Source organism: Pezoporus occidentalis, unplaced genomic scaffold (genome assembly GCF_034315485.1).
Source record: "Pezoporus occidentalis ecotype Australia unplaced genomic scaffold, CSIRO_AGI_Poc_V1 ctg76, whole genome shotgun sequence".
Classification (NCBI taxonomy): domain Eukaryota; kingdom Metazoa; phylum Chordata; class Aves; order Psittaciformes; family Psittacidae; genus Pezoporus; species Pezoporus occidentalis.
In genome coordinates, this window is record NW_026916115.1 from 2167161 (window position 1) to 2289056 (window position 121896).

The 121896-nt window shown below is 37.4% G+C and overlaps 2 protein-coding genes across 7 annotated transcripts; one reads left to right on the forward strand and one right to left on the reverse strand.

Moving 5' to 3' along the window:
* Positions 1–2781: 2781 nt before the first annotated feature.
* RALGPS2 (Ral GEF with PH domain and SH3 binding motif 2) lies at positions 2782–121165 on the reverse strand. 6 transcript variants are annotated; one of them, XM_062602309.1, is made up of 21 exons: positions 121065–121165; positions 113256–113351; positions 95046–95177; positions 91886–91993; positions 81020–81070; positions 74273–74356; positions 67382–67471; positions 64396–64488; positions 59223–59349; positions 33640–33777; positions 32666–32756; positions 30488–30555; positions 29698–29833; positions 28708–28859; positions 22564–22618; positions 18536–18613; positions 16913–17018; positions 16123–16215; positions 8286–8391; positions 6717–6808; positions 2782–4451 (listed from the first exon to the last, which is right to left on the reverse strand). In XM_062602309.1, exons 3-21 carry the CDS (start codon positions 95100–95102, stop codon positions 4422–4424), a joined length of 1755 nt encoding a protein of 584 aa, XP_062458293.1. In that variant the 5' UTR covers positions 95103–95177; positions 113256–113351; positions 121065–121165; the 3' UTR covers positions 2782–4421. The 6 variants fall into 6 exon arrangements, with proteins under 6 accessions (XP_062458293.1, XP_062458290.1, XP_062458291.1 ...); XM_062602306.1 differs by lacking the exon at positions 113256–113351; XM_062602307.1 differs by lacking the exons at positions 113256–113351; positions 121065–121165 and adding an exon at positions 120629–121039.
* On the forward strand, positions 36315–53119 carry ANGPTL1 (angiopoietin like 1). Its single transcript, XM_062602313.1, has 5 exons — positions 36315–36743; positions 43406–44263; positions 48983–49176; positions 51544–51814; positions 52842–53119. Exons 2-5 carry the CDS (start codon positions 43438–43440, stop codon positions 53027–53029), a joined length of 1479 nt encoding a protein of 492 aa, XP_062458297.1. The 5' UTR covers positions 36315–36743; positions 43406–43437; the 3' UTR covers positions 53030–53119.
* Positions 121166–121896: the final 731 nt, after the last annotated feature.

A 121896-nucleotide genomic window follows, 5' to 3' on the forward strand; every position in this document is an offset into this window, starting at 1 on the left:
ATCATAAATAAGAATGATGATTTAAAAAAAAAAAAAAAAAAGGATAACCCCTACAAACAAATTCCATGTCCACTCATACAGAATCTTTCCCAAAACGAATCACCTTAGCACATGCCACTTCTAGAGAAAAATTAAAAAAAAAGGGCAACAAATAATAATAAAACTTTTAAACTTTTCCTTGGAGGGCAAATACGCAATTATCTGATGCTATTTAGTAACAGCCCTGGTGTCTTGATGCTTGCAACAGGCAGCATACTACAGCTGCCCATGGAAAAGATTGGAACTACTAATGCTGGTACGTTAGCATACCAAGAAAAGGACAAAATAAAGAAAAATGCCACTGACAGAGGCAGAAGAAACATGATCCCACGGTTTACCTTATCTTGATTTGAACAAGAATTGCAACAGTTAACCGAAGCCACAGTATCAACTGCCTTTTATCAAAACTAATGAAACCTGTTTTGGTTTTTTTTTTAATGCTTTCTTTTTCTCCCAATATGTTTTCAAATGCAAATGCATAACTTCTGTTAATGCTTTTCTTGGTAAAAGTTCAAGTGCTCTGCAGCTGCATTTTGAGGAGGAAAGTTAATCAGCTGATTCCTCAAAAGAGACACTGATACCTCAGGCAGGAGGCTAAAACATCTGCATAAATAGGGTGCTGCTTGATATACTAGCTGCAGAGTTGACAAACAGTGTTTGTCATTAAAGTATTTTCTTTTACAGATCTTTCTTCAGTATGATTTCCACAGTAATCTAAAAAAGCTAACAGTAACACAATTTTAAAGCTGGGTGCTAAAGCTTATTCATTCATTATTTATGTGCATTTATTTAGTATTTGTGATTTTAACATCTATAACTTGCACCTAAATACTTAATGAATCATTATAGCCTGACTAATACTCCTCTGGCATGAAATGTCTGCAAAATCAAATACATGTTTGGGATGAGGTATGTTAACTCAAATTATCAGAATTTTTCAAAAACAGATTTCCTTATCTGCTTTCTAAGAACACTGGAATAGAAGTCAGGTTTGAAAAACCTAGCCAAAAGTAGCATGGATTAAGTTAGAAGGATAGAAGTATTCAACAACCACTGCAACTTTTAAAGCACTGCACCAGATTCATGAACCAGACATTCCCTGTTGTTCAGTCTTCCCCAAGACTGTTAGTTCAGCTGACAGCAGTCAGCAGTCAACAGATGATTAACATTTACATGCAAAATCTCCCTAAACAGATCTACACTGAATACTTTTTGCTCATATACCTCCAAAACAAAGAAGAGGCATCTTGAGTTTCAAAATCAAAACATTAAGAAATAAAGTGACAAATACTAGCTGAAATATTTCAGCAGTTAACAAAATAATCAATTAGAGCAATACATTAAAAATAAAAGTCAAACTACCAACCACCTGCAGTAGTCTGGGTGACACTCTTACCTGAATACCACAAGCTTGTTGCTGTCCTTGTTTTCTCAGCACTGGTTTTAATTATTTATATTTTTAATCCCCTTTTTTAAAAAGGGTGTTACTACATTCTTTACAGTGCATTTGACTGGCCTGAATCTTTCCGAAGCTTAGCTGAGCCAGCTCTTCCTCAGGGAACAACACTACCACCTCCTGAGCACCATTTATCTCAAAATTTGTAACACTTCAGTATTTCTGTGTTGCCCTGTAGGACTACTTGGCTAAATACAAGATAAACACTAGGAAAGTACTGAACTATTCATTATAACAAGTGCCAATAATGTTTTCCATGTTGTCATTATTCACTCCAGTTACTCTGGCTACATATTTTAAGTAACTACTCCTACAATATTCAATATCTCCCACAAAACCGAGCATATCTGAGGGTAGAAAAGCATGGAAGAATAGGAGGGCCAAGAACAGTGGAAGTTGGTAACATCAACAACTCACTAAATAATGATTTGTGAATCCTCCTGCCATAAAACTCTAACTCAAAACAGCTGGAAAAATAAAAAAATAAATAAAAATGAACACCTTCTGACCTGGCTCTGTCTTTAGCAAAGCTGTGCGATGTCAGGCTGTGGCTCCCAGCTTCCTCTCACTAACAGAAGAACAGATACAGTTATGCAGCAATGAACCTATAATAGCTTATTTAAAAATTCAAAATCCACAGGCTATTTTCCACAATGCTTAAAAAAGTACACACGTTGTTAAAGAAACAGTTGTTGAGAAGAACACACAGTAAGTATTTTTTAAAAAAGAAAAAACCCCAAAATTAAAGTTGTGCAAAGTCTACTACTGTAACACTGCTGTCTATGAAGGTGATGTCTTTACTATACGCCCAACATAGGTAAGACTGGGAGATGTGTGAATTACAGAGGGATTCAGCACCCTTCCGAAAATGAATGACTTCAGGATCAGAACAGACTATTCATTCCCCATCAGAACAACACCACCACCACCACGAATTGCAAAGGTACTCAAATTCCCATGGCACTTGTGGTGTAATTCTGACAGAAGCATCCTTTCTACCAACAGCCTATTCAAATAACAATTACTGGAAACAAACCAGCCTATTACTCTTTATTCTACATCACTAAGTAGCTGAAGTTTGTTGTGGTTTTGTTTGTTTGTTTTGCAATGTGATTTAATTATCATTTTTTTGTTCCACTTCCCCCTCCTCCCCTCTCCCCCCCCCCCCCCCCCAAAAAAAAAAAACCCCAATAATTTCCATTAAGAGATGAATCTAACCCTGGAAAAAAAACCAAACCAAAAGTTAATTTATAGGCTTCTACTCAATGCAATAAACAAACTGTACATTTTCAAAATAATAACTACTAGTAGAAACCTTTATTAGATAGTTAGAGAACTCTGCCACAGACTAGTAGGTAGCTTATTTCTTTTTAAAAAGGAGTATTCATGGTGGAATCTGCAGGCATATTTACGGCCAGTAAACCACAATGTCAATGGAACAGTTACTACTTTTTCACAGACTTCAGAGTTCTGACATCAGAGTCATATTTTGGACAACATCTCCTTGCTTTACAAAGATTGCATTTTTGAAGATTAAAGAAAGACTAATCATTCAGGAAACTATATCTAAGTGACGTCAAGGAAATCCAAATAAAGCAAGTATCAAAGTCTTAAGCATAAAACACACATAAAGCACAGCTCCCTTTTTACAACCATAATGTTTTTCTCTGAGAGTAATTTCAGTGACCAACAATTATGCCTGTCAAGGGTGGAATTTTCAGTCCCACATCTTTTCTCTCCTTAGGTTACCCTACCTTCTAATATATTAATTATTTGTCTGGAGATCAGAAAAGTTTCTGTATGTAAGGTCTGCTTTAGGCTATGATATCAGCACCACACAACATCAACTATTTTGACCAAGACAGATACTAAAAATCAGTTATTGCCAAATGAGAACATGAAAGCTTGAAACTGTGCCTCTATCTTTTTAAAATGGAGATCTTAAGTGATACTATGAAACACCATATGCGAACAGTGGCCCCTAACCGATAATTAACAGATACCCAGAGAAGTAAAATCTCAGTGAACTATACCCAGGTGTTTGGTTCTTTTGTCGTTCAACCTTTGCATGTAGAGGAGTGATAGGTATAGAAACAAATGGGAAGAAAACACTCAGTTCTGACCCCACAGTGCTTTCAGGTTTGTCTCTTCCACACACACACACCTTGACCACCCAAAACACGTGAACTACATTTTTAACACGGAATTAGGTAACAACATACCAAAAAAAATTTTGGTGTGTAAGTGCTCAGCCTTTGTGCCACTTGTAGGGAATATGGCTCCCATACAGTACTAAGGTTTGCAAGCTTACTGCTACTTAAGCTTGCAGTGGTTAACATTTCTTATACTTGTAGGTCTGAGAGAAATAACATTGCTCCAGGCTAAATGTGCCTGGGACAAGCTCCCATTGACAGCTCCTGGTATAAAGAGCATATCTAGAACGCATAGTACCTCTTTTACCTGGTTCATACATAGCTTTTGATACAAGTCTTAAATACCAGTTTGTTTTCTTAAGAATGCCTAAAAAGGTGAGTTATTTTCAAAATTAGTATAAAGTTAAAAGAAACTCAAACTAGCTACAATCTATTATCTATTTAACTCAAGCACAGCACCGCCAGAAATTTCACACACACTATTTGGTGTTTCATGTTGTTCCTCCTTTCACTCTTTAAGGCAGTGGTTTCCACAGGTCAGTTCAGAGAACATAATGAAGCATGGTCCATGGCAATACTTGTTGTAACTCCATTTTTTAATTCGGGGGACTCTACTCCCCAACCATCAGTGGCTTTGTTCAGGGCTCCAGAGTTCAGAGATCGAGTTGACAGGCTGTTCTGGCACAGAATACAGCTGGCACATTTGTCATCAGGACCTTGTTCTCAATTCTGAGATGGTTTAAATTGTTCTTTTTTTGTTTTGAATTAAGCTATTATTCAAAGGTCATCAAGTTGGCAGGAACCTTAAAACAAAAATATAGCAAATTTAGTTTGTGTAGTAGCTAACTACACTCCACCATTTCACAGACTAGTCACCTGTTTAAATGCACATCATTAATGCTTGTACTGTCTCCAAACAATGGGAGGAAGAACACAACTATCATTCAGCAATACAAATATACTTAGAGCTGAAGAAAACCAAGGTATAACCAAAATATTCAGCTGCTGTGTGGTTTATAATTTTATATATATTGCCACAGATCTTAATAATTTTGATGACATTTAAGATTTAAGCTGTCAGCAAAACAACCTTAGCATGATAAATCTCAGCACCAAACTACACAAGCAGAAGTTTCTCACTTGAGTCCCACCTACAGAATTCTTGGCACACAGGTCAGTGATTGATGTAGGCCTTCCAGTATTTTTAAGGCTAATTTAAAAAAAACAAGGCATAAACACTTGCCTGGGCTTTTCCCATAGGAAACCTGAATGCCTGCTGTAGACATCACCCCCTTTCATGAAGATTAAAGCTAGTTTGCATTACATTAGTTTACATCCCCATCTTCTTCCCATCAGCAACATCTCGTTTACTTGGGTTATTAAAGAGCCACCAAATTCCAGATGACTTTCAATAAATACCCAGTTTGGTCAGATTTGAAGCATGAATTTCTTATTTTGCATGTATTTTTCTTGAGTACCTCCTGTATGAAGACAGGCTGAGAAAGTTGGGGCTGTTCCGCCTGGAGAAGAGAAGAGAAGGCTGCGTGGAGACCTCATAGCAGCCTTCCAGTATCTGAAGGGGGCCTATAGGGATGCTGGGGAGGGACTCTTCATTAGGGACTGTAGTGATAGGACAAGGGGGAATGGGTTTAAAATGAAACAGCGGAAGTTCAGGTTGGATATAAGGAAGAAGTTCTTTACTGTGAGGGTGGTGAGGCACTGGAACAGGTTGCCCAAAGAAGTGGTAAATGCTCCAGCCCTGGCAGTGCTCAAGGCCAGGTTGGACAGAGCCTTGGGCAACACAGTCTAGTGTGAGGCATCCCTGTTCATGGCAGGGGGGTGGAACTAAATGATCTTAAGATCCTTTCCAGTCCTAACCATTCTATAATTCATCACTTACCTGTAGAACCAAAAATGATCAACTGGGCTAAAGTTCCATCATTAAAATTAAAAATAGTATCTATTAAAATAGTTCCCAATATTATTCAAAACTGGGTAGGTTTCTATACTCCATCAGAAGCACACTTAAACATCTAAACTTTCTTAGGCAGTCATACTGCTAACAAGCAAACAAGATCTTTCATTGTAAATAGTACCATAAGGCATCTCTCTATGGAAGGCACTGCTCTGGAGTCAAATCACAATCAAGAGAAAAACTTTTACAGAATTTCCAACCCCCTTCCCCCATTTGGTAAATCAGCCTTTATACCCTAATGTCTGTGGAGCACTGCTGCTTCTATGGGAGCAACTATGCTGCAGGAACCCCTATAGTAAAACTACACACAACATGCCAGGAAACAGAAAATATGCAACAAATTATGGTATCAGGGTTTTTGCCTTTCAGTGGAAGTTGTTTTTTTTGTTTGTTTGTTTGGTTTTTTTCCTCTTTAACTAATCCTCCCCTGCTTTTTTTCTTTTAAGATCTCCTTCACTTATCTTCACTTTGCTGTCATATTTTCCACAGGAAGCTTCACCAAGACCCTTAAGCCTGCTGTGTTTGCACAAGCTAGGGAATGAATGCTTTAAAGAAGTTTGCATTAAATAATATTGTTAAGCCTTACTGAATAAAAGCTGTCCTCAGAGGGCAGTTTTCAGGCTTGCCTGGAAGTCACCACTTGCTTGCAAATTCTTTGCCACTATTCCCACATTCTCCAGACAGGAACACAGAGGAACTTCCTCTCCTTCACATTGTCTCTTATACTTTTGAATGCTAAGGTTTACTGCTTTTTATATAACTGTACTATAGCCTTTTTAAATAGGCAATGACAAAGATATTGCTGCTCAGACAGGTATTTTAGAGCATTCCTTCCATTCCCCCAATTGCTTTAAAGTAGCCTCAAGATAGCCCCAAATCTTTCTTCATTACCACAGAAACTCTTGAGGACTTGTTTGCAAAAGGACAAACAGGAAAGCTAAGGCAAATCAACAGGCATGTGAAACTGATGTACATGCTGCTCAGAGTAGACTGCTCTTCATACAACGCTATCAGTTACAGCTTCGTCATCTTGAAGACTTATCTGTTCTGAGTTCTTAATAGCTCATACTCTTTTTCAACACCTTGCTCTCACCTGTTGTCTGTTGCTTTGGCAGGCAGCACTCAGGTGTTTAAACCAGAGCATTGCATTCATTCTGTTTCCAGCTTGAAATTTGTATGAATTTCCTATATGAGAAAGGTACAGAAAAAAGCTGATAAAGAAACATAAACAATCCTATATATTTAAAATCCTACCCATATTCAAATACCTATGAACTAAAACATTATGTAAAGACTTAATAGCAGAAGGGTCATATAACTTCACACTTAGTCTGGCATAGGTGCAACTTAATTGTTTGGCCTATTGTGACAGAAGTTTCAGCTCATCTGCCTTCTTTTCCAACATTCTGAATTTCAACTAACACCAGTGAGAATGAGGAAAGAACAAAACATTCTCAGAGCCCTACAATAGAAATGTTTTTATTCAATACCATTATTGCAATTTGCTAATATGATTTCATAATTTTTTAAGAAGTGCAAGATAGCACTGAAATACACTCTAGAAAGTTGGATTTGAAAATATTTGAAGACTGTTCCTAAAATATCAATACATTTCAGACTATTATTTTCAGTGTCTGGTGTTACACAGTGCTTGCTTAGGCTCAGAAAGACCAGATATGACAAAAATATTTCATGTTGTTATTACTGAGCTTAAGTGGACCAATATTCATAATTTACACCACGTATCAGTGGTACTAGAATAGATGCTTGGAAATAAAATACACTAATTCTTGAAGTAGACAAGGTAGTCAACAACATTAAGCAAATTATTTTCTTTCTGCATAGCTTGAAGGGCCACGGTCAAGGTCTCTAGTGACAGGACAAAGGGTAATGGGTTCAAACTTAAACAGGGGAGATTTAGGTTAGATATAAGGAAGAAGTTCTTTACTGTGAGAGTGGTGAGGCACTGGAATGGGTTGGCCAGGGAGGCTGTGACTGCTCCATCTTCGGCAGTGCTCAAGACCAGGTTAAGACAGGGCCTTGAGAAACCTAGTCTAGTGGAAGGGGTCCCTGCCAATGGCAGGGGATTGGAACTGGATGATCTTAAGGTCCTTTCCAATCCAAACCATTCTATGAGTCACTGTTTAAACTGAAACTAGGATGCTACACTAGAGTAATAGAAATCAAGGCTTCTCCGCAAAACTGTCAAGATCTCCTAGGAGTTTTCCTACTGGTAAGAGCACTACATTTGAACACATGGTTTGGGTTTTATTTTTCAATTGGAGAGGAGAGGGGACTGGTCAAGTACCTAGTGTTAGCTAAATGTTGAACTTCTTGCTTTCATTGTTACTTACCTTTTCACATATGTGAAAATGCCTCTGAGTGGCCTAAACATAGCTTAAAAGAATGCAGATGAATACTTGCAACAGAAGCACAAATGGAGTTATTAGTTTGGCGAGTTCTTAGAACTCAATGTAGACTCTAAGGATTCTCCACAGACAATTGTTCCCATAGCATTCTAAAGGCACATATGACATGTTTCAGAGCAGCCGAACAGGTGAAAAATAACATCTTTCCAATTTCTCTTTGTTGCTTATGAATGTCTCAGCAAAGCAATGTTTATTCTGAGGATCCCTGCACTCTTGGTGCTAGCATTGCTTACCCTTCTCAGAATCAGTCAATAAGAAGAGATCTGGATGCTCAGGGTCATCTGCCATCATCACCATCCAGCCCACCACTGACACATTCTTACTTGGTGTGGATTTGAACTGCAAATACAAGCAGAGACCAACTGAAGTAAAACAAGAAGCTTTAGCCAGACAGACAACACTACACAGAATAAGCATGCAAAAGGGCAGTTCTTCTCAGTGCAACTCTTTCAAGACACAGAATAACTTCAAAGGAAGCACAGAACTTCATAAAATTAAGAATGTTATGAATTGTATGTGGAATTGGTGAAAACAGAGCTTAATACAATGAATGATATTCAAAACAAATGAAAAGCAGTACCAAAATCCCCCGAAATGTACCAAAAGGCATCTAAAACTGTACTCTATGAAAACAATAGCATTCCTGATGTTATTGCACGTGTAGTACACTCCAGTGCAGAAAAGGGCATTAACAAAGCAAAGCTAATCCCTCTGTTGTTAACAAACAGCAGAATTAAACTTGCCTGTGCCATAATTATTCAAAGTTAACATGCGTTAAGTATTATAATAGACTGTAATTAGATGAGTCCTGTGAACCAGATAACACAACTGTGCAATTAAATATTATGACCTGATGAATGAAATGGATCAAATGGGGGTATAGATTCAATAAACAAGTGCACAGAATACAATGTGCTCATTTATCAACAAGATGTTCAAAATGACAGGTTTTTCCTGTTCAAAGTGCTACTCACACACTTACAACTTAGGCTTCTTATAAGTACACTACCTGTCTCTGCTACACTAGCCTCTCTTAGTCCCACTCCCCTTTTTCATTCACCTGGTCAGCATTATTTTCTAATTGTCAGGCTTCTCCTCTCAGTTACAGGCTCCTTGTCCATTAAATCCAACCCATTTCCAAACCACAAGGTTCCTTCTCCCTGGTCTCCTTGTTTATCTATTAGTAGACCCTCACAAATCACCTCTCAGTACTTGCTCAGGTGCTCCCATTCACTCCCCAATACCTAATTCATTCAGTTTCTCCCAACTCTCTGGTTGCCAGATCTGATCTTTTCTTCCTACATTCATGGATCTGTCAGATTTTTCACCAGTCCTAGCACTCCTGCCCTCTGCAGTGCTTTACCTCACTTTTCTGCTCAGGAGGTCCAACTCTGCTATAGGTCCTCATCAGATGTGTCTTCCTCCTGTCTTGTGAAATCTGTATTCTAACTTCTTTCTTAGTACAATAATTTTGACCTCTCTTTAATTACATTATTAGAAATGATAAAGCTAATACAATCACAGGAACCTTTAAAGTCATTAAAATAAATGTATACTTCTAGAATACTTTAATTCTCCATATTAACACCACATAGCAGATTTACAACATTAAATATAAAATGTCTTTTGTTTCATTTTAGAGATATTGCTTTACTATTCCAAACCTAGAATTCTGGTACAGCAAAACCCATTACTGCTAATAAGCTTGAGAGCACAACAAAGTAATGTGAGAGTTTATAAGAATATTCTCTATATAGGAATACAATTACTTTATAAGTAAAATTCCACTGTGAGTCTAATGTCAGTTATTCTAATCTATGCCACAGATTAACTGGAGACCTTGAATATCCAGATAAGTTTATCTGTCTGGGGCTTGTGCAACAGGCTACGTTAGAACTTTAAATGAACAAACATTAAGACCAACATTTGAAACAAAAAGCAATTTGAAGCAAGTTCAGAATAATTTAAGAGTCCAGTCTCTCTATACGTTATAAACATCTGAATGCATCATCTCTGTACTGCCCTCTTTTTGTTGCTACAGTTACACCTGGAGGAAGTCCATCGCAAGTTCCTACCAGTCAAGTTCAGCTGACCTTTATCTAATGTTAGTGGAAATATAAAAGCTTGGAAACTTTGAAAGGATGCTTGTACAGAGAGCTTAAGCATAAGAGTGATGATGATTGTCCTTAGGAAAGACCTGCCTGCCAAACTTCAAAATGGATGCCCTTTTTTTGCTGTAACTAAGGCTAAAACTGTGGGAAAAGACTAATCCTCATAAAACCCATAGAACTATATACATTAAAGTTAAGTAACTCTACTGCCTTTGGAAGGTAGACAGATTTGTTAACACCTCATAAGAAAAGTAAATTGTAAAGCTCTATCAGACAGTATTACATCTTTCCAAATGGAAACTAAAATTCCTTTGAAAATTCCAGTCAGTGATGAAAAACATTAAGGAATTTTATCTGAAAGAAGGAATAAAGACAGGGAAAGGGAATAATAAAGAAAAAAAAAAAGGATACAGCTTATGAGTTATTAAAGGACTTGCTATGGATCCATTGAAGACATTGCCTCGAAAAATAAAGATGGCACAGCTTACACTTACAAGGGATCTGCAAAATGCAAACTTCCAAGTAGTCCTACAAAGTGTTAATAGATCATTTTCCCAGAGGTTGAAATTTGATTCACAAGTGGTTTTAACAGGCTACAGATCAACAACGTACCTCTTAAACTGCACTCCTTTCTAGAGTTTCATGAAAACATTTGCACTTTCCTATGTTAGCTATATATCATAACAGTAGGTATACAATATATAAAAGTGCCATGCAATCAAAATTGCTAGAGCTTGCTTGCTTTTGCACTTAATTCAAAACAATTAGCTAATCATGGTACTTCTCCAAAAAGTAAAAAGCTCCACACAAGGGAAGTGTTTCCCGCCAGCATCAATCCATCGTCACTTAAAACACATGTCAGTTTTCCATCCCTGTGCAAGGCTGAATTTGCATGCCATGTTTACATAATCCCCCAAGGCAGTTCATTCCCTACTGACATGCAGAGCCTTGCTAACAGCAAGTCTGCTTTGTTAACCTGAAGGGAATGAAAGCATCATTGTAATTTAATGTTCCTCGTTCCTCTTCACTTTTTTTTTTATATAGGTCACTGGAATGACCTCTTATAATACACATATAAAATTACACAGCTCTACTGCTAGGCTTCACATAATTCATTTCTTCTTGTTGTTCGGAGCTCAAAGGCTTTTATACATCTTTGAATCAAAACCTCTGAATTGATCTGTGAACAGACTTTTCACTCCAACCTTTTGGCACCTACAGATCCCTCCTCTTCTCCTGCTGAGATTTTACAGCTTTCTAATACTCAAATCATTTCCTTGGTGGTTGAACATACTTCCTAGGATGACAGCATTCTTTATCAGGGTATTTCAGGGAAAGTGCCTGAACAACTACTACCAAGTCGTCTAGAATGCCAATAAATGGCTCTAACTCTGAATGCAGTGGAAGGCTTGGAATGAACAAGGGTTCATGCCCAAGCATGAAGCTTCAAAAAACCTCTGTTACTTTTCCAAGTACTTACAAACATGGAAAAATCTCTCATGCATGCTATGCTGTCACAGAAACTGGTGAGATTCTTCCAGCTCAATCACTATAAACAGAAATAAAATTTTTTTATGGGCATATTCACATTTTCCAGGGTGAATTCTTTAGTAAGACTAATTCTAAGTTGGCTATTTTTTACTGCTGTCCTTTTCTGAAGGTGCACAAGTGATACAGTTCTATCACAGAAGCTCATCTGTGGCTACCTTTTCAGCATACGAGAGAAAACCTTAAGTATTCGAGACACGCTCCTCCCCGGTTCTGCTGTGCCACATCTCTGGGCTCTCAAGTTCACATGCTCATTACAGACAACTTTACAAGTACTGTAGTAATAACTGAAACCTCTTCAAGACTTAAAATGCAAAGCTCATTATAATCAGTAGTGTTTCTTAGTAGACACAGCACAAGAAAGCTTGTTACATCCAGGTATCTACAGCATCCTCTTCCTCTTGACTAGATTCACATCTAGAACACACACTATACTGGATGCACTCCTTTGTCTTCGATCATAGGCATGAGAAGAGCTGACTTGCCTGTGTCTATAAGGGAGGGGATCTCTTGCACTTTTTGCTGGATTACACTGAGATTTTTATGAAGTAATTTTCCTAAGAGTTTGGCTAGTATAAGCTTGGAAGAGCTTTTAGTGTCAGTGCATTCCAAGTTCTCAGTCTCAGCTGCCTTAAGCAATAGCAGCAGCGGAACAGTCAAAAGCATGCCTGTAATCAAGACACATTCACCATGAGAGTTCTAAGCCAGGAAACTTTATATAGCAGACTGACTTTTTTGTTGCCAGCGTTCCTTTCCATGTCACAGAGGCCTTGAGAAAGGAAGCTGAAAAGACAGATGTTTACATGGCTCCAGAAGATGCTTGGAATATTTTACCTGTGAAAATCTCAAATGTATCCATCTGAAAAACAAACGATTCAAAGTAGACAGCATCATCCTTTTTATCCATTTAACCTGGACAGTAACAAACCAAAACATAGCCTCAAATATATCTTTTTTTTTTCTTTTCAGAATGTACCTCTTGGGAATACCAGTGGATTTGTACAGTGACCTTATACCCATGCACTGGCTAGCTATGGATGGTTGACTACCTACAGTTTATTCTGTAGCCATCTTCACAGACTGCAGAACAAAAGCTGAGGTTTTGGGCTATAACCCCGTAGTGAAATGTATGGAAAAATAAGCCATCAATACCTAGGCTAACATTAGAACACAGATAGACTACCTGAACAAAGTTACTGACCACCTATTACTAGGCTGTCTATTAAACTGAAGCCTCTCTCCCTAATCCACCAACCTGTCTCTCCCAGCAGTTACCAGGTTATTTTCCACCTTAACTTCTGCCTAAAGACCATATTCTGTGTTGTAATAAACTTTGGAGCAGAAGTATGTGTGCATGCACTGTGAACTATTTATTTCAATGAAAGACAATCCAAACTGTAGCTAAGAGGTACTACATTATTTTAACCATGACTGTACTTGGGAAAACACACAGAAGATCTGAGCTTCGTAACATCCTTTGAAAACACAAACAGAACAAAACATGTCTGCTGCCCTAAAAAGCTAAAAGCAAGTCTTCAGCTGTGTACAGACAATGCCTAGGTTGCACTGGATAGTTCAGTACAGTCTCACAGAGCCAACTGTGAAAGAAACACCCCCCCCGCCCCAGGGCTCTCCCCTTCCCCACTCCCGGAGGAACGGGGAGGAGGATCGAAAGAGTGCAACTCCCACGGGTTGAGACAAGAACAGTCCAGCAACCAATGTACAACACAAATCACCACCGCTACCACCACCGACAACAATGATAGGAGAAAATAACAAGGGAAGAGAATACAATACCACCGGCCAAGAAACGAGTCCGACCCAGAAGCCTGTGTCCTTTTGGGTAACCCCAGTTACCCCCCACCCCGGGCATGACGTGCTGTGGTATGGAACACCCCCACGGCCAGCCCGGGTCAGGCGCCCCATCTCTGCTTCCTCACGGCTTCCCCTCCTCCCTGGCAGAGCATGAGCCTCACAAAGTCCTTGATCAGGGTAAACATCACTTAGCAACAACCGAAAACATCGGTATCACCAGCACTCTTCCCAGGCTGGAAGTCAAAACACAGCACTGCACCAGCTACCACAAGGAGAAACATGACTGCCACTGCTGAACCCAGGACAATGTCTTCTAGTCTCTATCTGCAAATTTCATTATTGGGCTGGCACATTCTTGGACAAACAAACATTAGAACGTAAGGATGAGAGACAGATTACAGCTTCCTAGGGACTAGTCTCTATTCACTAGTAGTTTGGTTGTAAGTATCACCATGCAGCAGTGACTTGGGGAATATTAAAAGTTAGCTCCATCAGTTCAGAAAATAATTTTTGAAAGAGCATTCTAAATGGGTATGACTGCATTTCACGACAAAAGCTTCTGTTTCAAGACAAAGGCTTTTGCAGTCAGAGACTCAAGAGGATCAGATACCAGTCTTGAATGCTTACATTTATTACTTTTTTTACTTCATTCACTTTTCCTAAAGGAATGGCAGGACCATTTAAATGAATGTTATTGTGAAGGAAACATGCATGCAAACGGACCACAAAAATTCAATATACTTAATTTCCAAACAATAAAATTACCAGCTATGCAATTTTTCCAAGTTCCCTAAACCCATATGTTACTTAGATTGTTTTAAAACATTTATGCACAATACTGAAAAAGCTTATGATTTAATAGGTACAACTATGATAAAGTCTGCCATCATACAGTACTTTGACAGGCAGCAGACGAGAGATTTACAAATACATATTCTATTCTTAAAAGAAAACAAAACGCAATTTTGGCATAAAGCCTAAAGGCATCACATCATAACAGGACCATGAATTCTGACATTACAAAAAAATTTCTTTTCCATTTCTCAACGTTTCCAGAAAAAACAAGCAACCAACTGCTAGAGACATGATGCCAGCACAAGTTCCCTCTTGGTTCTTTCTTCTTCATTTGCTTTAATACTTTGTATTTCTGCTCATGATATTTACAAGTCTGCTCTTTCCAACTACCTTTACTTTTACTGAGACAGACTCCCTTCCATAAAGTTTTCACTGATACCAGAGGCAAATACACCCAAACACATACAGTTCTCTAAAGGATGCTTGAGACAGGAGACAGGATTCTTGGCTAACAGTCCTTTTGTCTGGGCTAGTATTGTCTTAATTTGGAAGACAAATGCAGTAGGATCAGTTTCAATCTCACCTAAGACATCAGAGCCAGTAGGGGAGGGACTACTGAAGAGGATGATGGCAAAGAAACTATGTAAATATTTCTACAAGTAATTAGCTCATTAAACTACTTTGAGTATCAGGATACTGTTTCCTAATAAGCTACTTTCAATAAAAGTGGAAAATATTCAAGGGTTTTTGTAGATTAAGACAACATTACACACAAGCTTTGCACACAGAAAATTCAAATATCCAGGAATATACTAGCCAGAAATCTTAGGCTTCAGATCTCTACCCTCTCACCATAAAAACGTTAAGATAAGAAAACAGTATTTTATAGAGGAAAAAAAAAAAGAAAAAAAAAAGGAAAAAGGCCACTTATAAGGATTCTAGAAGCACATCTCAGTTTATAAGATTACACAAGCTTTATGCAAAACATTTTTCAGTGAGCATTGCCATAAATTAATCTGAAACACTGGCCAAGGCAACTGTAAGCAGCAGTTTCGACTAATGAATAAACTTGGAAAAAGATAAAAGTATCTCAGATTTTACAAACTTTCTTAATAGATTCTCTGGCGGCATCCCCTTTCATTGTAATTAACCAGCAAAACAAGGAACTACGCACATTGTAACATCCCTGGAACATCTACAGAAAATCTTATTACTATTTCCCCACATAAGCAAAGTCTTATTAGCTTCTTTCAAACAAAGCTGCAGCAAATAAATGGAAAGCCAGCACCATATGATATGCTAGGTTTCTGCTTAACATGAAGTGTTCTGTACTCTGTTGCAGTTAATAGACTACAGGATTACATAGAAAAAAAAAAAGTCTAATTTTACCACAGATATGAAATCAGTACATGCTTAATGCCATACGTAGTGACTTCTCAGTCTTTCCACATCAATGTTTGTTTGGATTTCAAGTAGCAACAAACTGTGGCAAGACTCAGAGATAATCAAAAAATAAGACGTCTATTTTAGAAAAGCAGACAGACCCAATGATATAGTTCCTTCCCTTATAGAACAACAAACTCAAAGAGACACATGGCATATGCAAAGCAGATGTTCTTGGTGTAGCGTATAAACCAAGCATGGTACTTCCTTTAGGGCATATCCATAGGATGTGACTGACTGGAAGACAAGATAGTGCAGACTAGAAATCATGCAAGTCCTGAACTACTTTCAGTGTTTACATCAGGAAATAACATTTTAATTTTGGCAGATGATACTGGAATATGTCTGGTTTACATACATGTTTTCTCTCTGTAGCCTTCAGAGATTTTGCAGCATAGTAAAAGAGCTGGGTTCCACACAGTGCTACCCAATATTTTGTCCAAGATGCTACCTAAAGAGAAAAGAGTAAAAACCAAAAGTGCAATAGATGAGTGAAATATTTCATAATATTGAGCTGTAAAATATCAGGCCTCATCCTGCAAGAACATGACAGCACTAACTGCCCAGCTAAATTGCCAGCCATGTTTCCAAAACTGCTGTTTCTAGTTATTTGTGTAGGCCTCTGAATGCATTAAAAATCTAGAAAGCAGAAAGAACATGTGCTTTTCTCACTAATCTGAAAAGATTTCTGCATCTCACTCTATAGTTTCTGCAACCCTTATTGAACGTATCGAGTTACAGCACATCTGTCGCTTTTTCATTTTGTACAGTCATAAAGCACCTCCCACTGTCATGAATATGTATTTTTATTTATAATTCACAATCAAGCATTTGAAATGGAAATGCTAAGAGTTATTGTATGTTGATAAATTGTTAGGATCCACCTACCATTCAGGAAGACAAAACATGCTCCTCTCTTTTAGAGTTACCAGTAATTTTAAGAAATTTTATGTAGCATTACACTTCCATTCTACTCCCTTGATTACGGCTATAGCCTTATAAACTGAATAATCCACCACAGAAGCATAAACCTTGATTAGCAAGGCAGAGATGATCTCTGACACTGGAATTAGTTGCACAGTGGCCATTTTACTGTATTTATAAACTGGGCAAATGAATAAGGTGTGAAAATGAATCAAAAATCTTACTGTAGGCTTTTTGCCTTCTTTCAACAAAGTCTTCCTCCTGAGAACACCTTGAATAGTAACTGCTCCTGGATACAAATGAACAGCCAAATCTTCAGATTCTAGGGAGCTGAAAGGAACATGTGAAGATTTGTGTGAAAAAGCATTCTTCCTTAAGTAGTTTTCCAATCATTACCACAAACTAATTCAAGTACCTGTATTTTAATTTAGAAATGACAACTACTTATTGGACTTCATTGTGGAAAAAGACTTTTGCTGTTACAATGAACTGGTGTTGTGGAATTTACACTAACAAGCAAAAGTGATCAGAAAAAATAATTAGTGAAGCAGGTAATCCTGAATTAAAAAAGGAAAACTGAAGACAACTGAAATAGAAGAACAATTAAATTTAAAAAGCAAACATTTAAAGTACATTCACACAGTTGCCATATGCATTAAAACCTCTCCTTCAGCCCTTGCAAGAAAGATTACTTTTTTTGTTAGGAACACTGGAATCATTAGCATATTGAAACCAAAGAGCAGCTCAAACATGCACAATGTTTAAAATATCTGAAAGCAAGAAGAGTGGGCAGGAGCAGTAATAAAGAGTAGAAACCCAAACCACAGCTTTAAGGTGTTTTAATGCATCTGGTGCTCTACTGAACATATACCCTACACAGGATCTAAGACCAATAGGCCAAAACAAATGCCAGGTACAGCATTGTGAAGATAAAACTCAGCTTTATTAAAATTATGAAGCTGACTGACTTACAAAACATTTTCAATAAAAAGAAAAAAAATTACAACACGAAATGTCAGTCAGAGCATAGAACTAAACTGCTAAACCCAGCAGCTTTCTAGAAAAGCCAAGAAATTGAGTAGTGCCTGAAACTCATTTTGAAGTAAGCCAGGATTTGCCGTTTCCATTGATCCTAATATTCATGAACATTCACAGTAAACTGGAAGTTTAGCAAACATTTTCATTGCAGTACCTACTGAGGATGATGATATGGAGATGTTTTTGGACATTGATATATATGAACATGAGTTTAATTCAGTGAGAGACAGTGCTGGCTTCTTAACATGAAAAATGCTTCATAGTTAATGGCCATCTCTTTCCCAACTACAGTGCCACACAGCTGGAGTCAGAATTTGTATTTTAACTAACCAGAATAATTAGTTCTATTATGCTATCAGCTTGCAATTAATGCAATATATAACAAATCTCTGATTTCAGGGGAGAGGGGAAAAGAAATTCAATACAGAACTGCCAGCAAAGAAAACATCTTGAACGCCATCAGTTAGCACAAGAATCAGCTTTTTTGTCCATGTCAGAACTACCAATACTGCTATGCAGTGGCATGCAGCTAGAAAGCTACCTCTGGTAAAACATCTTTAAGCCTTGATATAAAGATTCAATGGTTCAGAATTTGGATTTGCAGACTGGAATGAACAAAAGCCCATAATGGTGATACAGATTAAGTCACAGAAGAGAAAAGTTTCAAGTCTGAAGAAGGTCTCTACCTTTATTTTGACATGTAAGTTAGAAACATAACATTAAAAAACACCCACTTAATTATTAAACCAAACCGAATCACCAACACCAGAGGGAAAGTTTGACACCTCTGTGTGCAGTGGAGATTGTACCTGCTGGCCTTCATGTGGCCTCGATAGCCATTTCGTGACACTCTTGTCCCCGGACCGAGAGAATGGTACAACCTCTTCCTGTTGGATTCCATTATAAATTGTACGTATTACATATACTTTCATTCACACAAACAGCATGACTGCTAAAACAGCATAGTATATTTGTGTGTGCACATCACAAAGCCACATCATCCATTTAAGAAACAGGCTAATTTTATTTAGAAAAATGCATGCAGAGGTAGATACTATGTTAGGTTTTTATTTCATCAGATGTTTGCTTTGTCAGAACTCGTAATATTGAACTGTTTTACTGGCAGGGAATTTTGAATTTTGAAAGCAAAGTGTGTATCTAGTTTGTAGAGATTAACTCAATGTAAAGTAACCAATCTGACTTTGGATGTCGCTCCAAAAAAAAAAAAGAATTTCAACTTCTATTAGTATGCACAAACACAAGATGTTGGGCTGAAAGGAATCAAAAGCACTGTCAAAATATGCCTGTTGTATTAAGTAACACTGAAATAAGCTAAGCAACATTTCAATTCTCCAATTCATATAAGCTTTAAACTTTACCTATAAGATTCACATTTTCATCCTTATCCTGACCTATACTGTTATCCCTAGCCAACAACTGTGTTCTAGACCTGCATTTTGAATTCCACTTCACTTTACTGAATCCCATTATTTGGGATCAGACCCCTTTGACAACTGAGTTTAATTTAACAGAAGTACAAGCACTTTGTCCTGACCTATTTATTCTGTTTTTCTAGTTGCTTGTATTATGCTGGAAGATTTAAAATCAGCTCTAAATCTGCAGGAGCAGGCACGTTAAGTACAAGTTAAGGCAATTATGTACAAGCCTAAGAGAATTTTGCAGGCAAAATCTCCTACATAGTATAAATCTAACACTCTGTCACCTGTAACAGGGGCTTTGCATTAGTTGGAAATAAGACAGGGCAGTATTTCTCAGAATGGGAAACCTAAACAACTAGAATTTTCATGTTTCAGTCTGAACTCAGAATAGCATACAGCAGACCAAACAGGCTTATAGAAGGGATACAGTAAAGATCAGCAGCATTAAACAAGAATGAGGGGTATTTGTTTGGTTTTGTCTTTTTTTTAATTTTCTTTTTTAATTTTTTTTTTTTAAAACCAGCTCCAACTATTGCCTTTGTTGCAGGAAGAATTATCTCAAAGATACTAATGAATTATGACCTTCTAATCTAGCCCAGAATTTGCCATCATTTGTTTTTCAACATAACTATACCTTCAAATTTATCAAAATTTTTAAGAAAATATTCAAGATGTAGACAAATAAAGCAGTAATTCAGTTGAAGGAAAAAAGGTAATATAAGCTGTATATTTGTGTGTGGATATATATTTCTTACCTTTAAGGTTGTTTTGTTTGGTTTTTTTTTTGTTTTTTTGTTTGCATAACAATAAGACTATCACTCTTGCATTCATGCTATTTCAGGGAAATCAATTCAGGGACACACAGGATGACAACCAATGAAACTGAAGTGCCACTTAGTATATTGCCCTTAACACAATATAACTGTCAAGACTTGACAGGCTGAGAAAGTTGGGGCTGTTCAGCCTGGAGAAGAGAAGAGAAGGCTGCGTGGAGACCTCATAGCAGCCTTCCAGTATCTGAAGGGGGCCTATAGGGATGCTGGGGAGGGACTCTTCATTAGGGACTGTAGTGACAGGACAAGGGATAACGGGTTAAAACTCAAACAGGGGAAGTGTAGATTGAATATAAGGAGGAAATTCTTTACTGTGAGGGTGGTGAGGCACTGGAATGGGTTGCTCAGGGAGGTTGTGAATGCTGAAAGGTTGGACGAAGCCTTGGGTGACATGGTTTACTGTGAGGTGTCCCTGCCAATGGCAGGGGGGTTGGAACTAGATGATCTTAAGGTCCTTTCCAACTTTAACTATTCTATGATTCTATGAATTAAAAGTCCTTTAAGTAACTTTGATTAGCCTAAGGGGACACCCCAATGCTGAAAACTCTCAAGTTTCAAACTAAGTTTCTGTTGCACTTAAAGAATCAGTGACCCTGCTTCTCACCCCTTCTGCACTTCTCAGTTACAAACAACAAGAGGGCCAGGAAAAATCAAAAATATTTGTTACAATTCCTTCTGTTACATGGGGAATTTGCATGTGGAGTATCTTATTTCTTCCTTTTAAGTCCTCCTACCCAAAGATCCTGTTCCTAAATCACTGGGAAATATTGAATTCCCACTGACACTGCAAAGGAAGTAATCATTAGTAATACTGGATGTATCCCAATTTTGACAGTAGCTGTCCATTCCAGATAACGAATGCTCACTTAGACTCTTTTACAACAATGGAAATCCACTGTATAGATCAAGACAGAAACCCTCTTGAGTTAACTTGAATTTTAACATTTGCATGTCAGTGTATTAACTATGAAATTCCAAAATGTGCTTCATCAAGGAACAGACACAAGGTTGCTGCGTCTAGGAATCTCACCATGATGTTCTGAATGTCTGTGAGGAACCCAAACCCTCTCCCTGGAAGCAGGCAAGAAAACTCACCTTGAAAAACATACAACTTCAAACCGAGTTCTCAAAGAGATCTCTCAGAAGAAAGTACTGAAGGTTAAGTGGGATTTGGAAGAGGAGTCTTCTGACATAATTGTCTTACATAGAGCAAACCTTTTAACTAGGGAGAGTCTGGGCCAGCCAGTTCTCATTAGGACAGGGATGAAAACATCTGCTTTATCTCAGAAGTCTACCCAAAAAATTCTGGAGCTGAAGCCTAAGGCTTACTGAGATTTAGAAGTTTCTTATGCTACTGAAGTAAAAGCACTTCAGTTCACCATTTTCTCTAAGGTTTTTCCATGTAACTTTTTATCTTTGAGAAATGACTGAACTTGATTAATTTCATAAGGCAGCAGGGAAGTAAAAAGCAAGAAAATCTTCTGCATGCTGCAGGTTGCATCACAGAAGATAGAAATTTTCTTTCTGATCCAATTTTCTTTCTATGCCCATATGGAACGTTCTTATTGGTTACATAATGGAACCATAAGGGCATTCTTCATGTATGTAATCATATTTAAGTCATGAAATATCAAAGAGTGCACCTTTGGCACAGAGAGATTTCAGAGATTTTTTCCAAAAAGTAACACAGAACTTCAACTGCTTCAATGAATTCAAGCAGAACATAAGCTTTGTGGTAACAGTTCCCAACCATAAAGAGAAAGTTCTTTTGACAAAAATTTCTACAAAATATGTCATCAAAGCACAGTAAAAAAAATTTATCCATGGCAACTCTGAAGCTGATGGATTACCTGAAATTGAATTATACAGGGAAACTACGCACTGTATTGTGCATCTTAACTCAGGTGTGGGAAGATGAAATTTCCAACTGTTACTATATAAAACTACAGCTGTTAGTCTTTTTCCACATTCTCAAATTCTGCATGGGAAAGGACTGAAGCAGTCAGTGTCACCTGAGCATTTGAAGGTATTGGATAAGGAGCAAAAATGTTAATTCTAGACCACAAAACCAGACATTAGAAAGGGGCATTTCTGTGTTTTCCCATGTAACACAACGGCAAGTAACAAAGAAGTGAAGAGCAGGTGAGAGAGAGAAAACAGCTGACAGCATCAATGACAAGAACAAAGGGACAAAGAACAGATTAAGTAATTTGGGGAAAGTGAAAATGAAAAGCAGATAGGTCATATGAATATCACACAAGATACACAAATATATAAAACCAGAAAAATCATTTGGGGGTTAACAGTACTCTGGTTGAGCTTTTTAGAAGAATGTGTGCAATGAGTATGCACCCAATTAGACAAAATCCCTATTAACTACTAGTGAGCAAAAGGTACATGTCTACTGCTTTACCAGATCCACTGACGTTACTACAGTTATTAATATTCTTACATACAGAAAATCTCTAGATCACTAAAATAAAGCAACATTTTCAGGACTGAGTGAAAGACTGTAAGTAAGGTCTAACTAGAGAAATGCAGGGTTTGAGTGGCAGTTTTTCTTACCTCTCAAAAGCAGGCCAGGAGGTCTCTTCACTGAGTTCAGAACCATCACTGCTACCTTGAAAAAGATAAGAATGAATGATAGTTTATTTCAACATCTACGATCCATCTATTTCACTTCTGTCTGTTTCTACTCATTTTATTTAAGATCAAATGTATAAAAACCACTTCACTAAAATAGTTCAATGAAAATATTTTGTGATTTGCTTCAGGAATTTCACATAAACTGAGGTAGAGATTTGAAGGGACAGTTGCACATTAGGAAGCTGAAGGAGGGCTAATAAATGGGAAAGGCACTTTCAAAATTTAAAGAACATCCTAAATGCACATTTGTCTGATTAATACAAAAAGCATTTTAAAAGAAAGGTCACTTATTTTAAAAATTCTTTAGGAACACAAACATTGTCATGACAGAAGTGCAAACTCATAGTAATGCAAACTCATTGCTGACTCTTCAACACATTAAAGGCTCTCCTGGTTTAGAAGCCCTGAACAATTTTTTAAAGCTATCTCCCACTTACTGTATCAGATCACAAAGTATTTTTTCCTTCTGTGCTTCACAAAGTAATTCAACATTTCTGCAAGTATTTTTTATTTTAAAAAAGTAGAAAAAAACCACAAAATCCAAGTATCTGATGTAGCCACTCATGGCAGGCCCGTAAATAACATGCTAACTTTACAAGTATAGTAAATTCTAACAGCCTGAAAATTAGTATTTAAATACAGGCACAAGGCAGTTATCTGTGAGTGTCTTTACTCCACTGACTGTATAAATTTATCAGCAGCCATTCTAGCTTAACAAGGCAGGTGAGTAAAAACTGGCTATAAAAATAATCACAAGTTCTGTTCAGCACAGTTTACATCTGACCAGCAACATGGTCTCTTCAAACAATTAACATCATTTGGGGATGAAAAGACAGAACCATATGTGAGAGAATCCAGGCACAACTTTAAGCAGGTATTTTGGATAAGACCTCTGAGCTGACTGTTTCTGAAGAAGACTGTTTGAAAGAGTATCTTCTAGTACTGTGATACTTTCAAGAGGTGGAATGACAATTAAGACGGTAAGTTTCAAGCACGATGATTTCTTAAAGAGAATCCAGCACCGTAGTCTGTTGTAAAGACATGAATGAGTTTCTTGAGCCATCTGAATACCAAGGAGTAGAAATAAGAGAATGGCATGATCAGGAAGTGAGTAACTGATGCTACTATCTCGTGCACTTGCATCATACTAAAGCACAGACTGCATTATTCTAAGCAAATGTAGTACTCCAGTACAGCACGGCCTTGACTGTTTCTAAGAAGGCCTGAGCCACACCTGCTGAAACGGAGAGGCGCTCCTGTTTGTTCCTACACTGTCTTGGTTGTTTCTGTACTGTACTTGCCTACTGTCATAGTTTAACCCCAGCTGGCAACTACACACCACACAGCCCCTTGCTTGCTTCCCCAGACAAGAGTAAAAGTGAAAAGACTCCTGGGTAGAGATAAAGACAGTTTAATAGGTAAAGCAAAAGCCATGTGTGCAAGTGAAACAAGAAATTCATCCACTACTTCCCTTCAGCAGGCAGGTGTTCAGCCATCCCCAGGGAAGCAGGTTACATCACAAAAAGGTTAGCTGGGAAGACAAATGCTATCACTCTGAACATCCCCCGCTTTCTCTTTCTTCCCCCAGCTTTATACTGAGCATAGCACCATATGGTATGAAATACCCCTTGGGTCAGCTGGGGTCAGCTGTCCCGGCTGCGTCCCCTCCCACCTCCTTGTGCACCCCCAACCAACTCACTGGTGGGGCTGTGTGAGAAGCAGAAAAGGCCCTGACTCTATGTAAGCACTACTCAGCAATGCTAAAACATCCCTGAATTCTCCACGCTGCTCTCAGCACAAATCAAAACATAATCCCATACTAGCTACTATTAAGAAAATTAACTCTATCCCAGGGAAAACCAGCACAACTACTCATGTATTTTGTAGTAATTCTGGCTCAAAGGGACCTTGAGAGGTCATCTGATTCAACATTCTGGTGAAAACAAAACTATATATTGATCATATCGCTGAGGGCCTCATCTAGTGATGTTCTTCAGGGAGGCAGAGTCTACAGTTTCTCTGAGTAACCTGTTACTGAGTTTCACAACCTGGTTGTAAAAAAAGTTTTCCTTACAGGTATTGAAATTTTCCTTGTTGATACTTGGAGCAGTCAATCCTGCAAAATGATGCAGTAATTCCCATTTCCCTAGTCATCCAGCCAACGCTGAGGTTATTAGGGACACTCAGAATCTTATTTATTTCCTTAACACTGCACAGACTTAGTTTTATATTAACAGGGATACAACGCTGTACAAAGTACTCTAAATGGGAAGATTTAGAAGCCCGTGTTCCTTTCTAAAATTGCAAAACAATCTAGAGCAAAAGAGCTGACACCATCTTTCAGAAAGTGATAATCCTTGTTAGAACATCAGTATACTTATAAAACTTGAACTAATTTGGGGGATTTGTAACAAAAAGTTTCATTTAAAAAGTTTAATATATACAGAATTTGCCAATTACACTTTAAAAAAAAAAAGTTAATTTGCAAAAAAGTGGGCCAAACATCAGTTATTGATATTTGTTGATGCTTACACAGGTTTTAAAAAAATTGTAATACAGACCTAGAAAAGGTTAAATTTTAGAGTTTGACTAGTCCTCTAACATCTATATAGACCACCTTTAACAGGAGATTTTAGATTCTAAAAAACTCTAGAGGATTTTTTTCCACAACAAAAGTTCTCATACTAAAAAAATCTCTTTCCCCAAAAGAGTATACATTACATCCCTCCCTTCAAAACCAAACAGAGGTGAAAAAGAGCTGTTTTTAACTTGGTAAAAGTTAGATGTCTAGCCAAATTCTGTTTAAACATTAAGTGCACTATTTGACTATCATTTCATCTGGAAATATTTCATTCATTTAGTGCTTTAACAATATATCACCTTCTTAAATTTTTCTCAAGTATGTACTCAATATTTGAGTTTTTCCAAGAACCTCAAGTTGGTCTTCAGGTTAAACTAACAAATCCTATGTAGCCTAAGTCCCTTCTATTAAAAAATGTTCTACACAAATGTTGGCTTTATGTAAGAAGCCATGTGACAAACCACTATCTTGCTAGTTTTCTTTATTGCTAATAAGATTTTAGATTTCTTGTTCAGGATTTTAAAAAGTATATCAGCGTTGTGCTTATTACTTAATGTGAAGGCTTTTTCCTACCTTAGGAATAACAAAAATGATGTTATCTGAGAAGTTTCAGGATTGTTTACACAGAGCCCTAGTACCGCAGCTGAATACAGACATGAATTTTCTGTTTGCACTGTAGATGCATATAAATGTATCTATGCTAGAGCCACACAAACAGCATGCTACTAGGTTCCTAGTTATGCGACAGGGAATGCCTGTATCATCGCATACCCCTGGTCATGGATACCATGACCAGGGGTATGCGATGAAAGTCTGAGGATGCTGAACATTTAACACAGGCTTCCTTTATCCAGAAGTTGGTCCCCAAAGTTAAACAGGTGTTAATATAAACAAACCAACCCAAAGAATTTAAAAACTATTCAGACTAAAAATTCTTTCCCTCTTCTCAAATCTGTAACTGACACTCTCTTGGCTACAGTTACACAGTGTTTCCAAACCACTAGTAACAATAACTGGTGACTGACCTGGTAGAGCTTGAAATTTAAATGTGTAATCACAAAAAAGTGGCCAAGAGACCTGAACATGAATTGCCATAGCACAATATAGCCCAGCTAACATCACAGAGATGGACTCCATGACCTAAAAGTTATGTTCTGCCTTGTTGAGTCTATGACCATACCAAAAATCCTCATTATATTTTATTAGTTAGTTACCATTTAGCTACTGTACAGTAAAGTTTAAATAGCTCAACTTCGGCTTGCTAGTTAACTAAGAATAGTGTGAAGACCTGCAAACGACCCAAGCAAGATAATGTCAGAGAATCAACACAAACTTTTAATACCATCACTGATAACGAGTTTCATTGTGAAAGACAAACAAGAGCAAATAACCAAATGGATAAAGATGGCGCAGAAACAGAGTGTTTCTGCAACTATGTTAATTGCAAAACACTCAGAGCACATGCCTTGGACCAAACAACACTAATAAGGATTGGGGACGCAATAGTGTGCTAGAACTGTATATCCCTCTTCTTCTCTCAAATCCAAGCACTTACATCTGCAGTTTTAACCTAAAGTATTATCCAGCTTTTATATTTACCCTATCATTAATAGGGCAGTAGAACACAATAGCAAAGCAGGGTATCCGCGTTTAGGCCAAGAGGCAGATATCTGTATACTCATTTAAATGGAATGTAAAAACCTCAAACATTTCTTCTGCCTGAAACCCTACCCAAACTTTGATCTTCTGATGCAGATTGTTGGTGAATCAGTCCTACACACCTGAACAGTACACTACAGGGTAAGAAATCAAACAAACATTGGCTGTGTAGAGCTCTTCCTTACTGTATAGGCTGCCAAAAACCTGAAAGTAAATGCAAATAGTGTATACCTACACCTATACTTTGTTTATTTAAAGAGAAATATAATCCCTTGTAGAATTCAAGTGCTTAAAGATGGTGACTTAACAGAGGAATTCACTGGAATGCTGATATTCTTGTACACATTTTATGCCATTTTAGGTCTGAAAATGTTTGTACAAAGGTACTTTCTTATATTAACTCACATCAATTTAAAATACCTTTCTTTGACTCTGCAGCATTAATTTCTTTGATTGCATTAGAATAAAGACAGAAGTTATTCTTAAGTGGCTGGAACATTCAAATGAAAGCAAATGTTCAAGAGCCTTAGTTTCTCCAGAGCTTTCATCCATATCATTGTAGATTAGGAAAAATAAGTGGGAGACAAGAAATAGTTTGAGTAAAAAAACACCCCGAAGTCAGAACACCCTTTAAAAAACCCCAACACCTTCTAAACAAAATTACTTTGAAACCCATACATTAGGTGCTGTAAGAGGAGAAAAGTCACACAGAAGCAACATATGAAAAGAAGGGTCTATTTTACATTGCCCCTTTACAGCTTTATTTGGATGAGCAGCCATTGTAAACAAATTCACATTCAGAAAAGAAATTCAATAACACAGCTAAGCCACATTGTTAGAAATGGTGAAAATACAAAACTTCTGAGAACATTAATTGAGCTGAACATTGCTGCAAATATACTTCAGAGTACACTTAAACAAGAACACTTGAGAAGTGTAAGAAAAAACAGAGGGCATTACAAAAACATGTATTCTGATGAAAAACATGAATAAAAGTTTCAAGCTATTTCTGAGTGGAACCACGATCTAGTAAAAGCATCTTAATTTACCCTACTTTTAGGTGAGAAGGTGACAGCAGACTAATACATCCAGGAGAATGCATGTGTAGGTGGTTCCCTCAACCCAGCCAAGAGCAATGCTAAGACCTCAGAAGGGCAAGCTTGCTTTTTTGAAAGAGTGCATATAGTGACCTCACCAAAATGAAGGGATCACGTAACAGAGTTACTGATAGCAAGTAGGGGGAGTTCTCCATGAATTTTCATTGCAAAGTAAAAGCATCCATCCCAATTTACTAAAAGCATTCTGAATTGTCAGCACAAAACCAGATATATTTTCAGCAGTATTCATCTGTACGTATCTCCATGTGTTATCTGTCAAAAGTCTGAGACAAAATAACGTGGGGATATAAGATCCAAGTCATATAACCTCTTTTTAGCCACCCACCTAAGAATGAGATGAATCGTATCTTTGAAGATATCAAAATCTCTATGTGTTTATAAAGAGCTCAATTACAGCTGTCTAAATTACAGAAGTCTAAAACTCAGAAGAGACTATTTCCTCCTATTACATTCCTGAATTAAAGAGAACATTTCCCATCTGATATTGTATATACAACTGGTCAAATGTCAAGAAAAAAATCTGCTTCTTTATAATTCGTCAGTTCATGCAGTATAAATTATGCTGCCTTTCAGCTATATTTCTCAAATTTGTTCTATAACAGAACTGGTATTCTAGAATACTACTTCTCTTATACAATCACCAACTACTTACGCTAAAGCTTTTTAAAAGACTATGTACTGCACAGGTATGTTTACAGTTCCTACCTATTGAAATTCCACTAGAAAGGGTGGAGCTTTCTGCCTGCCCTCGGGATGGGACATGAGGCTCCATGACACTGTCATCCAGTAGATGCCTTGGTCCTGCGTTGGGGAATGTTGCGCTTTTAAATTCAGCTGTATTCATTTTGTGTATGAAACTAGAAATGAAAAGGAATAAAACTGTTACAGCGTTATCTCTGATACATTTCACAAGTTGTTGTTTTAAGACCCTGAAGGGTTCCATGCAGTGTGTTCCAAATACCAATCTAAATCATCACTCAAGTCATAGATAAATGTGCATAAATTACATTATCTATAGGGATTGCTAAGCTTAAAATTGCACAGCACTCTTGGAGATAAGAGAAAGTCAGGAGTACTTTAAAAATTACTTTCAACATCCTAAGATATTTTTGTCCTTGTATAACACATACGTAATTGAAATTTAGAAATGCATTCTAGCTCAATAAAGGTAAAATTACACAGTACAGCATATGTTAAGACATAAATTACTAAATAGCTACAACCTTGTATTTTGTAAGGAGGATGAGTCAATTAATGATTTAATGATCAAGGTATCAATTAGAAGTACACCTATATAGAAAAAAAAACCCTGAAGCTATTGCTGTACAAAGTTATATGAAGTCTACAAGAGAGGTCTCACCTTAAAAATACTATTAAAGCAATTATTTCAGTTTGAATTTGAAAGAATTATACTGGCATTCAGTTGCTATAAGAGACAGTTCTGGCATTCATAAAAAGCCTATTTTGGCTAACTCATTGGCTATTCTTATCATCATAACAGCTGCACAGTCTTATTTTGATGAATTCTCTTTGGCTGGGATACTGCCATTATAGTTCTGAGCTTGCTCTCTTGCCGCAAATTGGTCTTTAAGTGAAGTATTGTGTACAAATAATGCTACTTTTAAGAAGTGCTGTTTTTGTATTGACGTGCTAAATCACGAAACTTAGGGTTTTCAGGTTAAATGAAATGCTGACTTGTATCCCAAACTGTGACATTTCCTATGTCCATGCGGTATCAGGTTCCTGGGTGAGGGGGGTGTTGGTGGTAGCAAAGCTCCTTCAGCTGCAACATTTTTCCGTCTACTTTGTGGAGACGCTCCAACTTCAGAGCCTGGGAACAAAAGAAGACATTACTCCGAAGTAACTTGAAAATTACTGTCAGGTTTACTTCTCAGAACATTGTGGAAGAGAAAAACTTCCTAAACTCAATTGGTAAGAGATAGCCAGTAATAAAACTTATTGGCATATTGATAATTAAAAGCCCTGTACTTCACATTTTTTGCATAGGATTAAAAATAAACACACTTATTTCAAATAGACCATCTAGGTACAAGTATTTTGTAAGTCCTAAAGGCTGCTGCATTAGCTATGTTGACATTAAACAGGTCCCACTGATTCTGTTTTGAAACTCCTGCCTTGAACCACTTTCAGTATTGATAAAAATAATGTACATTTTTGGAAGCATATTATACCATGAGAGGTTTATATGAAGGCCTTTCTGTCTAGATACAATGAAGAATGACTATTTAACAGCCCTTCACTCCAAATGAAACTAGTAAGTTAGTGCCACAACATATACAAGAATCTAAAAAACTCAGTTCCTTGAAAGAATTTCTTGACAGATCACCTTTAGGCTTTTTATTACAAATATATACTGTTTATACGTCACACTTCTTTATTAGCCTCAAGCAAATACTTTCCACATTCGCAACTCAAATAATGCATTCGACAACCTCAAGTCTTCTCATGTTTATTAAGCATTTACCTACTAAATCTTCTCTGGAAGCAGCAGAGTGTGGGGTGCTGGTCCCTGGTTCTATCTTTAATGAAAGTCTGCATTAAAGAAGCATTAAAAATTACTTTATCAGGAAATAAAAGCAAAGAAAAGTAAGTTTTTGAAAAATTAGGGGTTTTAATTTACAATTGAAAGCTGCCTGTCTGTAATTGCAAGAAACATTATAAAGTTAATACAAACTCTGCATGGCTATCTTTAGCACACACTATTTCCAAATACTCTCTATTTTGGCAGAAAAAAACCAAACTAAACCAAACCAGGCAGACATGCAAGGGCATAATGTGGTAAATATGCTTATTACTTTGGTTCATATAGACTAGGACAGGCTTGTAATATCATGCTGAACGAGGACTGGACTCAAGAACAAAATGTTGGCTACAGCACTGCCCTTTCAACGTCTTCTGCATCAAGGAGCCTGACACAGCTGGCACAACCAGCCAAAGCAGCCAAACAGCCACCAGTTGCCACCTTCACCCTCTGTGAACAAAAGCTCTATCTGAGCTGTTAAAAAGGTGTGGCAAAGTCACACTGTGGGAGGAACAGGGGAAGAGGCTACTGCATTGCATTGGTGCCAGCCTCCAAGGGAAACCCAGACACACAAGCTAGAACCTACATGGCCCTGCAACCTCTAGCAGACACATGAAAATTAGTGATTATACCACTACTCTAGCATAAGAATTGGAAAGAATACAAAGTATACAACTGCTCTCCCCACCTGACCACAGTATTTATTTAGTTAATAGAAAAAAATCAAATACAAAGTAAGTGCTCTAGAGTGCTGGGCCAAGCCTTTTGTCTTTACTGGTCTAAAAGCCAAAATCCTTTCTTTGCATTTTGGAAAATCCATTAACTTGACTGCATCCATAATTCAAGCTTTTTCTTAAACAGGCACTTTTAATGCCATTGCCAACAGCACCACAAAGAGGACAGAGTCCACGAGCAAAGAACTCCCAGAAGATCAAGCACACCTTGTCCACACAGTTCACACAACTAGAATCTTTGAAATTAGTGAGTTGGGAAAACCATCTACTTTATTTTGGGGAGAAAAAGTTTAAAATCTGACAGCTCCTCTCCCTCCCCAAAATCAGGGTACAGAACATTTTAGCAAAAAGGTAAAGCTGGATGCTTGCATATGTACATGCAGCGAAAAATTTACAAATCTTAGAAGGGAAGCTAAGTGTCTGAGCCCCTGTTAACTTTCTTTGATAGAAACTAAAAGGTCCCCATTTGCTGCCTTTTTGTAAATTCAAGGTATTAAATGGTAAAGCATATCTGTTCCTCTAGCGTGCGTAGCCCTCCCACCCTTTGAACGTAGCTACACAAGCAACCAATTCAACACAAGTGAGGTGACAAACTTCTCAGGCAGGCAGGATGGGAATGGGTGGGGAACCTCCTCAAGGAGATCAACCAATGAACAAAAACTTTCTTCATATGCAACAGATTTTTTAGTTTTTTTCCTATCCTTAGGGCTTGTTCCTGTCTCTTGACAGAGATTTACATCTCCCAGTTTTGCTGGATGCCAAATCACTTAATGCAGTAATAATCTTCTAATTAAGGAAGCAGAAACCTCTTTTTTGGGTGGTATGCTGGAAGGAATGGGGTGGGGACACGGATGGTAATTCGCCTCTCAAAAATCAAGTGCTTACATTTTACTAATACTGTATAACCCAATCAAGGAGAAAAAACATAAAATGGAAGCAAAATACATATGAAAGTGAAAGCCTTAAGTCACCCTCAGTAACAACTTGGGACTGGAACACACAGATGACTTTATTAGGATGAGAAATGACCCAAGCTATCTCCAATCATGGGATCCATCTTACTGACTGAAAAGTGTTACATGTGAGCTGGAAGTACGCAGTCTTCATTAGTGAACACTGAAAGAGATCTGCAGATCAAACCAACAGAGCAAACAGACCTGAAAGCCAGGGCTTGATGCAGTCAGGCATAGAAAAGGAAGGAGATATGCCATCCAGCATGCTGAAAACTGTCTTGAGCACAGGACCCTGCTGTAACCTCCCTACTTGCAACTGGTGCATCTGAGACACATAATCCCCTGGTACAAGTGCAATCTTAAAAATTACGGCCTTTGTGTTAAAAAAGTTACTTTATGATGAGCTACAGTCAGTTACAGCATTTCATACTTACTTGTAATTGTCATCTTCTACAAACTTTTGCAGTTCTTCTATGTACTGAACTGAGTTCAAATATTTTTGGACATGAGGCAACAGAGGAATATCTGGAGAACATATGACATTCATTATCACTGTCCCATTCATTGGTAAGCACATTTTCCAGAAATTATTTAAAAAGAATCAGATCTCTTGCCCTTTTATGTGAGATGGAGATACAAACTACATACTACTGATGTTGCCATTTTTCACAGCAATTCTCATGCATTGAGCTGACATCCATAAAGCCAGGTATGTATCTCCCTTGAGCTGCTCTACTTAAGACAGCATATGTAAGGGAAAAGTGACAGCGTGCCTTTGGCCAAACTGAAGGCCCAAACCTGGAACCTGAAGGGTTGTATCTGAGGACTCCTTCATGGCCCGCATTATCATTATATTGAGCTTTTAGTGAATCCACAGTCCAGTGCTAATTCACATTCCACCATCACAAATACAGGCTTACTAAAAAACTATTGTGATGAGACCACCTTTGAAGGAAAAATACATTATCTGATCTATGAACAGAACTATAAATGCCCAAAAGACAAGCCGAACATATTTTGTTATCTCTAGTAAAAGTACTACTCCAAAAGCAATCCTAGTATTTTAAGAACTCACTGAGTCATAAAATCATGAAACACAGGGATACAAGTTAATGACGTACTTGTAAAACTACTGTTAAGAACAACATATTCCACATTTTCATCAGAAAATATGTACTGCAAGAATGCGTGTAACAGAAGGGTAATTTTATTCTGTTCCCTCACACTGATGCTCTGTTGTAACCAGCAATACCAGAACAAACTTAAGACTTTTGGGCTGAGAGAGTGAGGGAGAGCATTAACGGCATTCAAAAGGGTTAGGCCTTCCTTACACTGCATTACAGAAAACAAATATTAAAGCTTTTGAAGTTGTTCTCTTTAATACTGCGATATTTACATACTAACTTACCATATTCACACGACTGCTGTAAGTCTGAGATAATTCGAAGAATGTTGTTCATTAAATTTGTTCTTTGTTCACTTTCCAGAATGCTCCCTGTTGATGGGTAGGCAGAGTCAATATATGTCAGGTCTGACAGGTAAATACCTGAATAAGATTAGAATGAAAAGCTTTAGTGTCTCACATTTAGCAGAAAAAAGCCTCACAAACAATATTTTGAAGAACTGTTGCTTTCACTGATGAATGCTCATGCAGGTTGACAACAGCACTGCTTCAGAACAGTGTTCATTATTTACCTGAAAAATCATTTTCAGAAGATCTCCGAGAGCCTTCAGACCTCAAACAGTAATAATGCTTGGACCTACAGGAAAGTGCATCACCTTGCCACCCATGTCTGGGATTGAATTTGCATTCTCCTCAATCACTCAGTCCTTAGTTTTTTTCAGACTTGTCTCAGTTGTATTTGCAGATACTGAGGGTGTAAAGTACAGCTAGGTTTCTGTATGTAAGCTTTCATTCTCTGCATGACTAATCACAGTGGGAGGCAGAGAGGATCCTTTCTTCCTACATCACACTTGGCATGTACTAGCTGACTTTGTGTCTAGCAGTGTAATTATTTCTAAATCTAACAGTAACTGCAAGGCCATGATCAACTATTCACGAAGCAGATCTTCTGCTATATAACCAAATAATTATTACTTTGACAAATATGAAGCATACTAAATGCACAATGCTAAAATACATCATCAGAATTGCTAAAGATTTTAGGAACTCTACTATTTCATTCCTCCAATTCAATCAATAACAGCAGGAAAATTCGTATTATCGATAATCCTTCAAGCTGAATAGAAACTTAAACTCAACTTGCACCAACATGCAAAAAATTAACTATGCAAAAAGTGCACTCATTGAGATGCGGTACAAATCCTGCAGCTCTAAAGATCCAACAGCCTTATAGATAAGCCTCTTCAAGTCTTCTATCTGCTTTCTTCCCTACAACCATTGTAACCATACTACTCTTTCAATCCTCTGATCATGTCAAAAGGAAACTCCTCCTCCTTACATACTAATGCTGTAGTCAAATTGTTTATTTCAAATCCAAATGCAACTCAATTTCTTGAAATTCACTGAAAGACAATCATTTTTGTCTCAGCTAAATGAAACATATCCTGACCAACTCTATTAAAAGGAATTGCTCTTCATCCTCTGCCTTTTCCACAAGATATTAAAAAAACACCACCCCCCCCCCAACAACAAAGCAAACTTTAAGATTTTTAAGACACTTATTTCAGTAACAGGGAATTTCTAAAATTATATTCTGCTTCACCTCTCAGCCTTGTATAACCAAAGTCATAACAAGAAGTTTAGCTTTACAGGTGGAAGGCTATTAATACAACCTCACAAGAACTGCAGTTGTGTTTGTATAGCACCTAACCAGTACAGTTCTCAAATGTGAGCTGGGAAACTCTGGGCATCACTCCAAAATCAACACATACACACGCGTGTGCACACACACAGAAACAAATTAAAATACTTGTGGTTGAAAGGTGACATACAAAAAAAAGCGAACAAAAAGGTATTACACATGATCTGATATAGAACTACATTTCTCATTTTTCTGTTCTGCTAGAATCAGTTTACTTAAAAAACAGAAAGAATAATCAGATATATCAGATAGTCACACTCGATTGCTACACCACCTAGACTGCATAAGCTGTCCCAAACTTAATTTTCATGTCCAAACAGACCTTAAAAAACCCAAACCCACTCAAGTTTTCTACAGAAAGTAAATCATGCTTACTAACTGTAATTACGGAAATTCACTGTGAGGAGGCACCTGCAATATTATGCAGGATTTTATAAGCCAATGTATTTGTAGGATTATCTTTCTGAATAGCTTGCTCAATTAAGCACTGATTTTTGTTCTTTTAGCTACATCAGGAACTCTTATGGAGAAAGCTGTTGTTTATATTTATTTGATGCATTTCTGTGAAGTCCAAAGTAATTTTGAAAGCATATTAGGATAATTCTCTTCCAAATATAATTTTCACATCCTTTGTAAAGAAAGCAAAAATATCAGTCAAACCAAACAAAAACACAATTAAGTGCTGGCTGACTATTGACAGAACTCAGCATTCCTCACAGAGCCTAATCTCTGTGGCTTTTGCTACTTCTAACACCAGTCAGATGTTATCAAATATTCTGATACCTACCCAAAATCATCACACACAGTTTTAAGATTTTCCACATGTATGGAGACTTCATGAATTTAACAACTGGAACTGTTTCTTATTAAGTGAACATCAAGAATTGAATGCGACATTCTGTTGAACATTCTACTAGACTATAAATGGTTCATTTTTCCTGTTGTATCCAGCCAGGCTGCCCCTTTTATTCCCAGCAACACAAATAGAGTTTCATCAGCCTGAAAGAATCTTTCTTCTAAATGAAGCCCAGCACTGTAATAACTTGAAAGGCATCTTTAGGCAGCGTAGTAAAAATGTTTGATTTGTAATTGCCTGCTGAACTCTAGCACAGTCTGTTGCCATATGGTACCCTCCCTTCTACCAGCAAACAATCTTTCCTTGTTCAGAGCTTCTCAGCCTCCCTACCCCCTCCTCTTCTGGAGGGTATGGATAGGAAATCCGAAGGAGGAGTTTCTCCTGCTCTCAGTGTGTTGGCGGTGACATCATATGTGGGCTGAACGTCTAAGTTGAGTGTGTGCTTGTTTAAAAAAAACACTGTCCAGAAGTGATGTATATGGAATCTGGGTCAGCTGTAGCTGGTTAGCGCACTCCTGCATGTGAGAGTAAAACACTGCAGTTTCAAAAGTCATTTCTTTCTCTCATCTGGAATAACACACACTGGAACATTACTTTTTCCTTTCTTTTTTTTTTTTTTTCTTCTTAATGATTAGTTAGCTTGGTTACTGTATGGAGAAACTCAATTCCTCAGTACAGCTTGGATCTAACAGAGGAAGACAAAAGCAGTTTTCAACTCCAACTGCAGATTAACAATCCACAGCATTGGGTAATATAGGAAGAAAAAGCAACTTGGCCTCTGGATTTTCCATCTACCACAGAAGCAAAACAGCTGGAAGCCTTTTTTTCTTGGTAAGTTTTAAAGTTATTCTTACTTGCAAGTTTAATTTTGAGCTGTTTGTGAATTCTACCTAGCTCTCCTTCAACATACAACTATGGGAAGAAACAAATCTCTCTCATCTTAAGAAAAGTCTGACAACTAAAATACAGAACTCACTTTCGTGGCATTTGGTAGACTTCGGAAACTTGGAAAGAATTAAAAAGGACTCTGCATAACAGCAGAGACTAAATCACTCCAGTTGTAAGAATGAAAAAATAGCAGCTGTTTAGCTGTAAACCTTCCACAGATTTTGATATCTAATGTTACAGAAAACTAATACTACCATATTCTTTTGCTAAGCATGTAATCTGGGTATTGTGAACATATTAATGTGAAATTCTAATCCTACCAGAAAGTAAAGCCAAAAATCCTATCGATTTCAGGGAAGCTGGATTTCACCCAACAGTAGAGCACAGACCTAGCATTACTAGAACTAGAAAATGGATACCTCAATAAAACCACTGTAAAAAGCCTCAAGTAAATCAATGCACATCTGTAAGTAGCAATTATTGCATCTCATTTCCACTAAATTTTTATTTATGATAGTTCTGAGCAATAGAAGTAGTATGAGTTGTACAACCAATCAAGAAAGAAGTCATATGGTGATTCAGAATATAACCAAGTTTGTAGCAGAAACAATCATGCAGCTGAAAATCAAAAAACATTGCTGCAACAGGCACAGGCACTAATCTTTCCCTTTAACATTTTGTGGAACTATGGTGAAGTTAATTATACCTCACTTGAACAGCAGTTTGTTTCTAAATAAAGATTCATTTCTTAAACATGAAATGCAACGTCAAAGGCAACACTATATCAAGTGGAAAATAGAGAGTTTTGTCACAGTTTTTTAGGGTATGGGGGAAGAAAAGGGAAAGGATGCAGTGGCTCATCAAGGATTAAAACGAAAATATTGTTTACAAACAGAAGATAAAATTACGGAAAAAAAAACCCATAACTGCTAATACTTAATCTCCTACTTTTTTGCCTTTATTCATGCTGACTTGGAAATTTAAACATGGTAAATAAGGGTTAACAGAACAATAGAAAAGAATTAAAGTTACAAATTTGTATTAACAAACTCAGAAATCTCTGACACATTAAGCGAGAATGAAGGGGTGGTACTAAAAGAAGAGACAAAGTGTTACAGAAAGCAGACTTAATTAAGATTTAGTAGCTAAGTCTGAAAGTCTTGACAAACAAGAAAGATGCATCTTTTCCAAGTTCTTGAGCACTTTTTCTTAGTATCTTTTTGTGCTTCTTTACACATTAAAAAGAACAATCTAAACAACAACAACAACAAAAATCCCATTTGAAGCTTACATAGTATGCCTTGGACACCAGTCTCCATTCATGATTAGCCAAGGTTTTGATTTATGCTGCTCAGAACAATTCCCAAATCTTTCACAAATGAAAACAGCTGAGTCAATTTTAAAGCAATAAACTGTGTGCAAAGTTCTAACTCTCTCTCCTTCTCTGTCTTCTAACTTTAGAGTTTGAATTTTGAAATGCTTATCTTAAAACAAGTAACACAATACTAACATTATGCTGTTGCCATAAGAATGACCTAAAGTATGATGTAAAAATATGCCATTTTTTTATGCCAAGTTATACAGGAATTTACTTCAAAGAATGGAAATTCTGAACTTCTAAACTTTTGCCAATAACTACATTGCTTTATCAGGTCTTAATTATTGTTTTACTGGGCTTAGTTTGTTTTTTTTGTAACATGCCAAAATAGTCTGGGTCCTTAAAATTTATATACCAATGAATTAAGTAAAAATTTCCTATAACAAATATCACTAGATGCTTAATGTCCTCAGTATGATTTACAGAGATTCCTGAAGCCCCTAAATAACACATTTCTGGATGCAAAATGCAACACTGCATTGTACCTGCCTGTTAAAATGGTGCAAATACATACAATGGCTGCAAACAAATATAAAGGAACCCTCAAATAAAAATACCTTCACCAAAAACCTGGGAATGCTATGGTATTTTTCTGTGTTTTCAGAATATCTAGTATGGTAAGATTCACAAATCTTTTCTACAGAGAATTTCTAAGCACACCTAATTTTAAAATGTGACCTATTTTTAATGGCTACTTCAAAAGCCCCTGAAGATGTTTAGATTGCCTTTCCTAGAAGGAATCAGATTCTTGTAATCTCAAAGAAGCAGAATTCTGTGACTCAATATATCATGTATCTAACAAAACCCAAGAACATACTATTCCTGGATCCCAGTCAATACAATAGAAGTAACACTGTTATTTCAGCAAAGGTAGAGTGACGTGCTGGAAAAAAACACTTGATTATACAGGGAAAAGTAACTTACTGAAGTACATGGTACATCAAAAATCCATGTGAATGTTTCTCCTACAATAAGAGTGTTTTCCCCATATCAGTGTTACTTCTAACATTAAGGACCCAGTTTTAAGCTAAGCCCACAAAAATCTCCACTTATTCTGTATAGAGATAGGGAAACATAGACAGTTCTATTGATTTTTAGCTGCTTAGACACACTTAACAGAAAATGAAGTATGCCCAAAATCAAGAGTGTTTTCAGATTAACTGGTATCATGTTCAAAGGATCTTTCACACTATTAATCTACTTTCTTAAAAAAAACCTGTTTGCTCCTCCTTCTGCTTTACATGTTCATAAATGGAGGTTTATAATAGAGGGCACTGCTGGTATTTATCATTTGACTATATTCTTTGAGTAAATGTCCTGAATAAAGATACCTAAGTATATACAAAGATATGCTTTCCATACAAAGGGATTCACATTTACTTGCAGCACTTCCATTATATTCAGTTACAACAACCTATACTGCCCCATCTTTGTCAGCTCTGAAAGAACAGACTCTAATATGTGTTGTGGGTCTCCAGACTCTATATCTTCCTGAATGCAAGAGTCACAGTATACAATAAAGAACAAATAGTTTGCTGAGTAGAAAATACAAAACTTTCAAATATTTAATAGCTTCCACACTTCCTCATCCCTGCAACCAAAATAATTAAGTGATACAATATGTTTGGGGGTAACACAGCCCGTGTTATAGCAGTTTTTGCTATTTTAAATTGGAATTTTGTTCCTTTAAACACTTTCAGAAGTAATAAAGACTAATTTTAGAAACAAGGTTAGGTTGGGTTCCCCCCCCCCCTTTCTGTTTATTTTTTTGTTTTGTGTTTTCATGGGGATCAGTCTGGAAGTAGAAAGAAACCAGAAGAAAATGAACGGTATTAAAACGTAAAATGGTATTGAAGCCTTATCTACAGCTCTGAATATTTCTGACAAGATGCTGAAGTTTGCATAGCTATGACTAGCTGCACATTTCCTCCTGCACAAGCAATAAAAGATCAGCATGCCAGAACAGACATAATGCAACTTCTACAGAAATCTGTGACCTAAAACTGGGTAACAGAAACATGACAGAACCAAGTGCAGTGACAGTCTATTCTAATTTTAAACCCATGACAGTTCATAAAGAGTTAAATAATTATTTTAAAGCTATAGTACCGATAATCACAATCTCCCTTGCTTATTTTGCCAGGTTTGCATTCAGGCATTTCAGCAGCCCCACTCATTACAAGTAACTCTAGATTTGCAGGAAGGGTTTGAGACAGTGGTTCTGTCTAAACTAATTCTTGAGTCTCAATCACTTTAGCTTGTTACAGTTATGACACTACCTAAACATATAAACCTGGCCATATGTGACATAATGCATTGGATTAAAACACCTTGTGCTGCTCCCCAACTCAAATATTTGTCAGTTTTAGGTCTCATGTATTAGGCTATCATTCTGTAATATTTTGGATAAACAGTTTATATTTTTTTAAGCTGCTTGCCCAGAACATCAGGAAATTTTTTGAACAGCATTTTCATTTCCTTCTAAGCTGATTAAAACTCCAGGTAAATATCTTCCTCAGAACCTATTCTTGTATAACAAGTTAGGCAGTAAGCTGCGCAAACATACCAAACAACATTGTAAGATGTTTAATTCTTTTAACGTCAGAATTTCCATGGTAGCATACATGTTCCCTTACCAGGTAGACACTCAGAAGGAACTCATCCCTCCTTATCTGAATGTCTCAGTTTAAAATATTTAAATTATTTCAAAGATCTACGGCATGTTCTTACGCAGCTGTTGCATTTGGTTAGGCTATGTTGAACCTTCTTATTAACTTTATGGCACATATGTAGATACAGAACTTCCAAATTCAATACATAAGTGTAAAAGTTCAAAATCAAGACATAAAATATTTTTAAAAAATCCAGAAAGCAGACTGCAGCAGAATACATGGCCAGAAGGTGGGCAACACTGCAAAATGCGTCATTTAGTTTTAATGTATTTCAAGGGAAAAATGTGCTGCTGTGGGAAAACCCCAGCCATTCATTATTTAACTAACTGTGTAGGGTCCTTAAAAACTATCAAAAACTATAGTGTTATTCATCTTTTTGGACTATGAAGTAGCTGATACGTACTGTGAAAATAGTAAAATACTGGACTTGTATTGCGGCTTCAAACTTAACCATATGCCATGACGTCACTTTCCTGCATCTGCAAACACTGAACTTAAGAATACTGAAAAATAATTGAGGTGAAGAAATATCAACTTCAGACAATTAGTTCAGCTCATTCTTATCAAGTCAGAAACCACACAGACCTGTTTTCCATGTATTTATCACGATTCATGTTGAAATTTAACCTAATGAACTTCCTACTCTGAACATAGTTCAAGTGATTAGTATTTTAAAATATATGAAATTACAAAAGAAAAATATAGTTCTGAAGAAAAGTGATACTTTCCCCTACTTAAAAAAAAACAACAACAAAACCCAAAAAAAACCCCAAAATAAAAAAACCAAACCAAACCAAACAAGTCAGGACTTCCATTTTCAGCCAAGAAATAGAACAGAGCTTTTAACCAAGCTCTCTTTCTGGGAAAAGATAATTACTAGTAGACACCAAAATACTTCCTACTACATGCTAACAATAAAACAAAACCACACAGAAGTGACTGTAGAAATACAAACTCTATCAACATTTTTATGTATCCTCTCCACTTATAGAGGGTGAGAAATGATTTTCAGTATGTGTTAAAAGCAAGTGTTTTCTTAACCAACCAGAAGCAGGGTTTGAGATACAACAGTGAGAAAGTTATCTTTTAGGCAACATTTGATCAAGATCACTAGATATAATTCCTGACTGCATGCACCGTATGGTTTGTGTAACCCCTGCCCTTAGTGAAGCAAAAAATAAAGACTCTAAGGTTGAGAAGACATCATTAGAAGCAGTAACATTAAAGCCAGAAAGTGGGAGAAGTGACTTGACATAAAAGTCACCATATCATCTATAAATGTGAACGTAAAGGAAGCGTTATAGGTCTGCTTCTCTCTCAAGGTGACTATTTCAGGATTGCCAAATGCACTTGAATTTGGCAGGAACAACACGAAAACTAACTTTCTGTGGGTTTATTTTTTTTCTTTTTGTAACTATACAAAGGCCACTGTACAAGGTCTCCTCAGCCTGCTAACAGTAGTCTGGAAAGGAAAGTGAGATTATTGGCTGAGATAAGAGCAGAAATCTGCTTGACAAATAAATAAGACATGCAAAATGAGGGTCTGTGTTTTTTTTGTTGGTTGGGTGGTTTTTGTTTGGTGTTTTTTTGATTCAATTTTTTCTTCTCGTTAGGTACTCTGGTCATCGTATCAAATATTTAGCAAATAAAACTAAAACACAGGTCTCTAAAATCATTCTTGAATCTTTATCACTGCATTTTAATTTTTTACACAAATTTAAAAGAAATACATTATTTTCTTAAAAAACACTTCGGTATCATATTTATAGTGATAACAGAACTGATACTTCAATGTTATTTGGATAAAAATACTCTCACAGATACAAAAATAGTGTGACAATTTTAAATGCTCATCTCCAAAGGCAACTAACTAGGAACACATGCAGAGCAAACAGTGTTACAGGCTTTCCCTACAAATTTGAAGTTACTTGAATATGTAATTTTGCACCATTTAAAGACAGTTATTTTATGCTAACCTCCTGCCTAACGTTAATGCTCAAAAGTAGCGCTAGATATGTGTGTATTTTTCAAGTCTGCTACGTCCATGTATAAATTTGAAAAGTGTGTGTATGTATGAATAGGTATGTAGATAGTATTTAACAAATTATACATCTATATGTATATATAAAGTTAAAAGAGGACCAGAAAGGCTTATATAAATTCCCATATTTATACATTTTTGAAAATACTATCGTCTTTCTACTTCCCTTTGATGAAGATATTCTGAGAGCACTTTATATGTTCTATAACCTTGTGCATTTAATTGCAGTCAAATTTATAATGAAAGCATAATACTGACTATAAGCAGAACATTGTTTCTGAAAATTTATCCATTGCAAGAACTTCTCTACTAAATCCAGTACCAAAATTTTAGGGTTTGCTGCTCAAAACAGAGACCTATCTTTGAAGCTAATCTAATGGAATCTAACTCCAAGTAACAGATTGCAAAGACCTGTCTATATACATGTAAGCATGGCAAACCCATCAGTTTAGGCAGCTTAAACAGTACAGGAACATTAGTTATTTAATCATTTTGGTTTTTATCTGTTCAATAGTCTCTTCTGACAGTCATCACACTTGTTTTAAAATGAAGATATTTAAATGGACTTTGTGTATACTACTGTTCCTGCTGTTGTCTATTGGGCGCTGTACAGAACAATCTACACCAAATAAAACATCTCAGCGGAGGCACCCTCGTTCAGCAGACAGTGGAGAGGAAGGGAAGAAATGTGGTTACACATTCTTGGTCCCAGAACAAAAAATTACAGGGCCAATTTGTGTGAATACTAATGCACCAGGTACTGGTAACAGAAAAGATGAAGTCACAAGAATGGACATAGAGAACTTGAAGGATGTGCTGTCCAAGCAAAAGCGGGAGATTGACATTTTGCAATTGGTAGTGGATGTGGATGGAAACATTGTGAATGAAGTAAAATTACTGAGGAAGGAAAGTCGTAACATGAACTCTCGGGTCACCCAACTCTATATGCAACTCTTGCATGAGATTATTCGAAAACGTGATAACTCACTTGAGCTTTCCCAACTGGAAAACAAAGTTCTTAATGTTACAACAGAAATGTTGAAGATGGCAACAAAATACAAAGAGCTTGAAGTAAAATATGCAGCATTGACTGATCTTGTAAATAATCAGTCTGTGACCATCTCCTTGCTAGAAGAGCAGTGCTTGAGAATCTTCTCGCGACAGGACACCCATGGGTCTCCACCTCTTGTTCAAGTTGTGCCACAACACATTCCTAACAGCCAGCCATACACTCCCATTCTTCTGGGAGGTAATGAGATACAGCGAGACCCAGGTTACCCTAGAGACAGAGATGTAAGACCACCACCAGATCCAGCTACTTCTCCTACAAAGAGTCCCTTCAGAGTCCCACCACTGGCTTTAATAAATGAGGGTGAGTTACCTATCACTATTTATGTAACCTAAGATTTCTCTCAGAGGTAAACCGTCCTGGCTATAGAAATGGAAGGCAGAATTTAAAAAGTATCTGATACAGCTAGCCCTTGCTCCTGATTCGGATTTTCTCCCCCTGCCTCGAGGAAAGCTTTAGTTTGACAGTTTACTCGTTAAGATATAGCTGCATAAGATGAATTTGTTGAAATAGTTGATACTCACAAATTCAATGTGAAGAATTTACACCTCTGAGTCACAAAGTACTGGCGTTTCTGTCTTCAGCTGGGTTTGAGGTATGGGAATTAAAATTCTGTATTAGCATATACTTTCATACTTTCTGGTATTGAGCCCTGTTTCTTTGAAGATGCCTATTAGCTACATGATAAAGTAACTGGCAATGGTGAATAAGATAAAGTACCTCATCTTAAATAATTTTAGAGTAGTTGTCCATTATACTTACACATATACATTTGCTAGAAGTTAATCTTGCTAGAAGGCTTTTATTCCTATTCCGAGCTGTTTGAAATTAACATCTAATTCCACCAACACAACTGTGCAATAGGTCTCTTTAGATAAGTCTGAAAGGATACCTGCACTGAACTTTGAAAATTTAAATAACTACATTGCCAGTAATTTTATGTCAGTAGAGGATGGCAAGTTAAACTAACACCATAAATATTACGAAAATAATGACTGTGTCATTCTTCAGGTTAAAAAAGGTAACAAAAAACTAGTGACGAAATTTAACTACCTCTGAGCTGCCTTTAAATCTATCAGGATTCTTACTCTATTATAAGTTCGACACAATTGCAATTAAAAAAATTAAGGATTCAGAAAAATACATTTTTCTCAGACATCTGTTCAAGTGCTTGCTTTTGGCTTCTGTTAGCTTGAACAGCAAAAGGGTTTGGGGGGGGGAGGTGTGTATGTGTGTTGGGTTTGGGCTGGCTTTTTTTGCTTTCAAATTGCCTTCAGTCACAGCTGGAAATTCAGCTTGGTTCCTAAAATTATTACAAATGTTTACTTGGGACTGTTCTACAGCATTACAAAAAACTAGCTGCTGATGCAAAGAACAACTATTTTTATTCAGGGTCTACAGAAAATTCCAGTACAAACCCAGGTAACATGCCAGATATCACAAGAATTTAAATCACGTACCATGACACAAAAGAAACAACTAATATAAAGGCATTATGTTAATGTCTGGTCAAACAGCAAAACTGTAATCCTTTAAACCCCAGCAACTTCCTGTTTCCCATAAAACCATCCTTTAAGGTTTTGTATAAATTCATCTTTTTCTCCCTCAGTATATATCTGCTGTACATACAAAATGAAGCAACAGCAGTATTTTCCTCCAAATTGTCTACCATGGTTTTCACTATCCCCTTTAACTGCAAATGTTCACAGTTTGAAACAGTTTTTGTAAAGGAACATAAAGAAATATCAGGCAATTTCTTTTAACATTATTCAACTTCCTTTATTTAATATTAGATTCCCAAGTTTGAAGTTTAAATGTTTCTTCTCTGGGGAAATGAGGGTTCAGAATTGCTACAGCTGATACAGCATCAGTCATCAAAACCAAAACTTCTAACTTGCAACACAAAGCCCAGTTATTATCCTTGATATTTTAAATTAAGGTAAGCACATTGAAGAGTGCGCAGAACCAAAACTATGTCACAGAAAAATTAATTTTCCAGTTAAAAGATGGTGACTATTTATAAAGTATAAAGATGTCAAATAAGACCAATGAAAACCAAACAGACCTATTTAGAAATAGATCTGTCAGGCTTGGTTATGACAGGATAAACAACTGGCTCTAGAAACTGAGGAAGAATAATGTTCCTGTGAACTATAATTTTCACAATTCTTCGTCCATCAAACAATAGCCAGCATCCCCAAATTTTACTGCCACTACATTGCAAAAAGTAGCTTTAAGTAGACAAATTACTTGAAAGTTACACACAGCCCTCTGTTGCTAATACCTCTCTGTTAACAACGTGTTGTGGGTTTTTTTTGAATATGTGCCCCATTCTATTTTGGAATTTTCCTCTATTATTGCCCCAAAAATTCCCTATACAAAGCTTTAAATAAGCAAAGCTTCTATATCATCTGCTCAAGGTAATGTCTGGCATCTTGAAGAAGATTCAGTCATAATTTTATTAAGCTTCCAACTTAAAAAATATTTAATCACTTTCCTTCTCTACTACACCTAATTTACAATAGAATATGATCTGTACTAAATCGTAAGTCAAAACCACAATTTTAAACATGTAATATTTAACATCTTCTCAGAGAATCTCCAATTTCTGTCTCAGCAACTTGAGAGTTTACACAGACTGTTACAAAAGACTAGATATGAATGAGATACTTATTCCTTGCATAGGTAATAATATTTTAAATAGAAAAATTATGGTTTTTTTTCATTAGCCAGAGTGTCCACTCATACCAGCATTGTGGAGAATGTTACACTGCTTCATGAATCTCAGTATTTCCACTGAACAAGGTTCAGTTCTTACACCATGAACTTAAAAAGAATTACATATAACAAAAGAACTTCTCGAAAGTGACTCGAGGCTATACACTGAAAGTCACTCGATTTCTTGGATTTCCTTATACTGAGAGCAGAAGTCTGTTACCTCTAGTCCAACATTAATTTGTGATAAGCACATACTCAAATCTGAGCATCAAAAAGCATATGAGATGCATCCTGAGACCTCAATGCCAGCTGAAATTCAGAAGTGATCAAAAGTGTATTATATAACCAGGGCAGCACAATTCTCTCTGCCTTAAAAGCTACTTAAAATCACTCCAAACATCTGTTTCGACGTCTTATGGAAAAATGAACCCCCAATTCCTCCTCAGTAGAAATCATGTGAAATAATACACAGTAGATCTAACTGAACTATTCTTACTATTCAACGAACATTACAAAGATCACTACTTTCCTGCTTACACTTTTTCTAATGGAACAACTGCTTACAACAATACTTCTAGAAACACCTCCCTGTTCATTTATACAGCATCCAAATTTACTTCACGTATTTCAAAGAGAGAGAGTGAGAACCAACTTAGCCAAGGAAATTACCCACTGGGTAAGCTTTGCAATGCACACAATCTACATGGAAATTTTAATTGTGAGCAAGAGAAAAATCCCTCATACACTGAAGCTACAGTATTTCTTTCCTAAGCTACTACTGTATGCACTGCAAGAACGACAAAAACATTGATAAATACTGACAGTACAGTATATGTAAGCAGCAGTACTTAGGATGGCTTAATGCCTGCAGTGCTCCTGGTAGCACTGTCTCAGCCAGAATCTCCTAGTAGTCACCTTCATTAGATACACAAGCTTTTTGCACTCTAATATGAAGTACTTTCTGGATTTCTGCTAATTAAACACTTATCCCAATGGCAACTTTAATGATTTTCAATCTCAATCTGCAGTGAAGATCACCTTCACTCAACCTCTACTTTGCAATAAAGAATAAACTCAGTAACTGTCTCCTATGTTTCTTTGCACATTAGCTTTGTCTCTGACTGATGAGTTTTCTCTAAACTTCCAAGTAGATTTGAGAAAACCTCCTAAAATGAGAGGAAAGCTCTAGGTAATTTAAGTTCAGATTTACTGAGTATGAGTTTTCAAAGCACTTAGGGTGCTGACCACTAACTAGCCATCAGAACACACCCTGCTTTTCATTAGTAAATAACCAGTCTCTAAATCAACTGAAGTAATGATACATGAACATAAATCCTTTTCTAAAAGATAGAAAATAAAAATACTACCAAAAATTGAAAGGCAAACTGGGCAAAATTTTCAGAAATATGTAAGCTGCAAAATAACCGGATGCTCTTCTGTAAGTAGTATTTGTAAAGCCACTACTCACATGGCCTAAAATAGAGCTTTCAAGCAGTACTGTTAACAGCAATAGCATTTTTGTAGAATCACAGCCCTGAAAAAAAGGATGTGAGCCCTTTTAGCTGCTCAAAAGTCCTTCTCCATTGCTTGCGTATTTGCTTGACTGATATTGACATACACATAGCACATCAGGATGACACATGAAACTTTTAAAAGATTCCTATCCCCAGTTAATAGGCTGATCCTATAACTGGGTAAGCACGTAAAGGCAAAAAAATTATACAGCGTATGAATACTTTTACACTAAAGTCGACATCTTTAGACTTTGGCAGTAAATATTTCTTACAGCAGTTCTTGAACTATTTCTGTACTGGGAGGGTGCATGTGTGTCATTCATGTTCTGGGCCTATTTCAAACTTCCACTAGTTTCAAATGGATACACTAATATTCATGTACATTTATTCAGATGAGAGCACAATGAAGTAAACCGAGATTTACCTTTTACAAAAGATAAAGAGAGAAGAAGAAAAGTGAAGGAGAAAACAGTAAAAATCATAATGCACTTCTTAAATATCAAAGTCAGTGTATAGATCACAATAGAACACCATAGATGAAGTTAAAAAATATGTGTTGGTAACCAAAGTAATTATCTGTTTAGCAAAATCAAGTTTTTGTTTAAATATACAGGGAGTATTGACATGTTTATTTACATATATACAATTTATCTAAGACAGTAACTTTTTACACTATTTTCCATGGCAGTTTTACCTTAATTACTGACTTTCCATTACCATTACAAAATATGCTTGAACTATGTCCACTGCACAGCCAAGCTTGAATGCTTACAGTATTTCTTTCAAAAAGGTCCATTCAAAGATTGCCAACAAGCCAAGGAAGCTGGGCATTCCAACAGCGGGATTTATATGATCAAACCTGAAAATAGCAATGAGCCAATGCAGCTATGGTGTGAGAACAGCCTGGACCCTGGAGGATGGGCAGTTATTCAGAAGAGGACAGATGGATCTGTCAACTTCTTCAGGAACTGGGACAGTTACAAGGTAACTTCTGGAATGCAGAAAATCAGCTACTTCATTTCACTGATATTATCTATTGCAGTCAAGATGATGCAAACTTTTCAAATGCAATTCTTCACTACAAACTGTTGCATTGAATGATAAACACTGAGGAACCGCAAACAGATCGCTGCTTAAGACAGTAAAATTAATTTTATCAACAAAGGTAACTAGAAAGAGTGGTCATTCCTCACAGGCAAACATGTTTCAGTGGGAATGACCCTTTTCACAATGCACTACTGAACTCTGTATAAACTTACTGTCTTAAATAGCCGGCATTTGTAATGCACAACCCAACAACTGGGGAGACATGTTATTCTAGACAGTGACCAGGAAGTAGTTTATTACAAACACCTAACTAAACACATTATTTTTATTAACACACTGAGACCTACAGCAAGTACTTTAAAAGCTTAATTGTCTCCCTTATGAATAAGGTGTCCCAGGCAGTGGAAATACTCATTTAAGCACATTAACAGATTTGCAGGATCAGGTCTTCAACTTCAAAAAGTTCCTAATAAAGCATTAATGGAAATAATTTCTACCTGTAAAATTAGGTTAGAAATCTGAAGATGTAGGGCTAGTGAAGGGGAATACATTCTTATTTGTTACTGGGATATTATGCTCCAGCATAATAGTTAGGGTTGGAAAAGGACCTTAAGATCATCTAGTTCCAAACCCCTTGCCATGGGCAGGGACACCTCACACTAAACCATGCCACCCAAGGCTCTGTCCAACCTGGTCTTGAACACATGCTAGACAGGAGATCTAGAAGTCCATTTGGTTGGATCTGAAACCTACCTGGGTTTGGATGGTATGAAACCTACTGATTTCATACATACAAGATAGTTTTTCCATATGATGTTGCGCTCACTATGCTTTGTAGTGGATCTGCAAATGCCATGTGCATTTTATCTGAAGACAGAACTGAGCCACCTTTAACTCAACTGGTAATCTTAAAACAGTATAATATATACAAAGGAACTGACAAAAAATTACAATGAGGATTTTCACTTTTTGCATTCTTGGAATGTAATGATTCAAATGTTAATTATTTAGCAGTAGTTATTCAGTCTGCTTCTCAGAAAAGTAGGTGGTTGCATTTTCGGTTGTTTTGTTTTGTTTTTTTTTTTTTTAATGTTATGAGGCAGTTAGAGTGCCTTATAAATTAACCATGAATATTTTCAACAAAATGCAAAGAAAATGTAAGAGTGTGTAAATGGTGATAATTGCTCAAGCCTGGGGAAATTTGCCCCCAAAAGATTTCTCATTAAATTGCAGTGGCCAAAGATTCACCTAATTTCAAGTATCTGAAGGTGCACCTCTGTGACTGGCTTTAAACTAAAACCTGCAACACTGACAACAGAAATGTCTCTCATGCCCACATTTCCGATTCTTTTCTGACCACTGTGTGGCTGTGCAGCTACAATGTTGGCCCAAGGGAAGTACTGGAAACGTGGCCATGAGCCAGGCCAAAAGCACTGCTACCATTTTTGGCAGCAGCATGCTGCTAGATCAGCTCAAGCCACTCGTGAAACTGCAGCTTGAATTAGAAGCGTCTAGGCTCCTGATTTTGCTGTTTATCTGCTAGAGAGAGACTTCTTCAGAAAGTGATTCAAAGCAGGAAATCAACTGTAGGTCGTACATAATCAATGTCCTGAGAACAAGGGTAGGAAGACCTCACAGACTAGGACGCATAACAGATTGCTGTGGTGGATAATGTACCTACTTTAGCTGCAACAAACACTAACAACACTTGTTTACTCAGGGACAGGAAACAGCAGATATGAAATTATCACTTCACAGCTAGTGTACTGGTAGTTCATGATTTGAAAAGAAAGACATCTTTATATTTCCAAATCTAGTAAAGATCATAGATGAATTGTGTGATGAAATTTACAGTAAAAAAACCTAACAGTAATTGTATTAAAAAGGCAACAGAAAGTCATTTACATTGAACACTGAAACTGCTGGTATCGTAATATCCTTTCCAACCTGGAAATATACCACCTTAAATTTCATTATTCATATATTCTTACAGATCCTCTTAGCTTTATCAAGAAGTTTTTGTTCTTTCAGCTTCCCTATTCTATCACCCTTTACCTTAAAAAGAGAAAAGAAATCTTAAAGATTTTACTGATTCTGGCAGTACCTCAGGCAGCTAGCAGTCTAACTGAATAAATGGCCAAGTGCAGCAAAATAAAGCATTTAAATGCATGGGTTGAGCAGACATTCAGAAGCTTAAAAGGCTTTCAGTACCCTAGTTCCACCGGTTTGGAATACTCCTGCTGATGAGTGTTTGACAAACAAGAAAACCTAAACCAACACCACTTCCGATTTTCTTTTGCACAGAAAGGATTTGGAAACATTGATGGAGAGTACTGGCTGGGACTAGAAAATATTTACATGCTTACCAATCAGGATAATTACAGACTACTGATTGAATTAGAGGACTGGAGCAACAAGAAGGTTTATGCAGAATACAGCAGTTTCCGCCTGGAACCTGAAAGTGAATTCTACAGGCTACGCTTAGGCACATATCAAGGAAACGCAGGCGATTCCATGATATGGCATAACGGAAAGCAATTTACAACACTGGACAGAGACAGGGATATGTATTCAGGTAAGGAAACTGGTACATATGTAAAAAGAGAATACAACAGATTACATTTGTGATAACACCTTTAAAAAATGAAGTACAAAAAAGTATGTAAATTCTGATAAAACAACTTTACTGAAAGATGCTTCAAATCGATTATGAAAATTGCATTGACAGGGCTCCTGCAACCCTCTGAGCCATTAAAAAATTCAATTTCTATCACCTCCATTACAAGCACACTTGAGCCAGCTTTCTATTTAGCTCAATGACACACCCTTATCACTTGCATGTGACTTTGTAGCCTGAATATCTGTCCAGGTGATCTCTGAAAGTAGCGCTGTGGCCGCATAATGGAATTATTTTATCACCACAAACTAAAGCCTCTGAGCAGCATAAAAGGAGCTGCAATTGTGCACTGGCTTAGTTATGTACCAATACTTGAGAAATGAGCAAATCACTTTGTTTCATTCTCTCTGAAGGACAGTTTTTTTGTTCATTTCAATTCTCTTACTCCAGCCTTCCTCTTAAAACCCTAGCAGTAAAAGAAAGGTTGGGGAGTGTAGTACTTCAAGCTGCCTTTTTTTTTTTTTCAGCTGTCAATAACCATAAAGCTGGACAAATCTTGCAAACTCCTAAACAAGCCTGTAACAGTAAATACACAAGTTACAAGCAACTCTTTGTGGAACTGCGTAAGCTACGCCTAAGCGTAGCCTGTTGCTTGGAACTGTATCAACTCACGTTGCTTCCACTGAAGTATTTCTAAACAGTACATATTCCAAGTTCCTTGAATGTTAGCTCATGGATAAGCATTGCTCGTAGTCTACAGCTGATCTCTTTAGTTTTCAGCTGACACATTAAAGAAGATGTCAATAATCCTCTCTGGCTGTTGTTACAACAGAATTTATAGTCTAGGTAGAAGCAACAATTGCTACGACCACAATAGGTTATAAAGTATTTCAAAGTTCACTCTAAGAATAAGCCAGAACGTGAAAGCATTTGCTAATCTCCATTTCTCCTCTTTAAAGTTCATTCATCTCTTTCTGTCCCACAGGCAACTGTGCTCATTTTCACAAAGGCGGCTGGTGGTACAATGCGTGTGCCCACTCCAACCTTAATGGGGTGTGGTACAGAGGAGGCCACTACAGGAGCAAGTATCAGGATGGAGTATTTTGGGCTGAGTACCGGGGAGGTTCCTACTCCTTGAAAGCAGTTCAAATGATGATCCGACCTATAGACTGAGGAAGAATACCCCACAGTGCTCAGGTGATCACGTAGAAACTTCTCAGTGCTTGAGTTCCAGAAAAATAAAACATTACTTTTTAATCATTATTTTGCACAATCTGCTCCTGCAAAATGCAGGTCTACAGTTTTCCTGTTTTTCTTTTCCCTGTTCTCCTATTTTAGAAAGCTTTTCTACTGTGACGGTGTTTTTTTCAAACACACATTCACGAAAGCAGATGTCTGTGCTTGCAAAGCATATTTATCTTTGTTCAAGTCCAGCATACTTTATATAAACAGTCATTAAAGCTGGTTAAAAAACATCCAGACATATGACAAGATATAAGCTTTTTCACTTAAAAAGCTTATGCTTTTTTCAGGTTAACTCAACCCTTAATTGTAAATATGTGAAATGACATTGTCTTGCTTTAATGTGAAAATTGATTAGTTATTTAACAATTTATTTAAAAATGTTGGTATTACTTTCAATGAAAATCTGACTTCATATTACTGGTCTAAGATTTAAGATTTACTCCAAGAAGCTACACAAAAATTGAAAATATTCTAGGTTTGGCAGCAGAGGGATTTTTGCAACAAATAATCATTTCAGTATGAAGTGGTGAACTAAATATTAAACATAAGATGTCTTAGTCATGTAGAGAATTCCTTAGGATCTGCATATCCTACCTTCTGTAAAATACTTAGGCAAATTGTTCCTAATGTAAGAAAAATTAATTGTATATAATTACTGATCAGCTTAAGACAACTAAATTGCTCAGTACTTATTTTACTTTCAACCTCAATATTCAAAGAACTTAATTAAACAAAAATATATGTCTTGATACTTTGAACTTAAACAGCAAAAATCAAAAGTCCTGATATTAAAATCATGACTTGACACTTGGGAGACCCCTCCCCTGCTCCAATTCAGAGTGACTGATATCTGAACAAGTGTTCACACATACTAATTAAGAGAAGGACCAAGTCACTGAACATTAGCAGCTTCCCTCCAACACAGCTTTCTGCTGACATAATAAAACAAAGGCTAGAAATCAGCTCCAAGTGTATTCTTCCCAACACCCAAACTTGGGCTGCTCTTGGGACACACACATTTCCCTTCCTCTATATGTATATAAAACTTTTGATACTCTGTATATTAAATTTTCTACCTTCTAGATATTAAATTTCCACTGGAATTAATATGTTATTAAAGAAATTGATTAGAAAATGCTTTACAACCTTTTTCCAACAAAAGGTCATACCACACTGCGTCAAAACAAGATACTTCCAAAACCAGAAACAAAATGTTTGCTTCAGGTACCAGTCTCCAAAACTAAAGCTTTCTTTCTAGTATATAAAATTTAATAATTGTACTTAGCCACACAGCTTATCTAATTTAATTTGATATTACACAAAACCTAAATATGCTGTTCTGAACTGTAACCAATGTATTTGTTTGACACCTTGCATGTGCCTTCAGGATTTTAAAGAACTTTGCCCCTATTTAACATAAGAAACCCTAATAGCTGAAAGAATAATATTATCGTGATGGTAAATTAGTTGATATCAATAGCAATGCAAAATCTCATTTGTAATTCAGAGGAGAGAAAATAGCATTCTGCTTTCAAAACACATTCCCTGGAGTAGATAAAGCTTCACTGATGATACAGGGCTGCAAGGGTTGCAGTTAAATCTTTGGTCGGCAATCAAAGCCAACAACTCTCACCAATATTTAATTGGGGCTGCAGGGGTGGTTGGGTAGGTGGGGCATTAGTCCCAGTATATTCCACTCCCAAATGCCAAGAATTTTATCTGATATAAACGATGATAATTATGAAATTGCTCTTCATATAAGGAATATTTTTTTGTTACAAATATCGTACAGACCTCATTGAGCATACAAATGCTTTTTAACTGCAAATGCTTAAAATTCAGACTACTTATAATCTGTTCTTTTTTTTCTATGGTAAGTAGACAGAAAAACAGTTCAAGTAAATTTAAAAGCTGAAAATGCCCTCCAAAACATTCCTTTAATGAACACTTCTGACAGCTTTAGTTCATTCAACCGACAGATTTCCTCTCCTTGGAAGAGATCTTATTTTACCACAAGGATCTCTTGCCTACTACAAAAACAGTGGTTGTTTATTCAGCACAGTCAGTGAAAGGTGTAATTTGCAGAAACCCAAAAGTAAAATTAGCTTGCACTCAGCCTTTAAATTAAATCTTATATATTAGACATGTAAAAAGTTGAGTCTTCCCCAATTTAAAGCTGTAGGATGACGTTAGCTAAACATTATTACAAAATAAATCCAGAAAGCTCAGACTGTACACATGCTGTGCTATTGAAAGAGAAGACTTAATTGTATGCTGCTGATTTAAGATTACAAGAAGGGAAAGCATAGTATCTCTTTTTCAGGTTGGTTCATACTCTACAATAATTTACTACTTTAAAATGCTTGTAACTCTACCAGTTCTTAGCTTTCAGGTTGAATTTCCTAAGCAGGGTAAAAGACTTTAAAAGTTAAATGTTTTCACTCACACTTTTTTTAGAGGCATATTTTGTAGCATTAAGCTAACTTCGCTGGACACTCAGCAGCAGCCTGTCTGGGAAGGATATAACTTTCACCATTCTTGTACTATCAGTCCAAATTTAACCAAACAGACCTTGAAAAAGTTTAACCTCTACTAAATCTGAAACACAGTTTTCACATATATTTCCAAAGTCTGTTGCAACCATTACCACTGAAGTAGCTGAATATTCATCATATGAATACTTCAGTAACCTGTTTTCAGCTTTTCTGTTTCTGGATATAACTCCTGAAAAACAGCTATAAGAACATATTTCACAAGGTAGTACTGCTTAGTTAAATAAAAATTTTACTTCTCAAGAAGTGGCTCAATCGTTTCATTGTGCAATCTCAAATAATCAGAACTCCATGATAAGACTCCCTGTAAGAATGGGTTTTTATTCTAAGGCAAAATATCACATTTATTTGGCTACTTTAGTTGGACCAGTGATGCAACATTGACAACATACCCCACACTGTGTAAATGAGGACCAAATGCTGAACATTTTTATTGGTGTTGCACAGCTCTTAATCCTTGCACACTGACAATGCGCTGCTCTCACTTGCATTTCTAGAACTCTGAAAGCACATCACACCTGTTGCTGCAGCAAACTGAAAAATATTTTTATTTCTCCCCCTAGTTAAATGTGGAAGGACATCTTTACCTTGACCACGGTGAGTGAGCTGTGGTAATAAGAAAACAATTTATACTTTTGCATCTCTATTCTCATTGCAAAGACTACACAAAAAAAACCCAACCACCTTATTTAAGTTTTATCTTAGAATGTTAAGACAGTCGCAAAAAAACTACACACCCACATTTGATATTTGGCTGCATAAGGGTAAACCTAGTAACCTCTAAATGGTAAAGCATTCATCCTTGAAACCGCAGCCAAAATTCCCTTATAAGCTCATTTTACCTATGACCTTCCAAACATGGCTCATCACAATGAATGCTGATACTTCTCCAGAGGGGATCTGCAATGCCAAATACAACTGTGTGGCAGGCTTGATTCTCTGCACTCTTCTAGAAAGCATTTTAGGGGAGCACAACTTCAGGATCTCTACATCTACACTGAAGAAAGCCCTACCACACCCCTTTTTTACCCCTAATAGGAAATGGACCTTATGATTAATCCCCCTGCCTGGCGTACACCACAGTCACGATCTTGAACTGCAGACTTTCGGTAGATTTTTCTATGCCTTTTAAACCAGGAATAGCACTAAGATTTTATACCAGCAACAGCAGAAAAAGATCCTTTCAGAAATTGTAACCTGGTAACCTTAAAATAGTAATACAAGCAAATTAAGTTACTTCTGTCCCATATGACTTCTGCATTAGTAAAAATGCCTTGGGAAGGAACTTTTAGTAAAAACACTCCCGCAGATCTACTCAGGTCTTACTGGAGAGTAAAGCTTGAAATCAAATGAGAATAATTGGTCTCAACAGCCAATCCTCCAAGATAGATGCAGATTTGTCACAACTGTAGTTTCAAGGCAATTTTGCTCTTTTTCCAATTATTTAAACATAACAAGATTAATTTTAGTGGGAATGCACCAGTAGGTATGCTACTCCCTTGGAATTTTAAAAAACGCTTGAAGATATTCTTCATATCATCAGTAAGAACTGATATAATTTGAAACCAGGTCACAACATATTCTTTAACCGCAGCAGGTTATAGCAAAAAGCATTTCTTTCTTTTTAAGTAAAAAAGAAATACACATTTCACTTCAACAAACTATCAAACGTCAAAGACTATTCTAATACAAAAGCTAGGCAAGAAGTTGCTAATATATTGAGGAAAACATCTGTAACAGAACAAAACTTAAAACATTGTTTTCCAACATTTCACCTTTTTTTTTTTAATATACACTTGCACACAGTAATGCAGGATTTTTAAAGTAACAGACAAATACACCAAAGCATAAAGATTTCTTTGTATAACAGTAAGTACCAGATGACCATAATGGCAAAGGTCAGAGTATCATGAGATTTCAAAAAATCTGACAGCTGATTGGCTTAGAACTTTTCTAATCAGCAAGAAAACAATTTGAGTCTGGCTTCAAATTTCAAAAACCATGGCACATAGGTAAAAAATATCTGGAAAGCTAGAAACCACATTCCAGAACCATATACAGTGCATATATGCTATGTGTGTACACATGATGAGAAAGCTACAAAATGACATGCTTAATCACATCACATGCTTGACTTTTTTGCCCCTTTTAATTTGGGTCTAATTTTAATAGCTATGTCAACAAACAGGGTAGCATATGATAGTATACCACACCAGCAATTTTCAAACCTGACCTTCAGACAAAATATGCTCATGATGCTTCTACCATTCTAGGCACAAATAATTACCAGTTTCTGAATATCTGAAATTACAGGAAATTAACAGCTGTTAAGATCATGTTGAAACTGATGGATGTTTCTGGGAGGGATGTAACAAGGAAGTAAAAACTAAAGGCAGAATGAGGAATTCTATAGGATTGTCACTAAAATTATTATTGGTTCTCCACAGAAAGGTTTTTTTTGTTTGTTTGTTTTTTTGTTTTTGGTGGTTTTTTTTAAGTATAAAGCATGCAAAATTGAACCAATTTGACAAAACCTAAATATATGCATTTTTTTAGAGGCATCATTCTAGATTCTGACATCAATGACGGTACTGTCATCCATATCAAGCTATGAAGCTACCGAAATAGTATTGTGATGGACGCACAGCTCACAGCGTAAAGATGACTGTCAAATTTTTAAGCTTGAAGAAGTTAATAACCCAGCTGAGTAAAGGAAGTATCAAACTCAGGAACCAGCTGATTACAGCTTACTATGCCTTAGTGACCACAAAAAGGTTATCCTGAATTCAAGTGTAAGAGCAACTTATGCTGAAAAAAAATCAACTATTTTTTCCTCAAAAAGTAAAAAAATAGGTAAACATTACCTTGATTTTATCAACATCTTATGATACCAAAGAAAAGCTACACTAAGGAAAAAAAAAAAGGCACATTGACCACTTTAACCAAACTAAGCGGAGACATTAAGTAAAACTAGATTATCTTGGCAACAAACACAATACATATTAAACACATTTATCTAGCTTTCAGATACAGAGGAATATCATTTACTCATAATTATTCTATAAAGCTGAGTCAGTCATAACAACCCAGTTTCTCTTGTTACCTTAGCATAATTAAATGCAGCAATTTTATCATGTTCCAAACCAAGATCTACATATACTTATCTCAGAGGTTGGTGATTTATTACCTTCTCATAAATTAAAAGCCATCATTACTATAACAGTCAAGTATATATCACTAAGAGTGCTAGCAGGCATAACAATTTAAGTACTTCTCCAGAAGTCTGTTAATGTATCTATAAAGCATATGGGAAAATAATTTCCCAGAAAACTGATACTGTATGTAAAACCTGAAGTGTTTGTGAGGTTTAAAAGGTGTTTTCTTTCTGAAGCTAGTGAAGTTAGCTCTTGTCAAATACAGAGCATCCATAATCAACTAGTGGTTATAGATTCTTTACTGAAGTGTTCAAACAGTTTCATGAAAAGATGGTGTTTAGTTTGTGTAATTACTGGAGAAGTATGTTTGTCATTTTGTCATTAGCGTTTCCCACTAGCAATGCTTCAACTTACCTAAATAGGGAATACAAGGAGTCATCTTCAAGCTGCTGATATAGTCTCTAAGCCTTTTGTAATTATCTTCTTTACTCATAACATACTCCAACTTTTCAAAGGTGGCTTTATCCTTCCGACTCAGTAACTACGGGAAAAAGAACCAAACCAAAACCAAAACACAACACAAAAAGCAAAACCAGATGAGCTTAAGTTTGATCATTATGATTTCTCTTCTACCCTTATAAGCACGGATTCCCATCTCTACTCCCCCACTGTTGTATTTAAAAACCAAACCCATAACAACTGCTTTAGAATTACAGCATTTACTCCTTAACAATGAGTTCTTGGAGAGTTTACAAAGAAAAGTTGCTACTTGGTTCTTAAATTTAAACTATCTTTTGGGGAAAAAAAACAAAACAACACACAAACAGGTAAAACTTTGGTGTCCCGGAGGATTCTTATGAAATAATACAAGTTCTCAAAAGACTATTAACTTACACAGAGCTAATGCCTTTTCTGCTCCTCATGCCATTCCTCAGCTGGGGTAAACCACAACATAAGTTAGCATTTCTTTGTCAGAAAGACTTAAGATTTTATACTAATCCTGCTTCAAAAGAAAAAAAAAAACAAAACCCCAAATTCCAAAATTTGTTCTTAATCCTGTTTTGAGAGCTCTCTCAACAAATAATTCTCCAAATAACAAAACAATAGCATTAATTTCTGATAAATATCATTTAACAAAAATTTTAAAAACATATCCATGTACTTGAAGGTCTGGAAAAAGAAATTGTGAAAACTTACTTTTAAAACATCTAGCAGAACTACTGCTGCAAAATCACCTGAAAGGCTTCATTTCAATTCATAGTCAAGACTTAAAGAAGGGTGTAAGATGTTCCGGCTGAATATTCTGGCAGAAGTCTCAGTGTTCTAGGCCTAGTCACAATTTTTCCCATATATGATATCCAATAGTGCAAAACTTACAAGGGTCTGATCACCAAATGCTTTACACATATTCCCTTTACTCTTTCAGTTAAAGAACATATGTGAACATGCTCGAAGTATTCCTTCTGCAAATTCACTACTGAATTATTTTTACTTACATTTCCTACCTCATCTTCTTAGCTAACACACTAAACTCTGACTTTCAGAAGAAAGTCACTTCTAAAAAAAGTGAACTGTTTCCCTGAGACGCGCTGATCTCTGACATTCCAGCATAATTTACATCCTTCGCTTTGGTTCCAATATTCAGATAAACAGCATCCCCTGTTCATTAAAACTGCAGACATCTGCCAATTCCAGTACAAGGAAACAGTAGACAGGCATGAATTCTTTTCAGCCACTGGAACACAACATTTATATTTTGAAGTTTATCTCCTCAAAGATGGTTCCAGTTTAATCAGCCTAGATTAGCTTCCATTTAATAATACTCTAAAACATTCTGATACTGTCTGGTGTGTGTAACACTTCTGTATTTTGCAGACTGGAAGGTAAGACAAGACTAACAGATACAGTAATAGCCTAAATTCAGGCTTGAATGAAATTAATTTTATTTTCCTTAAAACATGATGATTTGCACAATCTTGTTCAAGTCTGATACATCATTTCAGGGTCTTTGAATAATTTCTGAACGAGCTGACCCTGTATGACTTTCCCGTATGCTCATGAAGCAATTCACATCATGCCTCCACTTTCTGCATTAATATAGAAAAGTACAGAGAAACTGACAATATTTAAAGAGTTTCTGTCAGGGCAAGTAATGACCCAGCTATTATTTCTTTGGTTTTGAAGCTGCTTCTTTTTCTAAATATTTTTTCTTGTGTTTTTTAGACTCAAAGGATGCAAAGAACAGTAGAGATATACATATGCAGAAACAATAAAAGCTAAAGCTGATAGATAGTCTGCAGTAGCAGGGAAAGATTTGGAGCCTTTGAGACTGTTCTTTGCTTTCTCATTATAGAGTGCCAGCACTGAAGACAACCTTTTGAAATGCAGGAACAGTGATGAGGTTTCAGAGTACTGGCAGAGTGGGTGGGATTCACACACCTAACTTCAGATATTCGCTTTCATTGCCCAAGTCTTAGCTAGCCATTCAGACTTTCTTTACATTAAATGAAGTAGAATAGAATATTTATGAAATTTCTTGGAAAGATTTGTAATTCTTTTCAAGTTTTGATCAGGGCAAATCATGCATTAGAAGCATTTATTATTCTCCAGAGTTCAGAGGGTGTGCTGGCAAAGACTGAGACAACTTTCAGACATACCGTCAGAAGACAAGACTTTTATCTTTTTTAGGAACATTAGATTACCACGTAAATATTTAATGGTTCCATGGTTCCTTTCAGCTCTGGATTCCAACCATGTAAAATGAGGTTTTGGTTTTTTTTCTTAGGAAGTGAATATACTTGTAGCTATTTTCGCAACTTCAAGTTGATTGTGGGCTGCTACAAACTACCTCAGAAATGGAGAAAAAAATCCTCCCATATTGAAGGTTTCAGAAGGTTATTGTATAACTTACTCAAATGACCTGGTGATGACTCAAATAATGGCTTGGTTTGCCTTTTCATATCTTTTCTTGGCTTTAATATACAGAAAGCCAAAGACTTAGAATTACATCAAGAATCTATAAACTAAATTTCCAAGAGAAAGACAACTGAATTGGTTTGCAATACACAATTGCTAGGAACTATCCTGCAACTTGAATTTGCAAAGGCTTATGTAAGATGACAAAAAAGTAGAGACTTGCTTGGTATTATATGAGAAATTAAACACCTGCAGAAACGCAGGAGAAGTTACATGGCATTTCAGAAGTTGGAAGAGGAGTAAACTTTAAAAAATGATACATATTCCGACAGTATGTATCATCTTCATAAGTAAAAACTAGGAATTCTAACTGACCAATCAGGAAAATAAATTGGGGGCACCCAATTCTGAATGGCATAATCATGGTAGTAGCTAATATGGTTATGTTAATATATGCTTATAGTTGACTTCTTTTTTTTTCCACAAAAGAAAAACTCAAATCAATTTGGTATCACAGTTATGTAAAATTGTTGAGACATTAATTCAACAACATGACAAAACAAGAACAGAAGCTCTCCTTAAGATCATTTTAAAACATTAAGTACATTTAGATCTCTTTAGAGACATTTTTGGTATTTTGAAACAATACCTCACTTGACTGTGTATTTACAAAATGTGCTCAGAATCCTAGAGAGGTAACCTCAGGAGGAATAAGTTACATACAGTTTTGGTAACATTTATCAACTGAACAACACTATCATTCAGTTTTCAGACAAATAAATACTTTTTGTAACATGCGAGGATATGTTGACATGTCTTCAGTGCAAGTTTTTAGAATCACAGAATAGTTAGGTTTGGAAAGGACCTTAAGATCATCTAGTTCCAACCCCCCTGCCGTGGGCAGGGACACCTCACACTAAACCATCTCACCCAAAGCTTCGTCCAACCTGGTCTTGAACACTGCCATGAATGGAGCATTCACAACCTCCCTGGGCAACCCATTCCAGTGCCTCACCACCCTCACAGGAAAGAATTTCCTTCTTATATCCAACCTAAACTTCCCCTGTTTAAGTTTTAACCCATTACCCCTTGTCATATCCCTACAGTCCCTGATGAAGAGTCCCTCCCCAGCATCCCTATAGGCCCCCTTCAGATACTGGAAGGCTGCTATGAGGTCTCCACACAGCCTTCTCTTCTCCAGGTTGAACAGACCCAGCTTCCTCAGCCTGTCTTCATATGGGAGGTGCTCCAGTCCCCTGATCATCCTCGTGGCCCTTCTCTGGACTTGTTCCAACAGTTCCATGTCCTTTTTATGTTGAGGACACCAGAATTGCACACAATACTGCAAGTGAGGTCTCACGAGAGCAGAGTAGAGGGGCAGGATCACCTCCTTCGACCTGCTGGTCACGCTCCTTTTGATGTGGCCCAGGATATGGTTGGCTTTCTGGGTTGCAAGCCCACACTGCAGCCGGCTCATGTTCATTTTCTCATCGACCAGCACCTCCAAATCCTTCTCCTCAGGGCTGCTCTGAATCTCTTCTCTGCCCAACCTGTAGCTGTGCCTGGGATTGCTCCAACCCAGGTGTAGGACCTTGTACTTGGCATGGTTAAATCTCATGAGGTTGGCATCAGCCCCCCTCACAAGCGTGTCAAGGTCCCTCTGGATGGCATTCCTTCCCTTCAGCATATTAACCGATCCACACAGCTTGGTGTCATCGGCAAACCTGCTGAGGGCACACTCAATCCCACTGTCCATGTCAGCGACGAAGATGTTAAACAAGACCGGTCCCAACACCAGTCTCTGAGGGACACCACTCGTTAGTGGTCTGCAGGTGGACATTGAGCCATTTTAGCTACTTTTAATGATCTATTTTATATGGATCTCTCGCATAGCAGTATCTCAATCACCTGGTTATTTTAATCACAGTTGAAAATGTCACAGTTCGTCTGTTTATACACCTGGATGACTACACAATTTGCGGCTGAATCAAGCACAGTGTTCTCTCAGATCTGAGGTATCTATGAGCAAAAGTAATTTCCAATGTTCTTCTGATCAAAGATAGAACTACACAAAAATAATATTAATTCCAGTTCAAAAACCAGATCTCACATAAAAGTGTTTCCAAAGAACAACAATCATTCATAACTGTACAAAAGCACACCTACAACTATACTGCGTAATGCGGTTGCTGTAACCATGAAAACACTTTTGAAAACTGAGAAAAATTGATAGATTTAGTTATCAGTCAGAGAAACTACAAATCTCTTTATGGAAACTGAATTAAGAGTTCCTGGACATCTGCTCTCCATAGCAAAAAAAAATCCAACAGTATAAACCCCTAAATGATTAAAGTATGACCCACCTTGGCATTCTTAATTTTCCAGCAACTAAATACAAAATAGCTTCTGGCCAAATTAGAAGCCTCTGCATTTAGCAGAATCTGCAGGGAGCTATTTTTCAAAGGAAAATATTTCTATGCCAGAATGGAAAAAAAATGCAACAGGAAACTAGACTTAAGACGCACTAGAAAAATTACGTAAGAGACACTAGAAAAATTATTATTATTAGAAGTACCTGGAATAAGTATTGCATCCTTGAAAGTAAGCCACAGAACATTGTATTTTTCTAAGACCAAATTAAAACCCCTCCATTGTCCTGCTGCTCACTTACCGCCCATGTTTTAGTCAGCCTGAAGATTGGAGCACTCTGTAGGCCTGACACAACTGCCATAAGAGCATGCAGATTATTCAGCTCATACAGTTTCTGAGGATAAAACCACATACAATAACAATAAGCAACATTCCAAGTGCTTTCAACAATGAACAGAGAATAAATAACCTAAAAATGAGGAAATCTTGCATGCTCTAAAATGAAGTTACAGTGAACTGCTATGAACCCATACCACTTTCACAGCACCTCCTAATTTTTCCTTACGGCATCTATACAGGTTTGGATTAGACTGTATTAGCTGCTTGATATTCCATTAAGAACGCTTAAAAATAAATAAATAAATAAAATCTATACATTTACCCATCCTGGGACATATGTCAGAAGTGCCAGAATTTTTCTGACATTCAAACCCAACAAATTCCTTTCATAGCATTCAACAGTATTTTAAAGGTTAACATGCCAAAAAGGATAACCCAGTTGTGAATGACCTAATCATGGCAGTACTTAATGCTGTAAATGCATTTGGCACTGCAGGTTTATGTTGCTACCAATGCTGCATCAAAGAGGCCAAGAAAATATTGTTGCAGGTTGAAATCAAGCAGGTAAATTTCAAAAGCCATTTACTTTGAGTACTTCTGACACTGAAGTACAATTTTTAGGAGGTGACAACTAAAGCTAACTAGTAGAATGGAACAATGAAAGCAAAATTGAACACAGAAAACATCACTGTAAAAGAATTTTCTTAAAAAACGTCTACAAACCCAGCACATAAGTGCATTTTCTTATATACTGGAATTTCACTCCCCTCTTTTTCTTTCCATATGTCTCCAAACCCATCAATCTGCCTTGGCCAATTACCTACTGGTACTACACCATGAAAGCTTAAAAATGGTCTGGAAGAAAATACTGTTTCTCAAGATTTTCTGCAGTATCAATTATTCAAATAGCTACAAGCACCCAGAGATATGAACTACATTCAGGCATTTTTGGTGAAGCACACACACAAACTGAGGTATTACCCCAAATAAAAGACTCTGATAAAGAAATGTATACTCAATCACAATATGGAAAATCCTCTTTAGCCTGTTTGGAAAATTCATCAAGGTATATTAAGATTCCAGCTAGAAATGACACAATAATATAAGGAACCCTTGCTATTCAAGAAATGGAAGTCTTTTTTTTACCTCCTTGAAACTCAGCTTACACAATTTTTATTGATTAGAACACCTTTCATGAGATAACAGGACAAAAAAGCTAGACTACATGCTGACTATCAGCACTGAAACAGAAGTCATAACTAATCAGGATATTGGGAACTTCAGAGGAATGCAACTATTAAAGCTAATTAGCTCATGCATAAAGCAATACAGTGTGAGATACCATTAAAGAACTGCTAGCTACACTACAAATAGCTGTCAGTACTGTGGAGTGAATTTACAGCTCCGAAGAAACATAATTAGTGTGACCTCTGGCACCAACCTGCTTTGATAATTGCTTTGGTGTAAACAGAAAATCCTTCAAATGGCACTAAGTTCACTAACAGCAGTAACTTCATGTGAGCAGCCATATGTAAGCAAAGCCAAGATAACATAAATAAATTAACAGATATAAAAACCCACGCCATAATACAGTTTCTTGCTTTTTGTAATTGTGATTTTTAGAACTTGCAGGCAAGCAAAGCTCAACCAGCTAATTGTTAGAGCACATAACCTGTATCAAAATTTCAGCAGACACTGCTGTCTGCAATCCACTGATAAGGCATATGCAGGGTGCTATGCACATAGCAGCGCCTACAACACCCAGCACTAGCAAGACCCATCCAAACAGTAAGCAAACCTGACCCAACCTGGCTTCCAAAACTGGTTCTGAACTATAACAATACAAGTGAACCTCCCCGCTTCTAAGGAGGGACATGGATCACGAGGCAAAATTTTGTACGTTTGTATTTCAAACAAAAAACGAACTGATTTTTAAGAACACATTAGATGATAATACATTAACTCACCAGATATCAAAAGATATTTGAGAGATCCTTAACAGTTTATGACCACAGCATTAGCAAAGCCTGTGGAATCCTACAGAATTAGCCTGCTTTGCCCAAATTTTATAGTCAAATCCCATAGAGGTAAAATACTACATTATTAAAACTGTGCATACAAAGACAAGGAATGCACTTACAAAATAAATATCAAGGTAATTACAAAAATTTTACATTTCTTTTTGCAGGTAACCTGTGGTAGTCACAGAAGTTATCTGTAGTAACAGTCAACCACCATCTGACAGCAAAAACTTGAGAAACATCCCTCTCTTCACACTACAATGAAGTTTAAATCTGTTTGAAGGGCCAGGACTTTGGTTCATCTATTCATAAGCCAAGATTTGCTGACTCTTTTCTTATGAAAGTCTGTCCTAAAGGCTCCCAGTAAGATATCGCAGATATCACAGATGAAAGCCTAAAGAGATCAGGTATATTTTTGAAACAGTATTTATTAAGATACTTTATTAAGATACTAAGATTATTTGATACTATTCATGACAATTTGAATAAGACATAAAAGATCATTTCCTTCCAGTAGTAAAAGCAAACAAACTATTTCTGTTCTGACTGGTGCTGTTTGAACTGATTTTACAGTTTGAACAGATTTACACAGCTTTTTGGTTCAATCGACATTAGAAAACACATCCAGCAAATTATATTACCTAATATACAATATTTGAAACAACATATCTTAACTTTTCAACAGTTAAGCTATTTGTTGGGTTTTTGTTGTAAACAAAGGCTTCTATTTCAGGACTTGGGTCTGTCACTATTTCTGACAACTTTGTTAAATGCAGAAACCAAACAGCTATTCATGTCAGCAGATACAACCACAGCTAAATCAGGTATCAGATAAATATTTACCCACATTTATTTCTGAACTGACCACCTTAAGTATAAGAACTATCACGGTGAATCCCACAGCCACCCCTCAACGCAAATTCTTACCTTCGCAGTTTTAATATAGTGGCTCAAAACCTCAGCTCTTATTTTTAAAGTCTGTGCATGTAGAATCTCTCTAACAACCCAGAAGCTTACCTAAAAAGAAGAAAATTTGCCTTTTTAAAATACAGACCGTTTACATTATTCTTTTAATGTATTACTCAGGAAATAAAAATATTAAAAGTATCTCAGCAGTCAACTTCTACCTATAATGCTGAATTCATATTAGAAGATGCAAATCATTATACTATAAAATCCCAAGCAATACAACCCAGATATTAATAAAAAACTTTCTTCAAAGTGTTTTGCTATGTCATTCTACTCATTCTTACCCAAGGTAACTTCTAGCATTACATAGTCAACCACTTGCTTAAATCAAATTCATAAATCCAACTTACGTTTAGAATTCATTGAATTCTAAATGTACTGAATCCTGTTACTCTCTTCACCTTCCTTATTTCACAACTGGTAGCCACTCGTTCCAGTATTTTGTTAGATAGTGCCTGCCTTTCTCTCTAAGTGCGTGAGTGGCTAGAACTTGTCTTTGTAAAATCTATCACATCAGTCTCTTGCATACAAAAAACATTTGGATCTATTTTTTTAATGAGGAAAACCCTTGTCATACCCCAAAACAACCAAACAAAAACCACAAAAAAAACATACAACCTATGCAGACAGACTTGCTTTCAGGATAAGTTTGAGGATGAGATCTCACAGACACAGAGCAAATGGCAAAATTCTCAAGCTTCAAACAAAGTTCTCCCAAGAAAATAAAATAAGGAAGAAATTTTATGAGGAGAGCACAAAAATGAAGAAAATGGAGTTACATCCTTTGGCTTTCCTTTTCACAGCTTCAAAGCTGCACTATCCAACTCTCAGATAAGCTGAATACCTTCAAGTACAGTTCCCTAAACACTTTCAAATTCTGAACACCTCTAAAAAAAAAAAACCTAATCAAAGCAATATAACCCAAACAAAACTGAAATAAGGTAGAAAGCTTCTGGTATAACCTAGAGTTTATAGTTTTTACTTTTACTGCTGGCTAAGCCAACTACCAATTACCAATTATCTAGTATGCCACCATACTAGATTTTAAGTTTTACAGGACTAACTTTGCTGTTGTACAAAAATCACTGGTACATTCAGTATGGCACAAAGGATACTTGCTGCGTTTCACAGTTAAATGAATGACTCAAAACTAGAGAAGCATAGAATAGTTAGGGTTGGAAAGGACCTTAAGATCATCTAGTTCCACGCCCTCTGCCATGGGCAGAGGCACCCTCACACTAAACCATGCCACGCAAGGCCTCGTCCAACCTGGCCTTGAACACTGCCAGGGATGGAGCATTCACAACTTCCTTGGCAACCCATTCCAGTGCCTCACCTCTCTTATAGTAAAGAACTTCCTCCTTATATCCAATCTAAACTTCCTTTGTTTAAGTTAAAACCCGTTACCCCTTCTCCTATCACTACAGTCCCTAACGAAGAGTCCCTCCCCAGCATCCCTATAGGCCCCCTTCAGACACTGGAAGGTTGCTATGAGGTCTCCACGCAGCCTTCTCTTCTCCAGGCTGACAGCCCCAACTTTCTCAGCCTGTCTTCATATGGGAGATGCTCCAGTCCCCTGATCATCCTCGTGGCTCTCCTCTGGCCTTTCTCATCGACCAACACCCCCAAGTCCTTCTCCGCAGGGCTGCTCTGAATCTCTTCTCTGCCCAACCTGTAGCTGTGCCTGGGATTGCTCCAACCCAGGTGTAGGACCTTGCACTTGGCTTGGTTGAACATCATAAGGTTGGTATGAGCCCCCCTCACAAGCGTGTCAAGGTCCCTCTGGATGGCATTCCTTCCCTCCAGCGTATCAACCGAACCACATGGCTTGGAGTCATCGGCAAACTTGCTGAGGGCGCACTTAATCCCACTGTCCATGTCAGCAACAAAGATGTTGAACAAGACCGGCCCCAACACCGATCCCTGAAGGACACCACTCATTACTGGTCTCCAGGTGGACACTGAGCCATTGACCACAACTCTCTGCATGCAGCCATCCAGCCAGTTCTTTATCCACCATTAAAGATTTAGTCTCTCATATATAAGCATCTTCCAACCCGTCATGATGCTTTGATTTTTTAAGAGTGATGCTAAACTACTTCTTGTAAAGTAACGTTGTGTATGTATTCAGGTTCCTGCCCAAAATTTCAATTAAAAATAAATGAAATATCCCGTTTCAATTTGTGCAGTATGACAGCTCTTTATACAGAATAGCACAAGAAGACCCACACCTCCAAACTTACGGTATTTTCATTGAAAGTACAGTGATGTGATAAGAACTGGCAGGTCAAAACACAACAGCTCTTTGGAACTGTTGTTTCAGAAAATTGGAAGAGTTGCAAAACAAACAAACAAAAACAAAACAAACAAACAATAATACCAAAAAAACACAACAAAAAAAACACAAAAAAACACAAAACAACTAAAAACCAAAATGAACATGAAAATCCCACAGACATCTTGCATAACAATTGCTTTCCTTTGGTCTGTTTGTTTGAGGCTGTATTAAACAAGAAAGAATTAACCACAGAGCTCAGTTTTCTTCCTTTCTCTTTTTTTTCCTTTTTAAATACACAAGTATACATAAGTCCTGAATACATAAATACTTAAGTATGACAGTACTTCCAAATACTGTCAAAAAAGTTAAACCTCAGTCTGATATTCTGCTGTAGTTACACAGCTTGATAAAACCAACTTTCCCCTTGAGTGATGAATGAGTTTCTAAAGAGATTCTTTCCCTTTGAAGATAAAGGGAATTTAAATTTTTAACCCAGAACTCTGTATCATAAAGAATCAGGTAGAGAAACACATGTACTGCTATGCCTTAAAATCACAGATCTCTTTGGTCTCAAGTTAGCGGAGTGTCGATATAATAGGAGACTTGCTCAAAATACACAGCAATGCTCAATCATTTTCATAATGATGAAAAAACAAACAATATATTATGTTGGCCTTGACTTCTATGAAAGTTTATTAGTACTGCAATGATATAAGCACCGTGCCACGCAAGTACACTCGGAAACCAGGCTTCCTGAGTAAGCATCTCAATCCCAGCCTCTTTGCAGGAACCAGAACAAAATGCAAAACTTTCTTCGAAGCTTAGAGCTATCCAGTCCCTTCAGTGACAGAGCAAGCAGGAGATAAAAGAATTAAAAGCACTTTGTAATTTCCAGTCCAACCACCTCTACTCTTTTTTTGATGAGTTTTTACTGGCATTGACATTGTTTTTTGGCTGGTTTTGTCTATTCATTTGTACCTTTAGACAGCACCATAATCTGATGATTCCAAATACTGAAAAATTAGCAATGTAAATAAACCCTTTTGTTTCAACAGGCAACTTTTTTATTTTATCCAGGTTAGTTCATTAAATAAAGAATACACTTGTCCCATACATATTTTGTGGTTATTTTGCTTCGAGTCTTCTATCGCTGCATTTAAATGTTATTATTTCTCACACTGTCCTAACAATATTTATAAGTTAAACGGCGCACAGCCTTTGGCCATCAATGCCTTTGATACCAGTTCAAGACAGCATTTAACCCTCGACAGATTTGTGCGTATGTTCTCTGCCCTCTTAAGGTCAACCTAGAAAAACATGCTTAACTTTTGAACATAGCTTTTCTTAAATCAGAGCTTAAGCTTTTTAACTTATCCTATGTTTGCCTTAACTGACATACTAATTTTATTATACTGGTGCTTTTAAGCTCATAGTTAGTTGCTGGTTCCAAAACTAACTGCGCTTTCTGTGCTAATTAATGAAGAGGCAAATTCAAGATATTCCTCATTAGTTTCTGGATCATTCCTACAAGTATCTCTTAAAAAGAATCTGAGATGTATCTCTTAAAAACAATCTGTATAAAAAGCATGTAATGCAAACCAAACAGTAATGATTTTGTATCACTACAGCTAAGTTAAAATCCCCATCTGTTCTGTTTCCAAAGGAAGCACACTGACCTCTTCCCCACCCCATTTTTTCATTTGGTAACCCCAGTGAAATTTCACTATCACACTTCACTGCAACTCAGAAACACTAGAATATTCAAGACAAGCTTCTCTTACATGAAGTTTCCATTTGGTTAAAATAGCCCAAACAAACAAAAAACCCAACAACCACCAAAAAAAAACCCAACAAACCAACACAACTCAAATCAACCATGGTTACACAGTTCATAAAATATAAAATTTGCCAGTTTCACATGGTAACTTTTGCTTTAATTTTTCTCCAAAGTACTGAATCTAGTTGACAAGTTTCTCTAATATTTTAAACTCTGTGGCAAAACAGTTCCACTCCCATTTAAATAAAAACCTCAAGAAGGAGAATTTCAATACAGCTAATCTTACAACCAGGAAAGCCAACTACCTTTACATAAACTATGAAATGTTTTCATATCAATTCCTAAAAGCAATCTCAAAAAAAAAAAACCCCAAAAAAGAAAACCCCACACTTCTTGTTTGGCTTAGGAAGTAGGCAAACTTGCCAATTTTGCACTAACAGATTTGCCAGCAACAACAGTAGAATGCAAGTATACAGCTACCTTTCAGCAGAAAGCTGAAAAAGACAGATCAGAGTTTCAAAACAACAATGTAAAGAAATTACGTATTTAAAAAGAATACTTAGTAGTATATGTGCAGATCTATGGAGTACCACATAGCAATGTATTCTTCAAGAATAAGACAGTCCTGGCATGGAATGATTCAACTGGTTTCTCTTCCCTGAACTCAATCTGTTTTTACAGGCATCACTTAAATTATCACATAACTAATGCTGGAAATACACTACTTCATTCTCAGTGGACTGCAATCAACTGCACATAATCATTACTGTTTCCAAAATGCTATCAGTCAATCAATTTGCTGTGAAGCAGCTGTTAGTGATTTAATATTCTCTTTATTTACAAAGTGAGAGCTGTTCATGGTTTGCTTTTAGTAAAGTGGTGGAAAAAGGAAAGAGACAGATGCATAATTCATAATTTAAAACCAGGAAAATTTCAAAGGTTAAAAGAAGTTTGATGTAATGTATTAATGCCTTATAAAAGTCAAAAGTTGCAATGATTTTCCTGATAACTTACTTTAAGTCTAAGCATTAGAGATACCCAAGTCAGCGGGGCAGGTGCCCAACAGGGTGAGCAAGCATCGGGGGCGAGAACTGAATGTTCAGAAGGCAAACCAGACATGGAAGATGAAAATTGCTTACTCTGCCATGCTTTCTTATTCCCAGCTGCTGCTGTCTATCCCATAGGAATTCCAGGGTTTCACTGCTCCCAACACCATGGTGAATATAAATATGACATTACTATTGGAATGAATGAGTCCTCTGCAACGAAACCATTGATGGTCAGTTTGCAGACAGACGATTGCATATTCCCATGGTGAGTTCTCTGTATTATATATGCTATTATACAATAACAAATGAGAAGTGAGGTCCTTGATAAGGTAAGCTGCCTAACATGGCCCTTACTACAAAGGCATTTCGTAATACTTAGCAAAACAAAATGTTTCTTTGAAAAGATGACTTACATAAGACACCAAATGTTGGAATCACTGGCATATCAGTGAAATTAGTGTAAAAAGCACTGGTGTTCTTACACGAGTTTCAGGCTGTATATATATAGCCCAATAAAGGAGCAACTTCAGAAGGAAAATTTCAAGAAAATTCCTACATTCCCTTAGATTTCAATAGATGGTATGGTCACAATAACTTTGAGGTGTAACATTTTCTCTTCAATCAAGAGGAGAATCAGGTGATTACCCATACCCAAACAAGCGTTTCAGTCATTACAAGGTTAAGAAATATACCAAGTATTGCTGATGAGAAGTAACAGGATTTGGTAATATCCTGAAAGTGAGCGATACTGAAAAATGAGAAAGTACACAACAGATGATTTAAAAAAAACAAACAAAAAAAAACCACAAAACCCCACAACCCTGAAAAAGTTAGAGGATTGATCTAAACTTTAGACTATTAACAAAGCTGTCTGTAGATGTGAGACCAGGTACAGAAGATACATCTGGAACAGAACTTGGGGGTTTGAGACATAATCAAACATTTACAAGAGGAGAAGTGAGGGTAATAATAGCATTACTTCATCTGAAATACAAAACATGGCATTACATTGAAAAAGAAAAAAAAAAAAATCACGGTTTTGAGACTTGGTTGGCTACCTACAGAGTTGGAGTCCTACAGCTTTAACTGTGAAGAAAGCTAAAATTCTGATTATAAAAGTTGATTTTACACCAGGAAAGCTAAAATTCTGATTATAAAAGTTGATTTTACACCAGGAAATTTTTAAGTAAGAAAGCAGTACATCTCAAATACACTACCTGAAAAAATATGCCAGAGTTAAATTACAAGTTCTGCACAGTAAAACATTTTGGAATTTTTGAAGTTTTCCCAGAATCAACTTAAAAAGGTAACAATGCTGACAAGCGTCTTAGATGTTTTAGTCTCTAGAAATATATGTTGAGCAAAAGACACTCAAATAACACAGAAAGAAATTACATGTAATTGCTACTCCAGAAATCCTATTTAGGAAGCCTTTAAACCTGTAATTATGATAATTTCTTTATATAAAGAAGAGCCAGTATTTATTTGGGTTGTGGGGAGGCGTATGGGGGGTGTGTGGTGTACAGAAACCACAACACTTTGTTACATCAATAACCACTATTTAAAATACAGCAATTTCTTCAGTACTGTTTCTGTGTATCTTGAAGGAACTCCTTCTAGCAAATACTTTTTGAGTTTTCAAGTAACCAGCTGTGACCAGCAATAAAAATGATGTGCCAGAACACTTAATCCCCCAGACTTTTTAAATTTGTACATGTAATGACACTGGAAAAAAAGTAACTCACATGATTGAATCTTCTGGTGAAAGCAACAGCATTTGGTGCAGAACTGTATTTCTCTTTTTTATTCCAGCCACAGCTTGCCAGCTCCTAGGAGAATGAGGATGAAATTTATTTTTTTTTTTTTTTAAATTAGCACATAACACATGTTCAGAACCAAGATCATAGAGAGACAAATCTTAAAAAGTTTCCAAATAACAGAGCATGATACATTGAAATAAAATATAGTTACACTACTGATTTCTTCTATAAATCAAGATTCCACAGCTCTAATTTCTGAATTATTTTGAATTATTATATTTTTTAAATTAATCTTTTGTTGAATTAAGGACTTGGGTTATTTTTATTCAGGGCTTATTAGAAACCACTGAAGTAATTCAGGATCCATTTTGCTCCCATAGAAAATCCTGCTTTAAAAGTATGAATCTGAGCTAGGGAGAACAGCATGTTCTTTTCTTTTCAATTGCTTTCTGAAGATATTTAAAGTCTACTGAGAAGATACACCTTGTTAACTCAAAATAAAACATGTCCCATTATTTTAAGTTGGCATGTTGCATTAAAAAAATCCCAAAATTGTAATCTTTTGCAGCTACAATAAAAGAAATATATTTCCAGTTTCCCCTTCCAAAAGGAGCCAATTTAATTTAAAGCTGAACAACACTCAGCACTCAAGCAAATAGTTTTGTGGAGTAAAACAGAGCAAAAGGACCTCCTTAAAAAAAATCTCACACAGTTACATACAAACTTACAATGCCTCTTAACTTGTCTGTAAATCTTAGTCAGCACTTGGGCAACTATATCTTCCTTTTTATTTGCTACCACTTAGTTTCAGTAAAGCGATTTTGATTAAAATAATAACCTAAATGTATCAAAATGAGCTCTATCAACATACAAAAGCATACAGAATAAATGCAAATATATACAGCATGCAACGTATTCCAGTACTACCAAGAAAAAATAATCACTACAGAGACAGCTAAATTATTAAAGTGTCATAATAGCGAAGTGCAGCCTTTCATTTTTATTTATTAATGCTTTCTTTCCACATCTTCCACTCTGAAGTGCCCTTAGTTTTATCACCACACTGAAAACTACTTACTGAAACCAACATCACACTGTACATCCAGCTACCATATAAAGTGGGTAAGATGACTTAACAGGTAACCAAAAATTGTCCCATTTAAGACAGTCATAGTTTTAAAAGAATTTGTTATCTGGTTATTCTAAGCTATAAAGTTGTGGTGGGGAGGTGGGAGGGGTTTGTTGGTTTGTTGGGGTGTTTTTTGTTTGTTTCTAATCAGGAACTTAACATCTTTTCAACTGACACCCCAAAACTACTAAATAGTCTCATGACAGTTAAGAGACACCTTGAATTCTTCCATTTGTTGAAGTCTGTGGCATGCTGGTATTTGTTAGAGAAGACTGAGATGCTCCTTTCCACAGCTCTAAGAAGCATGCAGAAAATCCAGCTTTGTACTTTCCTTCAAATTTCATTAGAAAGTTCTGTCACCAAAACCTGTCCTGGAAAATGTCAGCATGTTTGGCACAGGAATGCACATGCCCAACTCCTTATATTGCATTTTAATGACTATGCACAACTATGCAGCCCTGAACTGCTCCTGCTGCAAAGGAGAGCGGACTATTGGAGAAGGAACCATTCAAGAGACTCTTGTTTGCATTCTCTATTCCTCAGGATCTCCCAGTGCAGCAGTTACAAACAAATTTCTGCACTTAGGAGAATACAAGGTGATTCATCCTTCCTGGCATCTGATGATCACATTTCCTTAACAGCAGTAAAAAAAAAAAAACCAAAACACCAAAGAAACCAAAACAGTTGCCATCCCAACTTCAGAGAAAAGCGTGGCAATTTCTTATTAATTCAGGGCATCTTGTGTACTATTTCAATTCTCATCACCAAGTAAAAAACCAAATTATTATTTTGAGCACAAGTGACCCATTGCCCTGGCACTGTGTATCTTAAGGGCTTACATGGTCCAGCCATTAGAAGCAGACCTAGCACTGAGGTTTGTGGCACTGATATAATTTGCAGCAGAAGTGGTGATTAAGTAGAAAACATTACCAAAAATCTTTAGAAAGTACATAACAGTATTTTTGAAGTCATATATTAAAAAGTAGAGGTCTAATATCATTTGGACACAGATGCAGATCTGACTCTCAGACTGTAAACAGTATATATATATATATCATTGTTATTTCAAAGTAGAGGTCTCCCTATTTTGACAGAAGACTCAAACAACTGAAGATTCTGCTCCAGAAAAATCCTCTTTGAGATTTGCCCTGTCTGAATGGAAAGAGAAACCAGTGACTGGCAGAGAATAAATGTTTTGGTAAATAAGACTGAAAACTAAACAATGAGGCATAGCAGAAATAGCTCCTGGAACACATTCCTAGCAGATTATCCTATGACCATTTCTGTATTCCTGGGCCAGAGGCTGGCTGTAAGACTGTACATAAAGTTGTACATTAACATCCGTATCGTGGGTTGAAATGTGTTTTCATGTGGTCTCACAAAAAGATAAAGGCTTTGTTATGCATTACTGACCATATCAAATATTGTTTAAAACCCTTAAATTCTAGTTCAGTCAAAAAATACAGAATACACCAGGGTTGACTGTAATCAAACCATTCTTATAGTTGAATCAAAATATTCAATTTCTTCACTAAAGACTGTGCTGCCTATTCCATTACTCCAATGCAGGCATGTTTCTTGGAACTTCCTTCTAAATTTCACTTTTTCCACTACAAGTTTCAAACCCGAAATAGTCACAAGGATAATTTCCTCAGTCTGCCAGTGAACTCAAGCACAGGAGCTATATCATCACCACTACCAATTTTTTGTTTTGTATGATTTATTTAAAATTAGGTGGAAGACTGAAAGGTTTAAGATCAAGAATACAAAAGCTGGACTTTCTTCATAACTCATTTGGGTCTTGATTCCTTTTGAGTCTACAAAATTTTATTTTCCTTAACAAAATACTACAGTAACACTTAAATTATAACCTGTACTGCATGGCAGAAAGACTGTACTTCTCATTAAAGTCTTTATATATGGGTCAAAGTGAAAGTTTCAAAAATAGGAGAAATAAAAAGCAAGGATTAATAGTGAAACCATTATACAACTTCAGAACAAGTAGAGATGAATATTCAATATGCAAACTTTTTTTTTTCCACTGCCTAGCTTAGTAAAGCAAAGGGGATAAAGAAGTCCAAGACAATAACCCAGTGGAGATCTTCAATGTGACAGACTACATGTGGGTAAATAATTCTGGAGGATATATTAAAGTATGTGCAACAGGTAATCAGATTTTCCAAGAACAGTAAGCTAATGTGTTCTACAAGGGAACGTCTGGTAGTTAATGTTAACATAGCTATCAGCAGCACAGCTGAGCAACTCTATGACTACCTTTGTGCTTTGTTGCTAGTGATCTCTAGAAAGTCACAACCACTACAACAACAAAAAAAAAAAATATCAGCACACTACTTTCACTTATGGGGAATAGACGGGAGTCATCAGATTGACTTTCGGAACTCCATCTTTTATTGTTTCCCAAAAATGAAAATGCAAATCAGCTGCTTTCACTCAGACAGAGGTTTATGTACCAGAGGAGTGTTCTTATTACCTTAATTTCTTATTCTGGAGCCCACCAATTATTAGTTAACAAAGACACAGTACTACCTTCTGCTTTCTAATCTCAGAAATAACTTGCAGGAATTTCAAAATGATGAAGAAAGGCGGTTTCCAATACCAGTTGGACTGATACAGTCTGCTTCGGGCTCAAGCAGAGGATCGTGTTAATCACGTCACTATATACTAAGCTATGGTAAATGTTCAAGTCCATGCTTCTGGCTCATCCAAAATGTAAAGTGATTCACTGTACCTTAATCCTCAGTTATGTGGGCTAAACTAAGTTGTCTTTCCATTTCTTGCCAAGAGCATGAAACAGGAAGTGTAGTGGGTGATATGTAGGAACTCAAGCATACACGCAAACCTACCATATCTGCAGGAAATTTTAATACAGGCAGAGAGAATTACATATATTTGCTGTAGAGAGAGTCAAAAGACCGTAGAAGTATGTTAAGTGCCTGCTATGAGTCTGTTCACTGATTCTGATGCTAAAAAAAAAATTACTATGTATTGGGTAAATAGTGTTATTCAGCACTTGGCTTTGGTAAAATAACCAAGATGATGTTCTGATGTCACTTTAAAAAGAAAAAAAAACCCCACACTAAACCAAAACAAACAAACAAAAAAACAAAACAAAACAAACCCCCACACCAAACAAAACAAAACACAAACTCACAATACTTAAAGATTTTACCACAATGAAGATGATGCAACACAGTAATTGATACAGTCAAGAAAAACAACAGGTAAAGAATACTGCTCATACATCCTAAAGATGGTAAAAATCCACTCCAGTTATCTTAGAAATTAAGTATCTTGGAATAAATCTTTCAGAACCCTTATTTGGTAAAATAAATGGAAACACATTAAAGGCTAAAAATATTCATTCATGCACCATGCTATAGAGTTGGGAGGCAGATGGAGATTCACAGCCTATATAAACAGTTTTGTCAGTGAATTACTACAATCTGCAGTAGACACCCAGACTTTAATTTTTTTTATTTAAAACTTGGGAAAGATATTGCTCATCCTTTCCCACCATACATGCAAACAAATTCAACACTTGAGTGCGCATCAAGTTATGTGTGAAGATTTACAAGCTGAATCAAGATATGGACATAGCACACAGTCTGGTACAGGTACTTCAAAGAAACTCAGAAATCTGTAACACTTCATTATCTGCCATCAAGACACCTTCAGGCAAACAACATGTTCCATGCCTGTTTCCTCCTTCTGCAAAACAGGAGAAAACAGTTTTAATTGTGTCTATCTTATTCTGACCTGAGAATTAACTGTATGCCCCTTTTTCATAGGGGATTAACACAATTTAGAGGCACATAAAGATACAAGACAACAGACCTCTGTGCCTGTGAAGGAACACTGACAGACTTGCATAATACTTGCAAGAAAGTGAAAGAGCACTTGATAATACTTGCACACTGTCAGTGCCTTCAACTCCTTTCTGCAAACACTTGAGAAGTGTCAAAACAGCTACCCTTTCACATACGCATATTTTTCAGTGAAGGCATCACTGCTCTCTAGATATCTATTCTCTCAGAGTTTCTTTCTGTTAAGTTTCACTTATTCAGCTTTTCCCTCTTATGGTTTACAATAACGCGTTAGAACAGCTAACAAATTTAAATGTACTTTGTCATATCTTCTCATCTCCCACAGACTTTCCATAGGTCTATTCACACAACAGTATCTGAGATACAAGAGGTAGCATTAAAACAGCAACAAATTATGAGGTATGGAATACTGGATCACTGCCACTATACCTAACTTGATTCCTCGTGGTTGTTACACAGCTGACTGCTCATCCTGTGCAGTGCCAGAAGCAGACTGCAAACCATAACCTACCATCAAACTCAAGAAGTGGAATATTTTTAGGTAAAGTCCTAACTAGCTAAATTGGTGTTCTGATTTTTCGATATTCAGTACTTTGAAGCTCAGCGCAACTAGAGATAAGACACTCTGTAAAAGCACCCAGAGTTTATTCAACATCAGCACTGGGAAGGGGGCAGAATCCTGCACAGCAGGAATGATTAACATTAGAAAAAACAGTACACAATTATAAGAATCAGATAAGAGAGTAAATAAGAGATCAAATGGGGGGCCTTTTTGAAAGGTTTAAAAGAAACCAACAAACAAAAAACCCCATATAAATCCACATGGATTGGTAAATAGCTTGCTGAAATCATGACAGCTAAATTATGACAACATTTTCAAGTACAGATCAAAAGAAAGCCTTCCAAAAAATTGTGGTTACACAAATGATGAAATCAGTTATCACAACCAAGAGATTCAGCAGGTGTCTCTACTTCAAGCAAAATATAAGACTGACATGACAAAGCTTGCTACCAATAAAATAGCTTGTGATAGTCTAAAGGTGACTAATGATCTGAAAGGCTTCCACACTACTGATAAAGTGGATAGTACAGTGAAAAATAACTTTCAAAAGTGCAAAACAATGCCCATCAGAAAATGCTTATTGTACAGAAATAAGGACAAACAAATTCATCACTTATTACAGACACTGAAGATTCTGAAAACATCAGTTCAAGGTAGGTTGCAAGCAGAAAGAAATGTAGCATTATATAAAAACAAAACAGAGAACAAAAATCATCAATAAATTATCCCAATATATATCCACAGATCAAACCCATCTTGAACACAAGATGCCACTACAGCCTTTTTTCTTTTTCCAAAAAAAGATACAAACCAGTTAGAGAAAACAGAGGACAGGATTAGGTATGGCACAAGGTATAAGGAGCTGAAACCTAAAACATTATCAGAATAGTCAGATAAAGATATTTATAATTCAGAAACATAAAAAACCAGATACTTCACCTCTAGCACTAGCTGAACATATTTAAATACCAACACTTCATTCCCCAAACTAACAGTTCCAGATATTTGTGTGTTATAAAACCACCTGCTTCAGAGCTATATGAACTGGGGAAAAAAATAAGATTTATTGACATATTTTGACTTTGCAATTCCAGAATTTATACACTGGCACAACTTTTTTATATCTAAATTAAAAGAAAACCAAACAACCAAACAAAAAAATAAACAACCAAACAACTAAACAATGAACTACTTACCTCTGGCTGAATTGCTTTAAATACAGGAACATCCATTAGAGTTATCTGACCCTGAAATAAAATAAATCATAAGCTAAAAATTAACTTCACATTCGATTACATTGTTGCGCTGCATGAAAACTACGTTTGTTCTGTTTCCTTTATTATTTGACTTTTATGTTGTAGCTAATTTCAGAGGTTTTGGCTCTACCACAGAGCTGTCCCAAAAAAAAATAGTGTGCCAAACTTTACGTTTAATAAACAAATTATGACAAATCATTCTCAGGAGAATAATCCTGTAGTTACGTATGCAAGTTAGAGCTTGATCTCAAAAACACTACTTAAGAAGCTATCCAAGAATACAAGGAACTACCGTCAGCTGCTCAAGGGCAGTTTCTCTTCAAACTGAGCCTCACTCTAGATGTTACACAATTCTGTTGAAACATCCCTAAAATTTTTCAATCAATACTTGAACCCTATTTTGAATAACTAAGCTAAGAAACTGTTCAGTTGCACAACAAGAGTTAAAATCAAATTTAGCCATCTCACTTTGAGCAAGTCAGAACCAATAAGTACATTTTCATTCCAGGATGTCTGTTTAGCTTTGGAAAGGGCAAAGAGGAACGCGCAGAATCAAACCCAGGTTTTATATTTTGAAACATAGTCACAGATCCTCATGTTAAGCATACAACTTAAGACTGCTGCCTACCTATGAATGTGAAAGAAAGAGATTATCTCTTTCACAAAGTACGTAGGTACCCCAGAAATACAGTTGCACCAGGGGAGGCTTAGACTGGGTATCAGGAAAGAAATTCTTCACTGAAAGGGTTTTCAAGCACTGGAACAGGCTGCCCACAGAAGTGATGCAGACATCCCTGGAGGCGTTTAAAAAACATGTAGGTGTGGCACTTATGGACACAGTTTAGTGGTGGAATTAGCAGCACCAGGTTAATGCTTGGACTCAATTAACTTAGAGGTCTTTTCCAACCTAAAAAAAAAAAAAATCTATAATTTTCTAATTTTAATAAAGACATTAGCTAGTCTTGGGCAATAGCGAGATTGAATCAGACCTATTTAACTGAGTCCACATACTCAACTACAAACAAGAAAACAGGCACACAAATAAGCATGTCTCAACATCTTTGTTGCAGTAAGTCCTGTACAAGCTTTTATATAAACAAACATTTTTGGTCCTGTAACCAACACTCACATGTAGTATTAGACATATAATTTGTACCTATCATTCATTAATATCTATAAAGTACTTAAATGCCAGCTTAAAAAAATCAATCCCCAAACTACCATTTTTAAACGTGGTTTAACAGACAATGGATCAACTGTACCATGTCTTGACAGCACAAATTATACTGTATCTTAAAAGTTTAAATGATATCAAGCATAGCAAACATGCCCCCCTCCAAGTTTGTTTTAAACAGCAGCAATTAATAAGAATGGAAATTCAGAATACAGTGGGCCAAAATACTCTTTGCCTTCAACACAGCTTCTCTCTTCCCTTGCACCCACAGCAACTCCAGTGAAAACGTATGATAAACTTCAGGCAAAACCAAAAGATGCCTTTGAAACTGAAAGCAATCTTGCTATCTGGAACCATTCTATTCTTTTGATGCCTAAAGTGACTTATTCTTGAACAAGTAAAAATTGTTTTCCTAAAATTAAAGACTCTTTCAGCATTATTTTTTCAGATCATCAAAGTCAGAAACACAAATATCGTCACACAAAGTCTTTTTTCAAAAGGGATTGTCTTACTTTGCCACAAGAAGTACTGACAGCAACAAGTGTCATTCCTGGCAAGAGAAGCAGGTAATTTGTGAAAGTGCACCCAGACAACATAAACTATTCCAACAGTGGTTAGTAAGACTGCTTTTGAAGGACTCTGAATGTGTGTGTGGACAATGCCAGTAATTTTCTGTACTATTTCCCACCTTTTCCTAGCAAGTTATCTGGGAAAGGACTAGGACCCTTGGACAGTGACAGTTACACTGCACCTGAGTATGCAAATATGGCTTCATCCTGACAATTTAACAGCACTCCCCCTTATTTGATATATCTATGTATAAGGCTCTTTCGAGGAAAGAAACAGGCAAGGCAAATGGGCAAAGGAAAGACATCTGACCAATAGGGGGAACAAAGCAGGGGAAATCTGGCTAACTAATTTCTAGAGTTAAAATGGACTCAAAGCTAATAGTCAAGATGTGTTCAGAGAACACATCCTAAAAGAAAATGAGACCCAAGTTTATATATTAAACTGTTAAGCAATATTTAGAAATTTATATGATAAATTGAGAATACCTAAGAAAAACGCTTCCCTATGAGGGCAGCACTTACCTAAACACTGCACAGAAAATCTGTACCACTGTGTAAGACAAACTTGCCTGATACCTGGGAGCATGTGTTATTTCTAAACTTCCCACTCACTAGAAAAGAGCAAATCTGTCCCAGTTCTGTAAATCATCTAACCACATACCTATGGCTGTGCAGGCCCAAGCACCAAGGAATTACACTTTCCTACGTGCTGAGAACATTAAGAGACAAAGAGACAGAAGGAAAGCATGGATCTGTTTCCTCTCACCTAGTCCAATCCTGTCCATAGAGCAGCCAGAGTTAACTCTTCCTTCTGATTTTCAAGGTGAAGAACCCAGTTCTGAAACCAGTTCTAAAACTCATTCTCTAGTCTCCCATTTGTCTGCTCAAGTATCTCAAGCTTCCTCAGAAATGTATTATTTTGGGTAATTATGTGGCTAATTGAATGTATTGCCATGCTTCTCAATAAAGAAAATTAATTACAAAATTGGCTGGGCAAGGTGGGGAAGATGAAACCGACAGAATGGGCACTTTGTTAAAGTTTGCATATAGGGTATATTAAAACATGCTTACAAGAGAGCCAGACATTTCAATGGTTATTAACATTTAACTGCAAATCCTCCTCTCTAGAACAAGACTAAAACAACAGTACAACGAAAAATAGGCCAGGAAACCAATTCATTGTCCATATAAAAGAGAGAATGCTTAAAAGTAAGTGTTGTCTTCCCTCCCAGCCTTCTGGAATTTGTACTCATAATCAACCTGAACTGCCTTATATAAATTACTTCCTTCATGAGTGATTCCTAAACAAATTTACCTTAAGACAGTATCCTTACTCAATAATTATGAAACAAAGACTGTTGTTATAAATTCACACATTAAAATAAATGCATACATTTAAATGACTATATTAAATGGGTATATTAACATTGAAAGAAACCAAAAAAAGGCCAAAGCTTAAGACTAACATTCATTACTAAAAAGCTTTTAATTGCTATTAAGTACATTACAATATTTAAAAACTCAGTGAGTTTTAACAGAGAAACTTCTTTCTTCTACTATCACACTGGTATTAGACTGATTTGTTTTTTTTTTCTTGTTTATACAGCTTGCTGCTTTCACCAAAATCTTCAGTAACATTGTATCGCATTACCATTTGAAATATCCATTACTGAGGTTCCTTTCTTGGAGAAATTGCAGTTTCCATTGAAAGCATCAAGAATTGTTTTCTCTCTTAAGAACTGTTCAAACTTCAAAAGAGCAACTAATAGCTGAATGCCTAAGCTGATGGATAGGAAGCCATCTGAGTTTGCAGATAGGACAGCATACCTGACGTAAGAGTTTAAAAACACCTTTGACAAAACAGAATTTTTTAAACGTTAGCTTATTCACATTTAGAAGTCTAACACTTAACTGAATTTTTACCCTTTTACAGACACTTGCTCACTACTAAGTCAAAAATAAAGCAAACTGAAAGGCTGGCATTCTAATTAACAGTACATGAAATGACAAAATTTAAAAAAATACAGTATTTATGATATGCTCAACTCTTAACAGTAACTTCTGTTACTGTTAGAGTTGAAGAAGAGAGAAGAAAAAACTTCTATCTTGAAGTTGGTCTATCTTGACCAACTCAGGGGAAATTTAAACCCCAATAAACAAAGGCACTAGTTTGGTTTCTGCAATGAAAGAGATACAATGTACTGACTTTTCTCATTCCAGCTCCTTAATCCAGCCAATACAAATTCGTGGATAGCCCCCCTTCTAAATGTGGTTTAATGTTTTAATATTCAAAACAAAAATTCTAAGAGTTCACATCTATTTGTTACATGAGACAAGCCAAGCATAACCTCTCCAGCTTTTGAGTTGTCAGCTGCACAGATTTTAAAAAATAAATAAATATAGAATTACATGTGCAATATGAAACTGTGAACTTCATCTCACTTACTGTTTAAATAAGCATTCGGATTACACAAAGATCACGGAACTTGATATTTTTTGCCTTTCCAGAAGTGGTATGAAGTGGTACGTCTATCAAGTTCATTTATACATTAAAGTACTTCTTCATTGCTCAGGCAATCAAAGCACAGAATAGAAGTTTGTGTTTATGCTTGCCCTAGATCCTAGATAACAATTCTAGGATTTGATTAGGAGAGCTATGTTTTGAATGTACAGCTAATACATTCCCCAATTCTCAACCACTTGAAGAACCCTACAAGAGAAAACCATCTTAACAACAGTGAATGATAACACACTGGCATGGCACTTGGAAGATAACTCTCTCCCCTCTTTTTCCCCACATAGCCCTGGGAACTTCTGCATGTAACAGACTTTGCCTGGGGACAGTCTGCAACAGTCAAGTTTAAAAATACTTTACTCCTCCTAGGTGCTGAGATGCTGGACTTGTTAACAATTAAGTATTTAAAAATAATAAAATTATTACCACAAAGCTTCAGTAAGTATAAAGAGATTCACCTCTCTCTCAGGGAGATGCATCAGGCCACAAATTTTACATCCAGATAATCAAGAACTACGTTTCAGTATGCTGCTTCTTTGAAGGACATGGAGAAGCTCAATGAAATGAGATTTTAAGATACTCTCCAACTCTTTCTCTTTTGTGTGAATACATATGGATTACCCTCCTTTCATAAAACCCTGTAATTTAAGAACTTCTAGTAGCAGTTAACACCATCACACTGAGCTCCTCTCCATGCTACTATACAGAATGGTTTGATTTGGAAAGGACCCCAAGATTATTCAGTTCCAAACCCCTGCCATGGGCAGGGACAGCCCCCACCAGACCGGGCTGCTCCAAGCCCCATCCAACCTGGCCATGAACACTGCCAGGGAAGGAGTATTCACAACCCCTTTTTGGCCTGGGCTATAAACCCACCTTTCTGGTCCCTACACCTTCTCAAGCATAAACTTTCTATGAGGCTATTTGTTGTACTACAAGTTTTCCTGCCATGTACCTACTGTAAGGACAGTGCACTTCCCAAGGAGCTCCTGGACAGAGACCCTCAGTGTGAAAAGAAAAACTAAGTTTCTGTCTGAGATGGGAAGAAGAAAAAAAAAAAAAAAAAAAAAAGAATCAAATATCTACATTTTGGTTACTGAAGAATACTGCCATAACACGAGTTTCCTTGAAGCCATGTTGGTTCAAGCAGCACTTCATAAATTGTTCCTTAATCTGAATTTTTAGAAGGAATTATATTTAAGCCTTCCAACTTGGCTTAGCACTGTCTCTCCAGGCTGCCAGAATACTTTTCCTCACTGAAAAAAATAGCTAACCCTCTGTTAAGCACTGCCATCAGTAGGAGAGTAATTCTGCTGTCCAAAATGAATGCTGGTGGATTAAGTTCCTGTGTTGAAACTCTGCTTGTTTTCTCAAAGTCAACTCCAAAACTTTTATCATTAATAGTTGCAATAAAGTTGCTTCTTCTTGCTCTCATTGGGAACATACTTACTCTTTCATATTCTTCTGTAAAATTAAGCTAACAGGAAAACATACAAGAAAAAGTTCTTTTCATCAAAAGCTCCCAGGACCCAGTACTTCACTTTATTCAAACTGCTCTCAGATACAGCAGACAAACTTGTCTCAAACTCCCTAATCCACTGACAACCAGCCTCAGGAAAGGCCAAAACCAACATTACTGCCAGGAACCGCGTAGCACAACTCACACCAGTAGCTGTGCAGGAACTCGCAGAAGGGACTCTGAATCTGCCAGAGTCCTGCATAAGACAAAGTTCTCTTCGAGGGAACCTTGGGACAGTTGAAGATATTTTATTCTGTTTGAAGGGCAAAAAATGAATTCGTTGAAGCCCATACACCTCAAAATGTATTTCTCTACTTCTATTACACAAACAATGTGGTTTCAAAACTCTTGGGACCTGCTTCCTCTACAAAACACACCCTCATGCTCTTTCTTCAGGTAAAGATAACTTGGTACTTAACTGTCGTAAGAACAACTTTGTTCCTTGTTTCATATAAGCATTTTTAAAATAAACTTTCTTTATATATTATTTCCAAAATAAGCAATATTCTCTTTTCCAACATCCATCTGACACAGCTTAACTGGAATTAAAAAGAGAGAAATACACGTACATCTTAGTGTGGGCTTACTTCATAGCACTTTCAGAAATTAGGGTAAAGAATAAAGAATCCTTCTTAGATAACTAGGTGGAAAAAAAAGCAACGGATTTATACAGCTGCGCTTCCCTTAATTCTACCTCAAATATTTACACCACCGTGGCTAAGTTGAAGCATAAAATGGAAAAGTGAGTCAAAAAGTAATAAACAGTCAAATAATTAAACAGTAGCAGCCTAAGGAATAAGAATTTACTGTAAAGCAAAAAATAAATATTTCTTCAACCTGAGGTTCGCCAGCATCTTAATTTGGAGCTCATGTCCCCAAGCATTTTCCTTTTACTTTCACTCACACCAGGTCCCGCTTTCTACTGCCACTGCACCATTAACATATCCCTCCCCCACAAATTGTGCCCTGTACACTAGAAACCACACTTCTCCCTTCAGCGAAAATGGACAGCATTCACTGCAACTGTGTCCACCCTGTACACACACAACGACTCCCATCAGCAGGGCCAGACACCAGTGGGTAACCCTGGCACCAACTTGTTTTGTGGCTTTTAGCCGTTTAATAAAGAAGTGAGCAGTGATCAGCATAAAAGCAGGTATTTAGAATAGAGACAGTCTCCTTATTAGTTACATCTAGAAAGCTGTCTCTGCAGAAAACAAATGTGTCCTACTTCAATACTCACTGAATGGGATTCTTTTTTCCCCAAAATTCATGAAACATCCCCTGGAAACTGGTTTTGTAAGCTGCATGGGGATAATACACACTATAAATTTGCAACAGCAGCAGCTATGCCTGAAGATCTCACCTGTTTCTAAAGTGGCCTTCAACCTTACAAAGAACTTAAGCCACCGGGCTAGTTACAACAGTATAACTGGTCTATTACACATACATGACAATAATGATTTCTGTTACTGATCAAATTAGACCCCTTGCAGGGCTGGTGTACTTCTGCTAAAAAGTTACAAGACTGAACAAAAGATCACTACATCAAACAGCACACCGACTGTGCATTCAGGGTAGTGTTAGATGACTGCCAAAGGGAAGAATATGGAAATAAAATAAAAAATATTTACAATTGGGCTTCTCTTTGGCTTGGGAAGCAGCTTCTTGAAAATACAAGATTACAAGCAATAGCTTTTATAGTCCAGTTTGTCTCTGACCCACTAACTGAGTAAACAGATCATGTTTTGAAGTAACAATGATGTCTCTAACAGAGTGGGAACTAAAAAGACATCTGTCCCTCTCATATCAGTACTGAAACCACTAGCATGAATCATTATTTCCAGAACCTCTCAAACTTAATTATCTTTCAGATTTTTGCTCTTCTTTCTCCAGCATAATGGTAATTGTCCCATCTGTACAGTGTGACTCATTTTGATCAAAATGTAACATACAGAAGGTATGGGATAAGACTTCTCAATGCTGATGTTGACTTTATCAGTAACTCTTCTTTATGCTACCTATGCACTGGAATTTTTTCATTTAAGCCAAGATTTCCTAACCATTAGACAACTAACTAGCTCTGATGCAACACCTTGCTTTTACTGCCATTTTACTGGCTTTATCACATTATCTTTTCTCACCGTGTAAAAGATATTTACACAGCCCACATATTATTTCCTCAGTTTAACACTTTAAATGAAAATTTTTTTTTTAAACAGTATTCATTCAGCCCTCACTAAGTCACAGATGTCAGTAGTCTGGACTGCACCTGTTTTTAGAAGAGGCATCATTAAACTATAAGTTTCCTCATACTTTGAAAAAGCAATTAGTAGCATATATTATAACATAAAGTTACTAACACAGTTTTGCGTTATCATTAGTGCTGATATCCTCAAGAGCTTGGCCATACTGCATCACTTTGGTAGCCTCATACTGAGACAAGGGGGGGCACAAAATTACAAAATGGAATATATAAGCCTTTAGAATCAGTTTTAAGTAATGTTAAGTTTGATGGCTTTGTAACAGTAGCAATGGAAAATTACTGAGGTCCATGCTACACAGAAAAAAAGTAGAGTACAGCTAGAAAACATACTGAGAATTCTTGTACAAGATAAATCATTATAGTTGACACAGTTTTAAGAAAAACAGTCTAGAAGAACAGGACACAGGGATAAGGAGTATCTGGGAATGGCAGGTGTCCAGGATGGGCTACAGTTAAATGATAAGTAGGAGGACAGGAGGATTATTATGTCTCTGGTGCTAAAGAACCAATTAGGCTGCTATAAGCATCTACTGCACGTGCTTCAAAGGCTTCCAGAAGTGATGAAGATTGTTGGGAGAAGTAAACGACCCTCAGAGACCACCACCACAATTCTGATGCATGCAGGGAACTTTCTGGAAAATGATGTAATCCATATGTAGCCTCATGAATATGTACATATGCCCAGGGACTATATAAGGATGGCTTGTGTAGCAATACAGGGACACATGTTAGGAGGAACTATCCCCTGTGTCTCCCGGCACCACAATAAAGAATAACTGCTTGTCAACTTAAAAACTTTGTTGGCAAGTTTGTTCCTGGAGTTTTCTCCAAATTAATACCAAAACTGAAATCCAGATGAAGATTTTGCACTTCTCTGTTACAGCAGGACTAAAACCAGGAAGAATAAGAAAAAGGCCAATAAAATGAAAACAAGGGTAATGGTGAAAGGTACTTTTCCTCCAAGGTGCCTAAATTTTTGGCTAATTTACTTATTTCTACATCATTCAGTAAGAATCATCAGAAAAAGACAAAGCAAGCAAGCCCTACTGAAAAAGCAGATAAACTTGCCTGGGGAAACAAACATTAACAAAGACATGCAGCTGTGTACAGAAACATATGAAGAAGTTGAATGAATTGTTACCTTGCCAAAGGGCTGAACACTGACTAATGGCAATCTTGCTCAATTGTCCAGAATTCTATCTATAGGACATTTCAGATCCATTTACAGTAACTGAAGCCTGATATGAAGATCTAGATAGTTTAAAAGGGAAAAGACTGAGAGTAAAGATGTTTTCTTTTGAGGAACTGAGAAAACAGCGATATTATACTGGATAGTATAAATAAAAAATACAAAACACAGGTTTGTAATTGTAATGGGAAATACTTCATTAAAAGATTCCTGTTTGTGAGTGGAACTCTACCCAGTTTTCATAATATGAAAACAGAAGGAACAATGGATTTTAAGAAATATTTTTATCTAATCAAGATTTACTAAACAGGTAACATTTAGAACACCCATGAATGTAAAAGGTTCCTGTTTGAGAGATGAAGGATTCGACAGTAGAGCAAAACAATTATGAAATGGGATGCAAGACAAAACATTTGTATTTTCTGCTGTCCAAGTGAGTGACAGCAACTCCACAGAGACTAGGTGATCTACTTTGCTACTCAACAGCATCCACCACTGGCTACATAGCAGAGCCATTCAAAAGAACTTATTCTGGCCTGAATGCATAATTCCACTAGAATTCATGCCCCTAGCCCCAAATTCCCAAAGTACTTAGATTTCCTTTATGTAGAGAACTCTTAAGATAAACCGAATTGATAGCCAGCACCAAAAACATCTTCTGAAAAGTAGGTGATTCATTACCCAACTGTTCCTGACAACAGAGCAAGGAAGAGGTCTGAACCACATGACGTGAAACTCAGTCAGGAATAAATCATATAAGAATCTAATGTGTAAGTACCACTTCATAATCTAGATGCTTTAAATTTTCAGTATACTCATTAAAATCAATTTACCCCTTAATAATTAACTGTAACAGCTATTAACAATTAAAAAATAAAACAAATATAATGAATACTCTGTGATACATACTACCACGTATTGATAGTCTCCCCAGGACAAGTCATCAGGAACCTCTTCAGTTGAATTTTAAATGCAGTAGGAGCAATAGTTTGTTAGCAATCTTTCTAAGTAAGATACTTGAATCATTTAGAGAGACCATGTGTCATCGTAACCTCTACGAGTAGGATTAAAATTAGAAATTAAAAAGTTACACGATGTTTCAGTAAACATTATTCTCATTGCTCTTGGTCCTGCAGGCTACCCAACTCATTATCCTGCACCTGTGCACCCAAAAGAAGAAAACACTCCCTAGACATAAGAATTGCCAGAATTAAAAAATAAAGACACCTCCAAAAAAAAAACAAGTACAGCTCAAGTATTATTCTTACAATTGAAATATTCATGTCAGAATTAAGCTGCATCATACTGATTTAAGAATCTCTGGTCTACGCTACAGGTAAGATTGTGGGTTGGGAAAAAAAAACAAACAAAAAAAACAACCCCACAGACATCATAGCCCAAAAAAGATCATTTAACACTAAACAGAATATAGACAATGAAGAACTATAGTGCAGGATCCAGTTTTGAGACCCATGGACAACAGAAGTCATGCAAAAAACAGAAACAGAGAATCAGAGGAAAAGCTGTCAAGAAGATTCACACACAAGCTAACAAAAATTACTTTAATTGCTTACCGCATATTCTTCTGGTGTAACTTTTAGAACATCAAATACCACTGCATCAAAGCTCTTCTTCAGCTCAGCTGATCCTTTGTCACTCAAGGATTCTGAGCTGCTGCTCTTCTGCAGAAACAAATAAAACCACTGATGATATTTTGCTTCTTTTCTTTTTTACATACCCAAAAGCAAAATTTCTGCTTAAACATCACTGTTCACAGAATTTTTCTACTGGGCAAACAATCAACTAAAAGTCAGTCACAGGATACACTTTCTGCTGACCAAGACTGCTAAATCAGAGACTCTCAAACAGACTTCAATGCATTTCAAAGGTGTTCCTCAAAACAAAACAGTTATTTCTCAATGCATATTTAAATTCCAATTTCACTGACAGGAAAGTTAACAGCAGTAATAATACAGTCACACTGAATTGCAAACAGAAAAAATATCACTGTGGTGAGGAAAAAAAGACAAAGCCCATCCAAAAGGAACAGTTAACATCAAAGAACATTATCAATCTTCCTAATTCTCTTAGAAGCATTAAAACTTAAAAAAATTACTTGTGTGTTCCTGTTGAAGGCACTCAGTATGAACTATTTCAGCTTTGAAGTTGTTTGGATTTTTTAATGCTAGTAATTAACATTTGCAAAAAATACCACATCCTAGAATATTTTTCTATGACTCTTCATCTACAATATAAAGATTTTGCTTCCCTGCAGAACACAAATACAGTTCAAAAAGTTTAGGTTCGATATAAGGAAGAAGTTCTTTACTGTGAGGATGGTGAAGTGATAAACACCCCATCCCTGGCAGTGTTCAAGGCCAGGCTGGATGGAGTCTTGAGTGACATGTTTTAGTGTGTGGTGTCCCTGCCCACAGCAGGGGGGTTGGAACTAGATGATCTTAAGGTCCTTTCCAACTCTAGTTATTCTATGATTTGATTCTATTAAAAAAATTAACCCTTTGTATGAAATTAACACACTTCATATGTTTCACATATTATTTTCATACAAGTAATCTCTTCCTCTAGTATACAGATACAAACCTAGATTCTGTTTGATCATTACAGGAAAGAAGGGCATGGAAATTGAGATGTCACAACCAGATGTATGCTTCACAACTGAACCTTAGGTATACTTATTTCAGAAATAAGTATATGACATGCAATCACTTTGCTGCCACACACTCTCCTTGGAAAGGCTATGAATGTATGTTTCTTGCTTCTTAGTTTCTTCTCACTTTCAGAAACCTGGTATGAAGCAATCTCTCAACTACAAAATAAGAACTAAGATGACACGTGGACAAAACCATCATGAAAGACCACAGTTACTACAATCAATACCCATATCAAATTTAACACTTCCTCAGCAAACAGTATGCTTGCCTGGAGTACTGTGCAGCACCTACATTCTTCAGCAACAGCACAACCTTGACGTAAACACTAACACAGCTCCACAACAGTTTTGCTAATACATTGTTTGGAAAGATTCAAGAGAAAGAAAACTAGTATCAATGCACAGAGCTTAACCTCACCATTGCTGGGACCTCCAGCTCAGCTGTGGCAAAAAACACTCAGCACGTATCAAGACCTGCCTAGTCTTAAGTTGGTCACTAATGCATCCTTAAGTACTCTATCCTAGCCACCATCACAGAGGCATGCCTCCTAGAAAGCTGAAAACATTAGTTCAGCCCACATAACGAAGGCACTTTCTGACAGTTTGTGTATGCTAATACTGGAAGTTTTCCAGACCATGGCTGTAGGTCATATCCACAACGTGTGTATGAATGACCACTTTACCAAATAACTTCTGGCAGAAGTCAAATTTCAGCACTGTTACACTGCACTTTCAGTAGCGCCTACACCATGTCTGCTGATGCCAAGGCAGAAGGGAAGGTACTGCATGGCCAATGATGCTGGTAAATAGTTCTACTGTGGTGGTGTCTTCTCCTGAAAATCTAACAAGACAGTATTTTAGGGCTACATCACATATATTTTGACTTTGGCTTCATACTCACAGAAACAAGGACATTTGAACTCCTTAAGACTTCAGCTGAAATAAACTCCTGTCCATTTTTAAGCACGTTTGTTAAAAGCACTTATATTTAGTAATCATATCCAGTTTCAGTTAGGTTATTCTAATAGTACCATCTCCCTGAAAAATTGACTTTGAAAACACCAAAAACTCCACACCAGACAGGTATTTTCAGCAACCAACACACTTACAGAAACATTTCAGTTACAAGTTCTCCCTCCTCACAGTTAGTCAAGATGGGGGGAAAAAAAAATCCAGTTTCAGAAAGCAGATTTATGTTACTTGGCCAAAATATATTTTACTCCATTTTATCAGACATCATGTAAACACTTAAGGCTATCTTGCAGAAGAGAACGAGAGCTTTTCTCCAAGAAGATTTCAGTTGCATGCCAACAAATGGTCAATCAATGATTCATAACACAATGGTAAGTACAAGAATCAGTATAAAAAAAAAAACAATGTTCTTGAAGATTTATGACAGTTTTCTTGTTCAAATATTGACAATAATTGTGAAACTGTGCTGGAGAGTATTTCATTTCTTTTGATAAAACAACACTCCAGTTTTCCTTTTGCCTTGTTTGTGGTACTTTCCATATTCCCTATGCACATGCAGCTCTGCTATCAAAACACATGTATAAATATGTTTACATATAAACAATATAAACATAAACACATGTATAAATATGTTACACTGGAGCCCATACCAAGGTCTGAATGTAGCCCAAGAGACAAAGGCAACATCCTTATTCCACTGCTACTGTATCAGGCAGCCCCAACACACACAAGTACCTGCGCCAAAGAAGGGAACATTTCCCACAGGCCTTGCCAGCTTATTGCACTAAGAGCGTCTAGTATTGTTAAAACTTCAAAAGAAAGCTTCTTTGTCTAGATGTGATGGAAGAGAACATAAAAAAGGCAGCTTTGGCTGTGGCAAGGCTGTAAATGCTAGCTCATGCTTTATTTTGGTATACAAAGGTCAGAACTAAGTTATTCACATCTAAACTGGGGCAATGAAACCAACACACAAAACAAAGAGTCTATCGCACCAGATTTGTTAAAAGAAAAACCTACGTTTTGGTGCATTAAAAAAAAAATTAAGTACTTATGGTCTTAGGAATCCAACAACCAAGTTTTGTAATCCTTACCTCTGAAGCGGTAGCTGCAATATTAACACAGCTTGACTGTCCGTTCATTAGGTCCATCCTGCCCCCACCATTAATCTTCAGCCCTACATTTACAGCATCAGGATCATCTCCAAGGCAACTGAGTAACCATTCCTACAAAGACCAAAAAGTAATCAGAAACCATCTTACTCATGTGTTTTAAACAAGATTCAGTATATAAAAATCTGTAGAAAAAAAAAAAAGGAATAAACCACTTTGAGATCCAAACTTTACATTCAAACATATATTCTGAAATTACCTGCTGCTTTAAGATGACATAAGCAACTGCAGGTTGCACTGCTATCCATTAGTTACTGAAAGTATAGACTTTCATATTCTTTTTCCTACTACTTTCAATATGTAAACATATGCATTAACTCCAACTTAAAGTTAGGCCTGCAACATCAGTTCACATGATTCTTTTCCTTTGATTACCAACTTTAAAAAGTAAACTCCAGCTGTAACCTATTAGATAACTTTCATAAGAAGTTATCCTATAATTTCCAATCCTATATGCCTATTCCCCAGCTTTAAGTTAAAATTCCCTCATTAAAAGCAATTTAAGATACAAGTGGAATTTACACTTTTTCCCACAAATTACTCAAATTGTTTAGTAAAAGCAAACAAACAAACCCTATACAAAGGAAAACTCCACGCACTAACTTTTAATGTATCCTGGCAAGAAAACTATTGCTTTTCATTCCTACAGAGAAAAGGCTACAAAGAAATAAAAAATTTTGGCATCCACTACAAAATCAGTAAGACTACCCAACACTTAGGTGTTACTGAGAGAGTAAAAATTGGTTTGGGCTTACATTTCATAAGATGTTAGTGCCCTCTAGTGCGAAAACGATTATAAATCAGTTTTCACAGGTCTATGTTTATAACAAGTGCAACTGTTTCTGAAGATATTATTTACGAAAATCACTTTAGGTGTGTAGTTTAACTCAGAACTATTAACACAGTCGTGAATAGAGAAAGTAAGTAACAGGTAACAAATATCGCATGACAAAACAGTATTACAGCAACTCATACGTAAGCCCTCTATGTAACGAAATAAAGTATTCCAAAAAGCTCTATCTCCAAGTGATCTAAACCAGGTATGTCAGATAAACAAGCCTAGAAGGTGAGAAACTGCAAAACTGAAAAAATAAAATAGCCTCAAAAGAAGCAGTAACTTTAAAGTGCCATCACAGGAATGCAATACAGAAAGAAGAGCAACTGAAAGCTAGCCACATTGCAAAGTTCAGCCAAACTCTACAGGTTCTAGATATTTTGGGGTAATAAGAGTCCCCATCTGAACTATGCTGAGCTGTACTTCTGCAGTTCAGAACAGCCATTCCACATTATACCCTTTCTGTGTTGTTTTTTTTTTCTAAAAAAAAAGATGTAACTGTCTCATTCACAGGACAAAGATGCTACATTTCCCTTTAACGTTATACTCCTAGCCCACAAGCTAGAATTAAGATTGTCTTTCCACCACTAAAAATACACTTAACTGTACTTACATTATAGCTGGTATTATACTAACAGGCCATATGAAGGGAAAGAATTAACTCATCTTTGGCTTGAGTGTCACTGCTATCATGTCCTTTTCTATCTCAATTACCCTTCAGACTGTCTTATGTGGAATACCTTCAAATGCTCAGGTCACCAAATCCCCTTTCCTATAGCCTTTTCATTTACTGAACTGAAAAGCAAGGAGGTGAAACCAACTGATGTGCTATAATTCTCATTTATGCTTACGAGAGTTATCGTTCTCAGTAGAGGACAAGAGGAATCACACCTCCAAAACCATTTTCAGGCCCTCCACGTGCTCAAAATAGTACACCTGTCCCATTTTAATCACCATCTCTGCTGAAAAAAAAAGCTACCCTTTAAAAATTTGTATTTAACCACGGGAATCATAAGGAAATTTGACACTGCGTAATTTCATCATACGATCTTGCTCATAATTGTACCATACTAGGCCAATCTTTAGTTTAAGATTATATATTTCATGCTTGTGTCACATTTACTTCAGTCGTTCCCCCTCCCCATACTAATGGGGTTTAGGAAGGAAGAGAATTGAGGAAGAAATGTTTCTGACCAAAGATAAGTGAAAACTGAAGTTTGGAGGGGTTTTTACTGAGGGATTTAGATGCTGCTATTTAAAAGAAGTTATGCACATCACAGAAGCCATTTCCTAATATGCTACCTCAAGCCATACCCCCTTGGTCCCTTAACATAACAGCTCCAGTTTGCTACCCTTTCCTAAGCTATTACAAGCTTTGTTTACACCTGCCCACCCATTCTGAGTGACAGACAGGCAGTGTGCTGTCTCAATACAGCATGTGCTCAATCACTCAACAGCAGGCTAAATGGGATCAGTAAGCCTAGCAACTGTGTGATAGACTTTCCATCTCAGAGAACGGTTCCTGGAGATACAGTGGTGGCACACACCGATTCAGGTTTTCCTTTTCTACCCAGTTACTGACTGTGATGTCTGTCCTTCAGTTAAGCATGGCTGAAACTGGTCAACATGCAGAGAAGAGACTCCTAAGAGGGATTTTTAACTTTTTTTTTTTACATGTTTTAAAAATGAAAGAAAGTCACTTGGACAAGCCTACATGCAAAGGAAACTGATATTACAAAACAGAACATCTGCCAGTCAGGCTGTATCATAACAAAGCTATCCATGCAATCTTAATTCGGCACCCACTGGTACATTACAACAGTATGTTTGAATACATTTATACTTTTTCCCACTTCATGGAGATACAGTAAGGGGCAGAATTAATACTGAACTGCTATAAGCCAGCATTTATCAACTTAAAAGTTCCAGAATTTGCAGCATTTAAAATGTACTTTTCAATGCTGCATTAGACATGAGAATATCACAACTCCCATAACAATGAAAAATCACAGCAACAATTTTGGCCAGTGTATCATTTAAAACAAATACTGAAAAAAAAAAAACAACAAAACCCCACAACCTTAACACTGGACTAAATACAAAATTTGCTTGCTATACTACCATTCTGCTCAACACCAAAATAAGCAGTAAACAGCAATATCAGAAAGTGATCAACAGCAGAGCTGTTTAGAGCAACATATTTGGATATACGAAATGAATGTTGCTGAACTACAGCAGTGAGTCAGTTTTCACTGCATACCCTGTATATCCAATTACAAAAACTGAATTACATGGGGTAATTTTAACTTCCAGTCTGTTTCTCCTCTTCAATTTAATAAATGCCTTTGCGCTCAGAAAGGCATTCAAGTGGAATTGAAAGTGCTTTATACAACACATAAAATACTTACGCATGCATTTATGGCAACCTGAAGCCTAGACATGCTATGTGGTAGCTTCCTACCTCTCCATGCCATGAGTGCTGTACAGTAAAAAAAAAATAACTAAAAATACTGAAAAAGATTCATTATACCCAAAGAATTAAAATGTCTGGACTAACATTGTGCTTTAACCCCAGCCAGCAACTAAGCACCATACAGCTGCTCACTTACTCCCCCTGGATGGGCTAAAAGTGAAAAAAATCATGGGGTGAAATAAAGACAATTTAATATGTAAAGCAAAAGCCACGTGTGCAAGCAAAGCAAAATAAGGAATTCATCCACTACTTCCCTTCAGCACGCAAGTCTTCTGCCATCCCCAGGACAGCAGGGATCTATCACATGAAAAGGTTACTTGGGAAGATAAATCCCATCACTCCAGATGTCCCTCCCTTCCTCCCCCAGCTTTACATGCTGAACATGACATCATACAGTATGGGATATCCCTTTGATCAGCTGGGGTCATCTATCCTGGCTGTGTTCCCTCCCAGCAACTTCTGCACCCCTGGCTAACCTCGCTGGTGGGGCTGTGTGAGAAACAGGAAAGGCCTTGACCCTGTGTAAGCATTGCTCAACAGTAACTAAAACACTGGTGTGTTATCAACGCTGTTTCTAGCACAAAACCAAAAACACTGCCCCATACTATTATGAAGAAAATTAACTTTACCCCAGCCAAACCAGCACAACCAAGCAGGGCTGGCTATCTCCAATGAGCCCGAGTTTTCCCTGCAAATTCACTCAAGGTTTTGATGACTTGATGATCATACCATTGTAGTGACTGACCTATAAACCCCAAAATGGAAGGCAGCTCTGTGAAGATGAGCTTCATGGTCACATAGCTGATGCTCAGAGAACAATGCAGGGTGTGACTGAGCACAGCTGTTGCAAAGAAGCTGAACTTAGCACAAAGAGGACAAGAGGGTGGCCTTTGTTTTAGATGAACAGCTATGTGTCAGTTGAGTGGATCAACTGACTATATTAGTTGTGTGAGTCAACTAGTGGTGTAAACGTTTCTCCCAGAGTTCATTAAAAAACCTGAATGTCTCCCTAAGTTAGCTAGACCACATGGGGGGGTGGGGGGGGAGTGAAAAAGTGGTTCAGCCCAACTGAGTGCAAAACCCAAGTAATTAATAAACAAATGTCAAAGAGAGCAACAGGCTTAAGCTAGCTTCAATACATGTATTCCTTCCTGGTGACTGGGGTTGCCCAACATTGTGACAGCGAGCATATTCTGGAGAGCAGTAATGGGGATCAGATTTTAGCATTGTGAACTTTATATTGCAATTGATTTTGCCTAGTTTAACCTGCATTTACATTGTGATTTAGTATCTTTTGTAACACTCTGCTGAATTAGAAATCCTCTGTAACATCAACTATCTTCAAATAATAAATCTAATATTAAACATTACACTCTGGTCACAGTGTACTGGACTCTGATAGGTGCCTAACAGGACACCTAAGCCTGACTCCCTTCTACAGCGGAATCCAGGGATATTCTTGTCTCAGCTTGGGTCAAACACTATCCCAAAAATATATTGTACAAGTGGCATTTAAAAGATTACTCTAAAATTACATTAAAAACTTCCTGTCCAGAACAGTACAAAAACTTTGAGGAAACAAAGCCACAGTGCCATTTTATGAATAGCTTAAGAGTCATGATGACCAATATCCTTTTTGTTCTTATTGATAATGTCAGTACTAAATGTCATTTGTTTTGACCACAGATCGCTCTGCAGACTTACTACCAAAGACTCTGGGGTCCAAAGAACAGTAGGAACCAAAAAATTGGTTCTAAAGACAATCAACCTGAGCTCCTGATCTTTTGGAAACTCTCTCTGGTATTTTCACAAACAGTACAGAAAAAGCTATTTCTTTCTAAACCTGGAATCTTCACTCCCCCATGCATAATACAGCCTAGCTAGGTTTAACTATTCCATACCAGGACCTCAAGATGCTTCAATGAAATCTTGGAGCCACTGACTGAAATCTCATTCTGAATTCAAGCTCTTTAATTCTTAACTGGAAGTGTATTTTTTCCAGCATTGTTTGGCACTGTCTGAATTACAACCGAAGGTCCCCCAGAGGCATACAGGTACTACACTCAGCACCATGTACCAGTATTCATACCACTCGCCATCAGGGCGAGGGCTGATCACACTCACAGTTCTTCCCTGCAGTTTGGTACATGTGCAAGCACCTCAGTATGCCTAGAAGACTTGTGTATATAACAACGTTAGCTAAGGCACATACTAGCCAACACCAAAGAAATATAACTCATTTGCCAGATGGTGCTGTCTGTTCTGCAACAAGCAAGATTCAGGAATTAGCACAAGGCTGCACTGTGATAACAAGAGTCATTACAGGTACTGCAGTGGCAAAAGAACCCAAGATAGTCTGAGCAGACCACCAGACTTTTAATGCTCCTGACAAAGAGAAATGCATGGCCTCCTCCTCACCACAGAGCCACTGTTCTTCGTTACTTCCCACTGCAACCCCTCAAAGTCTAAAGGAGCTATTAACAGATAGGTAAAGCTAGAAATATATCTAAAGAGGGAAAAAAAACTCATTGTCTAAAAGGCAGAGCTGCTAAAACAAAAAGAGAAAACCTAAAAAAAAAACAAACCCAAACTTATTTAAAAAAAAAAAAAAAAGCAAACCACCCCACACCAAAACAGAAAACAACACACAGGAAAGCTTATAATTAAACAGAAAGCAAGGAATAGGTGACCTGACAAAGAATGTTCATTCAACTATGAAGGAAGATTTTGTCAATTCAAAACCAAATTGTACCTTCCAAACTATATTCTTCAGGTTTACATTCAACCCACCAAAACAAAAAACTAAGCTTCTCATTAAACGTAAAACATAAAAACGTAAGTTATACTGTATGAATAAAGGTAGTATGTATACAGCATTACAAAAGAAAAATGAAAATCACCTAAACACATGCTTTAATTCAGTTTTCAGTAGGCATGACAATATTAAGAGGTAATATAAAGATAGCAAAACTCAGAAGAAAATAAACTTCCACAACAGAGATGAAACAAAAGCTCAAGCAACTTATTCAACTTAATATAACTTCATCCTCCTGCAAGAAATTTATCACTGAAGAGAATCAAATCCCAGACCTAAAATTTCACATGCTACAAAATCTGCAGTCAGCCACATGAATCTTGTCAAAGCATCAGCTGCTACTAGTGAAGGCAGAGACACTGGAAGACAATATGCATGGGGCACAGACATGACAGTAACTGAGACAGAGGAGCATAATATTAGCTTAGAAAGAGATTATTAGCAGTTATTAAGTATGCAACACCAGTTTAAATATTTGAATGATAAAACATTTAGAAATACAAGAAAGCAACGTACCACAGGACAAATTACGTTATCTGATGGACAGAAGAATGACAAACTGAAGTCAACCATGAAAGGATCATTTGGGTTGACCCCTGTAAAATTTTTGCTATGAATTTCAGTTAGAAATGAGTTGGCACCAATGCTGTAAGCATGAAGTAGCCACATGAGATCAAGATGTTTGCATTAGTTACATCCAAATACTACCTCCAAAACATCTTGAGACACTCATGTGGTACTCAATGCAGCTCTGGACACCTGGCTTCAAACAGATTTTCTGAAGGACATATATGCAGAGAAGGGCTTCCAGGCTCTCTGAAGACTCCATTGCAAGAAATGGAAACCATATTTAAGTATTGGAAGGACATACCAGGAGTGTGAGTAAAATGTAAATTTTAGCTCAAATCAAAATATAGCAATTGGATTCTTGAACAATTTCCAGAAAACAGTACTAAAAGCAAAAACTATAGCTGAAGCTGATACTAGACTCCTTGAAACAAACAGTGTCATATGGCATCTGCATCAGCAGCATAACTAATCCAGTAACCATGAGACTCTTTTCTTCATTGCTTTGATTAGTCCTGCTGCAAAGTCAAAGCACTTCTATGTCCATCCCACTCAACCACTCAGTTATGTCACACAACCACTCTTTCCCTAAACATCTGTTGCACAACAGTCACAAGCAGTATCAGCTGTTTAAGCTCCAAGACAGCTGAAATTAGAATCTGCAGGATAACAAATAGAATAAGAAAATAAAAATTAAGAATAATTAGGAAAAAAAAAAGTTTTCTTAAGTTTGACAATGAAGTTAGGGAAAAAAAAAGAAAAAGCAAGCTTCATTTAGCTATGGTCCTTAACTTAGATTCTCTTCTCTTACCCTAGAAGATGCTTTACCTGGACATGCAATTAAGTGAAATTTTTATTCTTTAAGATACAACCCACAGAGCACTTTCACTATCATGTGCTCACAATGCGAACAACAAAATCATATTATTGCTTCCTTTACGCACCTCATTCTCTGGGGAGGGGGATGTGTGGCAGGGGTGTGTGTGTGTGACTGTGCATGACATGGAGGCACGACTAAAGGAAGAGAGAAATAAGATATAAATGAGATGCAGCCTTAATGTTCAGTCTTCAGCTGTTAAAAGTCCTTCTTGGTACATCGTGCTCCAGTACCTAGGGCTCTCCTTTTTTAATCTCAAGAACCGATATAACCCATAGCTTCCATCTCCTCAGATGAATAAAAAACTTCAGAAATCCAGAATATCCTTCTCCAGGGCACAAGCTACTTGTTTACCAAATCCTATGGCAAAAATAAAACAAATACCATTACAAAAAATAATGAAATCCTGTTACAAAAATCAAACTATTAGCCAAGTTTGCTAATCAACTTACAGCAACAAAAAAGTTCCGCTCAATATGGAAGACTTTTAGTTACGCGCAAATAGCAAGGAGATCCTTACCGTTCTGACTTCCACCCTTCGAAAGCAGCTCTACTCTGTCAGCTGACTCACAGCCAAGAGTTAAGTGGTGGATACTGTAGCACAAGGCAACAAATTTTAGCACTAGCACTGGTACACAGCTGCAAGCAGTAGATCCTGGCCCTCACACAATACAGGCATGAATCAAGCAGAAGGAAAGAATCATTGCAGGCAACAAATGGAGTAAGCCAAAAATGTGAACATGTGTAAATGTATTTAAGTTTAGCCTGGGGTTGTAAGAGGTTTGCATTTTTCTAACAAAAGATCTCTTCAGCAGAACTTGAGTGTTAAAAATGTAGGTTCACCAAGAAAACAACTGAACTGCACAAGAACTGATCAAGTTTCTGCTCACAAACTGCTTACAAATTATCAGGTTCCCAGACCTACTTTCTTCAGAGATCACCTACAAGCCGTTGTTCCATTTCTTTAGAAAGGACATTGCACAGAAGAATTATTTATTCCTCTGGTTCTGGCTATTATTTTAAAACTGCTGTCAGAACACATTGAACAGCTCAAGTTATGATCCATGGCTTGTTTTTCCTCCATATACCAAAAGGGTAAGCATCAGGGAACCAAACTATTTTAGCACAGAAAGTACAAGTATAATAATAAGGTTTTGCCCTCCTCAGTCTCCCCCTCCAGAAGTCATGCCTGCTGACAGTTTAGACTGAGAAACAGTTCTTTAAATACCCAAATAAGTACAGGCATGCTCAGTCAGTAACCAGAGGAGGGATCCCTCCTCACCCCAAACACACAAAACAAGAGAAATCATAACCTAGAAACATTCCTGAAAGCTAGGAACTACTGATATTTACTTCCATGAATAAGAAGTAAAAAAGCAAAAATACAAATAGGTGTTATTTAAACTAGAAGCACTACTTCTAATCAGGTAGCTCTATAAGATGATAACCTTTCCATAACTGTTTTTTTCCATGACCCCCTCCACGTGGGCATGCAGCTATCAGTTTTGTTAGAAAACAAGAGCAGGTTAATGTCCTGTCAATTAACCTGATGCTTAGCTTGCAGAATATTTTTGTTACAGGTTAAATGTGCAGGCATGGTATCAGCAGAACTACCAAAGGAAGAATACATCTGTGGATAACATTCTGAATAGAGAAGTCATACTTAAGAGCATGCAGCAGTGGAGCATTGACTGCTGCTAGCACAGACTCCAGCATCCAGATATTCTCCTTCAGAGGTACTCAGATCCACAGTTTTGTTTCTGGGTAACGCAAATAACATGAATAGGAAAGAACTGCTATAGACTGTGCATCAGCAAAAATATCACAGCAAAGTAATATAAACAAAAGTCTACAGAAACTGCCTTTTTTATTTTCAGTTGTAGTTTTTTTACTTTTTGTAAATTTCATAAATTCTGATGGAATTTTTAGTTAATTCCAACAGAAGCCAAGTATAAAAATCTACAAATGGACCCATACAGGTGGCATATTTTCCCTCAGAACAGAAAGAATACTTCACAGTAAAAACATTTGGGAAAAATATTTCAATAAAATTTAATGTGCAACTGCACACTTACCAGTTGTGAAACAGAGATGACAACTGATGGCATGAGCTTTGTTGCTGTCAACAGGCTACACGAACTCTGCCACCAACAACCACAACTCACATGCCAAAAGCAAATAAAAGAAAAATCAATGATGAAAACGGACTGAGGATCCAGAATGAATATCCTGTATAAATATACGCATCACACAGATATGTAAAGAAAACTTGAATACCCATGAACACATTGCATGACCTTCTGTAGGCATTAAGTGCTAGAGTTAAAACTGTGAACAGCCAAAGCAAAACCAAGATGATCAAACCATCCTAAGATGGCTTTTTAAAACACGAGAGATGATGAAGTACCAACTGTGGTTGAATAACAGCCTCCAAATCCACAGAACTAAAGACTCACTACATCCACCTGCCTCAACTGCACACTTTTTTTGTGCAGTAAGACAAAAAGAGTAAGGCAAAACTCCTCCCCCACTGAATGCCTGACTTTCTCATTCAGGAGAACGACTGCTGACAGAATGTTCTACTATATTTTTTGTAAAGCCATTAATAGACAATCAGGATCTTTCTTGAAGAAGACACACAATACTTTGTTTTAAAATTCAGCTTTCAGACAGATGAGTATAGTCTTTATCATTAACACCTCTAATGACAACATTTCAACAATGTTCTCTACAATTATTCCTTTTTTAACATCATGCATTGATATGGAAGTTTGCACGGTTGCTAAAGAAGTGGTGCTAACAGGAAATTAAAAAAATATAATCTATCAGCATATGAATTGCCTGTATTCAGTACGACGAGTATCCTGTAGAACCACAACAGACATCTGGGGAAGAAAGCTGGATTTTCTGCTATGCCACTATCTGCTGCGCCACTATCTGCTGCAGTTGTTTAAGAACGTGTGTCAAGCTCAGAGTATCTGACTTCTACAAGCAAGCAAGACACAAGCCAGATATTTAGCTATCCAAGCATCCACTTCTTCCCCACATTTCTACCTCCCTTCAGGAGAACCTCAGTAAATCAGGAAACTAATGAGAATAGGTAAAGAGCCAAATACCAATAGTTTGATACTAAATATTTTTCTTCACCCAAGACCAGTCAGTAACTGCTGACCAGCAAAGCATCTGCCTAAAAAAAAAACATAATACAGAAATCAAGTAAATCCAAGTTAATTCATACAAATCCAGGACTTTAACAAACCAAATGGATGTTGGAAACTTGTTTCACATGTTCGAGAATGTCCAAGTAAATCCAGGGAGAATTTGTCAGCTGGCCCAACCAGATGTCTATGACCTAGTCAAAGTGCCTCAAATTAGAGACCAAGCATATATTCACTTCAACTAAAATAACTTGGAGTAAATATTTTCATGAATGGGGTAGTGTATTTTTAAGATTGTATCAGACTTTCTTGTTTTCAAAACAGACTTACAGTAGATTACAGGGAAATCTTGTCTCTTCAGATACTCAAAGGTGACAGGAATTTATCTCAAGGCTTGAAATTCTGGTATATCCACTGTACTTCTTGTGCACTAACATCAACAGTTGAATCACCAGAAAAACTAAATGTGATTTCAGGTAAACGGACAGCATAAAGGAGCGCCCTGCTGGAGCTATTTCTTAGTCATCTATCTACATTATTGATGAAAGAATCTGCTCTAAGGAAGGAATGACATAATAAATATCTAGAGTTTGCAGAACTTGTATAACTGATGTAGAATACAATGTTTTCCAGAAGGCATCAAAAAGACACTGAGACGTAAGACAAGCATTAATTTGAAGAGCATAGCTGGCAAAGCACGAGAACCAACTATGCCAAAACATTTATGTTATCAATATTCTAGCCAATTTTGGTTTAAAGTATAAATTTTATTAAACTGAGTAAGCGATAGCAGATAAAACAGCGCTGGGTGCGCCGGGGAGCCCTCCGCTCCGCCCAAGACGCGCACACGCGGTCCCTGGGAGGCGGTCCTTTTATCTTCTCCGGTTCAAGGCCCCGGCCAATCCTGTCGCCCCTCCTCACTCGGATGTTGACATGGCTCTTCCCCATTGGTTCCCTTTGTTGCAGGGGTCTCATTACTGAGAAGTTTCGGGAAGTTTCGAGAAGCTGCCAGAGGCTTCGAGAAGCGTCCACTGGCAGCCTCTTCACCGTCGCAGCCCCCTCCCCTCAAGCGTTGCAAGAAGACGCCCCTTTTCTCTCTCACAATCCCGCGCAACAATACAACTGACCTCCCCCCATTACCTACAGAGTACAACAGTTACAGAGTCAAAAGGAGTATTGTTTCACATAACAACAGCCACAGAGAGCCTCCCTTCCCCCAAACTTCTTGATGAACAAACCCCACACATTACAATTTATATATCTCTAATGGCAGTAAAGTCAAGCCTCAAATTCTTGTTACAAAACAGAAAAATAAATTCAGGGTAATGATTAATAATAAAGGATTTTTAAGATTATTCCAGCACTATGAACTCAGCATAGTAAATTCACAAGCAATATCCTGTCCAAATTCTACTTGGATATTTGAGATATTCAGTGGATGACTGGATAATTATTACTTAAACATATCCTTCAGTTTATGAAATGCAGCTGTGTCCATTTCTGTCAAATCAATGGATGCACGCATTAAAAATTTATTTAAGAGCAGATACATGTAAGCTGAAAACCTGGGTCAAAGAACAATGACACAATGCAGTTTTAATAGAGATTTGGATGTGAAAGATATTTTGAATGTAAATTTATTGTTTTACAGCAATAAACTATAAACTAACTTCAGTTAGTACAAACAGCTGAAATCTGTAATCTTAGCACACTGATTAGAAAATGCTTTGCTTTCCTTTCTAGGATCACCAAAACTATCACAGTGCTAAAACAAACAAGTACAAATCTTGAGGAAATCACAGTTAGAACAAAAGCAAAGATCCTCAGATCCTAAAACACCTACCAGGTAAGCTCTTCTGGCAACTTCAGGCAGGAAAGCTTGCTGGAGTTCTGTCCCCTTCTACAAAAAGGGAATCTTTTGGCTCAAACTAATTAACAGCACTGGCTTACTCTTAAGCAAGAGAGATAAGCCATTCTGGACAAACCAATAAAAGCTAATTCTTTATCATATCTAAATGAAAATACACCACTTCTTTGAGACCCTGTCATGCCCTCTATTGCTGCCTGAAGAGCTTTAAGTCTATATTAAAATAAATAAATAACAATTTCAGCCACCCAAATTAATACACAGCAGGCCAGGACAAGCATTTTTGCCATCAAGCAAGATTCAACATGAGTGGGTGAAATGAAAAAAAGGCCATGACTGATACAAAGAACTGAAAGGCTCTGAAGAACACTTATAATATTTGGAGCCATTAGCCTAAGTTACACTTTGGACAAGGATTTGATACTGCTTCATAACTACTGACATCAAACCATCCTTCTGCTGGAGATGCAAGGATATCTGTCAACAGAATAAAGATAAGCAGACACTGCATACCAAACAGGGAGTAGCCTTGCAACAAAAAAGACCCCATGAAGAGAAAGATGTGCTGGGAAAAAAGCTGAGCTGGGAGAGCTGAACAGGGAACCCAGTTACCAGCAGGACTGTTTTGTTGCCCTGCAGACACAGACCACAGCCCATGGGCTGCCTGTTGGAGGAGAGTTCTGCTGTGCAGAATTTTGTGCTTTCAAATTCGGGGTGGGGGATAAAAAAATTTGGGCATAAGTTACTTTACCACTGCAATATTGTGGCAAGAAGTGAATTTGATTTCTAGTTCAAAAATTGTGTAAATTTTCAATTCCTGAAGGTATTCTTTGCTGACATACAAGATATATTAAAACACTTTACATTGCAGTATTTTCAAATGGTTCTAATAATAAACTGTCTTTGCTGTCCAAGCAACAATGTGGATTAGATGACAACCAGGTGCCTCCCCCAAAGTATTCTGATTCTCTAGTTTAAGGAAAACACAAAAGGCCTTCATGATCTAATTAGGATAGTGTAAAGGTTCAGAGAGAAAGAAGTATACCCAAATATACTGTTCAAGCACAATCAAACCACACAATCTACCTCATTTCTTGCTCTTGACGATATGAATTTCTATATATTTTTTAGATTCCAAAAAGCAGATAAATGTTATTAAAAAAGCTTGAGGTCTGTTTGAAAAATGAAGTGTACAGGTGATAGAAGGCCATAATCAGGAACAGGAGATAAAAGCTGCAACCTTCCATGCTATGAAACAAGAGTCAAGTAAGCAAGTAAACAGCATATCAGCTGGGTATCATTAAAGGAAAGAACAAAGACTGAGTACATGCAAGCCCTTATGTGTGCCTACTTCTTCTAGTCATCTTGGACAAAAGATTTCACAGTGCTTTGATACTCCAACAATTCATGGTGTCACCACCATGAGAGATTTAACTAATACTGCCTATGACTACTTGGAACTAGAAATAATTTGGTGAAAGACATTAATACATGGCTATTTTTTGCTACACTTAAGATACATACACTTTAACTAAATAAATTCAGATGCTTCAGTGTTGTCTCAACGTGAAGATCGCATATTACTGAATAATTAAAATAACCCACCGAAACAAAAAGAAACAACAACAAAACCCCAAACCACACCAATTTAGTAATCAGTTTTCCCATTCTATACTACCAGGAAGTGAGGTGAAAAGAATGGCTGATAACACTAACACCTCGGCTGTGCTTTGAAAATACTGTATTATTTTAGTTCGTTTCATATTCAGCTTGCTAGGTTGGGGAGGTTCATTTTGGTCATTAATGTTATTTAAACATACAGGAGAATCAGTCAAATCACAAATAAGATTACTTACAGCTGAAGTACCACTGAAGTCACTAGACATAACATGGTTGGTGTGTTTTTGGCAAGTGGTACTTTAGAAACAGCTTTATTAAAAAAAAAAAGGGCAAAAAACCCTTAAAAAAACAAACCAACCACAAAACCCACAATAAAACACACAAAACCCTTTAAAATGTTTTAGCTTTTAAGTGTTTAATGAGCTGCACAAATTTATCTTCTACTACCTCCAAGACAGTGAAAAAACAACCTCAGCAAACACAGCAAACAGCTACTAATTTAAATGCAATATTCATACAGTGATTCACAGATCTTTCCAATCTAAGAATCTAGTTTTTCCTACAAAGAGTGGGGTTTTCCACCTGAGTTGTGTATGGCTATTAAACATCATAAATCTGACAAAGCTATCACACAGCAGGCAGTGGAGCTGCTCTGCCACAGACACTGACACATCATCCAGCTCCCCCATTGAGGAACAGAGCAAATACAACATCAGTATGCTCTGGGACCTAATTGCATGCTTAACCCAGCCCCATCCCCCTAAAGTACACAATATGCAAATATTATCTCCAACCTAGGCAAGACTCCTTTTTCTCTTCCAAAATGTGTTTTCCAATTTTGAGGATTGTTACATCAAAGAATGTTGGCCTTCTTTGCCAAAAGATTCTAATTTTCTTCCTGTAAGCAAAGCACTTCTACCAACATTAGGAGAATCATAAATACAAAAAAAGCTGCAAAGAAATATCAAGGAGCCAGTCTGATGATAAGACAACAGAAACATGCCCTGTGGTCCAGGGAGGAGAGGAAGAGGGGAGGGGGACGATATCCAATTCCATTAATGACCTGGAGTGTAATAGGGAAAGATGATACCAGAGAAAGAGACCTGCAACAAAAACTTCCATTCCTGAAGCCCATCACTTCTCCCCATCTTCCCTCCCTCACTTCGACAAGTAAAATCAAGAAGATATTCTTGACACTCAGTGCCAGTCCACACAGAAAGATGACACGTAAAAGCAACACAAACTCCAGCATATCTCAAGACAGAACAGGAAGTCTTTTTTTTCCTGTTCACTGGAGAGATCTCACTTCTGTCCATATCCTTTAACTCTGTTACTGCCTAATTCCATTTTTCACTGAAGACTATGACTTCACAGAATAAGGGTAAATACGTGAAACCATGGAATTTTTTTTAAGTCATGAAAGAGATATTTTTGGTGGTGTTTTTTTCTTTTTAAATAGGTACAGCTGAAATAATCAAAGCCCTCAACTTTTCTACAATATACTTTTGTTTATAAATAAATAGAGGATTTAACAAAAGTTTTGTGGGCAGAACACCTTAGCAAGACATCTTTCATGTTAGCTACTTGCATTATTTATCAAACAAGCTTCCCTTTTTAAGAGTATCACTTAACATAGGCTAACTAGATTTCTATGTCTATCAAACTTAGCATAACAAATACAACACACCCCTGAATTATCTGCCCAACAGATTTCACTAAGCTATCCTTTATAAAAGGCTTTTTGGCCTCAGCAATACCTTTTCAATTAATCTCTTTCATGTCTTATAACTAAGTTATGAAACTTAGATTAAGAATTATTCCTCAACAAAACTATGTCAACCTCAAATCATTAGCACATATACCTCTGTTACTCTAAGTATAAACTTGTTAGGAATTCATACCCATTTTGCATATGTTCACTTTGGACTTACAACAAGCACATGCTGCAACTGTACACCCTGCTTTCACACCTGTAGGTGTTTTCTCCCATAAGCTAATCAAATTGAACAGGGAAGGCACTCAATTTCACAGGACAAAACCACCAGATTTTCTGTAAGTTTCTAGATGCCCTAGAATTCTGTTACCTTAAATACTTTAACATTTTCCATTGTATATACAAAAAAAAAATATATGGGATCATGTAACAACAGATATGAAGATACTCCTTTTCCCTCTCCTAGTCATACAGCATTCGTTACCAAAGAGAGAAGAAACTAAAGCAAGTCTGACTGCTGAGCTGTAACAGACCATTTTAAGACAACCCTCTTTAACAAACCGAAGTCCCTGAATGCTAGCTTACACACAGACTTGTATGAATATTTCTTTTAAGAAAGTTAAATTACCTTTTCTGAAACATGAACTAGATCCTAGCAAAGAAGACCTTCCATCACGAGACAGTTACAGATAGGAGTCAAGACTGACTTTGCAGGAGTACCAAACACAAGTCACAGCATGAAATACAGTTTGAGTTGTCATCACACAGACCCTATCCACATTAAAAAAAAAAAAAAGTCAGCAAGTTAATTAAGTGCAAGGGCAAGCCATTACATGCAGACATTGAGGAAGCACATCTGCAAGCAGGTCCTAAAGCACACTATCTGTTTAGGAATAGCTGTTGTTCTTCAAAGGTAAATAAACACTGTACCACAAAACTAGTTTTTCCACTTCTTTAATATCACTTTAATATGCCTTCAATTTTATAAAACACTGTACATCTGGCAGCCACCTCACATGAAAACAGTATCAAGCTTGCCTTTTTGTTTGATCTCCTGACTACAATTTTATTAACATTTTTTCCCTCTCCAAATTCTCTTAGAAGTATTCTGGGTGGACACTTTGAACACTTAAAACAGGTGTTATCTGTAGAGCTGAACAACTTTCACATACAAAATAATTTTATTTTTGTAGATCTAGCAGAGCTAAAAGGTATTAAAAAAATAACCGAAGAATCACAGTTTCATAATGAGATTAAGATTTGGTACTACTACCTTTGGCACATTTGTAATGAAGACTTGGTCCAATGTAACACAATATGAACTTGTTCAAAGTACCATTATAAATTATCTATTACCATGACTGGATCAGAAAGAAAGTTTTTGTTCACTAGTAAGGAGAAAAGCACCTTTAGCAAGGCACATAACTAAGAATACCAAAATCTATTACGAAAGATTTAACTGGCAAAATAAGCTCAAAATCAATCCAAAATAGGCCCAGACTGGGGGGCGGAGGAGGAGGAACAAATAAACAACAGCAAAACCACCTCAACAAAGGAGGATTAAAAGAAATTATGCATAACCAGTAGGGTACTCAACCAGAAAACAAAGAATGGCTAGTCAAGCACTTTTCAAACAGAAAGTAGCAAAACCATTTCTGTTATAGAGGGACATTAGAAACCAGCTTCATTTGAAACTGCACACCTGATACTATCCATGTATGGCATATTAAAAAGTAATAAAAGCCTTATACTTAGGTAATGTTTGTTCTTATCCTATATTAAGGCAGACCTACAAGGCCCAGGTTCTACCTGTACTAACAAACACCTTAAGTTTCAGGCTACTTACTCTTTACCATGTTCATGCTTCTCAGAACCATGGTTCTCAGGTTAGAGTCCAGCTAAGAAGAAATCTTGCTAAGCCTCCAGTAATTTTGCACTCTGAGCTCCAGAAGATATTTGAAGATCATCCCAACTGCAAAGAAGGGCTGAAATCAATAGATTCTATTCTTCTTATACATTACTCCTTTCCAAAATGCATGTTGGCATATTTCCATAAAAGTTTGATCAATAAGAATATAAAAATTATTTAAAGGCACTTAACAGACAAGCCTGAGAAGTAACGCCCAAACACACTGGTTAGTCTAAAAGTACATGACTATTATGCTAAAAATAGATGAGATAGCTGCCACTACTCAGGTATACTTACCAATAAAGCACATGGGAAAACTGGCTGGTACTCAAAGACAAGGCTATTGGCAAAGTGGTGTGGACTTGCTAGCAATGGCAGCACAGTTCATGTGCCCTTTAGCCACACAGAGAAAGTTAATTATGTGGCAGCAGGGGAGGAAACACAATGACTACGAGTCATTCACTTAACCATATGCTTTATCAATACACCTCATTATCTTAGAGTTACTAATTAGTGACAGCACAAAACACTGATGCATTAATAGGGGAGAAAGTAACCCAAATCCATTTTTTTTTTTTAACTGATTTAGCACTTCAAACAATTTATGTGCATTTCGAAAACCAAGATGTACACCTAAGGAACTAGGTTATCCCAGCAGCACTCTGACACCTCACACGAGTAAATGTTATATCATATTGCAAATGCTTCTGGAATCGCCCAAATACTTTACAGGCTTCTGGATTACTTTTTGCTTGATCATAAAAAAGGCTGTATTATCAAGTTCTCAGTAGCACCAACATTATTCCCAAATCAGCCTACTGTAAGAGATGCAGTGACTGTTAATTTTAACTTTATGCTAAAGTTTTCAGAAATGTCACAAGGATCCTATCATGCCTCAAATATTTCTGCATAAAATCTGAAACTCAGGAGTTTTTCCCACAAGCTCCCAGACTTGCAAACCCAGCTAGAGATTCAGGATAGAGATGAGCTTGGGCTCTAATACCAGAAATCAGCACTCAAAAAAAAAAAAAAAAGTCAAAGGGACAAATTCAGTTAATTGATTTCAGTTCCTTTATGGGAACTCTGATTTTATACTTGCCAGTCTTCTCTGCTTTTTTAACTGGTTTTTTTTTTTTTTTTCCATTCCTTTTCTCTCCCATGACATCAGAGCCAGATTTTGTATGGCTGAAGAATAAACAGTTTGGGGAAAATATCAAACTGAAAACCAAGACAAGAGGGGAAAAAACCCTAGCTGGGTAAGCTCTCTCATGCAGTTAAGTTTGCTAGTATTTCTGCTATAGCAGTGAGAGGAGTGAGCCATCAATAAATAAGCTGCCCCACTGCATGCAGGGTCACTACCTAACTAAATTACAAACCAATTTAAATTAGTTAGAACTGTGTAGGACCCCAACATTATCAAGTAAGTAACAGAACTTAAGAACCATTAGATGATTAAACAAAAAACTTGGCAATAAAACAAGTGGACTAGAAACACAACCTGTTAAAAGAGTTTATAAATTCAAGTTCTACATGAAACTAAAAAGTCACAAGTCAACCTGTGCTTCCATGCCTCTTCAGATGCAGATTTGGACATGGAGCTTACAAAGAAAAACTTAGTAAATTGAGACTTTTAGCTTTTCAGTGAAGGCTTCTGCCTACCTACACCTTAATCTAAAAAGGCAGAAAATGTGCTTTTTACTAGTCCTGTTTCTTCACTTATTGGTCCAACTCCAGTCACTCTGTGAGATTACACCACTTACTCTGAATCTAATGAAAATATAATACTGTAGTTTAGACAATTATCCCAAACCCTGGGCACCCGAATAACAGGATAAAAGCAATTCAATTTATAAAGTGCATTCAGATCACTTTTTCAGGATCTCTGCCAGTTTTATCTAGCCACTATTATCGAAGAAATACATCTTCAACTTAAAGATCAAATCGTTTTTAAAGATCAACTTCAAAAGCATGATCAATCTGAACCAATCTCACTGAGGAGAGCCAAATCCATAGTTTCAAAGCTGTCCCTTAATGAATAACAAGGGATGCACAAATCAAACAGCTTTTAATGTCACACTACTACAACGACCAAAGAGTTGATAGCCAGTCCTGGGTCACTTCAGGCATAACTGACTGCTGCCAATACCAGAGGTCTGTAAGAGAAAAAGATGTAACACATCTATATCCCGAAGTACCAGTGCCCAACTCCTACTGAGACAGTGCCAAAGACAGCAAAACTTTCTGCATCACATTTTGTCTCCAAATCTCTTTGGAGTTACGCACATAAAACTTCTTCTCTACAATCCCCCATTACACATTTCTTCTCTTCTACTTTGAGCGCTTCAGCCCTCAGACAGCCAACAGACATACAGTAAAATAGTATAAGTGAAAAGATTCATGAGCTCCAAGAAATCACTAAATTGGGCTGACTACTTTTTAGCAGAGGACCCCATACCAAGCTTAATAATAACTCTTCTCCTCTGGCATTTCTGGTTATTCTTGAGCATGCTGTTCTTTCTTCCTTAACTGACTCAGGTTCTCCCCAAGTTACACTTCATTACTTGTACTAGGAACTGCTATAACAATCTAAAATCAATGGGAGGAGGGGAGGAGACTACTTCAGATTCTAGGCAGCTCTGATCAGGTTAGGAGGTCTCAATCTTTCAGTCAAAGATTTAAAAAAAAAAAACAAACCAAAAATAAAAATCCAAACCATTCCTGATTTTACTGCTTCAATATGATTGCTAAGAACAATAACTAATAAACTCAAAGTCACCAGAGGGCACTAACACTTCTAACTAATGGCAGATGCACTCCTCCAATTAGGAAGACTGATAATTACATCCACATCATCATGTATATTTTATCTGGATTGCACTTCAGCCAGTTTGTTTTAATCCATGTTCAAATCTTAACTGCATGCTGATGTGGCACTGGGCTACATAACTGTTGTGGTCACACCTTCAACATACTGGGGAGACTTAAAGTTAGTCCAGAGAAAATAGGGCAAGCATATGCCTCTCCCAGTTCACTTGCAATCTAAAGCTTACATTGCCTATGAAATGAATCCATATGCATACATATAAATGAAATTCTGAAACAGCCATGGAGAACAGATCACAAGCCTGACACCTCAAAGAATCGCAATAAATAACTATTCCTATGAGTTTGCACAAGGGTGAATCCTACCATAGGGAACTACAAGCAAATCTGCCTTAGCGAGGGAAAAGGGGAGGGCTTCCATGTAACCATCAAGCAGAAACAAATCATTGCTCATACCCCAGATTTGGCATGAGATCAACTGTTATATGTTTAATCTGAACAAAAAGAGGCTGCTCTTTACCACTGAGAAATAAGGAGGTTCTTAAATCACAAATATAATGCATATGAGGGGCTCACAAGCATGTTTATTGATATTCTGACTAAGCAGCTGCTGAGCTTCTCTGTGTCAGGCAGAAAAGCGCACTGCAGCAAAGCCAGAGATCTTCTGGGGCAGGAAACCTTGACTTGTTGATGCATTCGACGCTGTCACAAAGAGCCAGAAAAACAGCCTGACTGGTGCGGCCCTACGGAAATAAAGGCAAAGCTTCTGGGACATGCAAGTTACACAGCTCCTTTTTTCCTCCAGCATTACTGCCCCACAGTTCTACCTAAATGGCTGTTCTTGTCAGGACCATAAGATAACAGAGGCAGAGGAAGGAAAAGTGAATCCTATCCTTACTTACGGAAAGGCACACAAGCATGGAAACTCATTTCTCTGCACTTAAGTTACAGCCATGTAAAAAATTACACCAACAATAAAGCTGGGATAGTAAGGATTCCGAGAGCATTGTCAAGGCATGTCCAAGGGTGATTGAAGGAAGACACCATTTGTGCCACATGACAGTCTACAACCGATCTGGAAGCCTCTAAGGAGGTTTGAAAAGCGCAGCTGCAAGTGTACTAGAGTGGCGCACCTCAGAACAGCAAGCCCAAAAGAGCAAATATTAATCTTTCACGGTTGTCACAAACATTGTATTTTAAAATCCTTTGTGCTAGCCCACCAGAATTCCCAGTACTTTATTTTGCTATGCACTAAGAGTCAATGAATGGGTCAATTTTTCTAAACCAACTTTCTTATAACTGGAACGCAGACAGGAAAGTCTCCCTCTTTCTCAGCCAACAAGCAGGTTCAATGACCAACACTTACACCATGTTAACTTTTCAAAGCCACAGCAAAAAGGTCCAATGTTCAGTATACACCATGCTGCTGAACACATCCTCCCCTTTTGTGACTCCAGGCCACCCTCTCCTTTTTCATCCTGCCTTCTTCACTCCACATGGCTCCACCCAACCGCATAAAGCTGCTGCCACCAGCTTAGCCTAGAGACTGGACTGCCACGGCAGCAGCAAGAGTTGCAAGCTCTCTGACACCTCACAACTGCCTTGCTCTAGCTCTTACTTCAGATGTCCCTTTTGTGCTTGGCAGAATACTGTGTTGTACCAGCTTGCCCACAAGAAGGCTTGCAATGCCATTTTCCCCGGAGTCCTATGGGGCCTTTAAGGAGTAAAGAGTAAATGAGTAACAGTTGCAGTCACACATCCACACATTCTAGAGGACTTAGCATACAGAGCATCTACTTAAAAACACCCAACTGTAACATCAAGACTCTCTTGCTTCAGCAGTCTTTCAAGGTAAGAAGTTCATAGACAGACAAAACATGAAGCCCACAAAGCTCCTGTTCAAGCAATAAATATTATGCATGCATGAATATTAAAAGATTATTTCTACTGCAGCAGTTCCAGGTATTTAAATGTAAAGGGTATTAACAGTAATGTTTTCTCATTATTTTGAAAATGTATTTTTAACTGTCTTTGCTAACAAGGGCTATAAACAACACTCAGATCAGAAATATACCGTGCCTTTGATGCCTCATCCTTTAATAAAACACAACAAATTACACACCCCAACCCTAAAGGAAGTTTTCAACTCAGCTTTATTGAATGAAAGGAGGAGCCCACATGACTCAGCTCCAAGCAAACATAAAGGAAAAGATTAATCCCTAATCTCGAAGAAGGTTAAAAAAAAAAAAAAAAACAACAAACACAACAGAAGAACAATCTGTTTAAGGTGGAGGTGTGTCTTTATAAATTCAAATCTTTTAATATTCAAAGACATGTCAAGGAGAACATTAGCACATTAAGACTTCATTAACCTCCTGAAGTCTTGAAGATGTTTATTATGAATACAGACAATTTTAAAAATCACAGTTTACAAGAGTAACTGAAATTAGAGTTAGCTCTGTACCTTCATTCTTGTTCACTGTTGCTGAGCAGCACCAAGATTAATAATATATCTAAAGACTGGGATTTTTAATCTTCACAGTCATTAGCAAGATACAAGTGTGAAAGGAAAGGGATCTCTCAAAAATATCTGTACAAAGGCAGGTTTCAGAGGAAGAAAAACACCTGACAGTAAACCACTCAGCCTCATGAAGAGGGTTTTATTTTGTTGTTGGGTTGTGGATTGGCTGTTTTTATTTCTCCATTAGACTAAGGAGTCAAACATTTCTTATCAAAATCCAGTAAAAATAAATTACAAGGTAGAGTATTTCACAAGGGGGCTAACAGACTCCAAGTGACTGCTGTACATCTTCCACATATATTTGCAAGCAACTCCTCATCCCCCATCTCAGCCACGCCACACTAGCATTCCAGTGCAGAATACATCTCCAACCTTGTTGGGAAAAATACTGAATTTCACAGTAGCAGGAGTGCTTCTCTACAGATATCACCAGAGGGCACTCTTTCAATTAAAGTGACCTAGCTTTAGCAAACTTCTGAGAAAGACTGGTCAACCCACAAGCAGGGACCCGCAGAGGCAGCACAAAACAGCAATAGCTTTGCTTTTGCAAGAGATCATAGAATCAACTAAGCTGGAAAAGACCTCCGAGATCATTATGTCCAACCATTACGCCAGGACTGCCAAGTTCACCACTAAACCATGTCACTAAGGGCCTCAAAGATTTTCCCTTAGGAAAAAAAAACAAAAACCCACAAACAGCAAAACCACCAAACATAAATGCAATTTAATTATTTATCCCAGAAACTTAAATTATTTTTCAAAGTAACTTGAGACACTGCTCGTAAAGGTCACAGGCAAGTATCAACTTCTGTATTATTACACTGTAGTACTTGATGGCACCAACTGACTCAAACAGTTTTCGCACCCAAATGTATAGAAGTAGGGCCCAAGCCAGTACAGCTCATGTAGAGGTGTCTGTGGAAGTCCTCTGGTAATATTATCAGAGATACTAAACCTTACAATAATACATGAAAAAAAAAATATCAAACATCTACATTGTCAAAAGAAGTCTCTGGGAAACAATGCATTTTTCCACATATGATGCTGTTTAAGAGGGTCAAAAATTAAACCATTTGCATAAAGGTAATACAAAAGTATCAGCAGGGTGAGCAGTTTTCAACCTTTGCTCCATATATTATTTCTAGTGATCTGCTGAGACCCAATAAAGATTTTAAAAAAAAAAAAAAAGCTGGCGAGTTGAAGTTCATTAAACAAAAACGTGCACAACCACTGTAAGTCTGTATATCAAAAATGTTGCAAACTACTGTTTGACACGACGAGAAAGTTAAGCCCATTTCACTTACAAACAAAACATCACCAAATACTACTAAAAGCAAGTCAACTGCAGAGGCAGGCAGTGATAATAAAATAATCATTGTGCATCCCATGGCATGTTCCAGTCAAGAAACTCAAAAACTGTAGGCCTACAAAACATGCAATTGCCTTATCCTGTTTGATAAGAAATAGCCACCCATCTCCTCTATCTATGATTACAAAACCCCATAGTTTAGCACAGGAACAGCAGGTGAAGGAGAAGGGGAGGACAGGAATAACAACCTGTGTGCAAAGACACCTTTTGTCAGTACAAAGATCTCTCAAATAGATAAACATACCTGTAGAATTTCATCAAGCCAGTAACTACTATTAAACACATGGGGACAAGTGACTTCAAACTATTGCCTATCATCACTACTTATCCTGGTTTAAATTTATCTAATTGCTTTTCCAGTACCTGCTGACAGGAAAGAAATACAGAAAGCACTCTTGGTGTCAAATAAATAGCACCTATTTGTCCACCCTCTAAAGCAGATCTCTTGTCTACAGGAAGGCAATGCATTACTGGCGCTCTGAACTTACCCATTTTATATAAAAGAAACACCATGTGGTGTGGACACCGTGAGTACCCCTCTCAAGCCCATCCGTGTCCTCTGACCCAGCCCGGGGTCTTGCTGCCCTGCATTTCCTAACACATTAACTCGGCCTCACTTAATGGGAAGGTGTCCCAGCCCCCCGGGAAAGGCTGACTGGATAGCACTATCTCTCAGCTACACCCACCCTCCTCCGCCCTGGCGCCTCCCAGGGCCCCTCTCGGGCTCCACTGTAGCACAGCCCGGTGACCCACGGGGGAACACGGCTCTACGCCTTCACACACACCCCACACTTCCTTCGCCGGTGCGCGGCTACCGCCCCACACCCCGAGGCCTCTCGACAGAGCGAAGGAAGCAGCTTCCCCCCACCCCGCTCTCTGGCCCCTCACGCAGGTAGCGCCGAGGGGAGAGGATAAATGGCTGGAGGCGCGCTCCAAGCTCGCCCCACAGCCACGCACCGCTCCATCCCGCAGCACGGCCGTAGGGCCCGGGCAACGCCGTCACGCGACACACACCCCAAACACGCTGCCGGGGGAGAGGGCGCTGTCGAGCCGCCGGCCCGGTCCGCGGGGTCAGCGCCCCGTTCCCCACCGCCCCCCGTGTGAGGCGGCGGGCGACAGGTGGGCAGCAGACCGCGCGGCTCAGCGAGTAGCCGGCCGGCGGCAGGGTGGCGGGTGGGGGCCGGGACCCTCCCCGGATCTGGGAGGGAACCGTGTGCCTCCAATCCCCGGTCGGCAGCCCTTCAGGGCCCGGCGTGCTTGCCGGGGCTAAACCTCCTTTTCTCTCCTCCCCCGAAGAACCGGACAATAAGTCCCACCGCAGCTCCCCGCGGAGGCGGGCGCCGGCCGCGCGGCTCCCCCTCCTCTTCCTCCTCCCCGCGACAGCCCTGCTCACCTGCTAGAGGAGGAAGGATGAGCGGGGGCGGGTGAGGATGGGGAAGCCGCTCCGGCTGCTGGAGGGGCTGCGCTCCGCCCGCGGGCCTCACGGGTGCGGGGGCTGGCAGCGCCACCACACGCACTCACGCACTCCCGCCCTCCCTTACACACACACACACACACTCGGGGAGGGGGGTTGGGGGGGGCACTCGGCGCTGGCCGCGCATGGGCGCCCAACCCCTCTGGCCCGCCTCCTCCCGTGTGGCTGAGCGCCAGCGTCGGGCGCGCACTGCGCACGCGCCACCCCGAACAGAGACCAGGTGCCCGAGGGCCGCCGGGCGCGCTGCGGAGCGGGGCGTGCCCCAACGTCCGCGCGGGTTACCGTGGCGATGGCGGGGCGCGCGGGGCAGCCTCGCTCTGAGGAGCGGCGTTCGCCGGGGCCTCCGGGGCAGGGCCGCCCCGTCACCCCGCCTCACGGCTTGCCGCGCCCCGCCGCTTCTGCTTGCCCGCAGGCAGCCCGAGCGGTGCGTGCGAGTGGTACTGCTCACCGCCACCGCCGGTGAGCCGCAGGCACGGAGGGACAAATAGCTCAGCGGGATGCGCCGCTCCCGTAGTTAGGAAAGACGGCCGGGGCAAGGGAAGGGACCGGCTCAAAAGAAACCAAAACCAACCAAACCAAACAAGCCCAAATAAAATAACAACCCACATCCAAACAACATTACGTTGCTAAGAAATCCATTCGTTCAGAAGTAACACGGTGCAAGGACTTCCTAGACTTTTTCCCTGCTCTCACAATTGTTCGGTGATTCCTAGAGGAAAGCAAGGCCCCAAGGTGTTTGCATCATTTCAGG

Coding starts and splice junctions, on each gene's coding strand:
- ANGPTL1 (XM_062602313.1), top strand. CDS start 43,438: ATGAAGATATTTAAATGGACTTTGTGTATACTACTGTTCCTGCTGTTG. Junction 44,264..48,982: donor ACTGGCTTTAATAAATGAGG/GTGAGTTACCTA, acceptor TCTTTCAAAAAG/GTCCATTCAAAGATTGCCAA. Junction 51,815..52,841: donor AGACAGGGATATGTATTCAG/GTAAGGAAACTG, acceptor TCTGTCCCACAG/GCAACTGTGCTCATTTTCAC.
- RALGPS2 (XM_062602306.1), bottom strand. CDS start 95,102: ATGGACCTAATGAACGGACAGTCAAGCTGTGTTAATATTGCAGCTACC. Junction 67,472..74,272: donor TCACCAGAAGATTCAATCAT/GTGAGTTACTTT, acceptor TCTTCTTTTTAG/GTAAGCTTCTGGGTTGTTAG. Junction 17,019..18,535: donor GGCCACATGAAGGCCAGCAG/GTACAATCTCCA, acceptor TGTTCCTTTCAG/CTCCCTAGAATCTGAAGATT.